The following is a 144,179-nucleotide window of genomic DNA, read 5'->3' on the forward strand; positions in this document are numbered from 1 at the left end:
GGGGGCCATTCTCATTTAAACCACCACATGTACTTCAGTATTCATTTTAAATTTAATAAGCCAGGGTGTTGCAGGGTAATAATGAATAAGTGGACTATACAAGCTCAAAAGGAATATTAGGGGTCAAATTAAAGAAGAAATAAAGGTAACTAATGGCCTAGCTCTATTTGTGTAAGCCCCAACACAAAAACAAAAAGTACATGAAAAGCTAAGGTAATTTAATTCATCCAACAACTAATTGCACAACAGTGAGCTAAAGTTAAAGTGAAATTAGATGAAATCCCAGAAAAAATAAATCAAAAGTAAGATTATGTTATTGGAACACAAACAAGGACATAAACTATTGAAAGAAGTCCAAGACAACTAAACAAACACCTAATTAAAATGGAAATGTCTGTTGTTTTATCATCGGCACAGGGGCCACATCTGAATCTACTGCTGTTTCAGCTGTGGCTGTGGCTCCACAATCACTGCCTGATCCTCAGGCAGAGGCATGGAGGGACTTCTGAGTTCTGCAGGAACTGCCTCTGCCTCTGCAGCCAAATGTAGTTTTTAACTAAGCCTCTGTTATTCTGTTTTACCAGTAAAGACTCAGAAATTAGATACAGGGGTGAAACCTTTCTGGCTTAGAAAGGCTGAGAAACAACCAGTTGACCTTCCTCCTTTGCCAGTGGCCCAGCAAGAAAGAGTTTCTTATTCCATCCCAAACCAAAAGAGGCTACCATACTGGAACTCCAAACTGAAACTCCCTCCCTATTACTTCTTGTGCATTTCTCTATCCATTTGCTGGATACTCTCTTTCTATAGTTACTTCCTGCCAACCAGTTGCTGGCTCTGCCTCGTGATCCAAGGTTTTATTTAATTAATAAAAACTTGGGATTCACAGTGTGATCAAATATCCCACAACAAATGTCAGTACATTGTATGAAATAAGAATTCAATAAATAAATAAAAATACTTGAAGGAAACCAAACTGAACTACTGGAAACAAACAATCAAACAAAAAGAAACAAAAACAGAAAAGAAACAAATAAACAATAACCTAAGTCAAATTAAAACATTCCTAAAAAGTCTCAACAATACAAATGAAGCAGAGAATGTGGTAAAGAAGAGAATGAAAAAACTGGAAAACCTGGAACATTCCTGAGAGGATAAAGATAATATGGTATGAAAGTTGGAGTGGACCTTTTAAGATATGCAGGATACTATTAAAAGATCAAATCTATAATGCCTAGGTATAAAGAAATGAAATACTTTCTATCCAATGGCAAAAAAATATTTTCAGCAAGATCATAACATAAAATTTTCCTAAATTAGGGAATACCAACATAAATCTCAGAGACGTTTAGAGCACCACACAGACGAGATCACTAAGGAACATTCTCTCAGCATTTTATAATTAAATTGCTGAAAACTCAGAACAAGTAAAATACACTGAAAGAAACAAGAGAGAACAAGCAAACTCATATAAAGTCATGCCCATCAGAATAGCTTTAGACTTCTCAATATCATCTTGAAAGGTCAAGAGGGCTTCAAACTGTAGTTTTAAGTTTTGAAAGATAGCAACTCCCAACCCAGACTTACCCAGCAAAGCTGCTACTCATTCTTGAAGGATGAAGAAACTTCCGGGATAACAGGCTAAAGGCAAAGCTGACAACTAACTCAGACCTACCAAAGATGCTTGAAGTATTGTTCAGACTGAGAAAAAAGCAAGTACTTTCAACATAGAGAAAAACAAGACAGTTTTGAATAATAGTTCAGCAAGGAAGTAATGAGTAATGTTAAATACTGCAAAATCAAAGATAAAATAGGAAAATAAATGTCTTTCAATAAGAACTCTAAATATTTGTGGCTTCAACACCCCAAAGCAAAAGATGCAGATCTGTGGATAAGATAAGTGAAAGGCTATAAACACTCAGGCTTGGCAACCTGAGGTAGAGAACTCCAGACCCAAGTGATGGGAGAGGACCAACTAACTCTTCTTACCTTCAAGTGATAGGTAGAAGATAGATAGATGATTGATAGATAGATAGATGATAGATAGATAGATGATAGATGATATATAGATAGATAGATAGATGATAGATAGATAGATAGATAGATAGATAGATAGATAGATGATAGATAGATAGATAGATAGATAGATAGATGATAGATAGATAGATAGATAGATAGATAGATAGATAGATGATAGATAGATAGATGATAGATAGATAGATAGATGATAGATAGATAGATGATAGATAGATGATAGATAGATAGATAGATAGATAGATGATAGATAGATAGATAGATGATAGATAGATAGATAGATAGATGATAGATAGATAGATGATAGATGATAGACAGATAATTAAATTTTAAGGCTTAAGAAACACAAATGAGTATACTGAATTAAATGACAAGACCCACCTACTTTTTAACTAAAAGAAATGCATTCACTATTTTTTTTAAAAGTAAGCAAAAGGGAATGGAAATGTATTTTAAGAAAATGGCTCTAGGAAATAACTCTTTAACTCTTATAAAATCTGACAAAAAGATTTTAACCCAAAACCATTCAAAAAATATGAAAAAAATCACTTTCTGATGATTAAGAGAATATTACAATTCTAGACATACATTCTTCAAACACCCAAATTCTTAAAGCAAATACTATTAGAGTTAAGGTCATCAATAAACCCTAGGGCAATAGTATATCATTTATATCATTTCCTCCAAAACTCAAGGAACAGTGGCAGTATGAGCCAGAAGATAGGGAGAAGGGTAGGAAAGTATGTCTTCAGGGCATGACAATTGTGCTCTTCTCAGTCCCTATGGCTACCTGCACTAGGGCTACACAAGACTGGACCTGTTCACTGTCAATCATTTATTGGAGAAGATCCCAGAGAATACTATTTCCCTTGTTGAGTTCTTGGTTACTGGTAGATTCTGGAAGAGAAGCAGTTATTGTCTTCAGTTGTATATTCACTATGAACCCACCAGTTTCAAATGGATAATTTCAAAGTCATAGTCACACATATGTCCTTTTTCTTTTTCTTTTTCTTTCTTTTTTTTTTTTTTTTTTTTGGTTTTTCAAGACAGGGTTTCTCTGCAGCTTTTTTAGAGCCTGTCCTGGACTTAGCTCTTGTAGACCAGGCTGGCCTCGAACTCACAGAGATCCGCCTGCCTCTGCCTCCCAAGTGCTGGGATTAAAGGCGTGCGCCACCACTGCCCGGCACACATATGTCCTTTTAAGCTTAGAGGATCACAAGACAAAAAGACATGAATCTGGGAAATTGTTGAGAATAGGAAGAATGGGAAGGAGATGAGAGAGAGTGAAGGGTTAGCATATTCACAATATATTAAACATGTATGGAATTCTCAAAGAATAAATCTAACCAAAATTATTAAAGGTGGGCTATGGCACTAAAAAGAAATTTGTCAAAAGAAAAATGCAAATGGTATATATATATATATATATATGTGTGTGTGTGTGTGTGTGTGTGTGTGTGTGTGTAGTTTAAATATATAATTTAAATTTATATATATATTTAAAATGTTCAGCATCCTTACGTATCAGGAAATTGCAAATAAGCTACTTTAAAATTCCATTTCAAGTGATGCAAAATGATCAACCCCAAAAATACAAATGATAACAAATGCTGGGGAAAGGGGAATGCTAAGTCACTGCTGGTGGGATTGTAAACTGGTATAGCCAGTGTGGAAATCAATGTGAAGTTTTCTCAAAATAGCTAAGAAGAAAACTTTCTATTGCACAACGACAATACTTCATGTAGTGTACTCAAAGAATTCCACAGGCTACCACAATCACTTGCTGATCCATGTTTACTTGTGCTCTTTCATTACCATAAGGGATGAAATCAGCCTAAATATCCGTCAATAGACAAAAAGATATGAAAATGTGATGCTCATACACAATGGAATTCTATTCAGCTGTAAAAAAAAATTAAAATCAAGCTATTTTCTGGAAAGTGCATGGTACTGGCAAGTTCATTAAATACCATAATCCAGGTCCAGAAAGAAAACACATTAAGTTTTGTCTTAAGTGTGAACTGTAGCTCCTATTTTTCCAACATGCACATGATAGTAATAGGATGGGTGCCAGGAACCAGTAAGTGGTCTAAGAGAGGGATAAAAATTACATTCTGCAGAAACTCACCCTATAATTGAGTATTAATAAATGGTATCTTTATTTTATTTAAAGCCTAAAAAGTTATAAACATTTATGGAAAATAGCTAATTATGATCATGCATCAGGCATTGCTATTCAAGTTCATTTACCCTGTGTTCTTCTTCCTAAGAGAACTACTTCTAAGAATATTGTGGTTTTCTATTTTTGCACATGTTTACACATTTAACTATTTCCATTGAGTTTTATTTTTTATTTCAATGCCTTTCATCTTTAACTAGAAAAACAAATTAATAATATAAATAAATGGTCACCAGACTCTTTCCATTTCTCCCTTCACAGACAGGACTCTAGACAAATTTCCTGATCCCTTGTATAACTGACTCAGTAGATGCAACTATATCAATAAGCCACTCTGTATAGGCAAAGTTTGCTTCCCTTTGAAACAGTGTCCATTTCTTTCATAGCTGTGGTAGCAGAACTTCCCCTTCAGTTCTTGGTTCCTAAGGAAACAGATCAGTGAGTACAGAGTTTGTTTTAGAATTTTAAGCACTCAGAAGATATATCGTAAAAAGTGTTACCCTATGCTTATATGCTTATAGGTTCATAAAGGTTCATGAAATATTTACTTATCCAACCAAGGTAATAAAAATGTGCCTCTCTCTCTCTCTCTCTCTCTCTCTCTCTCTCTCTCTCTCTCTCTCTCTCTCTCTCTCTCTCTCTCTCTCTCTGTGTGTGTGTGTGTGTGTGTGTGTGTGTGTGTGTGTAGACCAGAGGTTGAATTTCTAGGACTCTCCACCTTGTGTTTTGAAACATGATCTCTCACCAAACCTAATTTTATGCTAGAATGTCTACTTAGTGAGTTGTCATTTCTGTGTTTTTCCACTTACTCAGCAATGGGGCTAAAAATTCATGACCCTACACTTGGGCTTTTCTCTGTGTGCTGTGGTTCTAAAATCTGATCTTCATACTTGCACACCAACAACTTTAACCCCTGAGCCATATACAGAACTCTGTTTTAACTTTCATGTTTAAGTTTCCATTCAGAACTCATTTTTTTAATAAGGTGTGAGACGCAGATCAATTAGAGTCAATGAGCTCATCACTGCTGATCAACTATATAGATATTCTATCATCATATGGAATGAGACACTATACTCTACATTTTAATTTGTTTGCAAACACTGCTTCCCTACTTCAAGCTTTTGGAATCACTTGCTTCTTCCTTTGCTTGTCACTCTCTAGGACTTCTTTCTTTCTTCCTTCCTTCTTTTCTTTCTTTCTTTCTTTCTTTCTTTCTTTCTTTCTTTCTTTCTTTGTTAAAATGATATTTGAGAAGGCTCTGAAGTCACTACTTTGAAAGAGTCTACTCTCTGGAGGGAGTTTGTTCCTGGATATAAGATGGGAGAATTCCACATTAATAAGGTTAATTTTCTTTTGTTAATCTGTCTTCCATTGTAGTAGTGTCTCAGCTACGGATTGATGAAGGGCGTAGAGAATCATTATGTATTTCTCCCTTTCATACTTTTTATAACATATCTATCATAGCAAAGTAGATAAGTACAGCTCACACATTTTAAAAATGTTTTTGCAAAGTCGTCTCAAACTGTCTAAGAGCTGGGATTCCTGAACACTAAGTTGCTTGAGGACAGAACTCATGATATTTTTAAATGTATCCTATGGTTAACCCCAATAACCATAAAAATTACTGCTAACAAATGATTTATAAGACAATAAAATTGGCTTTTACAGAGGCTTTTTTTGCTGTGTATTTGGGTTCTAATAATGACATGTAGTTTGTCCCTTCTGTGTGTTTTGAAGCAAAGGGTTCTGTTTCTAGATAAAGTAGAATAGAGTAGTCAGGGAAGCAATGGGGAAAGGCAAGGGTTCAGAGCTGGGTGAGGTGATGACAGCCTGAAGCTGCATCTAAGTTGCTGAAAAAAACTCAGTTCCAAGCCTGAAAGTCAGAAGGGACAGGAAATGTGTTCACGAAAGACATTTGAAATGGATGTGGGAACAAATATTTTGCCTTGACTTCGGGTCCACCATGATCTTGTCATTGACCGCTGAGGAGCTTTAGCAGTACAAGATCCAGAGGATCCAAATGGGAGAAACCTACAAAGAACAATAAGTAATAGAGGTTGTGAAGGTAATTCATTAAAATAAAGCAAATAACCAGTAAACTACATCACTGGAGAGTCAAGAGATAAGAGAGGCAGCTTGGACAGGCGACTGAAAAAGTCGTCAGTGTCAAAGATAGAGGCCAAGTCCTTATTACTTACAAAGTTACATGATTTCACTTAAATATGCTACTGAGGTTAAGGAAATTTTACAAGGCCTAAATAACGAATGTCTGTCTATTCAGAATGTCTGTTCTGAAATTCCTATCAATCCCAGATTCTTTATATATAATTTTAATTGAATTTTTAATACAAGTAAGTTTTATTAGCACTATTTAACTGGGTTTTCCCAACTTCTTCTACAGATAAATTTGAAACATCTGGGAAACTATTGCTTCTTAATGCCATTTGAAATTTTTTCAGTACTGGGAACTGAATTCAGTAACTTGCACATGTTAGACAAGCTCTCTGCCACCTGGCTCTATTTCAAGGTCTATTTGTAGATGTTTTTGCATACCTATTTACTTAGGAATAAGTATCATAATCATATTCATATTTTTCGGACTTAGTACAACCATGAGACTTCAGAGCCCTTAGAGGCATCTCAGTTTTTTTTTAATTTATTTATTTATTTGTTTTTATTTATTTATTATGTATACAATATTCTCTCTGCATGTATGCCTGAAGGCCAGAAGAGGGCACCAGACCTCATTACAGATGGTTGTGAGCCACCATGTGGTTGCTGGGAATTGAACTCAGGACCTTTGGAAGAGCAGGCAGTGCTCTTAACCTCTGAGCCATCTCTCCAGCCCCAAAATATTTATTTATTTATTATGTATACAATATTCTGTCTGTGTGTATGCCTGAAGGCCAGAAGAGGGCACCAGACCTCATTGCAGATGGTTGTGAGCCACCATGTGGTTGCTGGGAATTGAACTCAGGACCTTTGGAAGAGCAGGCAATGCTCTTAACCACTGAGCCATCTCTCCAGCCACATCTCAGTTTTTGAATAAGTGGGTTGCTTCATATCAGCCATGAGAATCTTGAAAAGGTTATTTCTAACTTATGTAATATACCTTTCTAATCCTGTAAATGAAATATAACACTATTAAATTCTGTAACCAAGAATTTCTGGGGTCTTCTCAGCCCACCCCCATTCCCCGGTGACTTGTCATCACACATGGCGAGAATACAGTTTCCCCAAGTTATTCCTCTACCACCATCATCAGTCATTACACCCAGCACATATCCTCTCTGTGTCAACCTCAGGCTCACACTGTTCTAGGGTCTGCACAATCACCATACTGCACAATCACAAAACTTGTAAGGGACTCAGGTGGATTACATGTGCCCTCCTTTCTTGCCCTTTGGCCTGATGTCATTACCTATGGGCAGTCCCTCCTCCCAGCCTATATCCATTCCCTTGAGACTTCTTTGTCAACCCAGGATACTCATAATTCTACTTCCATTGCCTCCATGGAAACCAAAGATGCTAGATCATACTCCTATAGCAAGACTCCAAGATGCTAAATCATACTCCAAGCAAGACTGTGAATCACGATCATCAGAAAAAGAAAAACATTTAAAAATAAAAAAATGTAAACAATTTCCCCTACACTCAAGAGAATACAAGGAATAAAAAAAAACCCAAACAGTTAATCAAATAGGTAAAAGTTTAAAGTTTAAAAAGCAACAATAATAGAACAACAAATAACAGAAATTAACTTAAAAATAAACTGTTCACCAAGAACTCTCAATATTGACAGTCTCAATTCCCCATTAAAAAAGGCAAAGACTAACAACTTGGCTTAAAAAGTAGACTCCATCTTGCTGCTATTTAATAAAATAAATCCTCCCAGTCAAAACAAATCACACATTGCCCCTAACATGGTGTACTAGTTATGGTTTTTAATGCAGTGAAGAGATAGCATGACAACAGCACCTCTTATGAACGAAAGTATTCAGTTGGGGCCAACTTACAGTTCAGATATTCAGTCCATTATTGTCGTGGTGAGAAACACGGTGGTTTGCAGGCAGACATGATGTTGGATGTTGCTAGATCCTCCAGCAAGAGGAAGTGAGAGACACTGAGCCTGGTTTGAGCTTTAGAAACCTCAAATTCTACACCAGTGACACACTTCTGTCAACAGGACCACATCTACTCCAACAAAGTCATACATCCTAATACTTTCACTTAATGTCATTCCTTAAAAACCTGTGGTGATGTCGGGCAGTGGTAGCGCATGCCTTTAATCTCAGCACTCGGGAGGCAGAGGCAGGCAAATCTTTGTGATTTTGAGGTCAGCCTAGTCTACAAGAGCTAGTTTCAGGACAGGCTCCAAATCTACAGAGAAACTCTGTCTCAAAACACCAAAAAAGTACCCCAAAGCCTGTGGTGGACATTAAAACTATCACACACAGTAATACTAGAAATCTTCAATATCCCACTCTTACCAACAGATAGAATGTCCAGACAAAACCTAAACAGAGAAACTCTACAGTTAAATAAAATAAATCAAAAGAACCTAACAGACATCTTCAGGACATTTAACCCAAACATTTTAGAATTCACTTTATTTTCAGTCAATGGAAATTTCTCCAAAGTTAACCACAATTAGAATACAAAGCTATCTTGCCAAATTTAGAAAAGTTGAAATATCAACCATCCTCTCTGACAAGTGTAGATTATATCTGGATAACAAGAATGAGAATAGCAGAAATCATGCAACTAATAAACTCACTACTGAATTAAAACTCAGTCAAGATGAAAATCAAGAAGGAAATTAAAAACTTTTAAAAACTGAATGAAAATGAAAACACAACGTATCAAAATCTATGGGACACAGCAAAGGCAGTTCTAAACAATAAGTTCACAGCACTAAGTGTCTACATCAGAAAAATGGAGAGATTCATATTAATAACATAACTGTATACATACAAGCTTTATAAAACAAGAAGAAACAACTCCTAAAAAAGGTAGAAAGGCAGAAGTAATCCGACTCAAGCCTCAAATTAAAGAAATACAAGTTTCAAAAAAAGTATCAAAGAAAGGGAAAGTACCTTTTTTTCTTTCAAAAATTCAACAAGATGAACAAAACTTTCATCTGATTAATAAAAAGAAAAAAGAATATTTGAATTAATAAAATTATAGATGAAAAGAACCCATTAGAGTAGCTACTGAGGAAATTCAGAGGATCATAATGACATATATTGAAAGTATATTCCACAAACTGTAAAACCTAAAAAAGGGCTCTCTCTTTCTCTCTCTATCTCTCTCTCACACTCACTCTCGCTCTCTCACTCTATCTCTCTCTCTCTCTGTCCATAGATAGATAGATATCAACCAAAGTTAAATTAAGATGAAATAAACAATTTAAATAGACACATTTTTATGAATTAGAAACCATAATTAAAAATTTTATACCTGAAAAGATTCCAGTATCAGATTAATTTTAGGAGAATTCTATCAGACATTCAAAGAAGAACTAATGTCAGTGCACCTCAAACTATTCTGTGAAATAGAAGTTGAAAGAACATTTCCACATTATTTTTATGAAGCCACAATTGCTCTAATCCCAAATGACACATGACTCAAAACAAAGAAAATTATAAACCAATATTCCATATCAATGTAGATGCAAGAACTCTCAATAATATATCTGCAAACACAATTTAAGAACATATAATAAAGATTATTCATCATCATCAAGTGGGCTTCATTCTAGAGATTCAGGAATGGTTCAAAAAGGTAAATCAATAAACACAATCCACCACATACATGGATTAAATGACAGAAACCTCATATTATCTCATTATATGCAGAAAAAACTTTGAGAAAATCCAATATCCCTTTTTGATAAGAGACCTAGAAATACTAGGAATATGAAGCACATATTTTAATATAAAGAAGATAATTTACAAGACCACAACCAAAGTTATCCCAAATTTAGAAAATTTCAAAACATTTTTATTAAAAGACAAGGATATCAACAATCTAAATACCAGTTCAAAATAGTGATTTAAGTCTTAGCTAGAGCAGTAAGATAAGTAAAAAACATCAAAGGGATAGAAATAGGAAAAGAAGAAATTATAGTTTCTTATGTTCAAGTGATTTAGTTTTATACCTAAAATGACCCCAAATAATCTACCTAGAATTGTCTACAACTGATTTCAATAAAATAGCATGATACAAAATTAACATACAAAATTCAGTGACCTTCTTATGTACAAAGACAAATATACTGAGAAATAAATTAGGGGAAGAATTCCTTTCACAATGGCCTCAGAAGAATAAAATACACTGGAATATCTCATCAAGCAAATTAAAGACTTGTATAATAAAAGTTTTAAGAGACTGAAGAAAGAAATTGAAAAATTTCAGAAGATGGAAAGAACTTCCATGCTTATGAATAAGTAGTATTAATATTTTAGAAATGACCTTTTAACCAAAAGTAATCTACAGACAATGCAAACACCATAAAATTTCAACCACAGTTATTCACATAAATTTTAAAAAATTATTTTACACTTTATACGCAAACACACAAAAATTCAGGATGGCTAAAACCATCCTGAAAAATAAAAAGACATGCTAGAGATATCATAATTTTATATTTCAGCTGTATTAAAAGAGCTATTAAATAGAACTGCAGACTCAGACATAACTTCACACATCTATGAGTACCATAAGTTAAAGAAGAAGGGAGAGGAAGAGGATGAAGAGAAGGAAGAGGAAGAAGAAGGGGAAGAAAATTCAGTGTCTTCAAGAAATGGGGCTGATGAAACTAGACAGCTTCATCCAGAAGAATAAATACAGAACCTATCTATCTCTTTGCACAAAACTCATATCAAAAACCTCAAAGTGAAACCAGATGCATGAATCTGATAGAAGAGAACATGTGAATGAAATACAGTTGAGCATATTGGCAAAAGAAAACACTTTCTGTGCAGGAATATGAGAGCATAGGTATCATGACCAACAATTAATAAGTGAGATATTGAGAAGCAAAAAAAAATTGGACAGCAAAAGACAGCATCATTTGAAAAAAGAAGCAGACTACAAAATGAGAAAAAAATCTTTATTAATTATATATCTGACAGATGGTTTGTACCTAAAAAGTACAGAGAACTGAAAAAAAACCCTGAATGTCAAGAAAACAAATGACCTGATTAAAAAATGAGGTACAAAATTAAATGGAGAGTTCCCCCAAAACAAAATACAAATGGTAAATAAACACTTTTAAAATAGTCAACATCCTTAGCCATGATGAAAATGCAAATAAAAACTACTTAAGATTTCTATCTTACTCCAGTCAGAAGGGCCAAAATTAATAATAATAATTATAATTATAATACATCATATGCTGGTGGGGATTCAAGGAAAGGGAAACATTTATTCAAAACTGGTGGGAGTATAAACTAGTGCAGTCACTATGGAAATCAGTGTGGAAGTTCCTCAAAATTCTAAAGAGAGGTCTACCACAAGATATAGCTGTATGTATTCTTAGTACATACCCAAAGGACTCTACATCCTACTATAGAGATATTTGCCCATCCGTGTTCATTGCTTCTCTGTTCATAAGATCCAAAAAAAATGGCAACAGCCTAGATGTCCATCAACTGATGAATAGATAATGAAAATGTGTTACATTTACTCATTGGGATATTATTTAACTGTCTTAAGTGAAATTTTCTTATAAATGGATAGTACTAAATACAATCATCCTAAATTTGGTAATTTAAACCCAGGAATACAAATAATTGTACATATTCTCTTTCACAGTGATATTAGCTTTCAAGCTAGATGTATGTATGTGTGTTATACTTAGAACATACACAGATGTTGGATAGTTAATAAATGACCAGGGTGAGAGGGAGATCACCCAAGGAAGAAGTAATAGAATATAGCGTAATAAAAAAGGATAAAGGAAAAATTAAGGAGGAAGGCTAATGGGATGAGGGTTAGATGATAACGTAGAATAGGGAATATTGAGAGATATAACAACCATTAAAGGGCTTTTGAAAAGCCCTATAGAAAGCCACTACTATAGAGTTTTAATGGAGTTACTCTATAGCGCAGAAGACAGTCTCAACTCCATATCATATGCTACAAAATAAAATCCATAGTATCATCAGTGCGTGATTTTTTTTGAGTCGATGGAAAAAGGATTCCCATATACCACCTAAATATTATAAGCTATTGTTATCCCATATACCACCTAAATATTATAAGCTATTGTCAACGTTATTGGTCACCCTCAAAAACCTGATAGTAATGTCCTATTGGCCTATATATGGCATATTTTTGTCAGCCAGACACAGAAAAATTGAAAAAGTCCTCAACTAGGAGAAGGAAAATATATAATCCTAATTCTCAGTGAGCCATGAATCCTATACGCTATAATAGCCATCTAGCCTCAATATATATCCACTGGGGCAAAAGTGGCTTGGGTGTTCTGGGAATAACTCATTTTTTTCTTTGATTTAAGGTCCAGTTCATGAAATGGAACCCATTCCAGACACTGTCAATTAGGCAAATAACCTAAGCCTAGATAGTTCATGTGCTTTAGCGAAAAGTGTACAACTATTATTCTGCTAAATTAACATAATAGAAAATGACTCTGAATCACATTATTGGTATTCCCATAAGGCAATGCATTGCTTAGACTTCAGCGGAGAAACTTATTCTTGCAGTAGGTAGTAATTAACAGAGACTCAGAACTAGAAAATGTGCAGAAAGTCAGAGATTTTAGAGCACTCAGCCCTAAGTTGGATGTCTCTATTACTGCCACCATCCCCACCTCAAGGCTCATGAACCTATACAAAATAGTAGAAAGATTGGGAGAACCCAAAGTGGTGGACAACTCCAAGAAAACAGTGTATTTGAGTCAAACCGGGTTGATGAACTCACAGAGACTATTAAAGCACACACAATACTTTCACACATTTAAGACAGACAAAATCACAGAATGGAGAAGTGGATTTAGGCATGCCTACCCAGGAGGTTATAAGTAATTGATTCTTACTAGGAGATGGAAAATCATTCCTCTTCAATGAAATGACACCAATTATGTCCACCAGAGAACACACCTTATGCTTAGTTTTTCAACATAAAATATTTTTCATTTTGGTTTTGGTTGTGTGTAACACATTTGATTGCTTTATGTGTTTATTTTATGTTGCTGTTTTCAAGATAGAAAAAGAACAAAGTTTGGCAGGTAGGAAGGAAGGGAGGAGGGTATCTGAGAGGAATTGTGGGAAAGAGAGGAAAATGATCCAAATATCTTCTATAAAATTTTTTGTTGTAATGTTTTGCTGTACTTGTTTATAAGTGTTTTTCATATACATGATTTTGTCAAACATATTTTTATAGTATTTACTGGGTTGAGATTTCCCTATTTATATTCTACACACATACAGCTAATAGTAATACTGTCTTCAATCTTCCAAAACATATGTACAATTTCCTCCTCTTCAATTTTATTCTATTAACCAGAACTAGCAGAAGATAATGATATTGTGATTGTCAACAGAATAACCTATTTTCAAATCCTTTCTTTCATCAAAATAGAAGTAATGTAGATGCTTTCTATGTGCTTATGATGAAACTGAAAACTAGAGAAGCGGTTATAACTGAATGGTAGGAAGCAGTTAGATCTATTACTTGAAGAGTAAGTGTTCTGGACCACACCCAAAACCTGATCTTAGAAGAAAGATGAAAAGAATTATTGAAAATGTTAACTTTGTGCCATCTGTTTTGGTTATAAAGGAAAAAAATATATCAGAGAAAACAAAGGGTGTCGCCCTCACACCAGTTTTTGGGATGAAGCATGTAAACCTTGGGCTTGATGCTTAGCACAGATTTTCATATTATTGCAGCAATGAGCTCATGTATTTAATGGCTTTGCTTTTCCTGCATTGAAATGAAAACAAAGTTTTTGGTTTGGTTTGGTTTTTTGCTGCTGCCGCCCTTGGAGAGAGGAGGTATACGCTCATCTTCCTGGAGCCTAGGCTGCACGTTCCTGCGATGTTCAGCCATTCATCCTCCTAGTGTTCATCTTTGCATGCTGGACCACTTTGCTCTACTTTTTTTCTTTGTAGGCACTATATCCCAAACTTGTATAAGCATCACTCAGTCAACTGTAGAACATCTTATTATGTTGCCCCCAGAATCTGCATATCCCCATGCATATTTCTTTTTCTTTCCACATATATGTATATGTTTGTATATATGTGTGTGTATGTATATATATATATATACATACATATATGTATATATATACTTCTCATTGTAATTGTTTGGATAAGCATATGCTATATATTTCTCTCCCCTCCCCTTTCTTTCAACCCTCTCCCCTTCCACTCTCTCCCCATCCCTCCATGCTCCCAGTGCTCAGGAGTGCTTGTCTTTTTCCCCTTCCTAGGTGAATCCATGTATGTCTCTCTTAGGGTCCTCTTTGTTACCTAGGTTCTCTAAGCTTGTGGCCTGTAGGTTGACTGTCCTTTATTTTATATCTATTATCTACTTACAAGTGAATGGATATTATATTTGTCTTTCTCGGTCTGGGCTACCTCACTAAGGTTGGTTTTTTTCTAGTTCTATCCATTAGCCTAAAAATTTCAAGGTATCATTGTTTTTTACCACTGAGCAGTATTCCATTGTGCACATGTAACACATTTTCCTTACCCATTCTTCCATTGAGGTGTATCTAGGATGTTTCCAGGTTCTGGTTATTATGAATAAAGCTGCTATGAACATAGTTGAGCAAATGTCCGTGTGGTATGGTTGTGCCTCTTTTGGGTATATGCCCAAAAGTGGTATTGCTAGGTCTGTCACTTGTACTGGCTAGTCTTATGCCAATTTGACACACAAACTAGAATTATCTCTTTTTTGGTAGGGACAGGGGGGTGGTTCAACCTGAAGACCAGAAAAGCAAAGCATCCAACCACTGGGTCTTAACTCTACCTCAGTCCAAAAATGTCAGTATTGCTTCCAGGAATCCTCAGAATGAGACTGACTGAGAACTGTCTCCTCCCTTCTTTAGTTTCTCTCTAGTGCTGGGATTAAAGGCATGCACTACTACAGCCCTGTTTCTATGGCAAACCAGTGTGACTACTGGGACTAAAGGAGTGTGTTATCACTGCCTGGTCTGTAAGGCTAACCAGGGTGCCTGTTTTCCTGTCTGATCTTCAGGAAAGTTTTATTTATTAACATACAAATAAAATACAATTACATACTTGCTTCAATACTTGACACATCAAGCCATTACTAGAATTATCTCAAAGGAGAGAATCTCAATTAAGAAAATGCCTCCATAAGATGTAGCTATAAGGCATTTTCTTAATTAGTGATTGATGGGGGGTCACCATTCATTGTAGGTGATGTATTCCCTTGTCTGATGCTCCTGGGTTCTATTAGAAAGCAGGCTGTCCAAGTAATGGGAAGCAAGGCAGAAAGCAGTACCCTTCCATGGCCTCTGTATACACTCTTGCCTCCAGGTTTCAGTCCTGATTGGGTTCCCATCTTGATTTATTTCAATGCTGAACAGCAATATGGATGTGTAAGCCAAAAAACAAAACAAATCAAAACAACTTGCTGATTAGTCATACTGTTCATTATGGTAGAAACCCTAACTAAAATATCAGCTCCCAAACATAATCATTTTCATTCAAATGGTGTATTAATCAAAGTTCTCTAGAATAAGAGAACTTGTAGAATATTTATATATGCATATATATATATATATATATGAGACATATTAGAACAATTTACAGGCTGTGGTTCAGCTAAGGCAACAATGACTGCCTATGAACAGAAGGTCCAAGAATCCAGTAATTACCCAGTCCATGAGGCTGGATGTCTCAGCTGGTGTTCAGTATACCTGGAATCCCAAAGTAGGCATTAATGCCAGTGAAGGAATGGACTTGCTAGCAGGGCAAGAGTAACAGGCAAAGAGCTAAAACATCCTTCTACCATGTTCTTATACAGGCTTCCAGGAGATGGTGTGGTCCAGATTATAAATGGATTTTCCAAGCTCAAAAGATCTGAATTAAAGGTGTGTCTTCTTACCTCAAAAATCCAGACTAGAAGTTTGTTTTATTACTTTATATTAAGCAAAAATCCTTCATATGTGTACTTACCATTTTTTGGTGTTTTAATTAATTCCAGATATAGTCAAGTTAACAACCAAAAATGGCCATGACAAGATCACCCCTTGTAAATTTCACACATAACTATATCTCCTTGTGCCATGATTAATTTCTAAATGAAAACAAAACCTGGTCATAATAACACCTAAACAAGATATAACTGTCCCACATATAACCTCAAACACATTATAAATTTAGAATAAGTGACAATGTCCCTTGAGAGACATTTAGTGCTTCAAACTTAAATAATGAGAAAATGAGGAAAAGCATAAATATTTGTACAAATACATTCTCTAATAAAACATGAAAGGAGCACTCATGTCAATTATAATCCTCATTTCTGTAAGTGGTTACATGCCTTAGCTGTCTTTCTTCACCCTTTGCAAGCATCTCTATCAGTCTTGGCTCTTTTCTTGGAGGACTGACCCTTACCTTCATTCCTGGTGGGTCTGTACCCTCTGTCATATTGCCCATATTGGGCTGTTGTTGTTTCCCGTTGACTTCAGTCACAGGACATGGTAGCAGCAAGAGATGCTGTACTCCAGACATAGTCTTTTTGACCTACATTGTGAAGAAGCAGTTCAATTTCCCCATGGTATTCTGCATGTATCACTCCTCCAAACACTGTACTTCCTTTCTCAGCGTGTTGGTTTAAGCCCAAAATGGCTAAAAGGAATCCATCCAAGCATCCAGTTCAATGGAATGTTTATTGTAGATCCTGGCAGGAGTGCTTCCTTCTCTGGAACCAGAACTTCTAGTCAAAAGAACTCAAGGTCACGAGAACAGGAAGCAAAAGCTTTCCTAGTGGTCAATAGGAATGACAGTGAATTATTCTCATTCCACTGCTTAATTCTTGGACTTGTGGATCCTGGCTATGGGATAAACTGTACCATTTACCAGATGCTGATTCAGTGCATATATGCTTTCTGAAGAATCCTGCCTCCACCTTCCAGGCTCTGTAACTGTGTCTTCAAAGAAAGGGGAACTTACAAATCCAAGGCTCCAGCGAGGAGCGCAGGAAAACAAAGAGAAGGCAGGCCGCACACCCACAAGATTTTATAAGTAAATTTTAGCCCAAAGGGGACACGCCTTACAAACAGGTGATTGGCTGGGCTTCCCCTTTACCCATTAGATGCCAATCATATGATTTTTAGAAACATTAGGTCAAAACAGATTAGAGAAGGTTATACTGGTGTAGTTGGTCCTTCTGTTTGTGTGTTGCTTTCATTGGTTAATGAATTAAAAAACTGCTTTGGCCTAGTTGATAGAGCAGAACTTAGGTAGGTGGAGAAAACAGAACTGAATGCTGGGAGGAAGAAGGGCAGAGTCAGAGAAGCCATGGATCCTCCGCCTGAGACGGATGCCAGTTAGAGTCTCTAGTAAGCCACTGCCACATGGTGATACACAGATTAATGGAGATGGGTTAAACTAATATGTAAGAGTTAGCCAATAAGAAATTAGAGCTAATGGCCAAGCAGTTGTTTTAATTAATACAGTTTCTGTGTGATTATTTTGGGTGGTAAGCTAGCTGGGCGGCCGGGACAAACTAGCAGCCCTCCTCCCTCCAACAACCATGTAAAACCTGAGAGGGTTTTAAAAAAATAGTGGGAATGGAGGTAAATGACCAGAGCTTATTGGATAAGCTCTGTCTCTCTGTCTCTGTCTCTGTTTCTCTGTCTCTCTGTCTCTTTCTCTCTCTCTCTCTACGTGTGTGTGTGGGTGTGTGTGTGTGTGTGTGTGTGTGTGTGTGTGTGTGTGTGAGGTGGGGGTATCTGGGAAGGTGAACCAACCCAGGTTTGGAGTACAGATCAGAAGATCATGAGTGAGTTCATTCCAGATGCTGGACACTGAGTTACAGTATATGATTTTATACATCTATATTTTGGATTTTGCTTTAATCTGATTGTAACTCTGCCCTGGTTCTTTCCTCTTGGGATAAGAAAGTATAAAACTTGTTTCTTATATTTATAGGAGTCAACAGTTTAGAGATTGGATGTTTTTAAAAAAGCCTGGGACCCTGGATAATTTTTTTATTTGTTTTGTTTTTCAAGACTCTGTAGTTTTAGAGTCTATCCTGGAACTAGCTCTTATAGACTAGGATGGCCTCAAACTCACAGAGATCTACCTGCCTCTGCCTCCCAAGACCTGGAATTAAGGCATGTGCACCATTGCCCTGCTGACTTGTATTTTAAATGTTTTAACTTTTAGAAGTTGGATTTTATATTTAATATTGTCATTGTAATATGAGATCTTAGGGACAAGGAAAAAGTTATAGTTTCAATAGTAATGTAATTTTTGAGTCAAGTGTACAAGAGGTCAGTTTGTCTTGGGACATTTTCTTGTTTAATGATTGACGGTTGAGTGTGAGATGACCCAGCCCACAGTGAGTGGTGTGATTCCTTGATTCCATTTGAGTTCCTGCCTTAGCTTTCCCTATACATGTATATATGTTGAAAAGCTTAGTCATAGGGGAGTGGAACTCTGATTAGGATATGTGGCCTTGTTGGAGGAGGTGTGTCACTGATTTCAAAAGCCATGCTAGATCCAATTCTCTTTTGCTGTCTCTCTTTCTCTCTCTGCCTGAGGATAAATATGTAACTCTCAACTTCTCCAGCACCATCTTTCTATCCCTGCAATGTCTGCCACTATGCTCCCTGTCATGATGCCAGTGAACTAAGCCTCTGATACCATAAGCAAGCCTCCAGATAATGCTTTCTCTTGTAAGAACAGCCTTATATATGGTCATGGTGTCTCTTCACAGCAACAGAGTAGTGACTAAGACAGCCTGTGAACAGAAAATAGGAAGGGAAAAAATGATTGGAGTGAGTATGGAAAAGACTGGGTACCTGTACTGAACCACAGATGTGGAAAACACGGGCTGGTTTACAAAAAGTTAAAGCTTAGTTACCAATGGCCTATTAGACATAAAAATATGGATATTAACAGAAGCATTATTCATTGTATTCAAACATACAAATGACCCAAATAGCTACTAGCTGTGGATGAACAGAAAATATAATGTGATAGATTCATAAATAGAATTATATCTGTAAATTAAAAAGTACAAAATGTTGACAGGCACTACAGATAGGACGTACCTTGGAATTAATATGACAAATAGAAAAAAGTCATCCATAAAATATCACTCATTACAGATTTCTATCAATATAAAAAACTCCAGGTTAAGCAGATATATACAGACCGAATGTAAATGAGTAGTGTTTAGGGCTGTGGGGGAGAGAGAAGGGAAGGAGAGAGAAATCTAATGTGCGTAAGATTTCTCTTTGAAGTAATGAAAATATTCTAAACTAGTTACTAGTGATGATCACATGACAAAGTTGTGAACTAAATTACTGAGATGTTATTTCAAAGAAGTTATTGCGTGATTTGTGAATTATATCTCAATAAATCCCTTTGGAGCAGCAGGCAGGCCTGCTTTTCATCCTGCTAGCTTTACACCGGAAATAACAACACACAAAATTGTATTCATTAAACACTGCTTGGCCCATTAGCTCTAGCCTCTTAACTGGCTAACGTCACATCTTGATTAACCCATTTCTATTAATGTGTGTAGCACCACGAGGTGGTGGCTTACTAGGAAGATTCAGCATGTCTGACCTGCAGCTGACTCCATGGCGTCTGACCCAGAAAGGAAAGGCATGGTGATTGCCTCACTTCCCTCTTCTCCCAGCATTCTGTTTCTGTCTACTCCACCCACCTAAGGGCTGGCCTATCAAATGGCCAAGGCAGTTTTCTTTATTAACCAATGAAATCAACACAAAAACAGAAGACCCTCCCACATCAAAGTAGTTTAGCTTTCTGTGATAGTTTTATAAGCCCTTAACTCCCATTGTCCTAAGGCTAGGTTTACAGACCAAGTTTTTGATACTTAACTCTATTTACTTGATGCATTTATCTAACCAAATGTATGTCTATCCTGCCAACCACATTAGCCTTTGGTGATATAGTTTTCTTGTCTATGTCCTCAATATATTTTTCATTCTCAATAATTTCCACAGATTTTGATCATATTGGGGTGAATCAGCAGTAATGACACCAAATTACAAGCTAAACACACACCTATGGTCAAGCTATACAAGTATTACATCCATCTGGGGTCCTGCTTAAAATACCCAGTGATCCATGCAGCTGGCCCCGTAACCTTTGTAATGACAGACCTAACTTACAGTATGCCAAATAAAACTTGTTTCGATGTAGAGCTATGTTTCTGGTAGAATTGTGTGGCATCGCATCATAATACAAAAATAAATCAGAAATAAATTGCTAGTAAGATGTAGTTCTAGATTTTGTTTTCTGTAATGGTTGTGGAAAATTTGCAATAAAAGTGATGTAGGTGCTCACTGTCTACATCAGTGTGTAGTCAAATACTGAATTATGATGATGTTTGATCCCATGCACAGGGTTTTTGAATTAATGGAAATGCTATTTGTTCAGGTTGGTTAAGTTAGCTAATTTTATTGAAACGTTTAGCTCAATGGAACAACTTAAACTGTGCTTTAGGTAGTTGGTGCCTTCTATGTTGTATAAAATGGAGAGTCTAATGTAACCAGTGACTATTTTAAAATGGGTAGTGTTGTAAGGGAAGGAGGGCCCTCTTGTTTGTCCCGGCCACCCAGCTGGCTTAGCCCCAAAATAACCACACAGAAACTATATTAATTAAAACACTGCTTGGCCCACTAGCTCTAGTTTCTTATTGGCTAATTCTTATATCATAATTTAACCCATTTCTATTAATCTGTGTATTGCCATGTGGCAGTAGCTTACCAGGTAAAATTCCCAGCATCTGACCTCAGGCAAAATCCATGGCATCTCTATTTACTCTGCTTTCTTCCTCCCAGAATTCAGTTCCATCTTTCCTGCCACCCTAAGTTCTGCCCTATCAGGCCAAGGCAGTTTTCTTATCATTAACCAATACAAGCAACACATAGAAAGAAGGACCCTCCTATACCAGGGTAGGATGTTCCTGGAGTGTCAAGGATAAGGTTCTTCATACCCACTTTCAAATTGCTCACTACACAGAAGATATACTTTCATACAGGAGCTGCATGTCTAAAATAAAAGTAATGTTTGGTTTAGAGATAGAAAATTATTCTGATAAAACTGAATTTATCAAAATATGACTATATTTTATGATGTGGCCTGTTTAGGTGAGTAAGTTGGAAAAGGTCCTTGTCTTTGGACAAAGAACATAGCAGTTAAGAGTAAATTGGTGCTGTTCCAAAGGGCCCTGAGTTTGTTTCCCATCTCTTACATCAGATGACTACCAATTATCCATAACTCCCCCATTTAGAGGACCTGCCACCTTTTTGTAACCTTGATAATACATAAGCTCATGTGTGCATGCACACACAACACACACACATACACATGCACAAGATACTGCATTGAACATGCATGTACACACGCAAGATACATGCACACCTCTAAAAATAAATATAAAATAATTCTGTCAGTTTAACAAAAATATTTAACTTTCCTAATCACCTCTTATGTAGTGATAGGAGCAGCGGTCTGCTTCCCGCCCAGCTCCCAGCTGCCTGGCTAGCTTATGCCCCAAAATAACAACACACAACTGTATTCATTTAAAACACTGCCTGGCCATTAGTTTCAGCCTCTTATTAACTATTCTCACATATCTTGCTTTATCCCAATATCTAATAAATCTATGTAGCACCACGAGGTGGTGGCGTACCAGGAAGGTTCTAGTATACGTCCATCTTGGGCCGGAGCTTCAATCAAATCTGACTCAGTTCCCTTCTTCCCAGCATTCTATTCGTCTACTCCACCCACCTGTGTTCTAACCTATCAGACCAAGCAGTTTTTCTTTATAATTAACCAATGAAATCAACAGATGGATAGAAGACCCGCCTCCATCACTCTTAGGTATCGTTTCAAATTGTTTATTTTTACAAGTAACTTGTCCTGTCTAATTTCTCCACTTATCATGAAAAGTCACCAGGTCCACCTATATATATATATATATATATATCAGAGCATACTATTTTTCCCTGTAGAAATAATGTTTCTCTGATTAATGAATCAGTGATGAAAATGCTTCAGTTTAAAAAATTAACATTATATCATAGAAAAAAGTAATAAAATATCTACAGTCATTTAAAATAGGACTATGGTTTAAAATTCTGTAAAATGATATGAAAAGATGTGTACATACATGTCTAAGGATTACCTATATACTATATAAACAAATATAACTCTGAACAATTTGAACTGTACTGAATTATATGACTTATTTAAATATAATACTATAGTTCTATTAGTCCCATTGAATTAGACATAATTCAGTGAATAATTTTTTGCCTTCTTATTAGTCTAAAGTATTTAGGAAAAATTATGTCTTACAATGGTTAGGAACACTGCCTGCCCTTCCAAAGGTCCTGAGTTCAATTCCCAGCAACCATATGGTGGACTCACAACCCCACCTGTAAATGAGGTCTTGTGCCCTTTGAAGAAGAGGCTGGTCAGTTCTTATCAATTTAGACCATGAAACCCAATATATGGACAAGTTCAACAGAACTGCCATATACGGGCTGCCCATGCATGCTTCAGCATTGCCAAGGCATACATTTAATTTTCATTCAAATTGACTAAAGCCTGCCTTGGAAAGTTAACTGGATAAGGCTTTTCTGCCATTGTATGGCAAAACATACAGTGCACTAGGCAATGACAATGTTGAGCTGAATGCTGTAACTCCTAGACCTCTCCTGAATGTAAAGGTAGCTAGCTCAAGTTAACCTGTTAGCCCTGCTTGCCCAAGGTCAGATAACTTCCTAAAATACTGTGGGCTGTTGTTCACCTACCATAACAAGTCACATTTTCACTTCAGTAAATAAGGTTGGTGTCCCAGTTGTATAGGATGTGCTTGATCACAAGTAGGCAGGAGATATGTAGGCAGAAAACAAGTCAGGACATATGCTTGCCCTGATTGGATGAAGGCAGGAAGTAGTAATGTCATGGGTTTGCCTTTATAAAGATCAGGCTATTGTATTTCATGGCCATTTTCTTTGTGAATCCCTGGTATGATCCTGGTATGAAACTGGCCAGTGTCCATTTTCCTGACCAGTAATCAATAAAGCTTGATTTAACTGAACAGTCTTTCAATTAAATTTTAATATTTAAAACTATTTAATATAATTAAATATAATATTATTTAATATAATTTTAATTAAATAGATTTGTTCTTTCTTTTTTGAAATTTTCAGGTTAATATTAGCCATGTGATGAGTTGATGTTTCAAAGAGACATGAACCAGTTATGAATCAACAGGGTAAAAGTACCCAATGTTTGAGGGGGAAAGAGGTTCTTTGCAATAAGCATTTGCTTCAGCAGGCATTAGTGGAAAGAGGAAATGGAAACAATGGGAGATGTTTTTAGAGGGAGTATAATCAGACTGATCTCAGGATTCAAACACCAAACAGACTTGTATATTTAAAAATGCTTATTAAGAAACACAATCAACTGTTAGAATGCTTCCAGAGTAGCATCTTGATGCTCTCTACATATTGATTAAAGATACTGACAAAAGCCTAGAACTTTAGGATCTTACATTTAGTTCAGCAAGCATAAAAATTGGAATGTACCAAAAAATGGATACACAAAGAACATGTGCTTTGATGGAATATATGAAGGAAAAGGGCAGGGAGGAGCTGGAGGAGTGGTAGAGTGCTAATACATATGGGTTAAAAGTCAAGGGTGTGCCTCTCTGTATTATGGAGCAAGTCTTAGGGTGTTCTCCGTGATGCACAGCATTGCAGATACTAGCAGGAGCCTGTACGGACTCTGTGGGAGTCTTAATGTACTTGTGTTATAACAAAACACCCAAGAATGAGTATTTGTATTTGCTATAACAACATTTGGAGAAAAAGTCCAAGATCAAGCGGCCACACCTAGTGTATCTCCTGTGACATCCCTGACAGGAATATTATGGAAATGAGAGAAGTCCACATTCCACATCAAGAATAGAATAGGGAGGGGTGAAGATCTCTCTTTTATAATAACCTACGCTGGGTCATAACTAAACGATCCTGTGAGAACAGCACCAATTCTTCTGAGGGATTGTTCATTTTCCCAAGAAAATGTTTCATTTGTTCCACTCTGTTCCAAGTTGTAGAGATCTAAAACCTCTCCATGTTCTTACGTTTGAGAGCAACCTACCTCCAATTCATGACCTAGAATGGTTTTACCTTGAGTGTTAATTTGATGAGTTGAGGAACATTTAGGGAGGTTAGTGAAGTACATGCATGAGTGTAATCAGTGTGGCCATTTGTAAAAAGGCTTAAAAAGGGTAAGAGGACTCTTAGAATATGAGTAGCATGATTGCACAGGCTGGGGGTATGGGTGGAAAAAAGGATACAGGAACAAGCCAGAGAATACTGATCTCTTTGTTTCCAAGACACTATGGTATGTTGTAGATGCTGTAGTCGCCCATCATCACCCACTCCAATAGAATCTCTTGTCTCCCAAGTTCTTCAGTACAATATGCCTTCCTTGTATACCTTTGTTGTTGACAGGTGTTTTGTCAATGATAGGGAAAGCTACTTGCTACATCATCCTTTGGGGGCAAAGTCCTTGGTGTGTTTTCAAATCCAGCATTGAGCCAAAAGTGGCCAGACTAAAATAAATAAGAGAAGGAATAAAAGGAAATGAGCCAGTAGAAGAAGATAGAAAAATATTAGAAGAGACAATAGAAGACTTTGCATAAGATCTTTATACATATCTACCCTATTTCTCTATCTTAATTCGTGGTTAAATGAGATGTCCAAGTATTATTAGGAATGAATATGTAATTATATAAAGGTATTCTGGCAACTGCCAAACTAAGTCTTCAGACTAACCCCTGTCAATTGTCTACCTGGCTCTCTCTGTGTTAGTTTGTGCAAGGCCCTGAGGAACATGGATCTCTTGCTGACCACGTGGAAGACTGAATAATAAGTCTAAGAAGTTTATAATAAACTTTTATAAGCATAAATGCAGTGGCATTATGTTACCCAGCAAGTTTGGGATTTTATTATGTTTAGTCCAACTCTTAACAGTAAATATTAGTAGTGGCTAGCATTTGAAAAAGGCACTTTGTAACTTTAATATTTTAATTTTTTCTTCTATTCATTTTTTGGTAAACTTTAAAAGGAATTAATATTGGCCTTGAGATCAAGCTTCATTTTATTTGAAATAGAAGAGAGAGAGAGAGAGTCACCTACTTTGTCATAATACTATTAACATGATAGACGTGAACTCAAGACTCTCTAGAACCATATAAGTTCTAACATAAGTCCCAAACTGACACCCACAGCCTCTTCCCCCATCCCAGAAATGAGAAGAAATGTTAAGAAGAAAATAGAGCTATTTATTAGAAAAGTTTGAAATTGAGCTACTCTTTTATAAATAATAATATTTGATGGAGGAGTGTCTATGTGTTACTTTCATTTATTAATAATAAAGAAACTGCCTTGGGCCCTTTAAGAGACAGAAAATTAGGTAGGCTGAGTAGACAGAGCAGAATGCTGGGTAGAAGGCAGGGGGCAAGACACTTCAGGCAGTCGCCATATGGAGTCGCATGCTTCTCCTCTCCAAGGTGGACGCAGGTTAAGATCTCCCCTGATAAAGCCACACCTCATGGTGCTACACGGATTACTAAATATGGGTTAAAGGAAGATGTGAGAATTAACCAATAAGAGGCTACAGATAATGGGCCAGGCAGTGTTTAAAAGAATACAGTTTCCGTGTAGTTATTTGGGGTAAAGTTAGCCAGGTGGCGGGACACAGCCCTGCCGCTCCTTCTACAAATATTATCCTGGTATGATTTTTCTTTCTTTTTTCTTTTTTTCAAGACAGGGTCTCTCTGTATCATTGGTGTAGAAGAAGCTGCAGGCCACTTCCTGCCACTCAGCTCTGGGCCACCAGCTAGCTTTACCCAAAATTATTACATGGAAACTTTATTCATTTAAACACTGCTTGACCCCATTAGTTACAGCCTCTTATTGGATAACTCTCACATCTTGATTAACCCATTTCTAATAATCTGTAATCAGTACCACGAGGTGGTGGCTTGCTGGAAAGATCTTAACCTGCATCTGTCTCAGAGAGGAGAGGCATGGCGTCTGCCACACTTTCCTTCTTCCCAGCATCCTCTTCTGTTTACTCCGCCTACCTAATTTTTCTATCCTATCAAGGGCCAATGCATTTCTTTATTAACCTATGAAAGTAACAACATAGACAGATGACCCTCCTCCATCAACTTTGGAGCCTATCCTGGAACTAGTTCTTGTAGAACAGGCTCGAACTTGCAGAGATCTGCCTGTCTCTGCTTCCAGAGTGCTGGGATTAAAAGACATGTGCCACCACTGCCCAGCTGGTTTTCCTTCCTTTCCTTTCCTTTCCTTTCCTTTCCTTTCCTTTTCTTTCCTTTCCTTTCTTTTCCCCTCTCTCCCCTCCATCCCTTTCTTGTATGCTCACTTGGAAGCTAGGGTCATTTGGGAGCGGACCTTAATTCAGAAAATATCAGATTGGCCCATAGGCAAGCTTATTTGTCTTAGTTTCATCTGAAAATTTGGCTAATATTTCCCTTGTCTGTTAGTAACTATGACTTAGTAGAGCTTTTTTATAGTTGCCAATAGAAGTTTGAACATTTTCCCCATGAAATATTTATCCAGCTTCTTTCATCTCTGTCTTTGGGGGCTGTCATGTTGCTACAGTCAGCACAGCGCCTGTTGTTTGTTTATTTATTATACAGTGAAACATATGTTATCTTTCTGGATCTGTTTTACATGCAGAAAACTCAAAACTTCCTGCTATCATTTAGAAATATAAATTTTTATTTTACTTTAATTTAACTAGGTTGTATTCTTTAAACTAGGTTCTGTTTGCCACAGAAGTTTTGACACATTATTGGTTTGGAACAACACTGTGTTCTTTTATGTGTATAAGGTCAGATCTGAATGGCATCATAGGCAGGGAATCAAGTCTGCTTTTCTCTTCTCCCTTTAGCAGATCTCTCCTAACTTGTCATACTCAGACATCCAGGGAATCCAGATGATTCCAGGGATCCAAACTGAAAGACCTTCGATCTTCTAGATTTGTATGCAGTTTCGCTTGTATACATGAGAATATTTTGAATATGATCTCTATTTTTCCATACATGTTTAAGGGTTAATGCATCTTTCAAATGCATAAAGTAGTTTTAATAAACAAATCTGCCAATCGATATCAGGATTTTTTCACTCAAAATGAGAGAAGTGAATTCTCTTCTTTCATCCAAACCATACACTCACATGTAGGCAATATCTTTGGGTTCTAAATATGTGACAGTGGTAGTTAGTAATCAGTTTCTTTCTGACTCTACTGTTCCTCTAACAGGAACAAGGCTTACTTCAACTGCTCGTAAGACTTTAGCGATGAGCAGTCTAAGTTCTTCAAAACATTTCCAACAATATGATTTAAAAACTCATCAGGTTCTCCTCCCCTTATTTTGCAACACTCACTGGTAATATTTACACTCTGCCCTTCTCATCTCAGCTCACAAGCCATCAGGCCATGCTGATGTGAATGGGGGCAGTTCAGTAAGGATAACACACTTTCCCAGGGCCTGATGCTCCATAATAAATAGTAAGATCCTTGAGAGCGAAGCTCATTTTATTATCTATTTCTTTTTCCCAGACACTGAATATTATACTTAAAAGTGCTTAGAACATGTCTTATGTTCAATTGAATGTTAAATACCAAATTCATTATTTTCAATTCACAAAATAAATAGTTTTTTTATTCTCTGTTCTCTTAATTGCAGTTTTCTTAACCAACCATTTATGTTGAAAGCTGATAATTAGTGTCAATAGTAAACAAACAATGACCCCCTAACCTCCACTTCTTTACATGAAGATTAACATGCTGCAACAGAGTGCATAGTTGTGATAGAGGTTGCAAAGACAATGTGGTGGTTTGAAAGACAATGCCCCCCAAAGGAGTGGCACTATTAATAGGTGTTGCCTTGCTGTCTTAGGTGTGTTATTAGTGGAAGGGTGTCACTGTAGAGACAAGCTCTAAGGATTCCTATGATCAAGCTGTGCACAGTGTCACAGTTCAAGCTCATTTCCTGTTGGCTGTGAATCAAAACGTAGAGCTGTCAGCTCCTTCTCAAGAACCATGTCTTTCTGCAAGCTAACATTTCCCACCATGCTGATAACGGACTAAACCTCTGAAACTGTAAGTTACCCTAATTAAATATTTTCCTTATTAGGGTTGCTGTGTCCATAGTTTCTCTTTACAGCAGCAGTAACCCTAGCTAAGATAATCAGTATGAACCTTAATGCCTCACCTTGTGCAGAAAAATGCTTGCTAACTGCACCAATACCATGAAGCACAGCAAAGGTGAAGGCAAAGATCTCTCTGTATGTATGTGTTCCTTCACTAACTATGGAATTTTCCCACTTTCCCACTATTTACCCTCAATTTCTGCTTATACCAAATGCTTCTTCATTATTCAATTCTTCATAAATAAAAAGCAAAAACTGTTAGTTTCAGAAGGCAGGAACTGAGTCCTATTTACCTTACATCATCAAAAGGACTCAAACTATTGCTTATGTGAGCTGTGATGTTCCAATGACTGATGTTCCAATGCCATATTGTTTGTGGTCATTTCTAGCCTTTCTTGCAGAAAATTCATGTAGCACAAGAAATTCTTTAACTTTGTTTACAGTTATTTATTCATTTATATGTGTGTATTCATTCCACAGCATATATGTGGAGGTCATATGGCAAAATAAGGGAATTGATTCTTTTCTACCCTCATCTGATTTTCAAGGATTACTTGAAGGTCATCAGGCTTGATGGCATTGTTACCCATTGAGCCACTTATTTAGCCCCCATATACACCTATTTTTAAAATGCTTTCCTGAGTTTTACTGCTATAGTAAAGACACATAGAATCTCCCAGGCTAACAAAGAAGACTTGATGTGAGCAAAATGCCCAGCATTGATGCTGTGGAAAGCACAAAGAGTATGAGTGAAGGGAGAAGATCTGAATTTGTACTGATATTCTTTCATGCTTCATTGGCTTAGAGACTATCTTGATTAGCAATAATCCAAAGGCTCTCTGTAAGGGGTGGAAAATCTATGTGGCAAGGAGTGGTACTTTGTTTCAATGTGTATACATGATGTTGATACAAAAATTAGTTCAGTAGACACTTGATACTATAAGATGTGTTTTATTCAGAACAGGTTTAATGAGATTATTAGCTCATACAAGTCTGATATGGGAGGTGATGTATGCTGTGAATATGTGTTGCTTTTATTGGCTAATAAAAAGACTGCTTTCAGCCAATGGCTTAATAGAACATAGCCAGGCTGGAAGAATATATATATATATATATATATATATATATATATATATAGAGAGAGAGAGAGAGGAGAGAGGAGAGAGAGAGAGAGAGAGAGAGTGGGGGGGGGTGGAGTAGATGGAGTCAGTGAGAAGCCATGTAGTCGCCTGCAGGAGACAGATGCATCAGAAGCTTGCCAGTAAACCATAGTCGAGTGGCAATACACAGATTAATAGAAATGGGTTAGTTTAAGATATAAGAGTTAGCCAGAAATATGCTTAAGCTATTGGCAAAACAGTATTTTAATTAATACAGATTTCTGTATAATTATTTCTGAAGTTTGGGTGGTCAGAAATGATTGAGTAGCCTCTGTCTAAAGAAGTTAAGATGGGAGCAAAAGTATTTTCCTGTCAGAACCGTCTCCAGGTTCTAAACACAAGAAGGGATGATTTTTCTCCTCTACTCAGTTGTCCTTAGACAAAGACTTAATCTGGTGAGTCTCTTTCACTGCAAATTCTATTTTGAGATGGAAGCGTGTGAGTTTTCCCTGGCTTTCTGAGGTGGTAGATAACTCTATTACATTAAATCTCAATCCTTTATTACACATGCAAAACTGCAGAATGTAATATCTTAGTGATGCTTTCTATTGCTGGGATGAAAGACCACAAACAAAAGCAACTTGGGGAAGAAAGGGTTTATTTCATTTACATTTTCATATTATAGTTCATCATTAAAGGCAGGCAGGAATTCAAACAGGGCAGGATCCTGGAGACAGAAGCTGATGCAGAGGCCATGAAGGATTCTGCTAACTGGCTTGCTTCCCATGGCTTGTCCAGCTTGCTTTCTTATAGAACCAGGACCACCAGTCCAGGGGTAGTACCACTACTATAGGCTGGCCACCCCTACTGATCACTAATTAAGAAAAAGCTCTACAGTCTTGCTTACAGCCAGATCTAATGGAAGTTTTCCTCAACTGAATTTTCCTTTACTTTCTCTAGCTTGTGTCAAGTTGACATAAAATTATTCAGCACATATGGGATTTATTCTTCCATTCAATGCAACAAAAATGGCATTTGTCAAGTGTGGTAAGATAAATGGATGCACTCCAAACTAGAACAACTATACAAAGAGCGAAAAGACAGTGATGGTGGCTCAAGGTTTGAATGCTTGGTGAGAGTAGAGGGACAGGGACAGAATATGCTCTCTCTCTCTCTCTCTCTCTCTCTCTCTCTCTCTCTCACACACACACACACACACACACACACACACACACTCACACATACACATGCTCTCTTCATTGAATTTCATATTTTATCTTTTTGATTATGGTAGTGTGATTGGATTTTGTTATAGACTGGATTATTTAAAAAGTAAAAAAAAATCATTACCAGTTTCTGGGTGTAAGGCTGATGTATATTGAAAATCCCAGAATATTAAAATATTTCACCTAAATGAAATTTGATCATAACAATACAAATGTGCACTCACCACATAGAGACACTTATCCAGATGTATGCATGTGTCTGCCCATGTCTGTTTCTCTCCTATGTACTGCTTTTCTCAAGCAGCAGTTTTAGAATAGTTGTAACAGTTGCACAATTATAAAGCTACAGTTATAAAAGTAGTAAGGCTTCAAATGTTATAATGAACAGTGACATGCTTTCTCCTTTACATCTTCCTCCCTATCCCTCTGTCCTTTCTTCCCTTCTTATTTATTTCCTTTCCCCCCTCTACTGCATCTCTTTTTCTTTATGTGCATGAGATTAAACTAAAGACCTGAAAGTGTACTGGACTAACCTTTACTGCTGAGCTGTATGCCAAATTCTGTATGTTGCTTCATGGTTGGTGCCTAGAAAACAAGAGATACCAAGTCTTCACTAATAGATTAATTTTACACTATTTAGTCCATTCTGCTCCATTTTGACCTTTATGAATGAGTATATCACTCCTATGAGAGTGAGGGCTAGAGTTTAATTTATTACAAACATGTGAGAAAAAATCACTGGGTACAAAAGTACTAGTTTAACACAAGTTAATATTATACACCAAATCAATCATTGACTTCATGCCCAAAATAAAGTCTAAATAGTTTTGAGGGATATCTCAGTGATACAAGATTGAGTAAAGCTAGGTGAGATTAACTTTCATGTTTTTGTGGAGAGCAGGTTGATTTTTTTGCTGGAAGAGTCAACATAACTATGTAATATTTTACAAAAAGTTAAGAGATACTAACAAATCACAGATCTGAAGGGGTGTGGTTGATCAGCAGTTATGATTAACCAGACTAACTTTAATATATATATTATTCAGATTTAATAAAGGAAAGAAAAGGGACCTTACAAATCCAAGGTTCCAGCGAGGAGCACAGGAAAACAAAGAGCACGCTGGCTGCAGGCCCGCAAGATTTTATAAGTAAATATTAGCCTAAGAGGGACATGCCTTACAAACAAGGTGATTGTCTGGGCTTCCCCTTCATCTCCCCCTTTTGTCTAAATGAGACAGAACCAAACCAAATACAATTATATACAATAGGAACAAATAATAAATATAAAATTACAAACAACAAATAATATTAAGCAAGAAACATATAACAAAAGTTTTACTAAACATTCTATTTCAAGGAGTCTAAATAATGTAGAGGGTAACTACAATTATCTAATCTTCAACCCCATCAAAGATCTGAGAAGGGAAGTAATATTACTTAAGCAACCAGGAAGTACAAACGAGAAACTTCCAAAATGTGCAACAAATGACAGAGACAGCTGACTACCTGGGCAATCACCCAAAGTTTCATTTTGCAATGTTGAGGCAACCAACTTTGGCTAAGGCCTAACACAACTGACATAACATTTTTCAAAGGCAAGGAACTTTTTGTAGAACTATCCTATCCTGTCTTGGCAAGATAAGACAATCCTGTTTTATCCACTTATGGATATTCTGCATCTTTGTCAGTAGTTGAGGTACGGGCTTTTCTTTGCCCAAAGGCCAGTTCTGCCAAGAAGAAGACAAGCAAAACCCCTTTCCCAATGCAGCACATCTCCTGGCTTCCATTGCGAGGTCAGCACATCCTTGAAATAAACTGGTTGATTTAATTCAGCAGACTTTTCCATTATCCAATGTCTTTCTGCAGCTGTCATCCCCTTCTCATTAGCGTTGAGAAAATTCAAGGTTAATAAAGCATTATGTAACCTATTTCTAGAGGTATTCCCCCCTTTCTGTTTGTTTAACATATCCTTTATAGTTCTATTTGATCTTTCTATGACTGTTTGACCTGTAGGATTGTATGGTATATCTGTAACATGCTTAATATTGTAATAAGCAAAAAACCGTTTCATTTTCCTAGAGACATAAGCTGGATCATTATCCGTCTTTATTTGTGTAGGTATACCCATGATGGCCATAACTTCTAATAAAGGAGTGATTACTAAATCAGCTTTTTCTGAGCTTAAAGCAGTTGCCCATTGAAAACCTGAATAAGTGTCAATAGTGTGGTGTATATATTTTAATTTGCCAAATTCTGCAAAGTGAAACACATCCATCAGCCATATTTCATTCCTTTGAGTGCCCTTTGGATTAGCCCCTGCAGGCAGTGGTATTTCGTTATAGAAAGAGCAAGTAACTCATCTTCCAGGCCGTTTTTGCTTTTAACAGCAGGCATGGGGCTTTCTAATTTTCCTGACAAGGCATATTCTCTGCAGTAACCGGAAATGACTGGACCACATTCGCCATGGGGGCCTGCGAGAGGCTCCCCATTGCATTTCCCAATGGCAACGGGTTGCCTTGTCTATCTCTTGTTGACCTACACTCATTCGTCCAGGTTCTGCCTTTTCCACATCTCCTACATAAACCTGAAGGCTGAGTTCTCCTATGTCTGTTATTTCTAGAAGAGGCATTATTATTATTATTATTATTATTATTATTATTATTATTATTTCTGAAAATCCGTTGTCTGCAATTCCTTTTCATATGTCCCATTTTGCCACAATTAAAACTTGATGCCTCCTTTTTCCGTTAGAAATTGCTTCCTTTACCCATGCTTCAGTGCCATAGTCAAATGTATCAACATTCATTGTATGCAAGACCAATTCGTCCAAGGCTGCTGATATGATCTTTAAAGTCCCAAGGATCCTTTTGCACTCCACATTGGCATTCTCATAAGCCAAAGACTCAGTTATTATACGTCTTGCTTCTCGGTCAGATATACCTATTTGTACAGCTTTAGTTAGTCTTTGTAAAAAGTCACTAAAGGGTTCTCTCTGATCCTGTTTAACTTTGATATATGATTCCATTCTCTGTCCTGGGTCTTGAACCCTATCCCAAGCCTTTAAGGCTGCTGTAGTACATATGGATAAGGTATGTTCATCATTATTAGCTTGTTCTAGAGGATCAGAGAAAAGTCCTTCACCTAGAATTTGATCTAGGGAAATCTCAATTCCCTTTGCTCTTTCCTGCAGTTCTAAAAGTCTAGCCTCTTGTCTGAACATGCATTTCCAATTTAATTGCAATCAGCTCTCTAGAACAGCTGATACTAAATTGTACCCAATTGTGGGGCATTTCCTTATTGCTTATAGACCAAGTTTTGAGCATCTCTCTAACAAAGAATGAATGTAGCCCAAAATTCATAACAGCTTGTTTAATTTCTTTGAGATCATTCATACAGATGGGTTCCCATGTATATTCCTTGATGACCCTAGGGTTTTTGGAACCAGTCACCTTTTCTTATGTTATTACTGGAAAGGCAGGTAGAACTTTATGGAAATTATCTTGGAGAGTTTTACTCATTGACGGAGTTAAATTTCACCTTTCTACCATTTGCTCCTGTTCATCAGAGTCTATAATTTCCTCAATCTTTTTAAATCTGCTTACCATTGTCTTCTGTAAGGCCTGGATCCCCTGTCCAGAATTATGCTCCAAGGCCTTCATGGAGGATTCTAAATTATGAAGTTTGTCCAGTAGAGTTAATATCTCATCCTTGGATAGAATTTTCATGGCATGAATTGTGCCTTCTTGTATTGACAATCTATCAGCTAATCTGTCATATCCTTTAGACAAAGCCCAATTGTCACATTCAGCAGTTTTAATTCTCTCTGATAATGTTTCAGTTCCTACAGACAAGGACTAAAGTTTACGATCCAAATCAGCTGTTCCCTCCTCCACAGCAATGAATCTCTTCTTAATATCAGACTGTACCTTTTCTAAATTTTGCTCAGTTGACAGAGTCATATCAGACAAAGACCTATTTTCCCTTCCTTGAGAACTTCAAACTCTGTCTTGAGGAGGTGTCAGTCTGAATTGTTTTTGCAAATACCTCAACCGACTTAAAGTTGTCACTCAAAACAGTTGTGCCCTTTCTTAAGCATTCAACCTCTGCCCTAAGAATCATGGTTTCATTCTATAAGGACTTTGTCATTTCTCTATTATCAAACCATGTAAGGAAGAAACCAAATATGAGAAAAATTGCAAGCCCTATAAATATCCAAGTTATGGGAATATCATATGTATCCTGCAATATCTCTACCATAGTAAAATTAAATAGGCTGCAGAAGCCTTTAATGGTGATATGGTCAGACATTTTTTTTAAATTGAAATAAATTTTACCTGTAATGACTATTGCCTGCCAGTAGGTGGTGGGGTGCACCTGGATCCACGTGGCCAAAAAAGTCAGAACTGGAGAGGAAATTCTAAAACATAGAAGCTCACAGACCATGCACTGTGTGGGTTATAGCTGGGCAGAGGAGGGTGCCTCCTGAGGGGATAAGGTAGCTGTGGGAGGGTGCTCGGGTCGAGTCACGTGCCCTACGGTCCGTTTGTCAGCTCACGCTCTGGCTTGGTTGCTCAGGCCTTACTTCTGCTATCGTGGTGCAGGCAGTAACCGCTTGGCGGGAGTGCCAAACCAAGTCAGCAGTACCAGCGGAGGAAGCTGGGAAGCTGGTCAGGTGTGTGCTCTAACAGCAGCGGGGTCATGCTCGTTCAGCCGAGGCTGCACAAGCTCGAATGCCAGGATGCAGGCAGTAACTGCTTGTCTCAGGCAGGTCAGGGCCAAGGTCGAACTCAGCCTGGACTGGCGCCGCCTGAGGGGTTAGCGTGCTTGGGCTGAGTCATGGGTGCATGTCCTGTGCTCTGTACAAGCAGGGCTAGGACGGGCTAGTCTGGGAAACTGTGTTGCGATCGAGTGCAGGAGCGAGCAGGCAGCTGTGGCACAAAATTGCGCACGGGGCGACCCACTGAAGCAATCAAAAGCCCAAGGCCGAATCCCTGCCACGCAGCTCACGGGAACCGGAGCTAAAGGCTCCCAAATGCCCCGAGTTGAATGCCAAAATGAAGGAGCGTGGTTGATTGGCAGTTATGATTAACCAGACTAGCTTTAATATATATATTATTCAGCTTTAATAAAGGAAAGAAAAGGGAACTTACAAATCCAAGGTTCCAGCGAGGAGCACAGGAAAACAAAGAGCAGGAGTGCAGTAAAACAAAGAGCAGGTGGGCTGCAGGCCCACAAGATTTTATAAGTAAATATAAGCCTAAGGGGGACATGCCTTTCAAACGAGGTGATTGGCTGGGCTTCCCCTTCAGTAATCCTTAGAGTCTCTGTGTACACCTTATTCTGACAGGGGAACTGGTCCTTGAACAGTTCCCATTTATACCTTATCAGCTCTATACTCAAATTACACTATGGCTCTGCCCTGCCAACAGCACTATCCCCTATCAACCTCCCACATTCATTATAGTTTACTTAGTGTTTCTAAAACCTCTTTAATCGTATTGTTTCCTTCACCCACTCTATTCCAAAGTCAGTGCTTATTTTGTTTCACCCTTTTGGATTTGAATATTATTCTGAATCAAAGGTATCAAGTTTCAATCTCTAGTTTTCATTAGCTCCAACATCTTCAACACACACAAATGCTTATTACACCAAGGTCCCCGTATGACTCTCTAACTTTTGAGGTCTAGTAATGTCAAGTTTACTGTTGTTCCTATTGAAAATGTAGAACATATGTAAATAGAAAGGACTAATGAAAAATAACAGCCTTATATTGGCTTTGTCCTATAGTTTTTGTTGATTTCACTTATGAGCTAGAACACATTTAGAGAAGAAGGAAAAGAAGAATTAGCCCTCACTGTGACTGACATGTGAGCAAGACCTACCAAGTGTGCTATGAGTTGACCATGATATGCTCACAGAACAGTCCATCAAATAATTGTGGAGCCCTTTTGATGACAGCAGAAGAATAACTGAGCACAAATGAATCGAGAAAGAATTCAACTTTCCAGAGGCATTCTGAACAAGTCATGTTGTTTCTAGAGTACAGATAAGTAGGAGAAGTAATCTAGAGAGGGTAACTGTACAGTGGATTTGACACTCAACCAGAAAGCATCCCTAGTGAATCCACTCTGAGTTCTGCTCACCCCCAAACAACCTTCCAAATATGAGAGTTCAGTAATGTGGATGCCATTGTTCTTCTATCTGAAAGTGTATATATATATGTGTGTTACATGAAAAAATGCCCAAAGTATCAATCCTCTTGTCAGGAGATAGCTAAGTGCAGAAATCCAGAGGTACAATGAGAAGTGAGATGACATTCTCACATAATGGCTGGATGTTGTTTAACAAAACCCCTGTCTAACAAGATCACTTATTGAACAAAGCCACTGCTTTTAGTTATCTCTTTGTGCAACAGAGCCATCCAGGCAAGAGATGAAGTGAAGGAAAAGGAGAGAAAAAGAAGAAAAAAGAATCTAGGCTTCTATAAAAGGATTATCCCAGAGACTGGGAGACCACTTGCTGGTTTACTAGCTCTTGAGACCCTAGTCTTCCCAATATGGTCCTTCATGCTTAATTGCTCTCTGCTTGCTTTAATAAACACCCATTTCACCTTTTCTGGGTTGTTCTGCTTCCTTTGTTCTTTGGTGTTCAACCTATTGGTAGTTTCTGGGAAGGACCCACACTCCCAAAGTCCTGATTTTTTGTAACATCTCTATTGGCCTGTATGGGGCATATTGAAGAAGGCCATCACTCAAGCTCAGGAAAACTAGTTGAAACTCAAGAGGCAGAAATAGGGAATAATCATCAATTACCCTGGACTCTAGCAATGCTGGTCAGCTGAGGGACTGCCCTCCATCCATACTTAGCACAGTCAGACCCTGAGTCAACTACCATTTCAACACTGGAAGTCAGGAAACATAGAAGACCAGGTCCAAGAGACAAGGCAACTTAGTTTCCTACAGTTAGAGGAACTAGGAAGGCAGATTATACCATCGTTCCTAAGCCAAGATATGGGATCCTGAAGTCCAGCAAAGAGTTTGAGGCAGCTAAAATTCTTATTGGCTTGTTTTAAATCGTTTTCACCCTCCCTTTTTCCCCTCAAATCCTTAACAGTTATCCTCACTTGAACCTCTCCCACCATTACCACCCCTCAAGTTAATAACTTCTTTTTTCTTGATTATATTTGTTACATGTACACATACTATGCAAGTGTATTCACAAATACACACACACACACACACACACACACACACATATATATATATATATATATATATACATATATTCTGAGTACTATTTTTGTTGTTTGTATGTATATAAATTCAAATCTGACCACTCTGCATTAGACAACCTAAAAGGGGGCTCGCCCCTGGGAAAGACTAATTTTCCTTTTCCCAGCAGTCAATAGTTGCCATAGTTGTCCCAAAGTAGTACCCTTTCCACATTAATATGTCCATTGATATTACTATTGCTATTGATTTGTTTGCAGAGTTGTTTGTAGAAGAAACAACAGACTTCCTGGTATTCTGCCTTTTCCAATCTTTCCTTTCTTCTTCCCTGATCTTTCCTGAGTGATAGATGCAGAAGCTGTGATGTAAACATGCCTGTTGGAGCTGAGCTTCCCATAGTCCATTGATATCTGCATTATGTTGCAGTTGTGGTTAATGTGATGCTCTCTATTTGCTGTAAAGAGGCCTCTTTCATGTGGAATGGTAACTATACTTGTCAGCAGGGATCGAGATGATATCCAGAATGCAGTAAGGAATTATGCTGGTTTATCAAGGTGGCAGAAGTAGATTCTTTTGTAAGATCCATGACCTCACTAGTCCCAGGAACTGGCTAGGTTTCCGGTAGCAGGTATAATTTCCCTCCTATTGAGCAGGCTTTCAGTCCAGTTAGCTGTTGGGGACCACAAACATGTAAAACCTTTATAGACATCTTGTCATACTAGCAATTGTCAAAGTTCATAGGAGTTGCAGCTGGGTGAGATTATTTAATTCCTTCCTTCCTTCGCTAGCTTTCATAGTGTTTTCTGGAACCATGATAGCAACTAGACTACAGGAAAGAAGATTTCAGGTTAGATCCAGCTTGAGTCATCCAGCTCTCATGTCTCAAGTGTATAGTATACTCAGCAATAGGGGCTTACTTCTATTCTCTGAGAGACAATGAAGAAATACATCTATAATTATACTGTTTCAGGCATCAGATGAACTATTTTGACCAACTCTGTTTCTCCGGTTTGGTAATAAGGATTTTGTTAGTTCATGAGTCTTAGAGGGACCATGATCATCTCAATTGGCTTACTTTGATATATGTAATATATACAATTGTATGTATTGTGTAGAATTTTAGTTGAATATAAAATCATTATTCTTTGAGGTTTTATCAAAGGACCTTGGTGTTATTTGTCCCCCTCCTCCTTCTGTACTGACCGCCCACTCATTTCTACAGCTAGAGCCCCCTTCTGTCACTCAGTTTCTCACTTTATATCATCTGTGCCTTTTTATGTCCCTCTCGAGAATTCCCCCACTCCAAATCTATGATTTCTTTATACTATCTTTTTTATTATGCTTTTCTTAAGATTTGGAACTAGCAACCACAAATGAGAGAGAACATTTGGTGTTTCTCTTTCTGGGAAGCATGGTTACCTCATTCAGTATAATATGAAATGTTATGAATAGGGCCCCTATGAACATAGTTGGACAAGTGTCTTTATGGTAGAATGAAGCATCTTTTGGGTATATGCCTAAGAATGGTATGGCTGGATCATTCATTTATTTATTTTTCATTCATTCATTTATTTGATTTTACTTGGGGGGACATGGTTTCTCTGTAGCTTTGGAGCCTGTCCCAGAAGCTCTTGTAGACCAGGCTGGCCTCAAACTCACAGAGATCTGTCCGTCTCTGCCTCTCGAGTGCTGGGATTAAAGGCATATGCCACCACCTCCCAGAATAGCTGACTCTTGAGGTATATCAGCTACCAATTTTCTGAGGAACTGCCATATTGATTTCCATAGTGGCTATACAATTTTGTACTTCCACCAGCAGTAGAGGAGTATTCTCCCTGCTCCACATCCTCACCTTTATGAACTGTCTCTTGTGTTGTTGAATTTAGCCACCCTGACAGGTGAAAGATGGAATCTCAAAGTAGTTTTGATTTGCATTTCCCTGATGGCTAAGGATGTTACACATTTTTTATCTGTTTCTTAGATATTTGAGATTTCTCTGTTGAGAATTTTGTATAGATCTGTACCCTATTTTTTTAAACAGGATTATTTGTTTTCTTGATATCTAGTTTCTTGAGTTCTTTGTATATTTTAGGTGTTCGCCCACTATCTGCTAAAGTTGTGTATCAACTATAGGAGTTCCTCTGTAGAACTTTTGATGTCACTTTTGTATACTATTGTATTATCTATAAAAAGTGATTCTTGGACTTCTTCCTTTTCAATTGTATCCTTTTGATCTTCTTGATTTTTCTTATTGCTCTAGCTAGAACTTCAAGTGACATAGTCAATAGACAGGGAGAGAGTAGACAGCCTTGTCTTATTCCTGATTTTAGGGGGATTTCTTTTAATTTCTATCTGACTAATTTGATGTTGACTATTGGTTTGCCATAAATATTATGTTTATATTTCTTGTGTGTGTATGTGCAACACAAATAACAAAAACCCAGAGACGGTAGAGTTTGAGAATCTTAATCTCAGAGTTGTGGGTTAAAGTCCCACATTGGGCACAAAATGGATCATTCATAATAAAAACCCAGAGACAGATATTGGGGTTCAAGCTGAAGACCAGAAAAGCAAAGCAGTTAAGCCAATAGAATAGTTTAACCTCTATCAAGGCTGGGCAACGGCAGAATGAACCCTAAGTTTTTGCCACCTTCCATTTTATATTCCCCTTTAGTGCTGGGATTAAAGTCATGTGACCCCCAAGTACTGAGATTAAAAGTGTTAGCCACCACCACCGCTTGGATCTGTTTCTGCTTTGATCTTGTATAGCCCAGGGTAATCTTGCACTCACAAAGATCCAACTACCTCTGTCTCCCAAATTCTGGTATTAACAATGTGTGCTACCACTGCCCGGCCTCTAGTGGTTTCATTTTACCCTCTGATCTTCAGGCAAAAAGATTATAAATTTATATATATATATATATATATATAATGTTTATATATCTCTTGTATCCCTGATCTCTTCAAGATTTTTATCATGAAGGATTGTTGGATTTTGTCAAAGGCTTTTTCTACATCTAATGATATAATCATATTGTATTTTTCTTTAAGTTTCTTTATATTGTGAATTACCTTGACTGATTTTTGTGTGTTGAACCATCCCTGCATCTTTCTATGAAGCTTACTGGGCTAGGTGAATGATCTTTTTGATGTGTTCTTGGATTTCTTTTGTAATTATTTTATTGAGAATTTTTGCATCTGGGAACCTGATCTGTTTAGTTTTTTTTTTTTTTTTTCAAGACAGGGTTTCTCTGTGGCTTTGGAGCCTGTCCTGGAATTAGCTCTTGAAGACTAGGCTGGCCTCAAACTCGCAGAGATCCATCTGCCTCTGCCTCCCGAGTGCTGGGATTAAAGGCTCTGTTCAGTTTTTGATCGGATGACCTGTTTATTGGTGAGAGTGGGGTATTGAAGTCTCCCACAATTAATGTGTGAGGTTTGATGTGTGATTTAAGCTTAGTAATGCTACTGTTACACATGTCAGTGCCCTTGTATTCAGGGCTATGTGTTAAGAAATGGAACATTATCTTGGTAGATTTTTCTTGGATAAGTATGAAGTATCCTTCCTTATGTCTCTTGATTAATTTTGGTTTGGCATCTATGTTGTTAGATACTAGAATGCCCCCACAAGCTTTTCTTTAGTTTATTTGTTTGAAAATTCTTTCCCAAGCAATATCCATCTTTGTAACTGATGCATTTTTTCTTTTATGCAGCAGAAGGATGGATCCTGTTTTTCTATTCATTCTATTAATGTGTCTTTTTATTGTGAAATTGAATCCATTGATATTGAGAGATATCAATGACCAAAAATCATTAGTTCCTGTTTTTGTTATTGTTATTGTTGATGATAGTGTGTGTCTTTTGTGTTTGTGTGTATGTGTGGCAGGGTAGAGGAAGAGAGAGGGAGAGAGAGAGAGAGAGAGAGAGAGAGAGAGAGAGAGAGAGAGGGAGGGAGGGAGGGAGGGAGGGGAGGGAGGGAGGGAAGGGAAGGGAAGGGAGGGAGAGAGGGAGAGAGAGGGAGAGGGGGTGAGAGAGTTTCCCTTTATGTTTTGCTAGTACTAGATTATAGATTTCTTTTGCGTTTGTGGGTGTAGTTAACCACCTTGAGTTGAAGTTTTCTTACTAGTATTCTGTAGGGCTGGATTAATGTATAGATACTGTTTCAGTTTGACTTTATCATGGAATATCTTGTTTTCTCCTTCTATGGTAATTGAAAGTTTTGTTGGGTATAGTCTGGGCTGGCATCTTTACCTGTCCAGGACCTTCTGGCTTTGAGATCTCCTTTAAGAAGTCAGGAGTAAATCTAATAGGTCTATCTTTATTTATTACTTTATCTTTTTTCCCTTGAAGGTTTTGATATTCTTTCTTTGTCTGTATATTCAGTGTTTTGATTATTATGTAGCATGGGACTTTATTTTCTGGTCCAATCTATTTGGAGTTATTTAAGTTTCTTGTACCTTTATTTTTGTCTCCTTCTTTAGATTAGGAAATTTTTCCTCTATGATTTTTTGAAAATATTTTCTATGCCTTTGAGATGGGTTCTTCTTCTTCTATTCCTATTATTCTTAAGTTTTGTTTTTTCATAGTGTCTCAGATTTCCTAGATGTTTTGTGTCAGAAATTTTTTAGATTTAACGTTTTCTTTGCCGGATGTATCTATTTCTTCTATTGTATCTTCAGTGCCTGAGATTGTCTCTTCCATCTCTTGTATACTGTCGGTGATATTTGAGACTTTTTAAAAAATTAAACTTATTAAAAATAAGTTTTTGTTTGCTTACCTAGAATTTTCATTTTCAGAATTTTTTCTGTCTGTGTTTTCTTTATTGTTTCTATTTCCATTTTCAGGTCTTGAACAGTTTTTTTCATTTCTTCTAAATGTTTTTTTCTTGGCTTTCTTGGGTTTTTAAAAGGGATTTATTAATTTCCTCCAATTGTTCTTTGTCTTTTCCTTGTTCTATTTAAGAAATTTATTCATTTCCTCTTTTAGGACCTCAATCTCCATAAAGTTGTTTTTAAGGTCATTTTGTTGTGCTTCTGCAGTGTTGGAATATTCAAGGATTGCTGTAGTAGAATATACAGACTCTGGTAGTGACGTGCTGTTCTGGCTGTTGTTGATTGTGTTCTTATGCTATTGTCTAGGCATTTGGGTTTGAGGATAATAATAGGTATAGTGATGATTTAAGCTTATCTTTGTTAGATTTGAGTTTTGTTCCTTGGTTTCTGTTTCCTCTCTGGTCTTCTGGGCAGTGTGGCCTGTGGTTGAGCAGGGGATTTTTGCCCAAGTTGGGGATGGGGTAAAGCAGCTAGGAGGGCGTGGGATTGGAAATATGGTGGGCAGGCAACAAAACTGTCAGAAAGGTCCCCTGACCCATTTCTTCACTGAGTCATTTGTGTCCTCACTCTAGTTGGTTGGTTTGTTTTGAGTTTTTTTTTGTGTAGTCTGGGTATTAGTCTTCTGTCAGGTGTAAAGTTAGCAAAACTTCTCTCCCATTTTGTGTGTTTCTTCTTCATTCAATTGATTGTTTTTTCTTTGAGATAGCTAAATCTTACTAGCTTTAACTGATAAACCCATGATGGTTGTGTGAATTCAATAGTTTATCTGTATGTCAATAGAATGGGGGTATTTCATCAGCCATGACTGGCACTGTACTATGAAGTGGGCTTCTTACTTCTATAACATCTCATTTTCTAAATTTACCCATCAGTTTGTCCCTCTGTACCTCATCTTTCCATTGCACAATCTCCATGAGCCAGGTTCCTTTTTTCCTGACTTGTATCTACCACTTTGGACATTACCTTCAGCCTACGGCCCATTTTTGGCAGGCATAACCATTCAAGCTAAGATATAAGGGAAACTTGACTATCATGTAATGGTGCAGGAGAATTGTCTATATTCTGTCAAGTATGTTTTAAATAAATGCTGATTGGCCAGTAATCAGGCAGGAAATATAGGCAGGACAACCAGACAGTAAGTTGAGGGGGTCAAAATAGAGAACAGGAGAATTCTAGAAAGGAGGAAGCCCATTCCTCCCCAGTCCTGTCCAGACACGGAAGAAGGAAGATGTGACCTACCACACCAAAAAAGGTACCGAGCCATGTGACTAACATAGATAAGAACAATGGGTTAATATAAGTTACAAGAGTTAATAAGAAGCCTGAACTAATGGGCCAATCAGTTTATAATTAATGCAGACTCTCTGTGTGATTTTTTTTTGGGGGGGGGGTTAACGGCTGTGGGAACTGGGCAGGACAGAAACCCCAACAAACAGGTCACCATGTTAAAATGTAGCTAATGTCCTTGGAGACAACCACATTCTCTCTGAGTCCTTCTGTCCCATCCTCACCCTATACTATGGAAGCTCAGAAAAACCACCATTTTCATTCTTGCCTGAAAATGACTGAAATAGTGGGCTCTAACCCCTGCCACAAGATATCTTCACTTTCCTTTATTTATTAGCCTTTCCTTGTATCCTTGTACTGTGGTTACAGGAAGTCAAATGGCAAATGGGATCTTTTGAAGAGTGCTAATTTTATAAATATATAATATATAAGAAGAAGTACCAGAGATATGGTTCCATTTTCCTACAAGTGGGAAAGAAGGATTCTGAATATGCTACTCTGAGTTAGTTCAGAAGTAGAAAGGAGAGCTTAGTACTGAACTTAGTACTTAGTACTTAGTACTGAACTTAAGGTAAGTTCAGAATCTCACCACTTAGGCTAGAACCCTTCTGGGACATGTTAGACCACACTAGTTTCCCCCTAATAGGCAGAATGGAGATACTTCCAGGTAAACTATAAAATGCTAGAAGGGAGAGGTCATACCCAGACCATGACTTCTTTGTTCTTCTTCCTCCGTCTGATTACTGATGGGACAACCTTGCTATAAAATATCTCTAAATATTTACTCAGATACCTAGACAGAATTAGACCCAAAAGTCTTAAGAAAACAAATCTATCTTTTTCCGTCAGGAGATTTGGCCCCAATAACTCCTGGGAGATGTTGAAAAATAACCATTCTGGGGCAGCCTCAATTATAATAACTTCCCCTAACTTGACTCATTTTCAAAAAGAATGATTAATAACCTTGGAATACATTTTTCAATAGCATGCCTTCACTATAACTTGGAAGGGTGCCTAAAAGGGTCAGTTAGGCATATTAACTCAAATGGGATCAATGTTGTCCTTGAGTCAATAGACCTCCCTCCCAAATGCTGAAGAAAATCCAATCACATATTTGCTACTTATGGAAGACTTTCCTTTCCCTTTAGAAAATAGCACCTTGTGCCAGGCGGTGGTGCTGCACACCTTTGATCCCAGCACTCAGGAGGCAGAGTCAGAAGGCTTTCTGTGAGTTTGAGGCCAGCCTGGTCTAAAAGAGCTAGTTCCAGAACAGGCTTCAAAGCTTCAGAGAAACCCTGTCTCAAAAAACTAAAAAAAAAAAAAAAAAAAAAAAAGGAAAGGAAAAAGAGAAAGAAAAAGAGAAAGAAAATAGCTCCTCATATCTCTAATATGGCATTCTAGTTCCTAACCACATAGGTTTCTAACACAGGCATCTGTCTTACAAGTCTTAGCCATGTTTATCTGTAACAGGGCCATGTAGTCAAGAGATAGAGTGTGGGTAAAGTAGATCTAAGGAAAGGAAAAAGGATGTAGAGGCCCTATGGAAGGGCCAGCTTAAAGACCACTTGGTGGTCTACTAGCTCTGGAGCACCTACTCTTCCTAAGAGTGCTTCCTGCTGTTTGCTCTCTGCTTGTGTCAACCAACACCTGTTTTCACCTTTTCTTCACTTTCTTCGTCCTTGGATATTCAATTCTTTGAACAACCTGGACTCTTGGCCAATCTACCTACTAAGCTGATCTTTGAAAACACCCTATCTTCATTTTTAATGTAGCAACTCTCAACTAATGCCTTTTTCCATCCTTCTTTCCTTCCTTCCTTCCTTCCTTCCTTCCTTCCTTCCTTCCTTCCTTCCTTCCTTCTTTCTTTTTCTTCCTTTTCTCTCACTAAGAACCATGTCCTATTGGGTCATGCTCATTGGTACCATATATGTCCTTTAAAATTGACTTCTTTGGGAACTAATTATGATGTTCAACTTCAAGTTAGTGCAGAAGATGGTTTCATTCTTTCAATTAAAACAGAGAGGGAGATGAAGGGGGACAAAGAGAGGGGGTAGAAAGGCAGAGGGATGAGGAAGTTAGTGGGTATTTGGAGAAAGAAATTTACATAGATCTTCTCTGTTATGGAAAGAAAATAAAGAGCTGATGTATTTCAGATGCTGGCCTCCTATTTTCAGGTCTCGCTGCTGAAAGCATGCTGACTCCTAATTGTGGGGGTGGGGACCACATATCTGGGATCCAATTTTCCTTTGGTGTATGTCTAGCCTTGACAATTACAATCTCTCTGGGTCTCATAGTTCTCATGGCCTAGGTGGCTCCATTCCTGCTTGCACCTGTGTTCTATCAGCATCCTTATGGGAACTATTGTTCAGATCCTTCCAGGGACAAATGACATCAGAGATGAAATCTGGTCAGGAAGTTGGGAGTTGGGAACACTTAATGGCTGGGACTGTTTACTTCTTAGACCTGAGTCTCACTTTTTCTTCTGCAAACAGGTAACCAAGGAGTACAGGCACACACATATCACAGACACACACAAACTCACACAGACACACAGATACACACATGCAGAAACCCACACAGATGCACACACAGACACCTGTACGGATATACACACTGATGTACACACAGACACCCACACAGAAACAAACTCCATGTCTGAGGGCAGGGCTGTGGTATGTGAGAAAATGAGGAATGAAGGAGGTAAAGGGTCATTTCTACCCCTAAATTCTGAATCATTTTAAGACACTGTCTACCATTACTCAATCAGAGCTGAAATGGTAGGGTTTAATGGAATCTTAATTCCTTGTTTTTGTTTGGTTATATTTATTTTTTTACTTATTGGGTTTCTTGGGGCTTGTTTGTTTTGGAAGAAGCTGATATTAAACAAAATTATACTTGTCATACAAGAAATTCCAGGAAATCTAAGAATCAAAAGCTTTCGTAGAAAAACAGAATTTAGCCACATTTTTTTTTGTTTCAGTGTGCCTTGTGTTAAATAACACTTGCCTAATGTTCTTTGTACTTCCATCCTAATTTGTTAAGATAAGCAAACAGTAGAAAACCCCACATAGTGTTACTATACACTATTAACCTTACTGATTGATTTTTCTCAGAATTACACATAACAATTAATCTTAACGATCAAAGAAAGGCACTGCACTGCCAATCACCACTGAATAATTCATAGGAGAGTGCAACTAAGCTCAGGGACCCCTGGGGGCTGGAAGGGATTTGCCCATGTTTTCTGTTTGATAGATGCAGATTCCTAGATAAGAAATCAGGTATCTTTGCTCAGTTCTCAATTAAGCAGCAAGGGATATAAACAAATAAAACCAAATATATTTTCACACACAGGGCAAAAAACAAATTAAAAAGATACTAGTTTTCCTCTTTACATATTCCCAGGCTCAACCTCCCAGAAGTAATAGCTAGAAGCCTGTCTTTCAAGTTGTGTATGGAGAGGCTCCTAGCTCTTTAAAAGGCCACATATGATGATCAGCTTTATAGAATAATTTACAGTAAAAGAATATACTTTAGACTATGATTTTAAAACATGATATAAATTCCTCAGTGCACAGAAAGTCTAGGCTTTGATAAATTCTTTTTATTATTAATAATATTAATGGTTTTTCTATGGTTTCTAGTTTGACCAACTTAATATCAAAGTTCAAGAAATGTCTTTAAATAGAATTCTGATACTTGTTCCAAAGCTTATTGAATGATTCAGAAGTCCTAGGATTTTTCACATGTAATCTTTCAGATGACATACAACCTTTCATTCTATGAATACAAAGCTACCCCATTATAACAAAGAAAAAGAGAAAGAAAGCTGGCCTGAAAGATTTTGCAGTGAATACCACCCTTGAATGAAATCAGGGGTATCTTCCTCAACTGTTCTGCTTCATAAGCTTTATCTCCTGCTCTTAAAAACGATGTTTAGGAACTAAGCTAGCTTGATCCTCATGAGCACTCTTCAGCAGACATTCTGGTTGCTGCTAAAATGTGTTCCCTAGGAGAGATGAAACATCGACCCCCCTCCTCCTAAGACCTCAACATGAAATTGAGGTACAAATCCACAAAGTTCACCCAGGAAATCCATGATTTTTTAGTCTTACATATAAAACAATGCAGTTACACAAAGGAGCATGGAATGTCCGCCCTCAGCGGGGATGATGGCTTCCCATGGCTGCATAGATGAAAGTCCCTTCCTCTGTCTTTCTGTACCTTCCCTGAAAGATGACATGGAATTGGGGAAGGCTTGGGAGAGGGGTCTAAAGGACCCTGTGACTCTCACTGTCACTTCCTTCTATGAGGATAGATAAACAGCCAACAGGCTCAGCTGTGATGGTATTTTTACAAGCAGGCCCAGGAGAATTCTTAAAGATGGCAGCTTGACTCAGAGGGATAGTCCTGTGTCACAAATAGGTTGAGACAAGTACATTTCTCCCCCGAAGGTCCTGTTTTTTACTTCACTGTGTCACATCCACATGGTGAGTTGTAAGTCTGCAAGGTATTTGTGATCACAACATAAAATCCCTAGGATTAGACTCGGTATTAGGCTTGAATTATAATTGCCAATATGGCCTCCAAGAAACCGTCCTGAAAGCAGAGACAACATGAAGAAACAGGCATGTACTCACTTTGAACCTTCTGGCAGATGTGTAAATAGGAACTGGAGTGTGCTTGCCCCATTGTTAGCCTGCAGGACCATGGCCACACTAGGACTTGTACAACAACAGCAATCATGCTGCTTTGATTTTCCTGTCTCTCTTAGCCTTGCTGTGAAGAGACATCATGCCCACAGCAACTCTTATAAAAGAAAGCTTTTAATTGGGGCTGGTTTATAGTTTCAGAAATTTAATCCATCGTTGTCATAGTGGGGAGCATGGCAGCATGTAGGTAGACAAGGAACTGGAGAAGTAGCTGAGAGTTTTATAACTGAATCTACAAACATCACGAAGAGAGGGACACTGGGATCTGGATTGGGATTTTGAACCCTCAAAAGCCACCCCTAGTGATACTTTCTCCAACAAAGCCTCATCTTCTATTCTTTTAAATAGTTCCACTCCCAGCTGACTAAGCATTAAATCTATGAGTTCCACGGGAGCCATTCTTATTCAAACTACCACACTGTCCACCTTCCTTCCCCCACGTGCTCACTGAGTGTTCTTCCTCACTCTTAGACTTGGGAGACTTTGAGTTATAACTTTGCTGATACTGAAGTCGGCTTCATCCCAAGTAATTCATCTGTGCTCTTTTCTCCCCCTTCCCCATCAATATCTGCCCTTGTTGTCTAACTTACACTACTGGCCCCTATGGAGAGAGGAAAGCACCTCTACCACCAGCTAATGCTGTCTAAACTTCTAGGCTCAAACTTTCTACTTTTTTTTTTTTTACTAATTGTCTTAGTTTGCTTTCTATTACTCTGATTAAGGCCAAAAGAAGTTTGTAGAAGGATGTGCTAAATTCAGTTTACAGGTTATAGACAGTCATGAAGAGAAATCAGGGCAGAAGCTCAAGGCAGGAGTCTGAAGTGGAAAACTAAAGTGGAGGCCATGGACAAATCCTGATAACTGGCTTATTGCTTAGAGCCAACTCAGTCTGTTTCCATATAAAGCCCAGAACCACCTCCTCAGGTTTGACACTGCCCATGGTGAGCTGGGCCCTCCTACAGCAACTAATAAGAAAGGAAGTATCCTCACATACATTTTCAGTTTCTAGAGGGGACACTTTCTCGTGTAAACTTTTTTTTTCTTTTGGGTTGAAATTCAGAATCTCTTTTCATGCTCCCATCCCTATTTTCTTTATCCATGCCTTAAATCTCACTTCATGCCCCAGGCTAGCTGTAAACTTTCCACCCTTCTCCCTCTTCTGGTAACTGTTGGGATTGCTGGTGTGTTACATCATCTGGCTTATCTCATTACTGACCCTATATTGTTTTTCTCCTTTGTGTTCAAGGATTCATGTGATCACATAGATCTTTTGAATCTCAAGACTTTGATCCTTAATCACATTTACAAAGAAATGGTTTCTGTGAAAGACAATATATTCACAGGTTCTGATGATTAGAATGTAGACTGCTTTGGACCAAATTGTTCTGTCTACTATAGGATGTTGGAAGGAGGAGGGCCATTTGTTTGTCCCAGCCACCTGGCTGACTTATACCTGAAATAACCACACAGAAACTGTATTAATTAAAACACTGCTTGACCATTAGCTCTAACTTTTTATTGGATAACTCTTACATATTAGTTTAACCCATTTCCATTAATTTGTGTATCATCATGTGGCAGTGGCTTACTGGAGATTTTAACCGACATCCATATCAGGTGGAGGATCCATGGCTTCTCTGACTCTGCCTTTCTTCCTCCCAGCATTCAGTTCTGTTTTCTCCACCTACCTAAGTTCTGCCCTATCAACTAGGCCAAGGCAGTTTCTTTATTCATTAACCAATGAAAGCAACACACAAACAGAAGGACCTCCTACATGATTTCCCCTTTTTTGTTTAAACAAAAATGAAGGCTTTAACATAGTAAAATTACATATAAAAAACAGTTATCAAGCAAGAATTGCAGTTACAATCTTTATATCTACTTTATCTTTCATCATAACTAAGGACAACTATAACTATAACCATAAATCTTTCAACTCCATCAAAGACTCCAGGAGGATATGATATTACCTAAGTAAACAGGAAGTGCATTGTAAGAAACTTCCAAAACTCTAAAATGGACAGAGACATCTTGTTGCCCAGACATTCACACAAAGCTTTTCTGTACTGTTGGGGCATCCATCTTTGGCCTTTGGGCCCATAGTATCTAGCAGACTTTTTCACAAAGCAGGAGATTTCAAAGACAGTTTATTCACTTTCTTCTGTATTCTGCAGAATGTCTCACAGACTCTTTCATGAAGCAGGAACCCCGAAGGGTCATCTCACCCTTATGCAAGTTCAGCAGTCATTTTTCTGCGGGTCATACATGTCCAGTGAAGCAGTCCAGGTAACAGCAGTTTCTTGCTCAAATGGGTAACAAACTCCATAAGAAGCCTCTTCGATGCCCATCTTCCTCTCAAAGTAATTGGTGCAGCCAGAAGCAGATGTGTCTCACTGTCATGAAAAGTTTTAAATTCTTAAACATTTTAAATGTTGTATTTTGAAGGTCTCTGAAAGATTTGAAGAATACCTATCAAACTGAAATATATCTCTATACATCTAGAAAATCTAACTAACATGATAAGCTTGACTATTATAGATGATTACCTATTAACCTATATTTCTTAATTATACATTACATTTTTAAAAGAGCTACACAATCACAATACCTTAATCAAGATCAGAAATACATATAATATAACAAAATTGACCTTAAATTTGTATCAATAAATCAAGATCAATACCAATGTAAATTATTCATATCTATATCAGTCATATGTTCCTGGTATATCAAATATGCTGGGGTTTCCACTGAAAATGAGATTGTACCTTTACCAATATTCTTGCCTGGCCTCTCACAGGGCCAAGCATTGGCTCTACTTCATGAATCTTTCATGCCTTCAAAACCAGTACCAAGTGGAAGACTCATCAGGGTATTATTTGGCAAGTTCTATCATTAGATTGCTGTGAACCTTAGCCCACCACAGGACCATGACTTCTGCATGCTGACCTTGAGGAAATACTTTCCAGAAGGCCTCATCACCAGTTCATTTCCTATGTCACCTCAATGTGCAGGTCTCTGACAAATCATAACCTATTCGTTAACCTCATCTGACCAGCATCTATTATCCCAATGAAGCACAAGTTTTACTTCCAAAGAGTACTAACTAAACGTACCACATTAATAGACCAATATTATTTTTGAGAGACTCTCAAATTTCCCTCCAAAATATTACAAGTCTGGACTCCATTATCTAAACCTTTCTCAATATTCGTACCTTCCAAACTGTCATAATATCTCATTATAAGCTGAGACATTAAATTCTAGACATTTCCTGCCCAAAAAAAAAAAACCCTTTAAAATTCTTCCACAAACACACACCCCTCAACCAAAACAAAAATCATGGTCAGGTCCAATATAATTGTATCTTACACTTGATCCAAATCTCTGCCTCAGTTTACTTTCTATTGCTATAATGAAACACTGACCATAAACAACTCGTGGGAGGATAACATATTTGGCTTATTCTTCCATGTCACAGCCCATCACTTGGGGAAGCTAATGCAGGAACTCACGAAGAAACCTGGAAGCAGGAAGTGATGCAGAGACCATATAGAAACTGTTAACTGGTTTGCTTTTCAGGGTTTCCTCAGCTTGCCTTCTTCTACAACCTAGAATCACCTGCCCAGGGTTGTAACCTTACACACTGAGCTGGGACTTCCCATATCAATCATTAATGAAGAAAATGTCCCACAGCCTTGCTCTTAGGCCATTTTCATGGAGACAATTCCTCAGTTGGAGTTCCTCTTCCAAGATAACCCTAGTCTGTGTCAAGTTGTCAAAAGAAGAAAGGAAAAGAGGAAGGAAGAAGAGAGGGAGGGAGAGAGGGAAGAAGGGAGGGAGAGAGCGAGGGAGGGAAGAAAAGAAAACCCAGCAAGTACTCAACAATATTGAGGCTGTCTTTAACATGAGTCTTCAGTGTACTGCTATTCCTATGAGCTCCCCTTCATTACCTTTATTAATGGAAGGATGTTTCTTTTGAAGCAATAAGAGATCAAAGCAAGTTCATTCCTCCAGGTGCCTTCACAGACCTCGTGAACTATCTAATGACCAAGTTCCAGAAAATAACTTGGAGGTAAGACAGTTAGTTCATTCTAGAAAATAATAGTTTCTTTTATGAACAAAAAGCAGAAGGTCTCCTCTCTACTGGGCTTCTCTTGTTGTTGTTGTTGTTTTATTTTTTAAACATGACTTGTAACAACATATCGTCTGGGGAAAGATGCAGCCGTCTTATACACATGGTAACTAATTCTCTCCAGAGCCCAGTAATAAGAAAAGTATAGGGAAATTAAAGGTAGAGAAACTGTACCCCCAGAGCCAGAGAGACCCAGAGAGTAGAAACATACCCATGAATCATCTGGTGAACAACACTGATGCCATTGTTCAGTGACAAATTGCTTATGCATCTGTGTATTTGTGGATGCACATGTTATGCATGTGTGTGTTTACATGTTGTATGTGCATGTGTTTATGTGTGTAATGAATGTGTGTTTACATCATGTGGTTTGTATGTGTGTATATATTGTCAGTACAGCTAAAATGAATATACCTAATCAAAGATGTGGAATTTAGGAAAAAAACTTTAGTCTAAAATCTTATATATTTTAAGTATATTGTGACCCCTGCGTATTACTAATGATGTTCATTTCAAAAACATATGGTATCAAAAATATTGTTGGGATGGACATTGAATTTAATTTGTGATAAAATCAATGAATAGCTGTGGTACACTGTATAGGCCATTTGAATATTTCAGAATTTGGATTCCAGTAAATTGAGGATAATGATTCACTGAACAAATAATTTCAGAGTTCTTTATGTTGGACAATGTTTATGTGATAGAGACCTAGCAGAAAGCACACACAGAAGCCATTACATCATACAAGGCAGGCATGCAACAAACAACTGTGCAACATGCACTAGTGACTTTTCTTGTACACATGATCACAGCTTGAGGGAAGAGAGGCTGATTTGGCTTACAGTTTAGAGGATGCAGTCTCCCATGGCTAGAAAGGCATGACAGTTGGGACATTTTAGCCTTGGGTGACAGTAGCTTGGAATGCAGCCTGAAAAATACTTGGTGGGTTAGGAAGGAAGCAAGGATCAACTAAAAACAGGGATAGACTGTCACCTTCAAGGCTTGCCCATAAGGATCTGTGTTTCAGAGGAACAAGAAACTCTCCAAATAGTGCTGCCCATTGGAAAACTAGTCATCACCTGCCATTCTTGTTTCTTCTCTCCATTTGGGATCATTTAGGATCCATTTTTCACAAATTCTGCGTCCTCAAAAACACCCTTGAACTCATGTCTATAGATGTCTTGAGTGTAAGAGCATTCAGTAACACTTACACTATTTTGTCTGTTGTCTTGGTTTATCATTATTCTGAAATTTTTCTCTGATGGGATGGGCATCATACTTGGTGTCTTAGGGTTTCTTCTTCTGTGAAGAGACACCAAGAAAAAAAGAAACATTTAATTGGAGTGGCTCCCTTACAGTTTTCAGAAGTTCGGCCCATTATCATCATGGTGGGGAGCATAACAATGTTTAGGCAGACAAGGTGCTGAAGAAGTAGCTGAAAGATCTACATCGTGCAGGCAATGGGAAGTCAACTGAGACATTGGGCGGTATCCTGAGTATAGGAAACGCCATAGTCTGCCCCCACAGTTATACATTTCCTGCAGCAACCTCCTATTAATTCCATTCTTTATGAGATTATGGGGGCCGGTTACATTCAAACCACCACACTTGATTTTTGTTTGCATTTGTAATAGCTTCATTTCTCTTGCACATGTGTGCTGTTGAGTACAGAACCACACGAACTTCTGTGCTGCTGAAGCAGGGATCCCAGCTGTATTAGGGTGTTACAATGTCCAGTTTATCTGAAACAGTCTCGATCCTGACTGTGTACTATCCTGACCATAACCCTATATGGCCTCTGCATGGCATTGAAAGTATTTCTTGCCAGTACCTATTTATTGATGCTATTTCTTGAATGATTTTCACACAAAAGCTTAAGTAGAAGAAACTTCCCAACAGTTTAAAACATCTGAACAAGAAAGGTGTAAGAAAAACTTAACAGAAGCTGTGGAACTTACTCTGTGCAATGGGAAAACAGAATGAAGACCCTGTGTATGCCCTGACCTTAGGAACTTGTGAAGGTGTCTTACGTTATATTGCAGAAGAGATTTTTGCCTATCATTAACTGGGTGTGTATATGATTGAAATAATTATGGGAATATGGAAAAGTATGTGCATAAGAAGGGAATATGCAAGCTATTTATCAACTGACACAGAGAACCACCCAAATTATGCCCTTTAGTCCACACCTCCCTTCTGTGGCTCTGAGAAAGAACTCTCACTTGTGTGGTCTCTGTACTGTCTCCCTTGACAGGGTAGCCTTGTACGACACTACACTGCCCCTTCCCCCTGAATAAAGTTATCTTGCTCTGTTTCCACATCACTATGAGCCCTTACTTTCAGTCTTTGCTTAAAAGGCTAAGAACCTGGGAAGACCAAACCTCACTCCAGCCACTCTTGTGAGACAGCTATTTCAGGAGCGACCTGGGGCCACTGTAACCTTTATACTCCCTTCCTCCTTCAACCAGAGACTGGAGGACAGAGGTCCACTTCTGTGCCCGGGAGCTACGATATAACTTCTGAAAGTCCTTAACCCACCTTCGGGAAGTATCTACTACTAATATTAAAGAATCATGTTAATTAAAGCCCAATGACTGAGACTTTTCGGCCTGACCTGGAATTCTATTCAGAACTCAGATCCCTTAGCCCGGCTATAGTCGCCATTTCAACTAGATCCCTGGGAAAGCCCTGAGGACTAGCTGGGAGGCCATTGCTTGGAGGGGATGGCAACTCAACCAGGCTGCTCACTATCCCAATCTCAAGCAAAGTTTCAAAACATGATGCGCTAAAAGGAGCAACACCCCTTTAATAAGTAGTTGTGAGAATTACAGCTGCATATTTTGCAAACCAATACTCAGTTATAATAGTTCTTGCGGTGTTATTCAGCAGCATCTAACAGCAGCCACTAGACTGCACACTATCTATTTGGTGTTGCCACAGCAGAACAAAGGGGCTGTGTCTAAAGCCATCCAGACTCTTGGAGGGAGGTATGAGAGAGAGGGACAACTGCAGTCACAATTCCAAATACTTTTGATGCTGTCCATTTTACAACACACACCAAACCCCTATGGTCCGCTTGTTTTCAAATCACAGTACATGACTTTATAAGTAGCCATCTAGTCCTCTATACCCGGACAGTGGGCAAAGTGACTCTGGAACTCTGGAAGGAGTAAGAGTCAGACTTCCTACGGAGTGACTCTGGGTCCCCAGCACTCTTCCTTAATCTCCTTCTTAACTTTCCATCTGTCATTTGTCCCCCTACCGCAGAAGCTCAACCTTGTAGTCCTCTGAACTCCCTTGGGGCGCTAGGCTCCCAGCGCTGTGGCCCAGCCGGTCGGCTAGGGCGGAGTTCGCCTTGCAAGGAGTCTGTGGAGTTGCAGCCAGGATTCAGCGGCTGGGGCCTGGCCACGGGGGCGCGCAGGGCGGGCACGGATCTATCTGCCTGCACGTGAACTCCACCTCCAAGCTGGCTTGGCGCCGAGCGGCGGGGCTGCTGGTCTCCGCCCCGCTCCAGCGCCGCCTCAGCTCTTGGCATAGTAGTCTCAGTTCCTGATCGCGCAGAGCTGGCTCCTGGCTGCAGAGTACCGCGGCATGCCCCCCAGCATCGGTGTGGCCGAGCCCGAACTGGAAATACACGTGCGACTGGAAGCCTAGCACCACGCAGGCAAAGGCTTAGCCAGGGACAGCCCGCAGGAGCAGGTAAGCAACCAGCCGCCGCCAGAGAGGAGCCGCCCCCGCGGCCACCTGGCCCAGTGGCCAGCCTTGGGACAGGAGCTGGCAATGTGCTTTGTGCTGGTGAAGGAGGAATTCGGTCCCACATTTTGGTCGTGGATTTTTTTGCCTGTTGCTCATGTCCCCAGCCCATCTTGCTTCCCAAGAAGGGCCATGGTCCCCGCAGGTGATGTATTCCTCTGCAAGGTTATTGCTTTCTAAGCTCTGACTCAAAGGTAAAAGAGGAAAGCCGCTTGATGTTTGCGACCTGGAAATCCTAATCCTAATCAGTAGGATATGCACACAGCGAATATGCAAAGAGGGGCGTGTTTGTCTGTGTGTGTGTGTGTGTGTGTGTGTGTGTGTGTGTGTGTGTGTGTGAGTGTATGTGTGCGCGCGCGCGTGTGTGTTTGGCATTTTTATAATTTTCTTATGATTATTTCCTGTAAGGTAAAAAACCAAGTCATATGCACTATTCCCCCGTTTACATGCGTACATGTGTATGTATTTATTAATATATTTGCATATGTATTTATTCTTGAGGTAGGAAGGAAGAGAAGAGAAAGGTTGGACTGAGGCTGATAAAGGGAAATCATTGCCGAGCATGATCAGCGTCTAAAGGTGAACTTTGGAACCACAGTAAATCAAGGCAGCGACCAGTGGGTGATAAACCCTTCTCCGGGTAGATTATAGCGAAGGTCTGAGATGTTCATCCAGTACACAGCAAATCTTCTTCCTTCACAGACAGATGGAAAGACAGGCGTAGGCAAGCTTTTAAACACTGGACAAAAGGGGAGGAGAGAGAGGGGAGACTTGGCGCTGGAAAGTCATTTGGGGTGGAGGGAAGGCAGATCAGGCTTCAGGGGCTTTTGAGGGGGTGTAGAGAGAAGTCTCTGGTTGCCTGTGGGCAGTTCAAGGTTAGGGTGATGTGAGAGCAGACGAGGAGGTGGGGGAAAGGGAAAAGACTGGAGTGAGTGCTTTAGGAAGGGAGCTCTAGGTAGCCACCCAGCTGGCAGCCGCCTTGTCTGAAGGTGTCTAATTCCCTCCGTTTTCACAGCACATTTGTTCCAGATCCATAGGTCCATGCTTTCATTTCATTTTTTTTTTCATGAAATCTGGGTCATGCCACAACGGGAAGAAACTGAAGTGTTTACAACACCAGAAAGATTTGGAGAGAGAGTGATTAAGGCTTAGCTTCATGAAATATTTACACAGCTCTTGCGTGGGCTTTTGTTTGCTCTTGTTGGTGCTTCTGCATATTTTACCTTGATAATGCGTTGAGCAGACTTCTCCCGAAAGAGCCTATTTTCCAGCTATAAACTATTCTTTCCTTTCCATTATGTTCACCATTGGCCTGTCCTGAGTAACAGTTGTGGGAAGAAAGATACATGAGTCAGAGTACAAAGAAGAAAATCTCTATTGCTAGCCTCAGATGGCCAGAGTTTACATAGGGAATCTTCATTGATGAAGAGTAAGGAAGAATTTGTTCAGTTTTTTCCAAGTTTGTGGTGTGGTGTGTGTGTGTGTGTGTGTGTGTGTGTGTGTGTGTATGTATGTATGGTGTGTGTGTGTGGTCTCTGTGTGTGTGTGTTTAGTGGGGAGACTGTATTGATCGTAAACAGGAAGACAATGTAGTAACCACCATTGCTATCACGAGTCTAGACGCTCCGTCACTAGAACGCCAAGAACTCAAGGAGACACAATTAGCCTGCTGCTTCAGTGTAGTGAGATGTCTTCTAATCACCAAGTACTGTGGGGAACGTGGTACCGTATGGCATACTCACAGGGGGAGGGATGGAGAACCAGCTCAATCAGTTAACCTCAGTTAGTGAAGAAGTGTACTTCCGGCAGTATTTACTAAAATTTGAGTGTTTTAATTGCCTCGAAGACTTTTCCAGAACTATTATTAGTTCTTGATTATGCCTGAGATATACTTTAAAAGATGCATTTAGATACAGCTATCCTTCGCTGTTGGAGTTCCGTCACAAAATCTGCTACTTACCGAGAAGTCATTAAATATCAGTCATAGACTCCCTAAATGATAGAATACTGGCTTCAGACAGGGAAGGCACAATTTCCCACACAGCTTGCACTGGGGCTCTTCCTGGTGGCTGCTTCCGCCCTTTCTGCACTCGTTCCTTCATTCAGCCAGCCAGTCACTTGCTCATTCATGTGCTCAACTTGTGTTTTCTTGAACAAGGCATGGCCCTTGAATGTGAAATACAAGAATAAATAAGACACAGTCTGAGCTTAGAGCACTTAATGAAGAGACAGATGATGATGACTAAGAGACTATGGGAAGGAGCTTCAGTGGTCAGGTTGAAAAGGTCAGGCACACAAGGTAAGTTTCCTAAGAACCAGACCAATAAGAGCTGCCACTCTGATTAAGGGGAGAGGGAAGGGCCTTAAGTAAGCAGATGCCTTGGAAGGCAATCCTGGGAAGGGAGTCCCAAAAGGTAGAAGATGGGGGAGAAAGAAGGAAGCAGCCATCTATCGCCAAACTCAGTCCTGAAGGGCTTCGACCTTAGCCTTAAGGAAACCCTTCTGTTTGGAGACAATGAATCCATTCATAGCAGAGCTGTTCTAGATTGTGCTTATCCACATATATAGGCTTCCAAGATTGGCAATTCATAGTTAGTTTAATTTACATTCGTCTGCTTAGAGGAGAGAAGGGCCTTTGAGTAAGCCGTGACTTTCTGTGCCTCAGCCACTTCATCTTCAGTGTCCATCACTGCTTGGTATGTTGTAAAGTAGAGATTGAGTTTATAAAAATGAATTTTAGAAATGTGGGAAATCTTTCCCGGTTTTGCTTTTAATTTGTATTTATTTACTTCTTTACTCATTTGTTTTGAGGCATGGTCTTGCTCTGTATCACAGACTGCCCTTAAACTCACAATCCCCCTCCATCAACTTCTCAAGTTCAATGAAAGAAGGCATGCACTACCACACCCAGCTTGGAAATCTTATTTTTATGATAACAGAACTAAGAAATAAAGGATGGATACTAGTGACTACAGAAAGCATTTAAATGCCTAAAATGACTCCATAAGACAGATGCAATCAACAAATAACAATTATCTCTGGAAAATGGATCAAAGAAATCCCAAAAGACACATAAAGGTTTGTGTCAATTTTTAAACAAGCGATATAATTATATCAACCATGTAGTGATTAGTAAGCAACCTTCTAGACCTGGGCATTTCAAACCTCGAGGACAACATGACCATGGAATCAATTTAGGGAATATGATTAGCATTTTTATTGTTGAATATACCAGGGATAGCATTTAAAGGTAGATGAAGCCCAGAGGTGTTTTAAATGGCTTGTTTTTATGTAAGTACATAATGAACCATGATGTAAGTGTATGCTCCTGCTTCCCATGTCCTGACTCATCTGGCTGCTACTTACTGCTTTAGCTTTACAAGATGCAGGCGTTGAACTAAGATCACCACGCAGGCTTTTGTGCACTGACCTGAGCAGTAGAGCTGCATCACTGAGAAGATAACACCTGGGAACTGACCAAATGTGTCAACAGAAATTCAGAGGACACAGTCCTTAGTGCGAATCCATCCGAAAAGCTTCAGCGAGGGATTGGAGCTTGAGTTAGTTTGCGAACAATGGTTGGATTCAAGTGGGTAGTGAGAAAAGGGTGGTACGTAGACATGTAGAAAATAGATGTTTACTATAGAGAAACCATCAACATATGAATCATTCTCCCAGTTGCTAATTTCTCACTGCCTATCCCCATCCCACTCTACCTGGCAACAGCAACAGTCACTGACACAGCAAACTCTGAATGACTGCACACTGTCATTAATGACTACCTTCATGTTGTAGCCAAGAGCTTTAATTGCTCTTCCTGCAAGTCTTCTGCTTTATGTCATCTGTCCTATACCTTTCCATTTTTCCCCATTTCCCTATAACTGATATCTTATTCTCTATAGCTGAATATGTAGCATTTAATGTTGTTGGCCATTTTATAGCTAAAGTTTCTTTTCTTAATACTTCCAATTTTGGGAAAATCTAGATAGAAAGGTCATTACAGCATGAACCTGTCATTATTTTTCCTGTTGCAGTCGTTTCCTGGTTGAACCTAGATTCAGTTGAATATGATAATTGAACTTCTGACTATTGACAAGATGTACCGACGCATAGCATGACTCATTTCTCAGAACACAGCTACAAGCCCTGGAGCAGGGAGGTGGTCAGGTGATTGTCACGTTCAAACAGCAAGCACGCATCATGAACAGAATCCCAGGCTGGGCACCATCACTAAGCAGTCACAAACCCAAAGGGAAAATGCCATTGGTCATATTTTCTTTCCTTTGGTTATTTTGAGTTATGACTGTCATTTTAGTTTAATGTTTAAATATGTTTGTGTGAAACATAAACATCTTGGGTTGGCAAAATTGCTCAGTGGATAAAAACACTTGCTGCTGAGCCTGATGACATGTTCTATTCATACTTTCTGGAAGGAGGGAACCTCCAGGGAGTGTACCCCCTATGCCAGACATATACTCAAGAAAGGAAGGAAGGAGGGAAGGTGGGAGAGAAGAAGAGAGGGAGGCAGGGAAGGAGGGAGGAAGGGAGGGAGGGAAGAAAGGAAAGAAGGAAGGAAGGAAGGAAGGAAGGGAGGGAGGGAGGGAGGGAGGGAGGGAGGGAGGGAGGGAGAAAGGAAGGAAAAGTGATAAAATTTAAATTTTAAAAAAGGCAGTTTGCACCTGCATGGTCTGTTGTGGGTGCCTAATGGTTACTGTGAAGAGAAAAGGTGACAAGAGAAAGTTTTGGTGCCCTTAAAAACAATTTGACTTTCTCCCATGTCTTGCTGTCTCCCCTCTGGAATAAATCCACACTGTGATATCGATTCCCTCTGAGTGAAGCTATGCCTTTACTCAGAACAACAACACTAGGCCATACAGATTCACCAGCATGAGCTGATTGATTTGGAGTCAAGATATGAGGATTTTAGTGTTTCCCTACTCCATCGTTCTTTTTCTATAGCTGAGTGTTTAGATTAGTTGTAATCTGACAGTTTAGCATTCCACTTAGGTTTGGGACGATAAAATTGGAAGCTACATTTGAATTGGAAAGACATTCTTGAATTAAATGGGGAAATGTCTAATCTTATAGCTTAAATGACTCAGTGTCTTGAATGCCAATGAGAAAATCGCTCACTGATTTTTACCTGGGCATGTGTTGGAGTTAGCAACGTAGTAACGGCACTCCAGTCTTCAAGCTTGTGATTAGATGGTCTTAGTTTGAAGCCAGCCATAACTTAGGACCAGATCATAAAGGGCAGATAGCAATAACTGACCCATGACCAGACAGCTAAATGAAATGATGTCTTGGTTCTGAATCCCAAATCCAGGGGTGTTTAGAAATCTGTATTTTTTAAGACTCCCAAAAGATTCTGATAGGCATATTTTGGACCATTATATAGTGATAGCAGAGTCCCTGTGAATCTGTAGCATTTCTTCAGTCGTGTTAGGTTACAGTCCAAGCACAGGGCCCAGCGGGGTTGGGGGGTGGCAGTGGTAGTGATGGTGTGTGCTGTCAAGAGTACCCTCCTTGGAGGCAGAAGAGACTAACATGTAGTCTTTCCTCCCAAATTGAGGGTGAGTGAAATGTGCCTTTCTAAATCACAAGCTAAGATAAAAGATGAACCAAAAAAAAAAAAAAAAAAAAAAAAAACCCCTCTGTTTTATGCACTATCTCTCTCCTACAGAGTCACAATTCAGAATGAAAATCTGGAAGCCATGACCAGTTTTGCAGCATAGAGAATTTGCATAGTGGGCTCACTAAGGGCAGTGTATGGGAAGAGCCATGAAAACTTCAGACCCTCTCTGGCCCTATAGTTCCAGGTGTTAGTAAAACTATGGAGATCAGCTGAACAGTTCCTTTGGGAATGTTGAACTCCTGTATCCTAAAGACAATGTGTACCACTGTTGCTGCTGCTGGGAAGTTGGCTGTAGTCAGGATTCACAACCGTGAGGATTTCAGAGCCAAGAAATCCATAAAACAAAACAAAGCAAAAACAACAACAACAAAAAAGACAAGTCCCAGGTCTCTCTGGGACCTCCACAGTGTTGCTGAGTGGCAACTATCACAGATCCAAACCTCCTTCAAAACTCACATTTACATCTAGCAGTTTTCTGAAGGAAAAAGAAGCCTCAGACAAGATATATTAAGCATACAGCAAACAAACCACTGAAGCAGGAGATCTAGTTTGTGAAGAATAAGATACTGATAGATTCCTGATTATTTTTCAGGTCTGTTAATTATAAATAGCCTAAATGTTAAGTAAGCATATTGTGTCATGGGAAGTTCCTTATAACGGATGCAAATTTGCTTACATGTAATCCTTAAGAGATCAGAGCACTTGTGCTAACTCTGTTTCCTGAGTAACTGGAGCATCCTCATATCAGCACTTGTGGACCACTGATTTCTGAAGTGTAATTGGCTATGCCCATGCACTCCCCTCAGTGAGTGCTCTGTACAAATTCTCTAGGCTGCAGAATTTGGCATTGCTTTCAGATTTTCATTCTGAATTGTGCCTCTGTAGGAAAGAGATACCAAATTAGAGACGTCTTGTTGTTCCCATTCTGTGTTAGCCTGTGATAAGAGTCTGCTTTCCCATGATAAGCTTTTGTAAATTGTTCAAGAATTTATAAGCACTGTTCATTGTGAGTTCTGCTTTGTTCAGATCTGGTCTTTGTCTTTGCTGTATGGCATTTAGAAGTAAATGCTCATTTCTTCTAAGTCAGTTTCTCAGTGCACTCAATCATAGGTTGAAGCTTTGCTATTTTCACAACCTTCCTTGATTCTTGAGCACTGTATATAAAATTGGTGAATATATAGCCTGAATGTTTTCACATGTGCTTAGTATGTCAGTATTTAAGAATGCCCTTTAAAAAATTTTCAATAAATTATTTGTCCTTAAAAATGAAAGCCAAATGAAGTGATAGTGAAATAATAGAGTTTTAAGTGAAGGTTAGTTTTGTTTTCATATTGAACATTCTCTGAAAGCAGTCAGAGAGCAGAAACTTGTCAGTTAGGGGGTAGAGGCTGTGGTCTGATTAGGTGTGAACCAGCTTGGCAATCCCCACCACCTCAGCATGATTTCTTGCCTTTACCTTGCTTCTTAGAACAGATGACGGCATTTCAGGGATCCTCACTGCATGGGCCTCAGCTTTGTGGACCTGGATAGGTACCAGCTCAGAAACTAAAACCCATCAGTTGGCAGGCCAGCAAAAGCATCTTAGCCTGCAGGTGTTTGATTTTCACTAAGTCAACGTTCAAAGATGAAATCTATTATAAAAACATGAAATACCAGCCCACGTTCTCTGGGTAGGCACACAACAGCTGCCTGTGCTGCCTGCGGTAACTTTATTACAATCTCCTCTTCCCCCTTCTGCCCCTCTGACCTCGACATTTCCTGTAAGTCACTTGTGCTCACCTCTTCCACTTTATTCTGAAATGCACTTAGGTCTTACAGGTATGAGTCTTGGAACTCTGCACGAGGTGTTCCAAAGGTGTCATGGGGCTCTAAACTTCCATGTCTCAGCTAACTTCATTAAACGGGTGATTCCCATCTTCAAAATATGTAGATTTAAAAGCTTAATAAATCCAAGTTGAGTTGACCTAGTCTGTTAGTAGGAGTAGAGGAGTTTTGTTTATTTGATTGGTCGCTTACTTGATTTTAAGTGTCTTGAAATTAAAATTATTATCAGTTTTCACAATAATTTATTTTTTCTTCCTCTGAAAGAGCTATTTGAATTGCTTTACATAATTTTGAATGCATTGCATGCTTACATACAACATCATATGTTGTTTATATGCCATATTTACATAGCCTTCTGAAAGCTCAAAGCAAATCCTAGTCTTTGGAGTAAGGGTACTTGAACTAATCTTCCAAGAGTAGCATGGATGCATATCCCTGTTCCTGGCTGGGTCTTGTGAGCTGAGATCAATTTTCTAAGATGATTGCTGCCTCTGCATATGACCCTTCTCTGAAGCTAATTACTAATATGCTTGCCACTGGACCTCAGAATTGTGCTGTTGACCTGGATAGAGGGATAGAGTTGAAGTGACTTTGTCAGGATTAATGAATTTGTGTTGCAAATAAAGACAGATGCCCCTTTCCTTATTTTGTTTGCTTTTTGGTTTTTGCTTTTAACACAAGGTTTCCTGTATCCCAGACTGATCTCTAACCAGCTGAACGTTGGAGATGACCTTGCACTTCTGAGCCTCCTGCCTCTACATCCAGAATGTTGGGTTGTATATTCTGCCCTGACCAGATTTTCTGTGGTGATGGGAATCAAAGCCAGGACTTCATTCTCCTTAGGCATGCTGCTGACTAAAATGCACCCCCATGAGACAACAGGATGAGAATCCCAGACCAACCTTTTGGAAGCAAAAGCTGCCTCAATAGCTCTGAAGTCTCTCAGCCTTCTTCAGCTTTCTTTTCTTGTGAGCACTTCATAAGGCACCCCCACATCAGACCTCCTACCTTCTTTCTAAAATCAACCCCTCATCTAATTATTAATCCTAAAAGTGTCTGTGCTACAGTCGCTTCATGCCAGGAAGACAGTGCTGAGGATAGCATCATTTGAAGGGAATAGGGGACGCAGTACTCCATCCACTTCGGGCTCTCTGCAGAAGCAGCAGCATTTCCTTGCGCCATAGGAAGTGTGTAACTGTTGGTGCCATGCACTCTGAGATGCATTGATAGCATGTAGGCTCATGATAATTAAATTCTTCAGAAATAATTTTTTCTTAGTAAAGGTAACCTAAGTTTAATATTTCTGTAAGAAAGTGATCTCTAGATCTCCTACTGGTTATTTTGATGTTTGACACTGTAGTGATGGTTGAATAAGCGACTACCCCTGTGGGTTTTGTAACTTCTGAGAGGGGGGCCCCTGGAGGTAATAATGTAAGCTAGGGTGGACTAGGGATATGTCAGCTCCTAAGCCTTTATTGATTAAAGAAAAGCATTGATAGATTTATTCTGGAGCTGCCTTTTAAAAATGAGAGCAAAGAGGCCCTACTTGGAGGAAGTGCAATTCATTAGTCATTAGTTTAAACATACTGAGCCTGGCTATGTGCTAGGGGATCTATAGTTGAAGGAAATAGCCTAAGCATTTAAATAATCCCCAGCCTCCTAGAATAGTGCTACCAGTAACTGTGATTCACCAAAGTTACAGTGGGCCATTTTCCCAGCCAGGATCTCAGGAATTCCCCTAGTAGTCTGACCACAAACATCCCTGCCTCTGTCCCCTGTATCTCTTCCTTCTGTAGGCACCATCAATTAAGCTTAGCTTCTGTGCATCTTCCCAGTTTTACTGCATGCTTGCTTCACCCATGTTTCTTTCTTCCCTGGTAGGTCAATCTGAAAACTACAAGTCATTCTCTGTCTAGTCTTAATGTTTCAGGAAATAAGACCTCAGACACACATGTCTTCAACTGTGTGTTAAAGTTATTCTATAACTGTTAAAATCCAGAAACCAGGGTACAGTGAGAGCAAAGAGGCAGACTGAAGAAAAAGCTTCCCGTTTCTACTGGTGGCTGGCCTTAGCACAGGAAGTCTCTTCTGAGTCACAGCCTTGGTGAAACTTAAAGAAAATAGCTACAAATAAGATAAGCAAGAGTGACATTATTACAGAAATCATTTTATTATCAAGATAATAACATGACATGTTATAAAAGATTCATTATACTGATAAACCATGGCTAGAATTGCTGGTGATCCTCCAGTAAATGTTGAGTGGTTAGTGACTATTGGTTTGGATAATTGCTTAGACCTGGGGACACTCTCTACCCTAGAGCCTCATTATTGGGGCTCCCATTCCAGTATGCTGGAAATGTCCAGCTGTTCCCTTAGCTACTCTTTAAAATGCCTCAAACACTCTTGCATTACCCCACCCTGCCCAAAGCCCCAACTTGGTGCTGCCAATCACTCTTCTGTGAATCTCCTCTCCAGACCACAAACATGCTAACTAATAAGCTCACCTCTGGAATTTTCAAGAGTGATTATTCCCGTTTCTAATGCAAACTGAAAGGGAGGTGTCCTTGCCTTATCACACACAAAGCAAGAGAGGAAGCTAACGGCAGGGTGCCACTTCTGTGTGAAAGAGCCACCAGACCTGTGGGGGAGAAGGAAGAAGGAGTGAACACTGAGAAGGAACTGAGAGGAACCTTGCAGATGCTCAGCCGGGTTGACTCCAAGCAGTAGGAGAAGGCTGGTGTATTATATTTTATCCATCTACTTTTTAAGAAATGGATGACAAAGATTACAACTCATACAACTCTCAAAATGCCCTTCTAGATTTCCTGTTGGCATCATTCTGCTGAACCCATTTCTCATGAAAGCTAGAAGGTTACCCTATTATCCTCCCATTTAAAACATGAGGAAAGAAGTTCAGCAAACTCTACTGAAGGGAATACTATCTATTCAGAGTCACCCGGCCGCAAAGCTGGCTTCCATATGCCATGCTGTGCTGACCCTCAAAAATTATCAACAGGAATGACTAACCAGGATTTAATGGATAAATTTCTCCCAACATGAATTTCATTTCATGATACTTTAAAAATAAATGTGAAAACTTCTGAAATAGACATTAGACATAGTTTTTAATAAACGGGTAAGTTCCAGGACAAGCCTTTTAAGTCTGTAAATCATTGTATAGGCAATAAAACTAGCAAACATGGCTTTATCAGAATATCCAGGTAACACATATGTTCAGCAAACAACATTTCTTTGTTTCTCAAAAGCAAAGCTAAGTGCATTCTCTATAGTCACGTGCACAGGCAGTACACACATGTGCACAAGCACGTGAACACTCACATGCACAGTAAGGGATAGCCAGGCCTGTGTTTTGTTGAACTTGCCGTGGACTTTGGACTTAGGAACTATTTATAGAACTGGTGTTTCCGAGATTGCTCTTTTAATCTTAGATATTCATTACTCAGAAATGTTAAGCAATGCCCTATGATAGCTTGTAGCTAAGTGTCCCGTGTGAAAACAACTGAAAAAAGCAAACCGTATGCACGGGAGGCTGAAGATAGCCTTTAAAACTTGGATGCCACGCAAATGCTAAGGTCTTCATTATCTGTGTTCTTTATGGCACTCACTGTCATACCAGAGCCTCATCCATGCAGTGAGCTACTTCACCACCCCCAAGCTATGTTTTTGATGCAGCAGTGGAATTGAAATATATCTACCTCTGTCAACTTCAAAGATGAAAATTAACTATTCTTAAAAGTCATTGGTATTTTCCTAGTAAATAAGAAATTGAGGGAATTCTCCTCAGGGCCGGTCTGGAAGCCTTTCACCACCATTACCATGTCAAAAAACCCTCTCTGTTGCAAGGAGTGGTGGCAAGGACTGTGCTCTGTTGTGTCTGGAGACTTCCAGAGTGGCTTGTGAAATGAACTTAGATAGTCACGGGTTTCCTTCTATGTTTAACCGTTATGAAAGTATGAGTATGTCTTTTAAAAACATCTGACTGGCATGCCAAACCTGTGATGTCACGGGTGAAATTCTTTCTGCAGAGGCTAATCTTTTCTAAATAGGTCAGTAGCTAAAGTCTACTTAATAAAAATATTCAGAGCCGGGCGGTGGTGGCGCACGCCTTTAATCCCAGCACTCGGGAGGCAGAGGCAGGCGGATCTCTGAGTTCGAGGCCAGCCTGGTCTACAAGAGCTAGTTCCAGGACAGGCTCTAGAAACTACAGGGAAACCCTGTCTCGAAAAACCAAAAAAAAAAAAAAAAAATATTCAGTAAAAATTTATTTAGATAAGTAGCATATAAAAGAAGATCAACGTAATAGAAATATGCACGTGGTACAGGAGGCCATGCTGTGGGCCTCAGTTCCTGCTGTGATGTCAGCTCCAAGTCCTGCTCCTTTTCACCCAGTCAGTCAGGGTTCGTTCTTTAGCCGTGTTCTGTGCTCATGGAGTTAAGATGCCCTTGACACTTTTGCCAAGACACATCCTTTTTACTATATACCCTTGCTTACCATAAACCCTACTTACACCCTTCTGCTCACCAGTAAGCTTGCTTTTGTTCACTTCTAGGTAGATTTTTAATGAGATGCTCCATGGAACACTCATGCTCTAGGACAGTGGTTCTTAATCTGTGGGTTGTGACCCCTTTAGGAAGGTGTCGAAGGATCCTTTCACCGGGGTCACCTAAGGCCATCAGAATGTAAACACAGATGCTTACCTTACCACTCATAATGGCAGAAAATTCCAGCTCTGAAGTAGCACTGGAAATGATTTTATGGTTGGGGACACCACAACAAGAGGAACTGTATTAAATACACTTCCTTTAATATAGAAGGTTGAGAAGCACTGCATGAGGCAGTGTAGCTACATAGGGAAGCTGCGGAACTCCTAGCTGCCATCAGCAGTGTTCTGTGAGTGTTGAACATCCGCCGTTCATGCTGAAGACAAAGCCCTTGAAAGCCCTGGACCTCTGCCATAATCTTTTCTTTGTCCTTCCTGAACGCTTAGAGATCTTTGGTAGGAAGTCCCTCCATTGATAACGTGCACTGTAAGAGACTCATATCACAAACCTCAAGGTGTGTTCTGAAGGAAGGTATTATGAGCTCAGACAAAAGGACTCTATTCTCACAGCTAGACACAGAGACTCTGAAGCCACATTAGACACTGTAGGAGAAACTGGTGCTGATTTAGGATTGTAAGGTAATTAATTCGTTTTTGTTCACTTGGAGATTTTACAAGGTCAAGACACATGTGAAAATTTAACACATTGGTTTCTTGGAATTTTAAAAAAGATCAGCAACATTGAGACGGGAGCTAGATTTCAGTAGTAATTCATTGCTTTTTTCACACAAATTACCCCTTCCCCCCTACACACACAATAAATGGTTAAGGTGAAACTATTATTAGGGTTGTTTGCCTCAGGGAACATTTCCGACCATACAAATGCTCCTGAATGCAGCGAACATACATTTTCGTGAGCATCTGTGTAGTGTCACATCTGCTTTAAACTGGCTGGCGATTCCTGTGATTTGAATTGGTGAAGAGGAAATGGCTGTGGTTTCCTGCCGGAGTTTCAATGCAATGGTGAGAAGAGCAGGAGAGGACATGGCCCTTGTGGTTGCCTGCCTGTCTACTGCTGCTCTTGTCTCTTTTGTGAACAACAGGAAGCCAAAATGTGTACTTAACTGATTTCAACTTATGTTCAGGGAGGACTAATATGTACGCCAGTGTGGAGAGGATCAACTGAAAAGAAGATGCCTGCCTTGAAGGGGTGAATTCTGACAAAGAAGGTGAAATATCAATAATTTAGGCAAAGAAAAGCAAAACACTCACAGGAGAATTTCTCTATGTTTACTGGAAACATGTTGTGATAAGTCTGATTAATTGGAATTGCTTGCAAGTGTATAATGTTATATTTCATTGGGAGTACATGTAACTCTTCAGGTAGCCTGATATTAGGGCATGTTCTAAAGGAAGAACTGGTCAACTCTGGTAGTTTGGGTGCTAATTGGTAAGTGGTTGATTATTTTTGAGACAGGGTCTCACTATGTAACCTACGTTAGCTTTGAACTTACTTTGTAGCCCAGACAGTGAGAACTCCAGGCATATCTCCTGCCTCAGTCTCCTGAATGCTGTGGTTATGGCTCTATGCCATCAATCCCTGCTATGGATAGTTTTTAAGTCTAGTTATTGAACCAATGTACAAATTATTTTGGCAAGTTTTCTGTCCTCTTAGCGTGAATTGAACTCCAAAATTAGTTATTTGGAATGTGTGTTTGAGAGAGTTCATGTGTGTGCACACACTCACACATGTGCACGCATGCATCTGTGTAAATGAGCATGCAGATAAGCTTGCATGCAAAATTCAAAGCAAGACATCTATGGCCTTCCCTGTTACTAGTACAATCATTGCCTTGAGACAGAGCCTGTCCCTGAACTATAATCTCACAGTTTTGCCTGAACTGCTGGCCAGTGAGATCTCAGGGTCAATCTGATTGCTCTCCAATACTGGAGTTGCAACATTTATGTCTGGATTTTCACATTGTCACATCAGATGCTAGGGATTTAAACTCAGGTCCTTATGAATGTTCTTCCCACTGAACTACCTCTTCTGCCACAGTCTATTATTTTTTGTATGAATAGAGGAAAACATATGTTCCAAACCCTTGCCACAAAAAGGGAAAATAAAATGATATAGTTTAATAACTTAATACTATTTCCTGTGTAGTATCATAACTTTTCAAGGATTTATATTTGTTGATGTGAGTGTTTTACCTGCAGATTATATGTGTGCCACATGAATGCAAGGCCTGGTGAGGACAAAAGACATCATTGGATTCCCTGGAACTGGAGTTACAAACTGTTGTAAGCTGCCATGTTGGTGGGGGAAGCCAATCTTGGTCCCCTGCAAGAGCAGCAAGTGATATTAACTACTCAACCACCTATGATAATGCTATAGTGGGCATGCATAGAAAAACATTTATAACCCAACACATACTCTTAACAGGAAAGACTCAATGGAAAATTACTATGGAAACTAAACAGCTCTAACAATATGAAATGCTGAATACATCCTAATTTTTACACCGTATACAAGGTGGGAGCCCCAAATTGCTTTTGCAATGACATAGTGCATCTTCTATCTTCTCTGTAGGCCTAGGAAATCCATGCATGAAATATTTCAACATTCTATTTGTATCACCCAATTCTCTTCTTTCTAAAGCAGGCAAATAAAAATGTATGGTTTAAACAAGTATCCATGAAAACCACTGAAAATTTAAAATTCCAGGAACAAAGGAAGATGGTACAATGGTTTAATTGAAATTCTTCTGCTATTCCAAAGAGGTAATATTAGGCAACAGTACATGCCTCAGTTATGTTGGCGAATGTGATTGTCTATTCTGGTCATATAGAACTACTTCATACATAACCAAGTAGAAGGGGAGGGAACACTGGCCTTACTGTGGAAGTAGAAATATTATGAGTCTTAAAGATGAAGTTTTCAAATTTTATGGTTATTCTGGCAAAGATTCAAGAAGAGGTGGAGGGGAAATACTGAAAAAAAAAAAAAAACCCTGACAACAAGTATAAGCAAGAACATAAGTCATCAGGGACTCTCTTTTGATAGTGGTTATCTGAGGTCCTGGAACTGCAGGGGCCTCTAGATTTCTATGCAGTCATGAAGATCCATCTAAGCTAAATGAGCATTAGAGTAAAATGTATTTAGTGCATTAACTGAGCAGCTGTCTTGACTTACAATATAGAACTAGCACAGTATTGGCTGTTCCCTCCCCTGCTTGACTTACAATATAGAATAAGCACAGTATTGGCTGTTCCCTCCCCTGCTTGCAGAGCTCACTGACCTGTGGCTCCCTGTTGCTGCTCAGTGTTTCAAAACAGTTTAATATTATATGTCATAATCCTGGACAAAAACCAGATCCCAAGTTTGAAACATGGTTTTTATTCAATGTGTATTGAATATCAGTGAAGAAAAGAAAAAAAAAACCCAACAAGGCATTCAATCAAGAGCTGTCTACTCTCTTGGTTGTGGTGATGGTTGTACCTTAAACATTTGCCAGAATTCACAGACATAAAAAGAGTAGATATAACTGTATGTGAATTTTCAATATTAAAAGCAATAAAATCCAGCTTAGAATTATGGCCCAGAGTATAATATCCTCCTTGTTCTGAGGTCAGAAATCTGAGTCATCTGGAGAAAATGCTTATCCTTATCCTGTTAAAATGGACCTCAGATTTCAGCTAACAGCTCCATTGCCTAAGATGACACTCTGTTACCGCTCTGGTGAGCACGTGTGTGAGCCTCACATGCCGTGTACCCACGGCTGTCTGTGTGATTTGGGCATGCCTGATATCCACACTCACATTCAGATGGGGGAATGATGCCTTCCCATTTTTCTGACTTATGAGCAGTGCCATGCTTCCTGTCATAAAGGCTAACGTTGAGATACTTAGAGTCGCATGAGATGTGGGGCTTGTAACCTAGCACGAAAGAAAGATGCATGCCTCAGTAACTATCATCCAATCAGACTACTTCAAATCCTGTAATCAAGGTTGCTTCCCTATACTGAGGCTATAGAGAGAGGGCTATCAGGAGAGGATTATTTCACAGACTGGCATTTTCCCAAAAACTGAAAATTCCCTGTTTCTAACCTCTTTGAGAAATGATTTTTTCCCTGCCATTCTCACCAGTTTTTCTCCACACACTGCCAATCTCCACACATATGCAGTCGATATATTAGTGCTTTGGTGTGGATGAGAGAGAGGGAGAGAGAAAGAAAGGCAGGGAGGGACAGTATGGTCAAGGCAAGCAATACCTGTTCAGCCCAAGATGAGGAGGACAGGCCAAATCGCTGCCACCTTTTAAAACTGGAATGATTCGTATTGGCTGCGGTCCAGCCAGATTACTGGAAGCAATGTTTTAAAGCAGTGTTGGAAACACCATGAACGACTGGAGCTTTTTCACCATAATGAGCCACTGAAGGGTTTTTGAGCTCAGACTAATGGGATCAGACAGGTTTCAATGGGATGTCATTTGACACGGTGAGACTGGGAGGTTGACCGGGGATTGGCAGCTACTGTATTGTTCTACCTGGAGAGCAGGAGGGAAGAGCTGGGGCAGTGCTCTGAGTTTGACAGCAACACAGCACAGTGTCTGAAGCACTGGGTATCAGTGACGTCACTATGGATGACCTGTGAGTGCTATGTCCCTGAGAGCTGTGCAAGGATAGTTGAGTCTCAGCTGCTTCTGTCAGAAACAAAGTTACAAATACTTCTGGCAGAGATGAGCCAGGAATCGGTGACTTCATCACTGGAGGCAGGAAGGATGCCAAAACCACCAAATGACAGAGAAAACATTGGTGTTGTTAACACAAATAAGGATGCCAAGAGTTAGAGTCTGTGCAGATCGACTAGCACTAAACCCAATGGCAGATGCTGCTGGTGGCATTCAGGCACAGCACTCCCGCTCAGCTGTCCAGATGCACATGGAGCGCTGAGCAGGAGAGGGAGTGGAGGCCTCAATCTGCAGTCAGTACCCTTAGACACTGATTCCCAGGGACGGGCGCAGGAGTCTTAACAAAGGGAATGCAGAGCCAGAAAAGGGGAAGTTGAAGTCAAAGCCACAAAGAGGCCATCTGCCAGCAAGAGGGAGCATCAGGCAGAAGTGACGTTGGCAAAATGATCCCAGACATTATTGCAATTAGGAATATGATTGGGTTTGCTGTGGAAAGGAAGTAAGATCCAGCACTAAGCAGTCTCACACAAGAGGTGTGAAAGTAGGAGCAGTTACCAGGCAGTTATTGAAAAAGCACACTCACCTTCCCTCGCCTTTAGGGATGTTGTGAACTGTAACCCAAACCTTACGAGGGTTGTATAAGATGCTGCCTTTGTCTTTAAAAAATAAATTGTAGGCTAAATGTGTTGCATAATAACATCTCCTGCCCTTTAAAGGGTAAAATGATTTAGCTCGCTTCATTTTAGAAGAGCTGTGTTTTTTTGACAGAGCATATTGTTTTCAATAGCTCCTGAGAATACCCTGTTTCCAAAAGCATATTTTCCTCAACCAGGCTGAAGCTGAATCCCATCAAGTTACATGAGCTAAGAGCAGCTTGCATGGCAGCTTTCCTCTTCTCTTGAGTAGTGTGTATTAAGACACAGTTGCAGTCCTGATAGTGGCAGGCACATGTTTTTATGAAAACGCAATTGGCTCAAAATCAATAATTAAGAGAAAATTAAACAGAATGTTGGGTGGTGGCATGAACATGCCTGCAATTTCCTATGCATGAGGAAGGCAGAAGAGCATTATCCAGTCTGTTTTCACTGCTCAGGCCCGAGAGACGAAGTATCTCAACTTTGATGCACACAAAAGTCAGCTTGCTTTGCCGAGAAACAATTTGGAAAGTGTCTCTCTTCCAGACCATCAACTTTTTACTCTATCAAATAGGCCCTTTAAAAAATGTCCACAACTGAGAAATCACAATGAGAAAGAAGGAAGACTTCAGACATCTGCACTTCCCCAGGAGAAACCACTGCAAGGAGTAGGGTTCTGTAACATCTAATGACTTTTCTTCCCACAGAACATTATGGCATGCATAAAGTGACTCAAAAAAAAAAAAAACCCTCTGGGCACTCCCAGGGCTAAGAAGATGAATCAGATGGAAAAGTAGTTGATATGCAAGCATGAAAACCTGAATTGATATCCCAAGCACTCTTGTCTAAAGCTAGCACAATGCACACTTATAATACTGGCCCTGAGAGCTGGAAACGAGAGGATCCTTGGGGTTTGCTGGCTAACCAGCCTAGGCAACTAATAAGCTCTAGGTTCATTGAGAGACCTTGCCTCAAAAATAAAAGTTGGAGAGCAAGAATAAGACACAATGTCTACTTTTATCCGACACATGGACATATACACACATGCACACATTCACACATGAATGCACACACATATATGTCCACACACACAGGAAATATAATACTGTATGGTTTCCAATAAAATATTATTTTAAAAATATGGACACTCTCAAGAAAATTGATGCAAACATCTGTCCCCGATGCTGACACTCAAGGCCACACATGAGCGCCTGTTCAGCCCACTGGTGATTAGAACACTTGCTTGTACATCCCTCTAGCACTTCCTTTTTATTCTAATACAAGAGTTTCCTTTATTGGTATAGCTTCACTACAATGTTCGATCTGGAGGAGCACATCCAGATTTTGTATGTCTTAATTTATCTGTGTAGCACTTAAAAAACTTAGCACAATGCATGTATAAGTGGAAGCCTCAATGTATATTTACTGAATTCATTTCTATTTTCCATTGAGAATAGTACTGAATTCCTCAAGGTCCTGAGACTTGATTAGTATATTTAAAGAAATAGTTTGCTTTGTCAATATTTTTGTGGCTATGTTTCTAAATTTTTATATCATTTGACAGTGGGCTGTTGTTTTTTAACTGTTTTAGTATGTTTATTGGAATAAGAAAACCATGTATTTCCCATCAGTACTTGGTTGATTTTCTTTTCTTTTCCTTTTTTATTTTGATTTTTTTGAGACAAGGTGTTATGCCACCCAGGTGCAACTGGAGCTCATTAGACAGCTGCTGAGAATGCCCATAAACTGACCTCCACCTCCACTTTCCCCATGCGAGGATGACATGCATGTGCCACCATACCCTTGAGTAACCTTTTTAATTGCTTTCTTCTTTTTAAATTATTGTTTCTTTAGAATTTCATACGGTACTGTATTTAGATCATTTCTTTTTTTCTTCTCCCCATTCCAATATATCTATTTACTGTTGCTAGCATGTATATGTATTTATTTAGAACTGACAACTTAAATTACATAACCTATTAGAGGTCTTATCCCTGCATAAGACTGTTATTCCCTCTCTTAGCCGCCGTTACTTGCCTGTAGCTATTAGTTTGGGTGTGAAGCTTTCTGAGATGTCTCCCATCCACAGTTACATGTGCTGTCAGTGTGTATGTCTTGGTTAGGCAGCAATATTGTTACTATGTCAAGGCTGTAGCTCCCTGTCAGATATATAAGACACTGCATCCCACCAGACATTCTTGTCTTCTGGCCTTTACAGTCTTTCTGCCCGCTCTTCCACAATGTTCTATGAGCCTTAAGTGGAGAGTTTGTATTGTATGACTTAGAGTTGGACACCTCATGGCTGCTTGTCTTCTTCGTTTGAATTAGTTATAGACTTATGTAATGGTCTCATCTGCTACAAAAAGAAGCTTCTTTGATGACACACAAGAACTATGATTACTTGGGTGCATAAGGATGGGTATTTTGGATGCAGTTAGGAATTAAACTGGTTTAAGAAACTGATGAGAGTAGATTTCCTAGGGACCATGACCTCACCAGTTGGTCATATTTACAGTGTGAGGCATGAATTTCCTCCTACTCAGTGATTCTTAATGACTTAATGACTTACTAAATGACTGATGGTTACTTCCAGTAGAAGCCACTATTGCACCTTTGGTGCTATCTTGCTGTGATGGCCATTGTTGTGGTTCCTAAGCCTTACAGCTGACTGGAACTGTTTATTGGTTTTCTTCCCTGGCAACTTACATTGCACCTTAAGATATTCTAAGAGCTTGTCCTCAGGGAGGAGGCTTCTAGGCCAGTTCCCACTTGATTCAACCAAGTCCTATGTCTGAAGTAAGTCGTGCCTTCAACAATAAGGTCTTACTTTCAAGTTCTGTGAGGCAATCATGGGCAATGACAATAGCCTATATTATTTTAGTCTTCTTGAACTCCCATGACCAACAACTCAAAGGAAAGTTCCCCAGTCCTGGCCCTGGGGCTTTGTTAGATAGTCTACAACTCCTATAGAGAACAATAACACAGCAAGATGAATAATTTCTTTTAAACAATATTGCATACACATATTTGCTATATATATTTTTAATGTAAAATAATGTATTTTCTATGCATTTTCAAACATCCTTATCCTTCTTCCTTCCCTCTCTTCTGTATTGCCCGCCCTCTCCATTCCTGTTTAAAGCCCCCCTTTTTTCTCATTTCCTCCTCCATACCATCTCTGTCCCTCCAGCTCCCTCTCTGGAGCTCCTTGCCCATTCACCCATGGTTTACTTTCTCAGCTTCTTTAGTTATTCCAGATCTTATACTCATAGACAACAGCTTAGAGAAAGAACCCCAAAATAATAGAAAATGTGCAGCATTTTCATTTAGGGTCTGAGTTACCTTACTCAATATAGTAATTTTTGGTTTCACCTATTTTACTTGCAAATTGTATGGTTTCCTTTTTTTGTTACAACTGAATATTAGTCATTACATATGTACCACATTTTCATTATACATTTATCTGTTAAAGGACAAATAGGCTGCTTCCATTTCTTAGCTATTCTGGTTTGAACCTAACAATGTTTGTGACTTCATATGTATAGTAGCCTTGTGCCTGGAAGACTCTGTGTTCTTGGAGTCATTCACCACCTTAGTCTCTCATAGTCTCTCTGTCTCCTCTTCTGCATAGATCCCTTATCCTTGAGGGGAGGGGTTTGTAAAGACATTTCATTGAAGACTAAGTGTTCCAAATCTCTTGCCCCCCACGCATTGTCCTGTTGTGGGTCTCTGTGTCAGTTGCCATCTGCTGCAAGAAGAGGCTTCTCAGATGAGGACTGAGCGATGCTAGGCTCTAAGAGTATAGCAGTTTATCAGTAGGAGTCAATTTATTGCTATGTTTCTTGCAGCATAATGGTAGTAGTAGGTCTTCCTTCAGGCCCAATCTATATAGTTTCAGGTTTGTGGTGACTTTGGCAGTGACAGGTTTGTAGGTTCCATCTCACGGAATAAAGATTAAATTAAATTAAAAGGTGGCTGGTTACTCCTACTTGTTTTACGATTGCAGTCAGCTCATTGCTACAGGTCACAGGGTTTATAGCTGGGTGATATTTATAATGACAGTGACAATAATTATTTTTTATAGTAGCATGCAGGCTATCTTCCAACACTATGATACGGATCAGTAGGGGTTAAGCTTCTCGGTAAGTACCAGCTCGGATTCTCTGTGTTCAATGATATAAGTAAACAGTGTCTTCACCAATATGGCTTATTATCAGGTTGTAGAGAGTAACCAATAGCCTTGGAGACTGCCTGTGATATTTGAAGTTGGGGGGGCGTGAGTCCCTTTTAGCCAATAATTTAACAAGATATACCCAACTCCTGGCATGGGAGGTTTTACGTGGAGGCATAGGGTGTCTAGTTAATCTTTTGTTTCCCCCATTATATGGTGACCTCATTTACATTTCTTCATTGTGTGTATATATTTTAGGAAACATCTGCAGTTGAAGGTTTCATTATGGTTTTTTGAAAGGTTTCTAGTGTTTATTGTCCCTCCCCATATTCCTTTCTTACCCTACTCTCCCAACCCATCTCCATTTAATTCTGTTTTAGTTTTCTATTTATCTCTTTATCACACTGTATTCTGTTTTCCCTTCTATGGAAGATCCCCTCCCATTACTCCTTACTCTAAGTACCTAACTTATGTGATTATTCAGATAGAAGCTTATAAGTTAACATCCACATAGGAGAAAAATTATATAACATCTATTTTAGACTCTGTGTTCCCTCGCTCAGTACGGATGATTTATTTTTCTTTCTAGCTCCAGCCATTGACCAGAAAATTTCATTAATTTTGTTTTTCTTAACAGCTGAATAATATCCCAATGTGTAAATGTATCCCATTTTCATTGTCCATTCATCAGTTTATGACATCTAGGCTGTTTCTAGTTTCTGGTTATTATGAATAGAGCAGCAATAACCATGGACTGGCAAGTATCTCTGTAGTAAGGTATAGAGTTTTTTGCCTATATGTCCAAGAATGGTATAACTGCACCCAGATTGACTTTCACCCTGTCGATGAATCTTCACACTGATTTCCATAATGGCAACACCTGTTAGCACTCTAACCAGCAATGAATGTTCCCATTCTCCTCATACCCACCATCATGAACTATCCTTTCTTTTACTGATTTTAGATGTTCTAACAGGGATAAGATGAAATCTCAAAGTAGTTTTAAGGCTGAAGATGTTGGACAGTTTTTAAGTGTTTCTCAGACATTTGTGTTTCATCTTTTGAGAATTCTCTGCTCAGTTCTATACCTCATATTTTAATTGGGTTATTTGTTTAATTGATGTTGAGTCCTTTATATATTCTAGATAGGAGTCCTCTATCAGAATTATAATTGATAAAACTCTCCACATTCTGTGGTTGCCACTTTGTCTGAATGCTATTTTTGTGAAAAATGTGCTTTTCAGGTTCATGAGGTCCCATTTATTAATTGTTGGTCATAGTACCTGTGCTATTGGTGTTCTGTTCAAAAAGTTGTATTTTGTGCCACTGAGTCCAAGACTATCCCTCCTCTTCTATCATATTTTAGTGTATCTGATCATATATTGAGGTCCTTGATGTATTTAGAGTTGAGTTTTGTGCAGAGTGATATGGGCCTATTTACAATAGGTCCATATTTACATTAGATCTATTACAATAGATATGGATATACTTACATTCTTCTACATGCATACATGCAATCAAACCAATTTGACTAGCATGATTTGTTGAAGGTACTGTCTTTTCTCCAGTGTGCATTTTTGGCTGTGTGTGTGTGTGTGTGTGTGTGTGTGTATGAAAACTCAGGTGTTCTTAATTGTGTGGTATTATGTCTGGGTCTTCTGTTTGACTCCATTACCACTGTGTCTATTTTTATACCAATGCCAGGATGTTTTGATTGTTATAGATCTTTAATGCAACTTGAACTCCATAATGGTGGGTGATTCCTCTAGTAGTTCTTATATTAGTCAGAATTGTTTTACGCAACTTGGTTTTGGGGGATTTCCATAGGCAGTTGAATTTTTTTAATTTCTGTGAAGAATTGTGTTGGAATTTTAATGAGGAATAAATCGAATCTGTAGGTTGCTTTTGTTAGGATGTCCATTTTCACAGTATCAATCCTACTGATCCATGAGTATAGGAGCTCTTTTCATCTTCTACAGTCTTCTTCAATGTCCTAAAGCTTTTATTATAGAAGTTTTTTTCTTGCTTGGATAGACTTATCTCTAGGTATTTTATTTTTTAGCTATTATGAAAGGTAGTTTTTTTCCTAATTTCTTTCACAATATGTTTGCTATTTGTATAAAAGAGGATTGATTTTTGTGTTAATTTTGTACCCTAAACTTTGCTGAAAGTTTATCAGCTGTAGAAGATTTCTTGTGATGTCCTTAGGGTATTTTATGTATAAAAACATGTCAACTGCAAAGAATGATGCTTTGACTTTTTGCCTTCCTATTTGTATTCTCTTTGTCAACTTTGTTTGTCTTGTTGCTCTTGTTAAGATTTCAAGTGCTGCACTGAGTAGCTATGGAGAGAGTGGACATCCTTGCCTTGTTTCTTGTTGCTCTTGTTAAGATTTCAAGTGCTGCACTGAGTAGCTATGGAGAGAGTGGACATCCTTGCCTTGTTTCTTGTTGCTCTTGTTAAGATTTCAAGTGCTGCACTGAGTAGCTATGGAGAGAGTGGACATCCTTGCCTTGTTTCTTATTGCTCTTGTTAAGATTTCAAGTGCTGCACTGAGTAGCTATGGAGAGAGTGGACATCCTTGCCTTGTTTCTTATTGCTCTTGTTAAGATTTCAAGTGCTGCACTGAGTAGCTATGGAGAGAGTGGACATCCTTGCCTTGTTTCTTGTTGCTCTTGTTAAGATTTCAAGTGCTGCACTGAGTAGCTATGGAGAGAGTGGACATCCTTGCCTTGTTTCTTGTTGCTCTTGTTAAGATTTCAAGTGCTGCACTGAGTAGCTATGGAGAGAGTGGACATCCTTGCCTTGTTTCTGACTTTAGTCAGCACTTTTGACATGAAGAGATGGTAGGGTTTTGTCAAAAGTCTTTTCTGCAGCTAATGAGGTGATCATGTGACTTTTGTCTTTCATTCTGTTTATGTAGCAGCTTACATTTATTAATTTATGTATGTTGAATGATCCCTAAATTTTGGTGGATAATCTTTTTAAGTGTCCTTATATTCAGTTTGCAAGTATTTACTGAGAACTATTACATCTGTGTTCATGAGAGATACTGGTCTATTTTTTTCTGCTTGGGTCTTTGTGTGGTTTTGGTATTAGGGTAGTAGGTACCTCTTAAAAAGAACAAAGAGGGGTTGCTTTAGTTTTCTATTTTATGGACTAATTTCAGAAGACTGGGCATAAGTTTTTCTTTTAATGTCTGGTAAAATTCTCTGCTCTGTTTATCTGGTCCTGGGAAGTTTTTTGTTGGGAGATTATTTTATTAATGCTTCTATTTCCCTAAGAGTTATGTGTCTTTATGTTTTTTATTTCATCTTGGTTTACTTGGTTTAACTTTGTTAGGTTTTATATATATGTATATATACATATATATACCCATATATATACATATATATAAAGAAATTACATTTCTTTTAAGTTTTTCAGTTTGATGTAGTACAGATTTTTAAAGCATATTTTTATGATTCTCTGAGTTTCCTTTGCGTGTGTTGTAATGTTTCCCTTTTCACCTCTATCTTTATTAATTTGGATCTTCCTTCTCTTTAGTTTGGTTAATTTTGCTAAGGGTTTGCCAATCTTGTTGATTTTTTTCCAAGAGTCACCTCTTCATTACACTGATTTTTTTTGTAATTTTTCTTTTTGTTTGTTTATATCTCATTACTTCCCACCCTCAGTGTGATTATTTCTTCCCATCTTTCTCATCTGCTGTTTTAGACACTATTTCTTCTTGATTTTCTATTGTTTCTAGGTGTGTCATCTATGATATATCTATAATATGAGATCTTTCCAGTTTTGGCTGGATTTTGTTGTTGTTTTTGTTTTTAATATAGGTACTCAATGCTCTGAACTTGCCTCTCAGAACCACTTTCATTGTCTTACATAAGTTTGGGTATTTTGTGTTTTCATTTGCATTCAGTTCTAAAAAAAAGTTTTTTATTTTCTTCTTAATTTTTGTCTTGGCCCAATTTTTATTCATGAGTTGTTTGGTTTCCATTAGTTTGCATAATTTCTACTGTTTCTGTGGTTGTTGATATCCACTTTAATCCTTTTGTTCATGTAGGATATAGGGTGTTATTTCAACTTTCTTGCATCTGTTGAGACTTGTTTTGTGTTCTAATATCTGGTCAGTTTTTGAGAAAGTTCCATGAGCAGATGAAATTACATTCTTTACTGTTTGGATGGAAAGCTCTGCAAATGTCTGTTAGGTCCATTTGACTTACGTTATCATGTAACTCCATCATTTCTCCATTTAGTTTCTGTCTGAATTGCTTATTAGTGAGAGTGGGGTAATAAAGTCTCCCACTATCACTGTGTAAAGGTCAGTATGTGACTTTTAGCTTTTTTAGTGTTTCCTTTATAAACATGGGTGCCATTTTGTTTGGCATATAAATGGTTTAAATTGTAATAGTTTCTTATTTTTTTTTTTTAAAAATGTGGATGTAGTTTCCTTCCCTGTCTCTTCTGGATTGTTTTTTGTTGAAGACTATTTTGTCAGATATTAAAATAGTTATGCATGCTTGATTCTTGAGTCCATTTGTTTTTTACCCTAAGATAATGTCTGTCCTTTGTGGTGAAGTGTATTTGGATATTGCAAAAAGTGACTATTCTTTTCTAATCCGGTCTGTTAATATATGCCTTTTCATTAGAAAATCAAGACTATTAATGTTAAGAGTTATTAAGGCACAGTATTTATTTCTTTCTTTATTTATTTTCCTTATTTTGTTATTCTGGTGGGATTGTCCTATCCTGTCTCTCCACCCCACACCCCCAAAGCACCATTGCCATCTTTTGATTAACTGTTTTGGGATTATTTATTCCTTGTGTTCTCTTGAACATAGTTAAGTCTCTTTTTTTTCTTTTTTTTATTAAAAATTTCCATCTCCTCTCTTCCTCCCACTTCCCTCCCCTCCCCTCCACCCATACCCCCACTCCCTCCCTCTCCAGACCAAAGAGCCCTCTGAGTTTTCTACACTATGTTAAGTCCAAGGTCCTCCCAACTCCCCCTAGGTCCAGGAAGGTGAGCATCCAAACTCACAAGGCTCCCACAGAGCCCGTCCATGCCGTAGAAACAAAGCCCATCGCCATTGTCCTTGGCTTCTCAGTCAGCCTCCACTGTCAGCCACATTCAAAGAGTCCGGTTTGATCGCATGTTCCATCAGTCCCATTCCAACTGGTCTTGGTGATCTCCCGTTAGATCTGTCCCAACGTCTCAGTGGGTAAACACACCCCTCACGTTCCTGATTTTCTTGCTCATGTTCTCCCTTCTTCTGCTCCTCATCAGGACCTTGGGAGCTCAGTCCAGTGCTCCAATGTGGGTCTCTGTATCTCCATCCATCACCAGATGAAAGTTCTATGGTAATATGCAAGACAATCATCAGTGTGGCTATGGGATAGTTAAGCCTCTTAAGACTGAAATTTTTATTCTTGTGTCTTCTGTAGATCTGGATTGGGGGGGCAGAAATTACTTATTTTTTAAAAATTGTACAACGTCTTAATTTTTGTTGATTTTTATTGATACATTTTTTGGGGTATGGAAGCATGGCTGGTATCTATGATCTTTCAGAGCTTACACAATATTAGTACAGGCCCTTCTAGTTTTCTGAGTTTCCACTGAAAATGCAGGTTTTCTAATGGGACTCCTTTTAGGTGAAATTTGATCTTTTTCCCCTTGCAGCATTGAATATTTTTTGGTTTTATTTATTATTATGTGTTGTAGTGAATTTCTTTTTTTTTCTGGTGCCGTCTTTTTGGTTATCTCTATGATTCTTATTACTTAATAAACACCTCTTTTCTGAGATTAGAAAATTTTCTTCTGTGAATTTTTTAAAAAATTATTTTCTGTGTCTTTGTCCTGAGTTTCTTCTCCTTCCTCTATACCTCTTCTTTGTAGGTTTAGTCTTTTCATAATTGCCCATTTCCTGAATGTTTTGTGCCTAGAGTTTTTTAGATTTAGCAATTTCTTTGACTGATGTCTTCATTTCTTCTAGTTCATCTTTAAGGCTTGAAATTCTCTCTTACACGTCCTTGAGTCTGCTGGTGAGGCTTTACCTCTAGAGCATTTGTTTGGCTTCCTCAGTTTTTCATTTCCAGTTTTATTTTGATTTAGATTTCCTTTAATGAGTTCTACTTTGTTAAATTCCATTTCCATGTCTTGAATTATTTTCATTAATTCAATCATCTGTGTTTTCACAGCTTTCACTAAGTCATTTATTAATTTCCTTTTAAGGTCTTTGGTTTTATTCATAATTGCTACTTTCAAGTTCTTTTTGTGTGCATCAGCTAAATTCCTTTTTACAGGGCCTTTTACGAAGGGGCTTCTGGATGAGCTATATTGTTTTGATTATTCATGTTTATGGTTTTTACTAGGAACTCAGAACCTAGAGTTATGACAAGTTTTGTGTTTCTTGAAGCAGATATCTGGTCTTGACTTTGTTGGCTGGGTGTTCCAGCCTAGGTTATAGATAATAAAGGTAACTGTAAGATCCCCTGAATCCAAACCTGTGGCTGCTGGCAGTCTGAGGTAGAAAATAGTTATGGTGATTGACAGGTATAATAAAAGAATCTATATCCCACCTTTAAATTGGATCATTTGTTTTCTTAATCCTTTGCTATTTGAGTTTTAGTATATTCTGAATATTTGTATTCTATCAGATGAATAGCTGCTAAAGCTCACCCTCATAGTGTAAGCTACCTTTTCACTCAATATACTGTTAGTTGCTTATACAGAAACTTTTTAACTTTATGAGGTACCATTTGACAATTATTGGGATTAAATCTTGAGTGAATAGAGTCTTAGTCAGAAAGTCCTTTTTTATATGTATATTCTGTAGGGTACTGCCTGTGCTTCCTTCTAGTAGTTTCAGGATTTCAAGTCTCACATTGAAGTCTAATTTCATTCATCCACATGAGGACATTTCATTTCTTCAGCATCAATTTTCAAGATGCTCTCTTTTCTCCTGTGTCTATTTTTGGTATCATCACCAAAATCCAGATGACTCCAGTTACATGTGCTCACGTTTGGGTCTCCAATGTTGTTTGCACATGACTTCTTTTGTGCCATTACTAAGATGTTTTTATAATCTCTCTCTCTCTCTCTCTCTCTCTCTCTCTCTCTCTCTCTCTCTCTCTCTCTCTCTCTCTCTCTCTCTCTGTGTGTGTGTGTGTGTGTGTGTGTGTGAGTGTGTGTGTGTGTGTGTGTGTGTGTGTGTGTGTGTGTGATCTTGAAATCTGGTATGGTAAACCTTCTAGCATTGTTTCTGTCACTTTGCCGAAAGTTTTATCATTTATATGAGTTTTCTTGTAGTTTTGGGGATTTTTAGGTATAAAACATCTGCAAATAGGGAAAGCATCCCTTTAATTTCATTCTTATGTCTTTTTGGTCTAGCTAGGGCTTCAAGCTCTATATTGACAAGGAGTGAGACTCATGAAAAGCCCTGTTTCATTATTAGTTTTAGAGGTATTGCTTCAAGTCATTCTTTATTTAGGCTGTGTTAGCTGTGTAGGTCTTATGCAGGCAATGAAAGTTGCTATGAGTTCACAAGTATAGTGGTCCTATCATGTCCAGAGATACTGTGTTATTCCAGTCTTCTCTGATCTCTGGATCTTTATTTCTGATCCATTGTCTATGATAGTCCCTGAGCCTTGGAGGGTGGGGTATGTTATAGAGGTTTCTCTTGTGGCTGAGCAATCCACAGGCACTTATTCTTTTCATTTTGAAAAGTTGTGGATTTCTGCATTAACTGTTATCTACTAGATGAAAAAGCTTCTTTGATGAGTTACCCTAATCTATGGGTAGAGAAAATGAATTATGGAACAGCTTGGTTCTGTGTCCATTTAGGAAAATAATAGTAGTCAGTTCACCCATGGGTGAAATGAGCTCCCTAACCATGATTCTTGGTCAGGTTTACAGTTCCAGGTATGTATTTCCTTCTACACAGCAGGTAGCTGTTTAATCCCATGACATTCATGGCATTATTGCACACATGAGCATATCTTGTCATGTGTGGTGGTTTGAATGAGAATACCCTCCACAGGTCCAAATATTTGAATACTAGTTTGGAAAGATTAAGAGGTATGACCTTGTTGGAGAAGGAACATTACATGGGTCAACCCATGCCATGTCCAGTCTTGCTTTCTCTCTGCCTCCATCACATGGATCAAGATTCAAGCTCTCTTCTTTTCTTCTAGTGCTATGCCTGTCTTCCTCTTGTCATGCTCCCCTTCATTATGGCATAATGGAAATGAACTAACTCTCTGTGCCAGGCCAGGGGTAGGTTATGCGATCAGGAAGACAACCAGTGCCCAATCTTGTACTTGAGAGACTTGTATCTAGTAAAATACTGTTTCAGTGGTAGACATTTTAATATTATACAAGACCATAATGGACTATTCCTACATTACAATCTAGTAGCAGAACCATCAGGATCAGCCTAAGTGTCTAATTGGTCATAGTGGTCATAGTCAATACTATGACTCTTGAGTGATAGCACCTAGTGGCTTTTCTTCCACCCAGCAATCTATAGAATATCTTCTGATACTGTGAGCACCAACCAACAGGAAAGGAGCATCCTGCTTAATACCAATATTGGTTTTTCCATATCCTGTGACAAATAAGTGTGACATCTCTAAAATTAGGGTCTTATCAAGTTCTGGTTGGAAACCAAAAGCATTGACAATTGCTTGTATTTTTTCAAAACTCTCTGGGACACCTCTGAGCAACAACTTGACTTGTAATATCCAAGACCTGGCATTGACCTCTTAATTTGGCACCCTATGGCTTTCTGAATAAACATAATACACTGCATAGGATAGATAACTCCAATTAAACACAGGCACATATCTTATAAAATAGGTAGGTTTCCATGAGACTTTCCCAAACATCCTTAAAGATAGTTTTCCTCTCTGATAGCCACTCTTTTCCCCCACGAAAAAGCAGTAAGTTACTACAAAAATGTATGACTATACTTGATTTCATGTTACAGTATAGAGCCATAGTAGTTAGAATAAATGTGGTACTGGAACAGAAACAGACACATTAAATGATGGAGGAGAATCAAGGGCCCAGATATAACTCAATGAACCTGCAACCACCTGACTTTTACAAATAGCAAAAATGAACACTGGAGGAAAGACAACATCTTTAACAAATAATACTGGAAAAACTGAATATCTACATATAGAAAGTTGAAATTTGATTTTTCTCTCTTATCCTGCATACAAATTAATTCCAAATGAATCAAATATTCCCAAAGTAGACCTGAAACTCTGAAACTTCTTAAAGAAAGACTAAGGTTAGGGATAGCATGTAGGTTCAGACAAGGACTTTCTGAATAAGACTTTGGTTGCCTAGGAAACAAGACCAACAATCAAAAAGTGGGACTTAATGAAATTCAGAAGCTGTTGCACTGCAAAGAAAACTGTTAATTGACTAAAGAGGCAGCCTACATAATGGGGAAAATGTCTTTGCCAGCTATATTATCTGACAGGGAATTATTTGTCTAGAACATACATGTAACCAAAAATACTAACAACTGAGAAAGAAAGAAAAGAAATAGTTATATACTGAGCTATGGAATTAAACAGAGAATTCTCAAAAGAAGAAATACAAATAAATAAAGCATATTTTTAAAAATGCTCATCAACCTTAGTCATCCAGGAAACACAAGAGAGAACTACATTAAGATCTTATCATGGACAGTAGGGCTAAGATTAAGAAAACAAAAAGTAAGAAGTCCTGGAAAGGATTTGGGGATGGGGAGCCCTCATGCACTGCCAGCGGAAGTGCAAATTGGTGTAGCTATTACAGAACTTTAGGAAAATTGATAGACCTAGAAAACAGTAGACAAAGTGAGGTAATCCCAACCCAGAAACAGAAGCATTACACATTCTCATTCCTTTGTGGATCCCAGAGTCAAAGTTTCAGATTTGTGTGCTTAATTTGGCATACCTGAAGAATCTTGAAGCAAAAGAAGAACCATCGTTAGGTAGAGGGAAGAAGTTCCCTAATGAGGGCAAGAGGAATAGAAGAAGATAAAAGCACATCGCCTCCCCCAACAAAACATCAGGTAGAAATTTAGACAAAAGAATGAATTGTGTCACAAGCCACTTGCCATTAACAATTTCTTCTCAACACCCCCACCTCCAACTTGTGCGTTGGGACACACTAGTTTTCATATTTCTTTTCCTCATCAATGTCCATTTCTGCTTGTGCATGGGTGAGCATTCAGCAGTTTCCTTTAGGAGTGATTATGCAGACGGGATTAAATGTCCTACTTTGGAAAAATAAAATGATGTGCATTGGATGACAGAACAAGGAGCTGAGGTTTTTACAACATCATCTAACATTCCCAGTGCATTTTTAGAATAAAATACCTGCCATGGACTATTATCCAGTTACTCTGTGAGGGATGGAGTAGATATGGTAAGAAAAGGGAGAATGTAGTAATATGTAGTGGAATGAAGAGACTGGCCTAGTGGTGAGTTCTATTAGTAATAAATAATAAATAAATAAATAGATTAAAATAATAGATAATTGTACTACTCATATCTCTAATGCTGAGACAACCAAATCCCTCCCATTGGTATATTCCAAACCTCTCCTAAGAGCAGACACTGGCACAACAAGTTAGGTCCTTTCATCCGTATGAGAAAAACATTACAAGTGCTAGGCACCAAGTAATTAATTTACCTAGGGTCACACACTAATAAGTGATAAGCTTGATGTGAACCTAAACAGTCCTGCTCTGGAGACATACCCCTGACAGCTGTTCTCTCAAGGACAGCATTTACTGTCAGGCACACAATCATTCTGAACAACTAGTAAAGAGTTCCTGGTTGTATCTACCATGTGCCATTGCTCTTCCTCCCCTGCTCCTGTTGTTTCATTGACCTTCCAAACCTTCACTTGACTAACTCCCCACATGCAAGTCAAAGCTCAGGTGCCAACAGGGACAATGTCTTCTGAGGTCCCTCAGGGCGGGATGGATCCCTTGCCTCACAGACTTACAGTGAACAGCCTATATGTGAACAGACAGCATTCACAGTCTTGTTTCCTTTCAGCTTGCCTTAGAGACCTTGCATATTTATTCCTCATCTCACACTCACATGGTACAGCTAACCCAATACCACATATATTCTAAATCCATTGTTTTTCCAGTCACCCTCTGCCTGGACCTCTGTCTTCTGTCTTCCCCAGCCTCCCTGTCGGGCACACCCTGGACTGTCCATCACCTGGGCCTACTGCAGCCTGTTCCCTTTGGTTCCCTTTGGCCTCCTCCCTCAACAGATGGCTGCTGTGCATAGAAAGCTCCAGCAACATCCAGCTTTTCTTTGTTCCAGCCCCACTGCACCCTCAACCACTCCTCCACCTCCCTCTGCCAGCCAGCTGTCACTATACCTGGCCATGTGTTCATATGCACCTGAAATGCCCTCTGTTGTCTCTGGCAAGCCCAAATGGAAAGTTGCCTGCACTCCATGGTCCTGGCTGGACCTCTCCTGGACATAGTTACAGTGTGTGTTCTCCTGATGTTCTGTGCCTGACCCTAATGCATGAAGTAATCTCACACCAGTTTGGACTTACTATTAAAATTTTATTTATTTGAGGGGGGGAAAAGCTTACAGAACGCCATCCTACATGACCAGCAAAGGAGTCTAGTCACCAGAACCGGAGTCCAAAGCAAGAGAGAGAGAGAAGGGCTGCCGCTGCTTTTTAAAGTGAAAGAGACCACACCCCAGTGGGCTGGTATCTCAATGGCTATTGGCTGAAGGAGTGGAAGGACCTTCTGCAGCATGACCCTATCTAAGGACTGGCTGCATTGCCTTCCAATTTCTCTTTCCTTCAGCCACTAGGTGCTATCACTCAAGAGTCATTGTATTGACTATGACCAATTAGACACTTAGGCTGATCCCGATGGTTCTGCTTCTAGAAATTTGCAGCAGATTTTCCCTAAATGCCCAGGAAGCTTTCTCTGATTGTAATGTAGGAATAGTCCATTATAGTCTTGTATAATATTAAAATGTCTACCATTGAAACAGTATTTTACTAGATACAAGTCTCTCAAGTACAAGATTGGGCACTGGTTGTCTTCCTGACTGCATAACCTACCCCTGGCCTGGCACAGATTATCTGCTAAGCAATTTGGGATGGTCCAAAAAGTATGCTTAATACATGAATTCTCTTATCTCACTGCCCTCAACTAAAGGCGAGATTTTATGAGTGAAAACGTAAAGCCTCCTACCCCCACCCAGCTCTTCTTATTTTGATAATGGATAATCTTCTTTGGCCTGTACAAGAGGAATATTATTAATCTTTTTAGGGGGAAAAGACCCCCATTACCACGTGGTGCAACATCATGCATATACAGGAAATAACCAAAATGATGTATTCTGCAAAGGAAACCATTACTGATCAGTATGTCACCACAAATTGGTGAGATTGTGGCTATGATTCATATGTCCCATGAAAACAACTTGGAGATAGCCTATCTCGGTCTAGGGAGAGGTTGCTTCTAGGGAGTACAGTGCCTATGCTTCTGATAAGCAATTTCTTGGCTACCTTTCTATATTTGGATTGCCCATTTCTAAATGAACTCTTGAATATCCAAGTGTTGATCCCCACAAAAAAATGCATACCACTGTAGCAAATGAAAAATCCCAACTCCCCCATAATGTAACTACCAAGGTGAGCTGTACATATTTCTGATTTCACTTAGCTTATTGTTTACAAGTGAAAGACCCTAATTTCTAGGGTTCAGGGAAGGATCTCCCAGACTCAATAAGCCATGCCAGTGGATGCAAACAGCAAGAGGATGCTTCAATGTCGAAGGTGCCAACGGGGAACTCAATACTCCAGTGAGACTGAGCCCCCTTGGTATTTTTCCAGCAAGCATTTATAGGGTCTCAGGGTTACATAACAGGTAACTATAGCAACAGCAATATCATTGGTCAACTCAAATTAACATATGGGGAGATCAACATCAGGATGAAAACAAGTCTAACAGGATAAAAACAAGTCTAACAGGATGAAAATAAGTCTAACAAGATAAAAACAAGTCTAACAGGATGAAAACAAGTCTAACAGGTCAAAAACAAGTGCATTTCCTTTTGGTAGAAATGGTCCACAGCACCAACTGGTAAGCTATTGTACAGTAAACTGTCAGTATTCTCTGGTTCAGCATATCTTATAACCTATATTAACTGTATAGATTGTGCACTTAACGCTGTTACCAAGTTGTCAGAACCTTAAGAACAAAAACAAGTCTAAATTAAGCCAGTTTTCAGCCAGTTTCTGCCTCCTGAGCTTTGATACATGAAGGCCTGGTTGTTTTTCTCAAGACTGCTCCTGCCGCCCACAGATATCCTGTTTTGCCCCCTTGGCAGGTGCAGCTGGTCTCAAGGCTGCTTTTGTTACTCATAGGTATCCTGTTTTTCCCTAGTTGATCACAAAAACATCTTAAGATGGAGACTAAGGTTGGGGTCTTTCACAAGCATGTGTCTATTGTAAATATTCATTGTGTATAATTTATTACAAATTAATATTCAATGCTGTAAGAAGTCTTACAGCTTGTGGTTACCCGCCTGCTGGGGTGTGGTCTCTTATACTATATATGCTGATGAAGAGCCTGCACCCACCCCGTCTTCCCCGGCTACTCTTTTGGATTGCTGGATTTGATCTCCGTTCAAGCACAGAATTCTAATTTGTGAGTTTACCCCTAAATAAATAACCATCTATTTCTCAATTCTGAGCTAGTGTGGGGATTTTTTTTAAGCATCCATTCCACATTTGGTGCCCAACTTGGGGCACAAACCTGTGACCCTGAGATTAAGAGTCTCATGCTCTACCAACTGAGCTAGCAGAAAGACAGATTCAAAGCAAATAATTCATTACTTGAGATACCATGGACATAATTCTCTTTATTGCTAGTGAATAAAATTAACCCATCAATGTAAATAGCTATTATTTTATATTAATTTTGTTGTCAATGGACTGTATATTGCTGACATTCTATGATCTCTTACTTTTCCCATTAACTTACATCATTGAAATCACCCAACCTTACTGGGCTTCTTCCTATTCTTTTCTTGCCTATGTTGTACAAGATATTGAAGATGTTAAGTAAGACACCCTCATTTCCTTCCTGGATTTAATCATATATTTTGAATATAAAGACCAAAGCAAATGACAATATAGCAGTGCATCTTCATAGAGCTAGTCATAAATTCACTGAAAGGACAGGACAGCTGAGTAAGGGGGTTGGCATAGGCCAGGGCAAGTGACTTTCCCACATACATTATGCTTAATTGACTTGAGGTTAACATTGGAAAAAGAATCCAGACAAGCTGCTGGTTTTCTAGAGCTAGAACATTGAAATCAAACAACACACATTTTTTTTCTGTCCTCATAATCTAGAGAGACTGCCATGCTGCCTTGGCTTTGTTGGCTGGCAGTGATTTGTCAACACACTGCACCCATCTCTGTCTCAGTCTTGGTCAGATTTCTCCCATGTGTCTGTATTTATGAAGAAACTGGTCAGACTGGATTAAAAACCAACTCTAAACCAGAATGCCTTTATCATAAATTGATTATATTTGTAAAAATTTATTGCCAAATAAGATCACATACACAAGAAGACCAGAAATTTAGGGAATGAACCCCGCTCAGACAACATTTGGGAAACAGACAACAACATGGATGAGAGCAGGAAAGCTCTTGCTGTATTTGAGCAACCATAGATCCTTCTCACGTGGTTGAGCTGAAAGACTTTGAGAACCCCAACAAGAAGGATGAGGCATGAAGAATAATGAAAGCCTCATTGCACAGACTTGTGTGCCACACTCAAGAATGTGAATTCCATCCTGAAATGGATGCATGCTATTGTTCTAAGAGTCATGAAATCTGCATTTTAGAAATGCCCCTTGGCAGCAGAGTGGAGAACTGAAGAAGGCACAGATTAGAAGAGGTGAGTTCAAGAAGTCACTGAAATAATCCTGGCAAGGAATGATAGGAGTCTACACAAGACAGATGTAGGCTATATTATAAAGTAAGTGTGCATAAGACTTGGTGGCTGGAAGTATGAAGTAAGGACAGTGAGACCAGGATACCTTGGACGTTTCTGGCCTGAGTAAAAGAGTAGAATTGCATTAAAGGGGATAAGTGTGGTCATAGTAAAAATGGGTGTGTTGGGGATGTCTTTTACAAGGTACCAGGAAGACTAGTGAATGGAACTTGTCATCTTTGAGACTAGTGGAAGCTCTGGGTGGAGACAGCTTGGAGGTTTGGGGCCATGTAAGTGAGCAAAATTCTAGGTGGAGGGCATGGACTGAAAAGAGCAGACTTCTAGGGAACGGAAACATTTATCAACTGACAAAGGAAAGTGGAAATAAGTAATGAAATTAAAGAACCCTTCATAGAGAAGAGAAGAAAATCAAGTAAGAGCAAACCACAGCTAAAGGAACTTCCAGAAGGAGAGTATCCTGGGATGTTTATTTCCATAATAAAATATGGTAACCAACCTGGGCATGAAAGGGTTAATTTTACCTGATAGCCTGTAGTCTGTCACCTAGGCAAAGAAAGGCAGGAACATAGAGCCAGGAGCTGATACAGAGGCTATCCTTATTGGCTTGCTCCTTCTGGTTTAATCAGCTGCATTCTTATAATACTGAGTACCACCAGCCCAGAGGGGGCACCATCCCCTGCAGGTGGGCTCACCTACATCAAACATCAATGAAGAGAATGAATGGGAGCCTTGCCCACAAACATTTTCTCAATTTAGGTTCCCTCTTCCCAAATGCCTGTAGCTTGTCTCACATTGACATGAAACTACCCAGCACAGACACAGTGGTTAAAATAGCAAATGTTCCAGGGAGGTCCTCAAGATGGGGGTGGGGTTGGGGGCGGTGAGCCCATCCATTCTCACAAAGGCTAGCTTGTCATTTAACAAGGACCATTTCAGTGACCAAAGAAGACAGCAGATTTGGGAGTGACTTCAGGAAAGAATTGTGAAGGGTTTGTAGCCTCATCAAAAAGTTGAGTTGTGAGGGAGTCGGAACTCTACACAAATCAGTAGCCATCCTGGCTAGAAACGAGTGTGCTATGATTCCACTCAGGCGTGAAGATAGAGTGCTATAGAATAGCCTCACAGGTGGGGCAGGACCTGGGAAGACATCGGGGTATCTCCCATTTTGGGGACATGGAGACATACTTTTTCAGGCAACCAGGGTTTCTCACACTACTGCTGCTTTTACTCATCAGGAATAAAATGATTTCCTTCTTGTTCCATAACCTGAGCTTTGTTCCCTGCCCACCCTTCTGAGATCTGTTTTGTTGTTATTGTTGTTTGATTGTTTTCTGCAGCACTCCTGTGTTCTGCTCTTCCTCTCTGTGTTCTGCTTTCTCAAACTTATCAGTCAAGAGTGCTCCAGCCCCTCCATTCAGCGCTAACTAGGCCTCAAGTAGAAAATATTGGCGATGCAGACTTTAAATTGGTAAAAGAATATAGATGATGGGGATGATGAGAACAATATCTCCCCCGCCCCTGTACATTTCCTGGCTCCTCCCTTGTTATAAAACTGATTCCCTAGCTTCCATCTCAATTTATTCACTTTAGACATATGGCCAGGATGTAGTCCCCTTTATCTTCCAAGACTTCTGAGTCAGTAAAGAGAAGCCATGAGAAAGATCACCTATATTTTCTGTACAGGGACAATGAGAAAGAATTTGGTTTTAAAAAGAAATCGCATATATAAATAATAAACAAAGGTAAAATCAAATTTTGAGTAATAGAAGTAATTAGTAAAATAGGAAATGAAATGGGTCTATAATTATATTAAAAATTCACTAAAGCGAATTAGATTATCATCAGCTAATGTCTTGTTACTCATATCAAGATAGTGTAAGAGACTTAAAGATCAACATAGTCTGCAGAATAAAGGGAAAAGTAAATACATAAAACAAAAATATGGTTCTACTGGTGCAGAGTATCTAATTTTCATCAATAATTTTCAAAGAATGATTGATGTATTTAAAAATTAATTGTTCATAAAAAAGATACCTATATTGTTTGCTGGAAGAGGGACAAGATAGCTCTGAAAAAAGATCTTATTGTTTTTCCCTGTTGTACAAATTCAGCCAAGAATTCCTAGAATTTAATTCTCTTGAGATAGATGATGCTCACAGAATGACTCTTTGAAAGAAAGTGTCCCTGACCTACATTTAAATTGTAGACATGATTATAACAGATTTGAGCGCTGTGTACAATGGCTCCCACCCCTTTAAGATGAGTGAGGCAGACAGGGTTTTATCTTTCATATTCCTTTATAAAATATGTGACCAAGTATTAACTCATCAAATCAGATTGCATTTTAGAGGGGGCGTTATGATCTGTCATTGCTGGGGATGAGGACAGGGGGCAAACAGAGGTCTGCTTCATTAAGGGAAGAAAAGACTACGGGGAACAAGATAACCAGAGTTTATGCAGCTCTGAGCAGGGCTGCGAGGAAGAAGAATATTCTGAAGCTCCTCCTAAAGCTGATGTCATTAGTGTTCTGTTAGCTAGGGCACAAAACTGCCAGAGCGAATCTTATCCAACTGTTCACTGTTCTCAAGGAAAAAGAAAGCTGGCCCTTTGCCTCTTTGTCATTTCCCCCCTTATTTCAAGATAGCGCATACAGTCCAAGGTCAAAGAGTATGCTAAACTCACCGAGCAAAAAGTACCAGCCTGCTCTAAGCAGGTACGATTATTTGAGTGTTGGTTAGACTCACTTGACTAGAATGTACACATCATCAGACATTTCCAACTAGATGCCCAGAGTTTGTGTTTGTTATTCAGATAAGAGGCCTAGGATTACCTTGGAATGTAGCATTCTTACACAATGTAATCCCTGAAAGAAAAAGTATCAGCTCAGGACCCCCACGACCAAGTTCTCAGGCCAAAGGAAATTTATTTGTCCCAGAAGGACAGAAGGCAGGAACTAAGAGACAAACACAGGAGACAGAGGACAATGGAGAGGAGGAGGGAAACAAGGAAAGGGGGGACTTTGTTCCAGAGAGACAAAGTACTGCCTCTGGATAGAGAGGAAATACATGGTACACAGGAAAATGGCAGTTTAATCAAGGTAAAGGAGAAACCTCATGTTAGGAAGGGGGGTCTAACTTATTTGAGCATGTTAATTAGGTGAGCCAAAGGGGGCTTTTGATTGCTGGACTTAAATACTTTGATAGCTGGATCTTGGTAGTTAGCCTCAGAAGGAGGAAGTGGTCAAATAAGGGGATAGACCTTGGTGAGTAGCTTTATGAATGAAATCTAATGTTTTCTTAGCAAGAGCAGAAATCAGAAGAAGGCCACAGCATATCAGAGCTACATGCTTGAGTTGGTGTGTGTCTCTTCAACTACTTTACCCTCAGGGTAATGTGTGCCCACCACCCCTTCCGTGTGACTACAAACACACACACAAGAAAGCAAGAGAGCGAGAGAGAAAGGAGAAGAAGAAAAGAGAATGAGAGTAGGGGAGGTGGAGATCACTAATCCCTGTGCCCTACCCGCCTTAATATCGGGTGTGTGGGTGTGAAACACTCCCACCCACATATGTTCATCTCTCAATACTGAACATTGTTAGGGTAGGATGGCAGGGTGGCAGCCACTTAGTTTTTATTTACTAGCCAGTTTCCATTAATTAGCTGTAATTAGCTAAGAAAGCTCACTGGGAAGGCAGATATGCTGTAAAGACTAGGGTTGGAAAAGAGTAGTTGCTGACTGACATGCACTAACTCATTCTGTCTTCCCTATCACAGCATCAACCCAGTAGGCCCCAGTCTCTACAAGGTCCCATGAGTTCTTGACGTTGATGCCACACAAACTGCTACCCACCATCTCCCTTAGGTTTCTGTTCTCTCTCTCTCTCTCTCTCTCTCTCTCTCTCTCTCTCTCTCTGCCAATTCCCAGTTCCAGGCTAGGCAGAAGGAACTGCTAGAGCAAGCAGTTGGGGCTTAAGAAAGCTTCGAGACACAGCTTGGCAGGTAGGAGAAGCAGGGAAATATGCTCCCAAGCAGCTGCTGGCACAGGAAGCCAGTTCACTAAGCAATCTGAGCTGTTCGTTCACCAGATGGTCACGGGGCTTCAACTTAGAGTCTATGTGTACTTTATTGAGAGTGAATCTTCAGTGTTTGATAATACTTGCTTAATTTTCCCCCTAAAAATTAAACTGTTGCTACCCTTCATTATGACCTGGAGGATGTGGAACAGAACAAATTGGCCTTTGAAAGAAGTTTGTCCATGTGCATGAGAAATCTTTTGACAGGAACAATTATCTGTTAATCAGGCATGAGCCCATCAGACCAAAGGGATTCCATAGAAGTAAGCGCTTCCATGTTGACTTCTATATGAAGCTGCTCCTTGTGAGCACAGAAGTTAACTCTATAGAACTGGGTGAACATACACAGCATTCTATATTTTCCAGAACTTTCCAGATCATTCTTATATTTGGACCCACTCATCCAAGACTACTCAATTATTTCCCGGATAAAGATCCTGTTTCCAGACTAATTCTCAAGTCTTCCTACTTTCTAATCTTCCTACTGCTCCATGCTGCCTTACAGCTTATTCTCTGGAAGAGCATCCCAGGCACCATAAGAATCAACACAGTTACATGTATGGGCCATTCAACAATGGGAATATATTCTGAAAAGTGCATTATCAGTTTATCTCATCATTGTGCAGCCTCATGGAACAAACAGCATGGCTTCTTGAAGCAGTCAAAAGTGGTGCATAGGAATGTTGGAGCTGCTGCAGGAATATCATGTGCAATTTCACAGTAGACATTTTTAAGGACAAGCACACTCTAAAATAATAACAATTCTGGTACAGTAAGTAAGCAAACCAATATGGTCGGTCACCTACTGTCATTAGAGAGAGTTACATCTGCACATCCTTGTTTGACCAAGGCTTAAGCCTACTGTCAGCTTCCTTGTTTAGGATGGTAGCATTGCACTATGGTGGCTAAATCGTCACCCTTATTTATGGGAATACTCTCCTGTATCTGACTCACAATTGACAGAAATGTCACCTGGGACTCATAGCTGCCCTATCAAATCAAATATTTCCTTTTTGCAGCATCACTGTAAGCACAAGTCAGCTCCAACAAGCAGCATTAAAGACTGTCATGATTCATCTGGACATAAAATACTCAAACACACTTTTGTGTCAGTGTCTCTTGGCGCACGACGTTCTCTCCATACTTCTGTGGGTTGTGGATGCTTCAGGCATTACTATTTCCTCCCTCCCTGCCTGCTCAACTTAACCCCTTTGTTTCAAGCTCTCTACCCTCACAGACTTCAGCTATCCCTCTCCTGTGCCTTGGCCACTCTGTAATTAGCATTTCCTTAGACTCCTCTCTCTTGCTTATTTCAACCACTCTTTTTGAGATCAGAGTCCACGCTGATTTTGTGTCTTCAGTGCCTACTGCAGTTGGCTGTGAACACTGGATGCTCTGGGTAATGGGCGGAACTGAACTCAGCTGCAATTGGAAACAGCAGGAAGGAAGATGTGGTGCTTGAGGAGGACATGGACCATCACATATACAGGCACAGACGCCAGACACAAATCAGGGCACAGCATGTCACACAGGCTTGCTTGTTAAAATGAATCTTGGAACGGGTGCTTTTACAATCACTGAGTAAGTTCTCAAAGTTTGTGTCTGTTCTGATAATCTAGTCCAGACTCCTACTCCTGTGTCTCCTCTCTACTGTTAAAATGCTTTCAATTGATGTAATATTCAGATTAACACGGCTATCGCTTTCAGGGGGTTAAACCTTGTTTATCAGTGATGGTTGGATTAGTGATATAATTAAGCATTTTGGTTAACTTGAATTTTAGGCTTGTAAACATATTTGCTAAATTTTCATATAATATTAACAAAGTGAGACTGCCATTCAAGAAATGTATCATGTTTCAAATTAAAATTACACAATTGCTGAGTGGTGGTAGCTCACGCCTTTAATCCCAGCACTTAGGAGGCAGAAGCAGGCAGAACTCTGTGACTTTAAGGCCAGCCTGGTCTACAGAGTCCAGGACAGCCAGGACTGTTTCAGAGAGAAACTCTGTCTCAAAAAAAAAAAAACCAAAAAAAAAAAAAAAGATTTTACAAAATCTACCAAGAAGAAAGGATTTGATCCTTTCTTCTTGTATCCAGATTTCTGTGGACAAAAAACTGCAGGTCTCACCTTACACAGGAAGGAAGAAACTTTCCTCTTCAACCAAGCATGAGTGACAATGGCCCAGGAACAGAGTTAGGTTTCTCAAATTTCATGATTGAAGATGGAAGCAATTTCATGAAGTTAATTTATAGTAACAGAACAAAGAAACGAATCAAGGCACTTTTCAAATGCACTGGTGAGAACATTAAGAAGGTAATTACAGCACAGTAGAGAAGTCTCAGCTATGGGCCTCAGCTGCTGTCGGATGCCAGTCTTTCGGTTAGTAGACACTAAGGTTTTGTTAAGTTATTATATTATAAAACATTTCTCTCTGATAGTCGAAGGGGTTAGGTCTGACACAGAGGGGGAAGGGAATATCTTCTGAAGGAGCTAAAGGTGACTCAAGGTAAATTGTAATTAGCAACGAACCTGCAGCATCCCAACCTCTACCTCACTGAAGTTCGGATCAATTAAACAGTCTTGCAGAGGTGCAACTCTTTCTGGAAAGTTTTGTTCCCGATTCTAAAGCTCCATTTGCTGGGTTCTGCATTAGGCACCAAAGCACACTCTCAGCACACGCCTGCACAATCACACATGTGCTGTGTGCCCGGTTCTGTGCTTGGTACCAGAGCACACACTCAGCACATGCTTGCACACTCACACATGAGTGTGCCAAGTTCTGTGTGGGCTCCAGAGCACAGTTTGAGCATATGCCTGTACATGCACCACGTGCTGTGTTCTAGGCTCTGCTTTAAGCACCAGAGCACACACTCAACACACGCTTGCACACATGTTCTATATGTGTATCTCCAGTGAGTCTCTTTGCATTTACGAGAGCATAGATGAGAAGTAATTTATAAGAACATGGGTATCTTGTCAGAGGCTATGCCACTGGAAAAAAAATGCTTCTTCTTCCTTTATCAACCATAGAATGCCAATAGTCTTCAGGGAAAAGTGGGGCATCATGAAGCCTTTCCTCTTTCATGACAGGATATTGAGGGTGCCAGTCTCAGTCTGATCGTGTGCAGTTGGTTGCAGCTGCTGAGAACTTAAGAGGCAAGGCCTTGTTATTTCTGGAATACAGTGTTCCACAGCTCCCCACCCCCCCCACCCATTCTTCCAGCTCTTACATTCTGTATGCCCTCTTCTCCATGATGGTTCCTGTGCTTTAGGGCAGGTGATGTCCTACTTAAGGCTGGTCATTTAACACTCACTCAGTGGCTCTCGAGTGTCTTGAGTATCAGCCTCAGCAACCCCACAGGGTCCAGCTAGATTCTCTACGGCAAAGTGAAAACCTGGCTAATTGAATCTGAGGGTAAAATAAAATAAATCAGCTCTCATTCTTTATTTCTTGGAGCGAAGAAGCAGTGAGAAGAAGAAGAAGGGAAAAAAGAGGCAATCCACCAGATTTTTAATTTTTACAGACATGGTTAAAAAATTCCATAGGCAAAGACAATGATAATATGCATATCAAAATCACAAAAAGGGCAGGTACAACCTGACAAAGCAGCAAAGCGGCAGCTCCAGAACAGGTGGCACCACCCATGAAGGAGTCAGCTTCCAATGGGTCATACCTGACATTCCAAACCATTAGATAAAGTTACTAAATGTCCCTGAACCTGGACTTCACCCACACCAGACCTGTCTGACTGGTAAGGATGGTGTCTTTCTATTCTTTTGAAATTCCTACGTGCTCTGTTAGTAGGTAATTTTGCGGGACTGACTCTATGTAAATCTGAGTGTTAGAACAAAGGCCTCGTGGTATGGGGGAATGGAAAGGTTGTTCCATTGCCCGTGCAGGAGAAGTTACACTGCTGAGTTATTTTAGGAATGAATCCTATTTTGAAGGGAAAATCATGGCTTGACAAGGCTTTTATAGATTTGACAGTAACTTTTTCCAAAAGACAAGTGTTCCCACAGCTCTGCTGAACGGGTTACTCCATGTGGATGTGGATGTATACACTTCCCGTGGATTAGTCTATAGATCTTTCAGGGGTACATCTACTGATAATACTTGTGGGCTCCAAGAAATCTCAGCACATTGATCAGTAACCTCCATTCACTGCAAAAAGAACCTTCTATGCCCAAATACAAAAGCAGCACTATGAATCCCTCAACTTAAGCATAGTTATTTAGAAGGCAATTTGACTTATCAAAATGTTACCAGTGGTCAGGGTTAGGTCAGAAGTTTCTAGGTTCTTGGCGTTTTATTCAAAGACTTAAAATAAGTTCACAAAGGTTTCAAAGTAGCAGGGGAAACTATTTAAGGGCAAGGCAATAATACATTCAGGATATGTTTGTGAAAGAGGGCATTTGAGGGAGAGCACTCAAGGGTCCCAAGTCACTGTCTATGTCTTCTTTTGTGGAGTCTGAAGAAAGAGAAGCTGGTTGCCAAGAGGTATGTGATGGTTTGAATGAAAAATGATCCCCAGAGGCTCATGTATTTGAAGATTTGGTCCCCAGCTGGGTGGTGCTGTTTGGGGGGAATTTTAGAATTATTAGGAGGTGCAGCTAGAGGAAGTATATCACTAGAGGTGAGTTTTGAAGGTTTACATGCCTGATGGTTTCCTGTTCTCTCTGTTACTTCCTGTATACAAATGCACTGTGATCAGCCTGCTTCTTGCTCCTACTGCCATGGCTATGTTCCCTCTGGAACCAAATAAACTTCTTTCTTCTCTAGACATATAGAACAATGAAATAAACTTCTTTCTTCTTTAGGTTGCTTTTGATAATGGTATTTTTCATGGTAACAGAAAAGTAATTAATACAGGGTATAATTTGCATAATTTCTCTATTTTGGTAGACAGATTTGAGTTAGGAAAGCTTTTGATCACTGTGCATGTCTCCTCTCATGATGCATTTGATTTTAATCACATGTACATCCAAATATGCATAGGTATAAAGGACTCCCCAAAATGTTCCAAGTAGAGGACACACTTTGCTATATTGCCTATATATCCAAAATTATTACAGGCCTGATTGCTTTCCCCTATTCTGCACTACCTAGATATAGCTGGAGTACATTTCAGTAGAAACTGTCTATAACTGAAGGTCAGATATTACCAGGAGGAGAAATTATATTGTTGTTCAGAGAAGGATGCGCATGCAGCTCCACACAGGGAGGGGTCATAGGCTGCTATTTAGGTGTTGGTGCTCTGCTTGAAGAGGAGTGCCTATGTATAAAACTGTCAGGCAGAGGTCTATGCTGGCTCTGTCCTTGGTCTATTCTTGACATATTTCTCTTTTTAATTTATCCTGGGACAGTTTTGCACACACACACACACACATAATCCATTCTGATCACATCCATCTTTCTATTCTCTCTTATCTTCCTGATATGCCTACCTCCTCTCCACTTGCCACCAAGTCCCCACCCCTCTTGTGTGTCTTTTTGCTTTGTTTTGATTTTGCTTTGTGACTCACTGGGTTTAACAAGGGCTTCCCAGGTGGGCATGAGTAAGAAGCTCTCTGCTGGAGCCTTGGTAACTCAACAGTGCTAGGGCAGCTTTTGATTAGATTGTTTGTTTTCGTCCTGTTGTTCTGGCTTTTACATTCCTTCTATGATCTGGTTAGTAATCCTCTATCAGGTGAGTAGCTAGTAAGAATGTTTCAAATTCTGTAGGCTATCTCTTCACTTGATTTTTTTTTAATTTTATGAGCTCCCATTTTTCAAACATTTGCCTCATTTCCTGAGCAAGTGCTTGGAGAATATCTCCCTTCCTTTTTCCTCTAGCCCTCACACAATTTCTGGATATTATGAGGCTGAGTTTTGTACAAAGGGAAAGGTAAGAGTCTAGCTTTGTTCTTCAATGTGTAGCTATCCAATGAGAGTTTTTGATATTTTTGTAAAAAATGAGGTGGCTGTGACTGTGTGAACTTATACCTGCAGCTTTTGTTCTTCTGCATTGGTCTATATGTCTGTTCTTGTGGCAGGAGCCTGCTGTTTTTGTTACTATGATCAGAAATGGGAATAGGTTCAGGAGAGTATTATTCTTTTTGCTCAGAATTATTTGATGATCCAGGATCTTTTGCACTGTCATATGAATTTTTTTTTTTTTTTTTTTTTTTGTTTTTCGAGACAAGGTTTCTCTGTGGCTTTGGAGCCTGTCCTGGAACTAGCTCTTGTAGACCAGGCTGGTCTCGAACTCACAGAGATCCGCCTGCCTCTGCCTCCCGAGTGCTGGGATTAAAGGCGTGCGCCACCACCGCCCGGCTGTCATATGAATTTTAACATTAAAAAAAATTCTCTGGAGAATGGCTTTGGAACTTTGATTGGGAGTTCATTGAAACTACAGACTGTATTGTAAGAGATGGTCATTTTCACATACTGATTCTTCTGATCCATGAGCATGGGAGGTCTTCCCTCCTTCTGGTGCTTTCCTCAGTTGTTTCTTCCGTGTGTTCATCATAGAGGTCTTTCATGGTTTTGGTTAGGTTTATTATTCCAAGATGCTATGTTTGATTTTCTGAGGCTATTGTAAATGGGATCAGTTCCCTCTTTCTTTCTCAGTATCTTTGTTATTGGTGTGTACCAGAAGGCTACTGATTTTGTATGCTAATTTCATAAACTGCCATTTTACTAAAACTATCAGTTCTGAGAGATTTCTGTTGGAGTCTTCAGGGTCTTTTAAATCAAATTTAATAAAAAACAGAAGATAAGTATGTAGTAAGGAGCTGCGGGCCACATTCCTGCCGCCCCGCTCCTGGCCGCCTGGCTAGCTTAGCCCCGGAAATAACAACACACAAACTGTATTCATTGAAACACTGCCTGGCCCATTAGTTTCAGCCTCTTATTGTCTAATTCTCACATCTTGATTAACCCATTCTAATAATCTGTGTAGCACCACGAAGTGGTGTCTTACTGGGAAAGATTCAGCATGTCTGACCTGGTGGCTGGCTTCATGGTGACTGTCCAGAGAGCAGAGGCATGATGATTGCCCGAGGCATCTGCCTCACTTCCAGCATCCTGTTCTGTCTACTCCACCCACCTATGTTCTGACCTATCAGGCCAAGCAGTTTCTTTATTAATTAACCAATGAAATCATCAGATAGATAGAAGACATACCTACATCATAAGTATTGCTTGTATCAATATTTGATTTGGCAGAAACAGTTAAACACTTAGAAATAAATATGTATATTTGGCTGTAATATATTTAAGTCAGGTTGAGTCAAAAGGCTTACAGTTCATTGATATACGTGAATAATAGATGAAGTTCGTGAAAACTTAATATTTCATTGAATTGGGAATCCAATTAAACCACTTAGAACAATTAGAACCATGCTATCAAGAAAGTAAAAGAAAATTTAGAGCAAATGCAGGTTTGCATTGCACATTCAAACAATTGGGACTGTAAAGAGAAAATTTTCTTCTTACAAATCCTAACTTCAGAAACGCTGAGGTTACCTTAACTAATACCATGGTGTGACTGACTATGAGACTTCAGAAGAAGGCTTCTTATGGGACTGTCAGAGATGTGTGTACTGGAACATGGCTCTTTCCCACTTCTTAAACTGGGTCACCACCCCCCATATAGAATACACTTTTGGAAATTGGGAAAAATAGCAATAATAAAATAAATTCAAAATCAAACAAGTAATGCATCTGGGAAGCTTCTGGAAGTATTCTCCATGGTGTAATACAAACTCACTGCAGCTTTATTTCTGAGTTCATAGCATGTGCACATTGCTGTCCTACCACACACCAGAGAATACTGCCTGAAATACCTCAACTAGCACCCATGACACTGTGTGTTATGACCTGAAATGTCATTACTATACATATAACATTTTCTGCTTCTACAGAAAAATAATGTTTTTATTTAAAGACTTTTAATATTTTCTTATTGTAATTCCTCAGCTTAGGTCAAAGTATATATTTGGATCCTGTCATGTTAAAATGTTTGGCTCTGAAAATTGCTTTTTAGTGGGCCTGCAGAAATGATTCAGCAGTTAAGAGCATTTTCTGCTCTTGAAGAGGACCTGGGTTTGGTTCCCAGCACTCACATGGTGGCTCACAACCGTTTGCTACTTCAGTTCCAGGGGATCCAGCACCCCCTTTTGACCTTTTCAGGCACCAGGAATACATGGTGCACATATTCAGGAAAGCACACAAAATAAAAAGAAATAAATCTTTAAAAGTAGTTTAAATTGCTATTTGAGTTGCCGAATTAAGTTTTGTTTAAAAAAAATTGTTGAATTTGACTTGTAATTAAAACAAAATTTGCAGCATTTTCTGAGTTGGCCCTCAACAGAATTCTGCCATTTTGTACCACATATTTATGTGAAGCAACATTCTAGCATTGGCAGTGGTACAAAGTACATATCATTCTAAAAAGCAATACTCAGTGTCCTGAAGTGACAAGTATTCAGCCAAGATTTAATTATTTATATAAAAGTAAACAAGGATTTGCATAGCATTAGTATGCAAATGTACTTTAATCTTTATTAAACAATACATTTATATGCATACCAAAGAATTGTCTTGAAATAAATTTATTTCAAGTCTATCAGTAAATGTTTGTGTTGTATACTTTTTTGTATAGCTATGGGAACAAGCAGAGCATTCTGGGAGCAAGAGTAACCACAAGTAAGAAAATCTTTAAAATGTCTTGGTTGCATGACCTTTCTGTAGCAGCACTGACAATTGCCGTGCTGGGTCACTGGAGCCACCTGTGCCCGGCCTCCTTCTGCCCATCCCTTTCCTCATTTATGAATCCTACATGTTGCAAACATTCATCACAGTACAGGTTGAATCCCTAGTTTTTGTCGCAGTCCTCCTTAGCGTATTGATGTCTGTCTGAACACATTAGGGCTGTATGACAAGAACCATAGACCTGGCCAGCTTAAACAGCAGGGATTCCCTAATGGTCCTGGAAGCAGAAAAGGCATGGGCAGACTGAAACTCTGGTGAGACAGCACCAGGAGGTTCCTGTCTTCTTGTATCCTAGCAAGGCAGAAGGGCTGAGAGATTCAGTCCTTTTTAGGGGATCAATAATTCCATTCATAAAAACTGGGCCTTTAGGTTCTAATCATTCATCCATCATCGAGATAAGCTTTTTTGAAATCTGAGTTTTTAACAATTATGCAGTCTAGGGTATGAACTATGGGAACATTAGACTATGTGAACATTGACTTTGAAATTTTTTATTGTTTTTGCATGAATTACGTCACTATATACAATAAAGTTTGAAATGTATAAAATAGTTTAGGATAAAATATTTCTCTACCCTGTCCCTTGCTATCCACTTCACTGCTCTGATCAATTCCATATTTATCCTTGCCGAAATATTTCCTTCATATATGAATAAAGATCTTTATATCCCCCTTTCAGTGAGAATGGTAGCACTCTGAACACATTATCTTGACATTTTTTAAATTATTACTAGGGTCTTTTTTGTTTTGTTTTGTTTGGTTCATTTTCGTTTTACTTAAAATTGTACTAATGAGCTTGTTCCGTCTTATTTTGTGTTGCTGTTCTCATGAGATATTCTGTTCGGTATGTCATACTCACTGGGTGTATTGTCGCCATTCATGCAAAGAATTGCCAGTGCATGTTCATTTAGATTTCTTCTAATTTCATGTACTAAATAACCCAGTGCATATATGCATTAGTATACTCCCGTAAAGTCAATACCTAAAGTGGCCTTGCTGAGCCAAACTCACATGGTCTTACATTTTTACAAAGATTTCCCTCCACAGGCTGCCCTAACTTACAATTTTCAGAAGTAGAGTATCAGCTATCAGAGCACTGTCTTTACCCTGAAAACAAACCCCAGTATCTCTTCATGTTCAGCTGGAAGAAGTTATTATACTTTGCAGACATGTTTCTTGCTGTTAAAGACTACATTTACCTTTGCCCCACAAAGTTATTAGATGATTCCTAAAGACAGTCTAGACGGTTGGTTCTGAATCTGGGAGCGGCAACCTCTTTAGGTGTCAAATGACTCTTTCACAGGGGTCACATATCAGATATCCTGCATATCAGATTTTTGCATTACAATTTATAACAGTAGCAAAATTGCAGTTATGAAGTAGAAACTAAATAATTTTATGGTTGTGGGTCACGACAATGTGAGGAACTGTGTTGAAGTGTTGCAGCATTAGGGAGGTTGAGAACTACAAGTCTCAATTGTCACAGAGGCTAGATTGATACTAGAATCGAGTGAAGAGAGAAGAGGAGAGGACAGGACAGGAGAGGACAGGAGAGGAGAGAGGAGAGTGGGCTGCTCAGCCTCCTATAGCACATAGGACAATGATCTTTAACCAAAAAGAAGCACAGAAGGTTCCTAGTACTAGGGTCCCACACAGCATCTGCTTTCCCTTCATCACACTAAATACATTTTTTTTGTAAAGGTTACATTCTTTAGGGTAAAGTATGTGCCAAAAAAATACAATGAACCCACTTCTGTGATACATTTGGCCTTTTTATTTCTCTTCTTTTCTATTACAACATGCCAGTTTTACCCAACACTTTGCAGGAATTGGGAGCCCCTCACAAGCATGAGGACAGTGCTTTCTTTATGTTTTTTAGCTTGAATCTGTGGCACAGAGAGACACTCATGAGTACTCAGTCTTACCTTTGAGTGTGACTTAAAGGTTTTCATTTTAATCAAATCCAATTCTGTTTACATTTACTCCCCTTTTCTCTAGATTTTCACGGGCAGTTGTTTTTTCTGAACTTTCAGAATAGCAGTGACAGGAGTCCCCAACTGAATTAGATACAGTGTTCTACAGATTTGAACACCTACAGGGTATGCTTCATTGCGACAGCACTAAGTCACTGTCACAAGTCAGCATTTTGGGGTGACTTCTGCCTTGATCATAACCACAGCCGGTTTGTACATTCCAGGATAGGGGCATGAGGATTAGAAATGTTAGGTAGGAGGCACAGAGATAAGAAAAAAACACAGAGACATAGGAAAGTATCAGGAGGGCAACTCAGTGCCTCTTTCATACTGAGTTCTGAGTTCACCCGTGTTGATTCTTCATACACTTTTATACCTCAATACAAAAAAAAACTACTTTAACATGATACAAAGGGTAATCATTACAGTTACTTGCTCCAGTACTTGAGGCGTCAAGCCACTAATTCCTGTGTAAATTTGATGTTTGGGGCAGTGAACCCACCCTAGACCAAGTATCCTGCAGGCAGCCACTCCCTAAGTCAAACCTTCTATTTCAAAAGAAGGAGCTTGAATTCTCTGATCTATGGTCAAGGTTGAGTGAATCTACCTCCACCGGCCATCTTGATGTGAAAAACACCGAGAACCACACCCTAGGTCAGGATATCTTGTTTTGTTGCGACATCTGTTGTCAAGAACTTAGAAAGAGCAAAAATAAGCTCAAACTCTCTGACCTTCAGAGAAGCTGGACCAGGCTCACGTTTTTGTGTTCCCACAAGTCACTAATCACATACTGTTGTGCTCGCATTTAGCCTGTGATTGAGATTGTCTTGTTTCTTTAAGTGGGTTAAGTCTCCAAGTGTGGATTCCTGATGCCTAGCGGTGTTCTATCAGCAGGAAAGCAAGATTGCTTTTGTTAGTATGCAAGTGCCATCCTGCTGGTCACCAACACAGGCTTTCTCTGTCCCTCCTACCTCCCGTTTTCCCATCACCCAATACTGCAGGTTTGGAAAACTTCATGAAGGGCTGTGGTACTTTGCCGCCTGCGTTTTTGAGTGTGGGTGTCTGTTATGAAAATAGGGGGTTGGTATTTTCAGGGAACCTATTGTTTTCAGAAGGAACACTGGAGGTGTAGGGAGTCAGCAGTCCTCGTTTACCCTAAGGTCACCAGTTAGGAGTGACATTGTAAATTTCATTATTTTTTCTGCTGGGTAGTACTCCATTGCGTAAATGAACCACATTTTCCTTTTCCATTCTTCAGTTGAGGGGCATTTAGATTGTTTCCAGGTTCTGGCTATGACAAATAATGCTGCTATGAACATAGGTGAGCACATGTCCTTGTGCTATTGAGCATGCTTTGGGTATATACCCAAAAGTGGTATTGCTGGGTCTTGAGATAGGTTGTTTCCTAATTTTCTGGGAAATCGCCATATTGATATCCAAAGGGCTGTACAAGTTTGCACTTCCACCAGCAATGGAGGAGTGTTCCCTTTACCCCACATCCTCTCTAGCATAAGCTGTCATCAGTGTTTTTGATCTTGGCCATTCTCACAGGTGTAAGATGGAATCTCAGAGTTGTTTTGACTTGCATTTCTTTGATAACTAAGGATGCTGAACATTTCCTTAAGTGTCTTTCAGCCATTTTAGATTCCTCTGTTGAGAATTCTCTGTTTAGGTCTGTACTCCATTTTTATTGGATTATTTGTTCTTTTGATGACCAATTTCTTGAGTTTTTTGTATATTTTGGAGATAAGACCTCTGTCTGATGTGAAGTTAGTGAAGATCTTTTCCACTCTGTAGGCTGTTGTTTTGTCTTGTTGACTGTGTCCTTTGCTTTACAGAAACTTTTCAGATTCAAGAGGTCCCATTTATTAGTTGATTCTTTCAGTGTCTGTGCTGCCAGGCTTATCACCAATTTTCTGAGTTCTTTGTATATTTTGGAGTAAATGGATAGATCTAGAAAACATCATATTGAGTAAGGTAACCCAGACCCAAAAAGACAAATATAATAGGCACTCACTCATAAGTGGCTTTGAGATATAAAGCAAATAAAAACCAGCCTACAGTTTACAATTCCAGAGAACCTAGACAACAAAGAGGACCCTAAGAGAGAAATACATGGAACTAATTTACATGGGAAGTAGAAAAAGACAAGAACTCCTGAATAAATTGGGGGTATGGAGACCATGGGAAACGGTAGGAGAGGGGAGAGGAAGAGAGGAGAGCAGAGGAAAATATATATCTCAACAAAAACATTTTTTTTTTAAAAAAAAAAAAAGGAGGGATATTGTAGTCAGTGTTACTTGTATCTCGGCTACAGGCAGTGCTGTGAGTCACTTACAAAAGAAAGGTTTCCTCTCCTGTATGGAGCTGTTGGTGTGTGTGTGTGTGTGTGTGTGTGTGTGTGTGTGTGTGTGTGTGTATGCATACTTTCTATCTTCTTTCTGTAGTTAGACAATAGAAAGGAGCCAATCATGAGCATTCATTAGAATTCAGTTAAAGACGAGTTAGAGGTAGTCAGCCTTGAAGTGGTTCCTAAATTCTGAGTCTCAGTCTCCTTCCCTTCCTGTAAAGGATGGGTAGTGTTTACACCACACTCCAGGTGCATTGTCAGAATGCGGGTTTCATGGTTTAGCCTGGAGAGACTGAAATTACCTGGTGCGAGTGAGAAGGAAGAATGAAACACACAACAAACCCACTTAGGAGTTTGTTGGAAGGGGGTGTATAGGCCTGGTGAGGTGGGTGTGCAGAGAGGCGGGGGGGGAGGGGGGCTAAGATCCAGCTTTTAAAGGTTGCCTAGCACATGTGCACAGGGGGATGACATGGCTATGTCATACACAGATGATGGAACTCAGGCATGCATGCAAGGGCTCATGGAGCTGTGTCATGCATAGATGATACAACCATGCCACACGTGGGTCACGCAGGGGCCCTTTTAGATCCTGGGACCTTTAAGCCACTTCTGCCTGAGGGCTTGTCTGCCCATGCGTGGCCCTAGAACATGGAAGTGTCAGCCATGGTGTGACTGAATCAACCATGCTGTGGCTGAATCATAACAGAGACCAGAAGAATTCACACCATGGGTACAAACCCCATTATACTGGACGACAGACTCACTTTCAAATACTTTGAGATTCATGAGTGATGCCCAGTTCAGACAGGGTTTGTGCAAGCTACCAGCAGGAAAGCAAGGTTGCTTGTGTTAGTGTGCTGACTCCCTTCCCTTTTTTCTTTCATTCCCCTCCTGCCACCTCTCTCAGGCCTCTCCCCTCTCCCCACCCCCTCCCTCTCCTCATTTTAAAATTTACTTAACTCTCATCTCAATTCACAAGCCAAATCTCAAGGATCCTGAGTCTAGGAAAGAAACCTACTCATTCACAGTAGCAGAGAACAGAGCACCCTGGTTTCTTTCAGACACAGAGCAAAGGGGCTGCATAGCACAGAAGGAGCTGGAAGGCCCAGGCTGTTTCCTGGTAATTTGTCTCTTCTGGGGTTTCTGGGACTTTGAAAGCAGGAGCATCTCTCTTCACAAGTCACCATTAGTGTTGCCCTGGACACTTCTCATTCATCCATGAGAACCAGAAGAGGGACTCCTCACCACTGCTGCTTGATGTAAGCTGAAGGAAGAAGTCATTCCTAAGTGCCCACTGAGGTGCTTGCCTCAGCCCCTGGAAGATGCTTTTGCCGATAGGAAAGAGGATTGAGGAGAAGGCTTTATTTTAATGACTTGGATAGTTGGGGCAGGGATCAGTGATGGAGGAGCCAGGGAGGGAACAGTAGGACCAGCCAGGTCAGAAAGGGAGAAGCAAGGACAACAGTGTCACACAGAAGACTGAGTGGTGCTTCACAGCAGCTAAATATATCCTACAAAAAATCAGGGTGGGGAGTAGCTTTGATCATATCTAATGTGGGATTTCAAAAATGCAAATGCAAAAGAAATGTAAATGTAGATTGCTAGGTTGACTTCCATTAGCGTGTTATTTAACCACCCCTTAGCCCTGAGATGCCCCCTTGCAGGATCTTTGCAATTAAAATAAGCCAACAACTAAAGCACTTCAAAGGTGAGTTGCAAAAGAAGAAAAAAACACCAATGTGTGAGTATTTATCAGGCAAACCAAGAAAGTGCTAGGAGTCAGCTTGATTACACAAGATGAAAGTAGAAAACATAAATGTTGCAAAGGCTTATTCTCAAGATTTCAAATTAAAAATAAAAAAACCTTCAGGATTTTTTAAATGCTGATTTTATATTTAGTCACAAGTTAATCTGAAGGTAAATTTCTCAAGGTTACTGAAATCAGAGTTTTTGATTTTGCTGATAAAAGACCCAAGTATCTCCATATTGCACTGATCTAAAAAGAAGAAGGAGGGTTTATTGGTGTGCTGATTTCAGGTGGACAGAATGCTTCTTCCACAGGACCGGAGAGCTTGAGAGAACATATAGTAAATGTGTTTTTTAAAAGATTTTATTTATTATGTATACAATATGGCATGCTGCCTGCATGCATGTATGAATGCATGCCAGAAGAGGGCACCAGATCTCATTGTAGATGGTTGTTAGCCACCATGTGGTTGCTGGGAATTGAACTTGGGACCTCTGGAAGAACAGTCAGCATCCTTAACCTCTGAGCCATCTTTCCAGCCCCCTATAGTAAATGTTTTTAAATATTGAGCCATATACAATACATTGCATAGTTTCTTCATAGATAAGTTTTGACCAAATGATTAAATGATAATTTTAAGTTAATAACAATAACACATTATTGCTTCAAAGTGACAGGCCAAATAGTATTCACCTTGTTTCATTTAAGCTCTCTCATTCTCTTTAAGACAGGAAAATTCAACTTATTGGTGTTTTCCAAGGGAAAAGCTGAAGCCTCATTATGCTTTTATTTTTACAGTTATATTGCATATTTCTTACAGTAGAATATGTCTTGATATTGCCTACTCTTTCCCTTAGTCTTTGTTTCCAGGTTTTGCTCTACAAATAATACCTGAATGAACATGCCATTGATCCATTTATCTTTCTATTGATAAGTCTGCTTCTTGGGGTCAGGAATGTGCTTTAGCAACTAACCCACTTCCCCGGAAAAGCTAGAGTGAGATGCCTCTGTGCTGGCAACCACTAAGGTTCTTTCCTCCACTCGGCCTCCCCAGGCCACACTGCTGCACATTTGCCTTTGCAAGAGCAGTTGCTGCAAAGTCAAGTCTCACTGTGCATTTTCATCTGGTGACAAATGATCTCTCCTTTCATGTCTGAAGCTCACTGGTTATTGGCTTCTTGTTAACTGTGCTTTCCCGTTATTTTACCCACTTCAAATTTTAAGGGCTTTGGGCATAATATAGATATTTTCAAATGTCTTCCAATTTTCACAAACATTTTTTCAAGTATGTAATCTAAAATATATTTTATGAAACTTTTTATTAAGCGGAAGTTTTGAGTTTCATGTTCCTACCCATTTTTTTTCTTTTTTTCTTTTTTTTTCTTTTTTACAAATGACCACAAGCCAGTAATTTTCTTTTCTTTTCTTTTTAGTTTACTTTTTTATTTTATTTTATTTTATTTTATTCATACCAGTGTTTTGTCTTGTGTGTTGGCTCCCCTGGAACTGGAATTAGAGACAGTTTTGTGCTGGGAATTGAACCCAGGTCTTCAGGATGAACAACCAGTGCTCTTAACCACTAAGCCATCACTTCAGCGCCCTATTTGTTTTTCTTAATTTGTGCCTTATCACAAAACATACTATTGCTGCCTTATTACGCTGATGGCTCCTAGATTTTATTTCCTACATGGTCTTTATGTCTTACATTTTAATGCTTTAGTTCATGTAAATATATCTAGAATTTTTATTCAACTGGAATATGATTAATAAAACAAACCTTCCCTTTCTTTCCTTTTAGAACAATTATTCCCAACATTCCTAATGCTGTGACCCTTTAATATAATTACTCAGATTATGGTGCCCACCTACCATAAAATTATTTTTATTGTTACTTCATAACTATAATTATATTCATATTATGAGTCATAATGTAAATGTCTGTGTTTTCTGATGGTCTTCAGTGATTCTTGTTAAAGGGTCATTTGACCCCCCCACAAAGGGATCATGACCCACAGGTTGAGAACAACTGTTCTAGATCTTTTACTAGTCTTTTTGATTCGATCCTTTAACAGACTTGAGATGCCTCTTTTTTCAAAGACTAAAATCCCCCTAACATCCAGACCCATTTCTGGGAACTCTGTTTTAAAGATTCTTGATCTACTCAGGTCTGCTTAGTGCTTCACAAAGTTAGTCCCAGTAGCAATGTGGGATTTTATTTTTCTGACAAATCAGATTATAATGACGACTTCTGAAGTAGTTATGGAAGGTAGTTATGTTAAAAACTCACTCAATACACAGCACTGGAATGTGAGTAGAAACTCTCCAGTCAAAATATTAGTGCAGTTAGAATATTTTTTCAATCTTTCTACCTCAGGTAGATTTTTATATCAACAGATATAAGAAGTTTTTGTTGTGGATGTGTGTGTGTGTGTGTGTGTGTGTGTGTGTGTGTGTGTTATTTGCTTGTTTGTCAGTCCTAGAGAAGGAACCTATATCAAGGGCACCACCTCCAAGGAACTGCTCTGCTCTTGAGCTTTTCACACCTTTTAAGAAAGGGTCTCCCTCCCTTGCCTAGGTTTACTTTACACTGTCCTCTAGCCCCAAGAGGCCTTGAACTTGTGACCCTCCTGCCTTGGTCCTCTCAGATTTGGGAAGACAGGTCTGTACCACCAATCTAGTTTCAAGTAGAAAAGTTTTAATGAACTTATGTGATCCTAAGTGGCAGCTCACTATTTTCTTTCCTCCTGCAAAGGAATGGTATATTAACAACACTGTTTGCTTGATTCCCCAGGTCAGCTCTTCAGAGGACTTATCCCTATATCTTCTCTCTGAGCTCCGACTACTTCCTGGAGAAAACATACATGGAACAGACACTGGCGTGCTGTTGGAAAGAAGTCCCATGGGGACTGTACCTGAGTCTCTGAGAGTGACGAAAGCCTCCATAGTGACGGCGTCTGGAACGGAAGAGGGTCGAGGAGAGCTGCGGAGTATTTCCCCACAACAAGCTGAGGCAGAAAAGAGTGCTGGTGGCGCTGGCAATGCCCCTGCTGAACTTAGCATTGGGCTCAGTGCAGCCGCTGAGGCCCTGATGCAAGCTTGTGTGCATGAGACCAGCCAGTCAGACATGGCATCTCCGGGTGTCCTCCATGAGGTGGAGCAAGTGTCACCCACACACAACGCTCTTGATGACTCCCATCTGCAAGGAAGCAAGGAGCTGGCAAATCCGTCGGTAGAAAAGGAACTTATATCTGCACACCATGTCATCCAAGGTGACCTGCCAAATACCAGCACCTGTCTGGTACCTGAAAACTCCTTGGGCAAATCAAAGACAAACTCAAACAGTGAGAAACCCGAGAAGTCAAGTTGTCCTACCAGGGTCACCTGTTGCAGCAGCAAAAATCAAATGCTCTGTGATTTTCCGCCTCCAGAAAATAGCCAGGGAATTGTACAGGCTTCAGATCCAGCAAAGGTGGGCCACCCGTCCCCTTCTGCAAACAGATCTGGTGGGGAAGAACAGAAAGCCAACAGCGACACCACAGTGGGGTCTAGTGAACCTCTACCAAGAAGAGGATGCTCAGAGAACAAACAACCCTCTGCCACTGCCTTGGACACAACGGATGAAGGATCTATAGATCTTCCACCATCCTCCCCCACCAGCAGAGATTCCACCTGTTGTCCGGATGAAAAGAAAGCGCCACTGCTAGCACAGCTACCGGGGTCAAGGTTCAAAGAAGCCAGTACAATGACCTGCCATGCTGAAAGGGAGATTAAGGAGGTCCCAGGCAGGGCTTGGCAAGACGCTGAGGTGCAAGCAGTGGCAAGTGTGGAGAGCAGGTCTGTCTCTACTAGCCCCAGCATCCTCCCGGCATTCCTAAAGGAAATCCCTGCTCCTGAGAACAAGGATGGACAAGAGCAGCTACGTGTAGTTTGTCATGGCAAGGGCAGTGGGGGCCATTTGCTGGAACTCTCTAACAGCATGGTAGACCCCCAAGAGACAAGGCAGTGTCCAGGCATTGTACCACAGGTACACATCCAGCCAGCTGCTGCCACTCCTGCAGCTTTCAAGGCAGAATGCAAACTGGAGAACCAACCAGGAGAAGCCTTTAAATCCTCACTGATGGCCTCCAATCAAAACCAGGATACAGAAGAAAATGGGCGGTCTTCAACAAGCAAAGAGGCAACTTTCAGGCAGCCTGCAGGAACTAATCCTGGCTCCCAGAAAGATAGCCCCACTGACCAAATTTCCCTCCTGACTGGGAGTCAAGCTGGGATAAATCATGGGTTGGGGAACTCTGAAACAAGGCCATCTGAATTTGTAGTGAAAACTACAAATGACCACAAAACACAGCCAGACCGGATACCACCTGACTCCTGTGGAGGTGCCGGTAAAGATACACAGCTGGAGAGCTTGAACCCCACTGATAAAAGAGGTGCAAAGGATGGGAAGCCTGCTTCTCCTCTTATTGTAAAAGAGAACACACCTGGGACCACCTGCTCCCTAGATGCCAAAATCGTACTACTGAATCCTATCTCTCAAGAAAATGAAGGTACAGGACCAGAGGCCAATCTTGCACCTTCTCCAGGGAGGAAGAGCCAGCAGAACACCTTGGAAGAACAGAGACAGACCAAGACCGCCACAAGCCTGAGCCTGCCATCCGATGGCACCGGTGACTCAAGCCCAGGCTCTGGCAAGAGGACCCCTTCTCGCTCAGTCAAGGCCAGCCCACGCAGGGCCAGCCGGGTCAGCGAGTTTCTGAAGGAGCTCAACGTGACCGCGGCTGCTGCCCAGGTGGGGCTCACACCTGGAGAAAAGAAGAAACAGATGGGCGCAGACTCCAAGCTGCAGCTGAAACAGTCCAAGCGAGTCAGGGACGTCGTGTGGGACGACCAGGGCATGACCTGGGAAGTGTATGGTGCTTCCTTGGACCCAGAGTCCCTGGGAATTGCCATCCAGAACCATTTACAAAGACAAATTAGGGAAAATGAGAAGCTAGTTCAAACTCAAAGTGACCAGACTCGAAGATCTAGCTCCTCAGATTCTTCTTCAAATAAGAAGCTCAAAGGGAGACAGCAGGGCGTTCTGCAGTCCATGCTGCAAAACTTCCGGCGCCCCAACTGCTGTGTCCGCCCAGCGCCATCTTCTGTGTTGGACTGAAAGGAAAGAGCACCGCTGTGTGAGCTGTGGTATTTCTTATGTCTATCCGTACCAATGCTTAAGAGTTTGAATTGCTGTTTTGTTTGGGGTTTGTTGTCCATGTTTTCGTTTCAGACTTAGCTATTCCAAACTATCCGGTCCTCCATAAATAAAATGCCATTTCACATTGAAAGAACACAAGAAGTGAAGCAAAGCTTGGAGGTGGAAGAAAGAAGAAATAATCTTCTCCGAGGTTTTCCTAATACGTAACTGATTATGCAAACACATTTTCACTACACGTGAGTCGTGTGGTACATCCCCTCAGTCTATCACAGGGTGGTATTTCCACTAAAATATCCACTTTACATTAAAACTAGCAAAAACCACTATTTACAACACTCTGATGATTTCTAGTCTTACTGAAGTAAGGATGCTAGTACCACAAAAGTTAAGTAGTTCATAAGAACCTTAATATGAAAACCTGAGACAAATTCAGCTAATCCCTGGGACAAATAAGATAAAATGAAAGTAGTCAAAAGTATATAATGACAAATATGAATCGGCTATAAGCATCTGAAGCTAACCCTTTTTCTATGAACAAGTTCTAGTTAGAAAGGTTAGCTACGCCTCCAAACATGAGTACTGCCTGGACCAAACATGAATTTAAATCTGTCCATTTTCCTACACTGAAAGCACAGCGCATCTCTGTCCTGAGCAAATTAAAATGGTATTTTCTTACACTAGGGGAAGTATCTGTGACTGGAGCCATGAAATTAAAGATAACAGTAAATTTTGAATTGTGAATTTGTCCTCTGGTAACAGTTTCCGATTCCTTAAATGTACAGCCTAGATTCTTCCATATTTACCACTTTTTAGGGACATCCTTCAGAGATCTTTGTGAAATCGTAGCTTTGGGTGGCCATGTTGTCTCAGTGGTGTCTACAGAGGATGAACATGGACCATGGGATCATCGCTGGGGCCCTGAGCTGGGGTGAAGACAGTAACTTGCACATTTGGGTAGTATGGAGAAGGAGCACAGCAAGCATTTGGGGAAGGCCTTCCTTCCCACATTCATTATCTCTAGGCAGTGCTGATCTGAAGGTTGCCATTAACACATGTGAAAGACAGAGTGGCAGTTAACTGCCTTTGCTGAAATCACTCCCCTGCAAAGAGGAACTGCCATGTGGTTTCTGTTGTCTTTTTTCTTCAGAGACTCAAAGAGCAAGGGTTTAGCCAAATATCTACTTTGGCTTTTTTTTTTTCAATTTATTTCTATTTTGTAGATGATAAATATAAAAATTATATCTGAGCTCTAAAAACCAAAGCTGCATTGCCTTTGATGTCTAGGAGAGAACTTGACTGTGTATAAGTAGGCCACGGTGGCAGCACTCTCTGAGGCGGAGAATGATAATTATGGTGTTATACTTGGAACTTATAACGAATTTTTAATAAGGCACATTTTCAGTTTTCTACTAATTGGCCTCTATTAAGAATGCTTTATAAAGTAGAAATTACTGTCAAATTGCTGATCAAATTGCTGTATTAATGATTAGAGATTTAGCATAAAAACTCTCCTTTAGTATAAGTACCCATTTGTCTCAGATGCCTTTGCTGGGACTTAATCTATCTCCCATCTTGCACACACTGGGGCCTTCTGTCACATGTCAGCACCCATGCTGTGTATACACAGAGTACCCCGTGCATAGCCAAGAGCAGCTGTCCACAGAGCCCACTCCAGATGGTAGGCCCTAGCAAGCCTTCACTTTGAAGTGCTGCAGCAGGCTGCTCGTACAGAGAAGAAAGGATTCTGATCAGTAATAACGTTTGTGGGTTTAGAGTAAGCATAAAATGCCTAGATGGTTAATGAAGCAGAGGCCTGAGAGAGCTGTAGGCATCTGTCCCAGATTCAGTAATTCAAAACTCTTCAGTTTGGTGTTATAGTTGTATCTCACAAATCGAAAACTTAAGAAATTTTTGATTACTACGTTTGGTTTTCTTTAGTACTAAAACGAAATTCTTAATTTCTATAATACTCTAGAAAGCATCACAAAGTGGTACAAAGAGGTTTTGGCTTTGGTTCTTCTGAATCTTACAGAATTGAGAGTTTTTAGAAACAGCAGTGTAAATGACTTACCAAATGGATATATTAAGCTGGGAAGCTGTTCAGGTGTTTATATCACAGAACCTACCAGTAGACACGCTTGTAGGAAAATCCTATTTGAAGTTTTTCCTCCCCATAAACCTATGACACAGCATTTGACCTTCAAGACATCACTGGAACCCTCACCTTCTTTAACCAGGGAGACACATGGTGTCTTTTCTGGCACAATCTCCATCACTTGTTCTTCTTGCTTTATCTGTGTGACACACACTGCCTTGAGAGTTATTTGTTTCACTCATTAATTTTTTTAACATGCCATTTAGACCTTCCCAATACATCTTAAATTTTAAAATATAGATATATTGTAAATGCTTTATTAAAGAAAGAAATAGAAAAGATTTCTTGGATCAGTTGTAAAGGAAGTGTGTCTGTGACCATGAGTCAAACACCCAAGCTTCCACTATTTGTTTATTGTGAATGATTTTATAGCAACATCTTTTTGAATTCATGGTTTTTGATGCCAGGGCCACCTATGTAAAATACAGTAAAACCCTGATCAACCCTTCATCTTGAATCAATGACATAAGATAAATATTTTGTTATATCAAAGTTCACCCGAAACCTGTGTGTATATATGTGTGTCCAAAATGAAATAGTTGTAAAATGGATTCATATGTTTTCCTACCTTGAACAGTTCAGATATTCAGACTGTAATTTGATTTTTTATAATTTTCTATTCTTAGAAATCATTCAGCACACATTATTTTGGATATCTCTATTCCCAGTGTTATAGATTAAATATAAACCTGAAGTAAGTTGGACTGAATGTGTATGTAAAGCCTCTACTCAGAGGCTGGATTTTTGTAACCAAATCCCTAGCAGGAGCTTGCTATCTTGAAGAGAAAGATGAATATAAGGAAATTGTCATTTGGTTGGATCTGAGAATCTTGGGGTTTTTCTGTTCTCAGTTTGTGCTGTTTTGCTTTATTTGGAGATCCTCCATCATTCTGGGTATGGTGTATATACCACACCAAATGTAGAACACAATGGGGCTTCAACTTTTATTTGTAGGGGGTGTATGACAGTGTGCGTTTAATGTCACCTGTCCAGTCATTTTTTTATTCACTTTTAAATTTACTGAAAATACGTGAGAAATCACTGTCTCCTCTTACTTCTACAGTGGAAGTGTTTTTAAAAGACCCCCTTCTAGTGCCACATAATCCTCCATATTTCTTGTCTACTTTTTCAGATCAGTATAAAAAAACAATATATTAGGATAACATCTGCATATAGGTATATATGCGTTTATTAGACCCTGGCCAGTCATGGCCTTTTGTAGACTCAGATTCACTAATTAGCTACAGTGCAGCCATGGAGCCGAGGCTGTCTACTCTCTCCGGCTTTGTTCTAAGTGGTGTGTGAGAAATGAACTTGTGAACTCCCCAGTGTGGTGACAGAGTGAACTCCAAAGTATCTTAAGTGAGCTGACAACATTGTTACTACCACTGCGTTGTCTACATGATGAGGCAGAAGCCTTCTTTCTGACCATGTCAGTACCCACTGTGCCACATTCATACCCAAGCATTTTGTTTTGTTAGCGGTGTTCCTTGTGTGCGCGGCCTCTGGTTCTTTCCAAATGCAGGTCAGCTGCTGCTGCCCCTGGCAAATGAATCTGCAATCTGTGAATCTCCGACCGTTCTTGGGACCTTACTCTCCCCTAATGAAATTCTGTAACTGATAAGTGATTATAAAAATCATCTGTGCAGACACATAGGCTTATTAATAACTATATAATTTTGAACAATTTTCCAGAAATAGCTTTGTAAATACTTAAGCAGTTTTTCCATGAACTTTGTCTTACTTTTGGAACAGAGACTATTCTCTTTGACTAAAAAATTCAAGTAAGTTTGATTTCAATAACCAAGAAACTAAATGAAGAAGTGAGGTGGGACATTTCTGTCTGATGGTGATATATGCCAGAGGTCTTTACTGCTACGTTTAACTCTGAATACTCACCAGCTCAGCTACTCACTTGCCACAACCGAATAACCTCTCTCAAAGTAAATCCAATACATCTGTAAATGTGTATATATACAAACAACAGATGATCCTGAAGACACTTTGGCTGTTAGGAAAATCGAGGTGACAATAATTATAAAGGACATCCAAATAACTGCAGTCTCGATAACATGGTTGTGGGGGGCCAGAATGGTGAGACAAGATTTATTTCCACATTTTTTCTAAGACCTAGATATCTCAGAAACCAATTTGTGGATAAAGACTGTTGATTTTGAAACCAAAGCCAAGCAATACCATGCCAAAATGAGGCAGTTGTACCAGCAAGTGCATCAGCTGTGTGCACACATTATGTAAGTCTAGTTTCCTCTGTGAAGGTTGACAATCTCTGTTGGAAAGCCTGGTGATATGCTTCACATATGGAAACCGCACCCATGACCTGGAGCAAAGGTTGGCTTGCATCTCTGTCTCATTCCAGCCACGCATGAAGAGGAGTCACTAAAAGTCTTGCTGGCTTCCAATTCAAACCAGAACCTTTGTCAAATAAAAGGATTTGAATTTACAGGAATTTCTCTTCCAGGACACTAGCATGGACATATGCAGTTCTCTTAACTTGACATAGTGGATTGCCAGATGTGGCATGAAAAAGCAGGGCTCCCAAAAAGTACTGAAATACAAGCCCTTCTAGCAAAAGGAGCCTCAAATAATGCCTTACAGAGAATTGTTCTAGATACTTTCTGAATACTAAGGACTCATCAAAGTGACTTCTGGGTTCAAGTTCAAAATTAATTGGCTGCAAAGTTATTAGCGAATTAAGTCACATATTTTGCCACTTCTAGGAAAAGACACTGATGAATCAGCCAACAAATGATAATTATGAATTGAGATGTTCTTCATGATTTACGAGTGCTAAGTGCTATGGAGAATTAAATGGGAGAGAACATCGAGCCCCTAGATCTCTTTCAATGTGAAATGTCATCGGTTTTTTCCCCTAGGTATAAAATTATTAATTTGGGTTTGTTTTATTTTAAAATTGCTGCTAGTATTAACTTTTCCTATTTTAAAAAGTAACCTCGTTCTGCTTTTGGAACAACTCCTAAGTATTAAACAGTCTCTTTCACTGTGACTTATTAACTCTCTGTTGAAGGTGGTGTGTGTGGAGCAAACCACCCCCGATGAGCAAAAGGAGCTGTGTCTTTGTCTGGAGGCATTCTTACCTCAATTTCAGTGATGGATTCATGGGCATTCCTTTTAGGGCCCTGTCTTGGATGCAAATCACGTTCTGCCATGTCTTTGAAATGACAGTGTCTAGTCCCTGCATTAGGAAGGAAGGAACGACTTACTAATGCTATCAGGGGATTACACGGTACCCTAGTATTTGAGATGACAGAAGTCAACATGGCCTGAAAATCAAGAAGAAAAACTTTCAAGTAGCAATCTCCTAAATCCTCTATATTTATTTACCTATGCTGTACTAATGTGTGAAAAATATGTTGTGCCATAATACTGTAGCTGGTTGTGGTGTGTCTGTGCATTCTATAAGGTGTGTAGTGTCTGTGAGTTAACTGCCACTTTCATGTATAGGAAAAAAATCGCATGCTATAGCCAATTTTTAAGGGCTATTCCTATTGCCAGGTAGGCACATTCAGGAAAAGTTGAATATAATCAACAAAAATGTGCATGTATGTTCAGTAACAGAGTATAGATTATTCAGTTGATGATGGTCAAGAGGGACCAGGCTTGGTTTTTGGTTTTTTTGTTGTGGTAGTTTGGTTTTTAGCATCTACAAGAGTAGCCAGCATATTTACCACAAAGGTTGAATGGAGTGGTCTGTACATTTACATGTTTCTAAATATGCCAGAGCTAATTTCACATGTCATTAGTCACAAGTAAGGTCAGTTCTTTGACCACTGTGTTGATTGACATTCCTCACACATCCTCTGTGTTAAGTGTGTGACAGTATGTACATACCATGGGTGTGATTGTGTACATACCTTGTATGAATTATCTAAATTCTCTAAGCAGATGCAAGAAAGCAGAATGAAGAGATAATTATTCAAAAGCCTCAAAAGGGCTAGTCAATATGGATTTTCATTTTCTACACATAAAATGTGTATATAGTCAAATGTAAATATCATATCCAAATTGATGTGCACACAAATGCATTTTATTCATACTACTACATTTGAATAAATTGTTAGCACATTAAAACAACTAATTAACAGCTACATCTTTGACTTTCCTATTTGACATCTATTAATATTGAACTCAATGATCCCCCTTGAGTGTTATTACACCCAAATGGCAGAGTTTATGTGTGTGAAAAGTCCCGCCTATTTAACGTCTCACTGAGTCTGGTATTTGAACAGCTTCAGGGTATTAATACTGTTTTTTAAATACAGAACTATATCTGGAAATGACACATACTAGGGGAAACTACTTATATTTTGGTAGCTGAATTTGGACCTTTACCAGTATTTATACTCACGGCCCTGGCAGGAAAGCTTACATTTTTGCTGAAGTCTCCTAGCTTTTCTAGAGTGTACATAATCATTCAAGGGTAGAGATAATCATAGGCCTTCTCTTGATATTAGTCAACCATGTGTACCCACACTGAAGAGAAATAAAGTTCAAAATGAAATTAAATTATAGGTGCTGTTGGTAAGAAAGGATAGAATGAACAATTGGAAGTTCCTTAAGAAAGACTCAGGTACTCTACACACTAATCCAAAGGCTAGAGCCATTAACCAGTTATTGGCAAAATTATACAATAACAATATAATATAAACAAAATTATTACAATCTATCAGTTTTCAGAAAGGAATTGACCAAAGTTTCTCATTCTCTCTCAAAGGAAAATCCTCTGCTAAATAAAAATAGAGACCAACATTCTTAAAAGTTAGTATAATTTGACCCCCAACTCTATTGGCACTAAAATCTGTTAGCTAGTTGCTGGGCTGACAATATGAACAGAAATATAGCATTGCTCCTCGTAGAGAATTCTATTCAATACAAATACAACCACTTTCACTAAAGGTTATGAATAGCATTTGAACGCACATTCAAGGGTTAGGAAGTCTTCACACCTTAGAGATGGGTAAGGTTAACCATTGTACAAACACTATATATGACAGCAGACAGCTGGTTTCACCTGTGATAGGAATACAATTCCTGAAATCTTGATGTTCACCAAATTTGCTCTTGCATAAAAGAAATGTATGTACTCTTGGAAAATGTATACAATTTAAATATCACCAAAATATTCCATCAATGTGACAATCATTTACGGACACTGACCAAAAGAACTACCATATTCAATCACTGAACAAATGGTAATATTCAAAATTGAAAGTATGAAAGTAGTTATGGTATAATGTCTTTCTATAAAAGGTCAAAAATAGTTTGTTTAAGAAAGTTCTCTTCTCTGGACATTGTTCAGATAAACTTCATTTTTTGTTCATGGAAGGTCATGTTTATACAAAGATAATGATTTCTTAGACTGCAACCTAATTTTGCATTTGCCTTTGGTTTCTTAATTGGTATTTAAAATAACTGAGATTCAGCTGGCTAGCTACTTTTGTCCTTAAAAGTTTTTGAAATATGATTTTTTGCATCTCGCTTCCCATAATAAATATAATATTGAAATAAAATTTCCTATACTTCTACTGCTGTTTCTATTGTCACCATTGCTGTGAATTGTTTTGGGATATACCAGTCAGTGATCTCCTGACTGACATTTTTCTACTAAGAATGTGGAGGTAGAGCCTAGAGTGTTGACCAGAAATAGATGTGTTTTTCCTTGGATTAGATAGAATTATTTTGGGTCAGCAATGCCTCCTGATTATCATAAGCAAAAGTTCTCTTGCACTTAATAGAGTAAGGTGGTGGGGAGATGAATATGTCTGTATGCTTATGTACATTTATCTTTGTGTGCTTGTGTGTGTATATGTGTGTGTGCACATGCACAATCCTGTATGGAGAGATATAACAGCTTAGTGCTGCTGGAACTATAGGCATGGTGGTGGAACCTACATTGCCTTTTATCCACACCCTGCTGTCTTTCCTCCAAGATATTGCTGTGCCTCTTCCAACCTCTGTACCTGAGAAAGTTATTGGATCCTGTCATCATGATTCCTAGAGGCAAAAGGAAGTCCAGTCTTGTCCTTGATTGGTTTTTGATGATTAATTAAATGAGCATATTACTTTGACCCTCTTTGTTTCTTTAAATTTGTCTTCATTTTATCAAAAACTTTTAAGGAGAAGTATAAGGTTTATAAACTTAAACTTTACAAAAATTTGATTAATTTTCCATAAACTATAAACAAACTGTTCTCAACTATGGGTCCATGACCCATTTGGGGGTTGCATATCAGATATTTACATTATGATTCATATAATGGCAAAAATTACGGTTATGAAGTATCCACAAATAATTTATGATTGTGGGGTCACCACAACATGAAGAAACTGTATGAATGGTCATAGCATTAGACAAGATTGAAAATCACTGCTTAGAACAAATATTTGTTTAATCAGTGATAGCTTTAAATTTTTCCTGTAGCCATTCAGTCTTTCTAAATTAACATGTACATCTAAGTACATCAAACATTGCTGTTCACGGTTGTCAAATGGTGCCTGGGGTAGCTATTACTCTTCTATACTAAGATATTCTATCCTGGGCCAGGCGATGGTTGGAACATGCCTTTAATCCCAGGACTCGGGGGCAGAGGAAGACAGAGGCAGGTGGATATATGTAAGTTGCAGGCCAGTCAGTCTACAAGAGATAGTTCCAGGACAGGCACCAAAACTCCAAGAAACCATGTCTCAAAAAACAAAAACAACAACAAAAGTTATTCTATCCTGGCTCTGTTAAGCCTCAAACATTTCCATTCTAGGAGACACTGTCTGGCAGTGGTCACAGGGTGATCACACTAGATTGTTGTCTTCTTATGTGACTCTTCTGCCAACTATTCTCACCTTCCCCCATTTTGAGGTTTGAGAAATATGCAGAGTAGGTCTTTCGCAACATTTGGCTTAACTGGAGTGATATTAAATAAAACTTCTTGTGCAAGTAAAGTTGTTTGTGAAAAATGATATACCGTGTGATACACTACAGCTTCCATGGTGAGATTTTTAAATCTTTATTTTATTTTAATTTTTATTTTCATGGGGTAGAGATGGTGGGACGAGAAGATGAGTTTGGGGTGCATGATTTCTTTGTGAAATTCACCAAGAATCAACAAAAAGCTAAAAATGAAAGCAACTATTGTTTGTGAAGAAAAACCATCCCTTTCCAAGCCTTGCAGGATGACTTTCTGAGTACCAGGCCATCTGGGTCTATCTTAGCTACATAATACATGTCATCTACTTGGTGGCCCATCAATGTATTGCTCTCAGCTCCAGGAGCTGAAAAGTCCATCAGAAAAAGTTGATTTGCTTTCTAGTGGGTGGCTTCTTTAGCTAAAGATAATGTCATTCACCGTATTCCCCACAAGATAGATGTAGCAAGGAATGTTGGGCTTCTTTTATAAATGAGACAATAGGTCCCATCTGTTCTCATGCCCTAATCACCTTCCAAAGATGGCACCTCCATAATCACCACATCAGGAGTTATGATTTACATGCAAATTTTTGGTGAATAAATGCATTTGGACCACGCAGACATATTTACTTTCATTTTTTTTTCCATTTTCTATGTAAGAGTGTTTTGCCTATAGTTTGTGCCATGTCTGCAATGACCACAGAGGCCAGAAGAGGTCAGTAGACTGACTAGAACTGGAGCTACAGGTGGTTGTGAGCTTCCCTGTGGTGTGCAGATTCTGGGAATTAAATACAGATCCTCTAGAAGAGCAGCAAGTGCTCTTAACTACTGAGCCATCTCTTCAGCACCACTGACACATTTTTAATGAACTTGTCAATTTACTAATCTATAACTAATGTTGTAATTGCCAACATTAGTTCTAATTTCACCCACACCATTATAAGTATTAGTGAGCTAACTTTTAGAGTTTCAAAATTGTAGGTGTAGTACTACACTAACAATGTTCTGCAGACAGCTTTTCTGAATAAAATGTAGAGAACTAACATAGTTAAATTCATATTATCTGGGAATCATAGACATGCTTTGAAGTGCTTCTCTGGAAGGAGGATTGGCATCTCGGGAATCTCTAAACCTGAGTGGGTTCCCACTTGTATATCTCAGTTCAAACTGTGTTTACAAGGAAGATAAATATGAAGGGCTGGAAAGGATTTACGTGATATCTATATTCTTAGCCTGTGAAGAAAACTAAGAATAATGAAATACATACCAAGCATTCATCTGAGCACTCCATATATACCCGAACCTTGGATGATGCGGTGTAAAAAATGGACACCTGGTCTCAGTAACATGTCCTTTTTCCATTGGCAGATTCTTCAAACACTTGGATGATCAAAGGGGATGCAGGGTAGATACTCTTGATGTCAACAGATCCTTTGGTTCAAATCTCGCTTTCAAATTTTGAACTGGAATTCTTTACTGAGTAATTTAATTTTCTGAATATGGAAGCATTCATATATAAATTGAAGGGTAACAATAATCTCAAAAACTGTAGGAATTTAATTGAATAGACAAAACGTTCCATTCCCAACTACCCTAAGCTTTATCACTTTATTGCTAAAGCCTGGAGTTGTTGCCATTTTCTTCTCCCTACTACATTTTCTGTAAAATCCAGATAAATGCTCAGAATAGTTTTAACCTAACTATGAGACATCAAAACTATGAGACATCAAAATTGACTTTTAAATTATTTCCTTTTGTTGTTTGAAGCATGAGGACAGGCAATACTTCAACCACTTACAGTTGTCAGATCTTTGAAAAATAGGAAAAGATTTTGATTAATTTTGTCATATCATGTATGATTTATAAGATTAAAGTGAAATATTAATATAAAATGTTGCCAGTTCAAAAAAAATGAAAGAAGTGGAAACAAACTTCGGAAACTTTAGCTACGCTGAGAACCCTAAGCCTTAAATATGATTAAAAAAATTCTACATACAAATTGCTAGAAAAGTGACATGATTGGCATGATTATCTAAAACATAGGAAGAACATCTACAGGTCACTTTGAAGGAAGACCAACTGAACAGAAAAATCTTGAGTCCACACAGTTTTATCCTGACAGATGAGAACTTCCAAGTTGCTAGAGATTAATCTAGGAGTCTATGTCAAAGGGTCAAGAGAAAGTATTTCACCTTATTAAGATATCTACAGACTAAAGCTGCCTGGTGGTATTTGAGTCTCTGCATGATGCTGAGGAGGAAACATTCTCCAAAGAATCTAAAAAAGCAATGATCAGATAGATGGGAGCACCTACCACTGCTGAGACTGCAGCACCCAAAAGAGAATGAACCTTCCAGATCCTCTCTTCTCCTCACTCCTTTATCTTTACCCAGACTGTCAGAGATAAAACTTTTGAGAGAAGGAGAAAAGATTCAAAATCATTTGACCTGCACAGTGGTATATATTCATCATCTTTACATTGTTCTATTCAAATACAACCCTGGCTACTTATGAAGAGGTTTATCTAGCCCAATTGTCTGGAGACTCAAGGTCACAGCACTGGTTTGAGTTCCATTCTCAGCTGCACCACATTATGGTCAATAGCATAATGAACATGTGTGTAAGAGCAAGCATGTGTGTGATTATGTGTTGAAATAGGAAGATAGGGATAGAGAATAGGTGAGTGATCCTTTATGGCAACCCTGTCATGAGAACTGCTAAAGAAGTCATGTAACAGCTACCTCACACTCATTGACATAAAGGTCTAAAAATAGATTCTACTTCCCAAAGGTTCCACCCTGGACATAAAGTTTTCATTCACAATGGGTCCTTTGGGGATATAAGTTATATTAAGAGCACAGTATCAGGTAACAGAAAAGCCTTCAGATCATAAAAAAAAGCATGTCTGTTGTAGACGAATTGTCCATACAGACATTCCAGAGTGCCAATAAAGCAACCTTGAATCTAGGATGGAATCACAATTGGCTGACAGAGATTATCCATAAAGTTCATGGAGAACTTTACAGGGAGGCTAGAGAGGGAACAGAGGAACCTGGGAGGAGTTCATGGTGGGGGCAGGGGCAGGGGAGTGGGGGTTCTAGCACGCATGTTCCAGAAACATGGAGAGAGGGTTGGTCAATCATTCCACTTTCCTTGGATTCTTCAGAGTTTTAGTTCAGTTTCTGACTCCTGAGTTTTTATTATACTAAAATAAATTAGACAGTCATTTCATCTGGCAGTTACACATTCCATTTTTATTTGCATGATTGTTACATGACACTGAACAGTTTATCTTGGGACTGAGACTGCATTTGTAATGTTTAATGATCTAACGATTGAATCAGATGACGAACCCCTCCAAAATTGGGTAGATACCATCACTAAGTATGTACTTGCTGTGTTTGAGCCATGTGAACTATTAGCCCCAAAGGAATTTGTATCTCCTGCTCATCGAGAGGTCCCTGAGTTACTACATACTTTAGAAGTCAATAACATCAGACCCTGTACAGGAAATGGAAGCAGGAAATGAAAAAACCCTGCTTTATTCCTGGTCACTGTGTGTTGCAAAATCTCAAGATAGCTTCTAAGATTTCTTCTCCCCACTTGTGTGCCTTCTCCTAGTTATTGAATCACTGTTGCATGTAATTTGAGTCCAAAGTCAATTGGCCTTAAAATACAGTTATCTAAGACTGACGCAATCATCATGAACTGTTAAAAAGTTTTGTCCAATTGACTCTCAAAGGAAATGTCAGAGAAACAGTTTCCAGTTAACTGTTCTCTAGGAAAGTCACATACCCCAGAGCCCACATCTGCAGAAGTGCCATGGGACTCTAGTGCTGAAATCGGACCCTAACTGATAAGCAAGGAAGAAAAAGGCACCCAATCCTTCCCAGAGTTGTACAGAAATCAATCCTGCCAACAAAACCAGTCAGCTTAAGGGAAAACGCATGCATTTAGGGAAGAGATGCTTTCTTCAGCATCACCACTCTGGATGTTTGCTAAGCAAAACCTGAACCACAAAGAAGTGAGCCACACTGACCTACAGCAGTTGTGAGCCTGTAAGTATGATGGTCATCTTTAATTGTCACAATGTACAGTCACCTGGAAAGAGAGTCTCAATATGGGACTGTCTACACTGAGTTGGCCCATGGATATGACTTGGGGAGTGATTGTTGTGAGCTAATTGATGTGGGATAACCCAGACCAATGTAGGTGGCACCATTCCCTAGTAAAGAGTCTTGAACTGTATAATAGTGAAGAAGTCAAACTAAGCACAAGCAGAAAGGTGAGTGTATGTCACTGTGGATGTGATATGACTAGCTGTTTAAAGTTGCTGCCTTGACTTCCCCACAATGGTGGACCATAAACTGGGATATCCAGCTGAAGAAAACCCCTTTTTTGCCTAAGTGCCGGAGCCCACAGAAGTGGATCCATTCCACCTTGACTAAAGGTCAGAAAATTCAGGCCTATTCCTCTTCCTTTAAGGTTATTGACAGGAGACTTGACTTAAGGTGTGGCTGCTACCAGTATGTCTTGACATGGGGCATGGTTATTTTGTGTTTGGGGTTTAAGGTGGCCTACAGAAGTAGATCTGTTCCACCTTGACTAAAGGTCAGAGAGTTCAGGTCTACTCTTGTTCCTTCAAGGTTATTGACAGAAGTTTTGACTTAAATCATAGCAACTAACAGGATATCTTGATCTAGGGTGTGGTTAATCGGTGTTTGGGGTATTAAGATAGTAATTACTTTGTGTCTTGTATCAAGGTAAAGAAGTCTTTTGCCTTCTCCCCCCCCCCCCCCCCCCCGCCTTTTGGATCAGGATATTTAAAAATCACAAGAAATAAACAGGTGGATTCAGTAGTCACTGGGTTGCCCTCCCAATTCTATCTTGTGTCCCTGTTTATTTCTTTTATATCTCTTTTATTTTCCTAACATTTTTTCCTAACATTTCTAATTCACACCCCTACTCTGAAACATATGAACCTGTCAAGGTTAGACGCTGACAGATGTTACCTCAGCATTGAGTAATGACAGATGGCCCCCAACATGGGGCTCAAACCCATGACCCTGAGATTAAGATTATCATGCTCTACTAAGTTGCTTTTTTTCAAAACATTTTTTTACCTCAGCAATAGAAATGAAATTAGAAAAATTATCTTGAGTTGGATTAAGTTGCACAGTTTGTGGTCATTCATTATGTGGGAATTGAAAACTAATATAATACCATTTCATTCAAGTGGAGATTCAGAATAGCTAAAATTCAATTTTGTATTCAAGGATATATTTATCTCTATGCTACCCACATCAAGAAACACAAACCCTCCCATTCTGAAGCATCAATGTTAATGAAATATTTAATAGTATTTATTATATGATAGTGACTTTCAATAAAGGAGAAGAATACTGGTGCAGAACAAAAACTAAGTTGCTATAATATATAGACATGTATACTTCATAATGCATAGCTAGTGAAAATATGTGCCTTATACTCCTCATTTACCAAATGGGATAATTTGTTGTATTTATTTTTTGCTTATAGGAAACTTATACATAAATGGGTATACTTTGGCTTTTTTCTAGGCTACTAAGTTAAATTAGCAATGAGAAGTCACTGTTTAATCTATGTTAGTCATTATTTCAAGTTTCTTATCCTACTGCTCACTGTAAGAGCCCATGACTTTATCATTATGATTATTATCATGCTTATTTAATAGATGAAATGGTCAAAACACAGAGAAATTAAGAACAATGGGGAGTTTGTGATGGCACCTAGACTTCCCTGATATCTTTGTTATCTACTCAACTAGTCCAGTGTGGCCACCTTTGTATACACTGAAATGCTGAGAACCAAAATCACTGGTAATCAGAAAACCAGATGCTATTTGAATAGTGGTTATCTCTTTACAACCTAATTTTTTCTCCTAATAGCCATTATAAAGTTCTACTAACTTGGGCTGCCAGAGAATTACTTCTTGTCTTTAATAAAGTCAAGAGAAATATTTCTAGTAGAAAATGAAGCTTGTTTCTACTAACTACTACCTATAAGAGCAGAAAGCAAGCAAGCATGAATAAGAATTTTTTGTTTGCATACAAAACCTCCAAGAACCCAAATTTTTTCCCTTTATCAAGAAAAGGAAAAAGTAACTTTAGTTTCAGAAAATATTTTTTCTTTATTTTTGCAGTTCTGGAATTAATTCTTGTCAAGATGAGTATGAGATTTATTTGTGTGACAGTTGAAATACAATTGCACAAATTAGGGGTTTTGGCTGTTTTTGCAAATGATATTATAGCAAATGAGATTTCTTTCTGCCCTCACTGCTATCTTAATAATTAATTATTAAATTAAATTTTTATGAGCTTTACAACTCACAAAATGTATGAATAAGTCTTGAGCACATTTTAAAGCAATTAGTAAGATGATTGGAAGGTATACATTTTTAATTGGATCACCAGTCTTTTCAATATCCTGACTTCTTTTTCCCTTTAAGTTAAAATTCTTGTCTGCAATAACTGATCCTAGTAACACCAGAGACAAATGCATGATCAGGATATTAAACCAATTAAGAATTTATGAATGATGGAATCCTTGCATTTCCAAAAATAAGTGCACTTGCTTTCAAAGAAGATATGTTTTCACAAAGTAGAAGTTATATTCCTGAAACAGTGTTTAAAAGCATTCAGTCCTTTCCTAAACTTACAGTCTTCTGGGATTTTGATAAGGCACAAACATACAGGTGTAGCCAACTGCTTTTTTTTTTTTTTATTAGATTTAAGACCTGGAACCCATACTAGCAACTGTTAATGAGGCAAAGAACCTGAGACTAGACAAGTTATGGGCCTAGGGGAAAACCTACTACTATTATTCTACTAATTGAACACAGTAATAAAATTACTTTTAATGACATATGTTAGACCCACAAACTAGAGTATGATTCCAATACATGGTAACTAACAGAAATTTACAACTGGACAATTGTGCTAATAACAATTGACTTAGAAGCACTCAGCCCTAAATAGGATTTCTTTGTCCTTCTCTCAAGGCTCAGGGTTCTATGTGAGAGAACAAAATGATTGTATGAGCCAGAGGTAATGGGTAACTCCAAGGAAACAGCTTTTCAAACAAAACACAACTGATACACATATGAACTCAGAGACTGTAATGGCACATGGATGACATGCACTAGTTCAAACCATACAAAATCCCAGCTTGGAAAAGGGGAATAGACACAAAGTCTCACCCCTAACCAAAAAGCCTTTTGTGACTGATGCCTGGTAACAAAAGGGAAAAAAATCAGCTTTCTTCAATGGAGGGACACAGGGTCTGTGTGGGATACAAAACATACTGCAGGGAGAGCTTGATATTTGGAAGTAACTGACTAACACAAAACAGACTCTAGGTTTTTGTCCTTTTGTATTTGTTTTGTGTAATTTGTTTGTTTTCTTTGGCTTGTTTTGGATTTTTGTTTTTGTGTTTTGAAGAAAGACAAAGAACATTAATTTGATTGGAGGGTGTCTGGGAGGATTTGGTGGAAGAAAAAATATTACCAAAATTTACTATATGAAAAAATTAAGTTAAAAAAACAATTGAAAGAGCTCTTTAGGAGAAACTAAATATATTTTAAAAAACAGAGAAGTATCAGTTCCCTCTGAGAGAATTTTAACAGAAATGTAAGTGATCTAAAATTATAAAATAAATCCTTGAATTTAAAATATACTCAGGGAAATTAAAAGGGTCTTAGAAGGTACACATCACTGAATAGATCAACAAGAAAAAAAAGAGTAAATCAACAGAAATACAACCTATTTAGCAATATCCAATTGAGGAAGAAAATGAAGTAAAAAAAAAAAAGCTGGCAGAAACTTTAGTACAAGGTTAAAACAGCAAATATTTGGGATTGTGTTGATGAAGGAGGGTCATCTGTCTATGTGTTACTTTCATTGGTTAACAAAGAAACTGCCTTGGCCCTTTAATAGGACAGAACATTAGGTAGGCGGAGTAGACAGAACAGAATTGTGGGAGAAAGAAAGCAGAGTCAGACAGACGCCTCAGTCTGTCACCATGACTCTCCTCTCTGAGACAGACACAGGCTAAGATCCTTCCCAGTAAGACACCACCTCGTGGTGCTACACATATTACTAAATATGGGTTAAAGCAAGATATGAGAACTAGCCAATAAGAGGCTGAAACTAATAAGCCAGGCAGTGTTTAAATGAATACAGTTTCCATGTGATTATTTTGGGTAAAGCTAGCCGTGCAGGAGCCGGGTGGTGGGAAGCAGCCCGTTGCTCCTTACTACGTAGTGTTCAACATAGACTTAAGAATGCCAATGACCAAAAAAGATTATTCAAAGAAAAAGTAACCCTTAACTGATGGATCATGCGACCAAACCCGTCTCTCTGAATGTGGCCAACAGCGGGGGCTGACTGAGAAGCAAAGGACATTGGCGCTGGGCTCTGATTCTTCTGCATGGACGGGCTCTGTGGGAGCCTTCTCAGCTTGGTCGATCACCTTCCTGGACCTGGAGGGAGTTGGGAGGACCTTGGACTTAGCATAGAGTGGGGAACCCTGATGGCTCCTTGGCCTTGAGAGGGAGGGAGGGGAGGTATGGGTGGAGGGAAGGGGAGGGAAGGGGGAGAAGGAGGGGCAGGAAGGGGGAGGAGGAGCGGAGAGAGGTGGAGGGGGAGGGAAGGAGATGGAAATTTTTAAATATAAAAAAAAAATAAACCATGAGAATAAAAAAAAAAAAGAAAAAAAAAAGAAAAAGAAAAAGTAACCCTTAGCTATACTCGTCCAGGTAGTTATGGTATATGACTTTTATTGGCATAGCATGTTTGATTTGTTCCCATTACCTCAATTTTTTTCTGAAAAAATACAACAATAAGGCAACATCAGCTTCTTAAAATGCATTTAAGTCTTTTTTAAAAAGAAAGTTGAATTCATATAAGTCAAGAGGAGTCAGGCATGGTGTCAAATGCCTTTAATCCCAGAACTTGGGAGGCAGAGGCAGGCAGATCTCTGACTTCAAGGCCTGCCTGGTTTATAAAGGAAGTTCCAGGACAGCCCAGGCTACACAGAGAAAACCTGTCTTAAAATATCAGAAGAAAAAGAAGGAGGAAAAGGAAGAAGATATCAAGTGAACAGTTGTGGTTACCAGAGGCTGAGTAATCAGGGTAGGGAAATGCTAATTTTTTAAAGATGTTTTCCCTCTGTGTGTATGAGCATTTTGCCTGCATGTATGTCAGTGTACCACATGCATACAGTGCTGGAGGAGGCCAAAAGTTGGTGTCAGATCCCCTGTAAATGGAGTTACAGATGGGCATTGTGTAAATTGATGTCATGACTGATCAATATTATGATTAGGAAAACATTTCTTGTAGAAACGAGAGAGAAAACAGCTAGAGGCATGTGGACAAAGCAGACTGGACATGACCAGTGCTATCTGTGAGAAAATGAAAGATAGCAGAGGAGATAGAGAAATCATAGTGAGAGAAGCAGGAGGAAGCCAGAGAGGGAGGCAGGGGGAACCTAGCAAGAAAAGCAGGGATTTAAGGAGAATGAGTAGGTGTGGGGAGGGAAGCCTGTGAGCTGGAGGGAGTGTAGAGCAAGGGCAGAGGTGAGAAGGGCTAGCATGCTGGCAAAGACTATTGAAATGTGTAACAAGTACTTGTGATGCTGAGGGAGCCTGAAGGACAATATGTGCTTTGATATGCAGATAGACTCTACAGGCATCCATATGTCCCTTTTGCCAAAAGGTAAGGGAAGTGACACCTTTTGGTAGAGGAAAACTAGTTTCACAAGTTTCTGAGGAATACTGGCTTTTATCTGACCACCAGAAAGAAATCCTCCATAGTCCAGCTTGCACTCATTGGACTGCCTTTTGGAATTTGGGGAGTTGGAGCTCTCTTTGATTCTAACAGTTGAAATCTCCCATGTGGATGCTGACTTTCAAATCTAGGTCCTCTGCAAGAGCAAATCCTGAGCCATCTCTCCAGCTCATTGTTATGGGTGAACAAGCAATATGTTGTCACTAAGTAGGAACAGGAGCTCTAATCCAGCATTGCTCCTCCAGTGACCATAGAAAAAACAGTGTGCTGCACATTTCAGATGGCCAGATTGTTGACTGGTTTCCATAGTCAATAAATAAGTCCCAAAGAAATCACACAGAGGTCTACATTACTTATAAACTGATTGTACCATTAGTTCAGGCTTCTTATTAACCAACTCTTATAACTTGTATTGGCCCATAATTATTGTCTATGTTAGCCATGTGGCTTGGTACCTTTTTGCCGAGGCAGTAGCATCTTGCTTCCTCTGTGGCTGGGTCACAACTGCAGACTCCTTTCCTCTTCCCAGAATTCTTCTGTTCTCATCACCCTGCATCTACTTCCTGCATGGTTGTCCCACCTACACTTCTGGCCTGGCTCCTGGCCAATCAGTATTTTATTAAAATACAATTGACAGGGTACAAACCATTGTCCCACAGTACCAGATGAAAAGAATTTTAAAGCTTTCAGTATAGAGGCATGATGTTAAAAATGATAAACATGCTTAAGTTAACTCAATGTGAAACATTAATATATAGAAACATAACACATACTGTATTAATATACACAAACTTACTTTTTATGTATTTACTTAAAAGTTGGTTTTAGTTTTCTCTCTTTGGACTTTTTTGTCTCTTGGAAGATACTTTGACAACCAAAAACCTCAATCAAATGAGTTCTAACATATTTTCTAACATAGTGAGTTCTAACAGATTTTTCGAAGAGACAGCCCATCACAAGTCAAAACAAGGAAAGGAAAATAACCTATGAGATAGACCCTTGTTTCTGTGCCCTGAGGGAAGGAAAATCTTACAACACTTCTCCAAATGTTCTCTCTGGGATTTGAGGCCTCACTAAATGATTTCCACCTCTCTGTAATTTGGGAAAGATTTTCTTTACACAACAGAAGGAACTGCCCTATTATAGGCCCTAGAAATGCATCAGCCTGAACTAGCCTGAAACTGGAAGACTGAGTGACAGTTGCCTTCTGATACAAAGCTCCAGGTGGCCTTCCCCATGGGCACTTTGGGGGAACCCAGAAGCCAGCTCCCCTCTACTCAGCCTTCTGCCTGCTGGCCTGAAATGCTCACTAGGTCACTGGGATAGCGCTCACTCAGCTCAGGCTGCAGCTGTCCTCTCAAGACTGTGCCGTGACTCCTTAGACATAGGAAATAAGTCCTGGATCTTTGCTTTTCCATAGAGACGTCCTGACCCAAGCTTGAGATTCTCTCCTTCTCAGTGCCCCTCACCTCCAGAAACATCCAACAAAATGTTCATCTTTAGAACTGAGATGGACACATGTGGTACCAGCTCAGTTAACTGCTACAGTCTACGCATTGTTGTGTATACATTAGTAAAGACCTCTAAAGGCTACTGGTACACAAAATGACTAGAAGGGATGAAAACAGCAGATAGACAATCAGAGAAACAGACCACAGGGTCTGGAGAGGTAGCTGAGCAGTAACGAGACTGTGTCCTGCTCTTGAAGACAACCTGAGTTCTGTGTCATGCACCTCAACATGCCTGTTACTCCAGCTCCAAGGATCTGACATCTATGACCTCTGTGCATATCTATACTCACACACAACCTGTCTACACACACACTCTACACATAATTAAAAAGAAAAGGCAATAATAAGAAAAGAGACTCAAGTTCAAATGCTAGTTTTATCACTTTGTGTTATTTTCCTACATCCGAATGAAAGAAATGAACCGATTCCTAGAGATGGTAGAATCTTATGAGCTATGACCCACAAGAGTACTACACATAAATGAGAGTGCACATATAGCTGAAGTAGTATGCTCCCAAAGAATTTAAGTATAGTAGTTTCATTATTATTCAATATGCAAGTATTAATTTTATCCTACATTAATATACTTGGGAAAATTAATTGTATAATTTTTAAAAATCATACATTTTTTACTCCCTTGTGAATTTGAGTGACTTTAAACTTCACTGCAACCAAAGTATCTGATTGGTACACTCTTGCCTTAATCTTCTCTGTAGTAAATACATTTATAAATTTCTAAACAGCTAAAAGAAATATCCACAGAGCAGTAAAATTATTTATTTTTCCTGTCTCCTTGATGGTATCTGACATATGCTAAGCCATCTAAGACAGTAAGATGATGTAGAAATTTTGATTCTGAGAATGTCTCCTGGCCTGGAGGTTTAAACCTTATGCCAAATTTAGGGGTCACTAAGGCCATAAATGTGTTCCGCATGAGTTAAGTTGCATTAAGCACAAAAAGAGGAAAACCTGTCTATGTTAGTTCACACAAACCCATGGAACCTGGTCAAGCAAGCAGAAGACAAGTCATTAGATTTTCAACTCTTATTTTATAGCCTCCTTCATCAATTACCCACCCCATCTTTATTCTCTAGACATAGAGGGAGGAGAAGAACATTTTCCTTTCCAAGTTTCCTTCTACATACACTAACTAATTCATAGTATATACCATCTCAAGGCAAATTGATTGTTTTCAATAGCATCCACAGTCTTAAATAAAGCCATTATGGTGACCAAATTTGAGTGCTGAGACAGGTTATCTCTGAACTCATCTTCCTAGACTTCCTTTTTTTCAAAATTAAAATACAGTTACATCAATCTCCCCACACACTTCTCTTTCTCCCCCTCCAAATGAGCTCTGCCTTACTTCCCCTCAAACTCTTGGCCCCTTTTTCTTTATTATTGTTACCTATATGTATGTAGATGCATAAATTTATAAATTCAACCTGCTTAGTCTCTTTAGTGTTTCTTGAATGTAATGATTTCAGGACTGAAGACTTGGTTTTGAATAATCAATTAGGCGCCTTATCTATGGGAGTCATTAACTGTCCATTTTCCTTTGTCTAAGTGTGGATCCCTGTTATATTTCTCCCTTCCATGTTAACATGTCTACTGGTGTTTTACCCATTCAAGTCTTGCTTAAACAACTATGTGTTTAGGTATTTTGAGTGAAGCTTCACTCTCAGTTATGGAGAAAAGACCTCACAGCAGATATCCTGGTCTTCGGGACCTTTCATTCATTCTGGCCAGTCTTCTGTGATGTTGTCTGAGCCTTAGGTGCAAAAGTTGCTTTGTAGGTTTTTCCACTGAGACTGGGAATTCCACAATTGGTTGTTCTCTATATTTTGATCAGTTATAGTTTTCTGTAGTAGTCTTCATTTGTTACAAAGAGACATTCCTTTGAGGAGAATTGGTAGCTATATTTATCTGTAGTTATAAAGACAGATATTCAGAGTGCATTTCACAATTATGCTTGTTTATTAAAGCAGTAGTAGAAGACCTAAGATCTATGACCTCATTATCTCCAGGAATTTGGATAGGTTCCCAGTACCAGGCATGATTTCTCTTCTTTTTCTCATGCACAACTAGTCACATTGACCTTTCCTGCCCAAGGATATGGAAGCTTTCCTTATCTGGTCTTCTGTAAGGACTCTTTTGTCACTCTTACCAGGGCCACCTCCAATCAAATCAACTTCTCTCAGGCCTGTTCCCTCTTTTTCCACCTAAGAAGTCTTATATCTCATCTGTAAATGACAATCTCCAATGCCTAAACAAATCATTTAGTTTTTCATATATTTAGATGCCATCAAAGAGTGACTTGATAGTTTGAAATTGGTAAGTTTCTTTACATAACACAAGTTGTTGAGTGAATTAGAGATACTTTGTTATGTTGCAATAAATGAATCCCTTACCCCACTCAGAAAATTTAAAAGTGAGGTGATTTGTTCTTAGTCCATCAAAAAGTCAAAGTGTTCAAAGAGCATATTTTCAAGTCTAATTCTAACATCTCTACTCTTAAAGCTAAGAATCAAAGTAAATGTCACCAGTTCCCTTTGCTCAAACTCATTAACACATCCTCAAGAGAGTCCTCAGGCCCTTAATCAGAGGCTATTCAGTCTAATCTTAATCGCAATTGCAGATCACCAGTTTTCAAAATTTTGTTGGGTAGGAAACAGCATTTTAAAACCACTGAGATGAAGAAGAGATGTAACCAACAGATTCAAAGTAAAATACATAAAAACCACAGAAATTAGTCTCACAAACTGAAAAAAAAAATAAAAAACCAAAATCCTGTCCAAGTAGGACTATATAGATGCACATGTCTCTGTAGTCTACTGCCAGATTAATTCAACAGTCAGTGTTAATAAACATCAGGTACATCTTTCTGTCACTCTTATGACCTTCAAAGAAGAACCAGCAGCTTTGTATCTCATCATTCTTTTTATTTCTTGAAGGTAGCATTCACCTTAAAGGAAATAATTGATTCTTCTTTGGAAAACAATTGATTTTTGCCAGATTAAATTTAAAAATGTTTGGGGTTCTAATGGTGAAGAGTGTATGCAGTATAAATTCATTTTTCTAAAGCTTATAAGTAAGCAAAACACAAAAACGTTTTATCTTGAAAGATATGACTGAGCAAAGTTTTAAATGCAAGGGAATAATGGCTCTAAAATTGGAAGATGAGTTTTCTTCCAGGAGGTGGCAGGGCCAGGAGTAAGCAAATAACCTAATCTAAGAGGAATAAATGATCTGAAAGTAGATATTCCGACCAAAGGACTGTGTATCAATATATTACTAAGATGCCTATAGGACATATACAGACATGATCAATATTAAAAGCAAGTACAGCTACATGGAGATACCAACTGGTATATGATAATTTGGTAATTAATTATTGGAAGGCCTTACTGATCAGTAGTTGTAGTCTGCCATGACCTGGAAGCTCTCTCTGTGCTCAGGATGTGGAGGACTCCTCCCAACCCCACCAGAAGGTACCCTTTCTCTACCTGACCTTATTTGGAGACTGTCTCTATCCTGTATGCCTGATTTATCTCTAGTCTGACCTTTGTGCAGTTCCCCCACAGAAGCTTTCCCTCTGCTGCCCACATGGTAATTACCATTGTGCTAGGAACATTACAATAGGACAATGTTTCCACATATGACAGCTAAGACTTAAACTAGGAGTCTTATCATAGGAGTGTGCTGTTAAATGCAAAGTAGGTGCTACCCCAGCTACTGTCCCCATCCATATACCTCTCCTCATTCTGGAATAAATTTGAACTGACTCAGTGAAGTTGGTCTTCCGGAAAGCTATCTCTGCCATGCTTACTTACAGGCCTCATACAAAGCCTTTCTGTCGCCTCTTCTGCTCCTTTGTTAGGTGTAGACTGGGTGGCCAACAGACTGTGAGAAAAAAGGGAACCCAAATAGCACTAATACGAGGTTTTAATTTGGTAATTATATCTAAAAATTAAAACAAGTTGTATTCAAGATGTGGAAAGACCAGAATGGCCATACAATGCTAGGGAAATTATATTATGGTCACTCTCGTTATGGACAAACATGCATTATGACCTAGCATGTTATACTGTCCTTGTTCAATTTTCTTTTTCTATGGAGAACCATCATACCACAGAAACTCTTATAAAGCAAACTGAGGCTAGCTTGTATGTTTAGAGGTTTAGTCCGTTAAGAGTATGGGCGGGGATCATGGTGGTATCATACAGACAGACATAGTGCTGGAGGAACTGAGACTTCTACATCTGAATTCAACAGACAGCAGGAAGAAAGAGACACTGGACCTGACTTAAGCATTGGAAAATCCCAAAGCCCACCCCCAGCAAACACCACATCCTCCAACAAGGCTCCTCCTAACAAAGCCACACCTCCTAATCCCTGTCAAGTAGTGCTACTCGCTAATGAGCAAGCATCAAAATATATGAACCTATGTGGAGCACTCCTAGTAAAACCACCACGTTCCACTCTCTGGCCCACTGTAGGCTCATAGCCATATCACAATGAAAAAAAAAAATGCTTTTGTTCCAATTTCAAAAGTGTCCAGAGTCTATCACAGTCCCAAAACTGTTCAAAAACCAAAGCTCAAAGTATCTTCTGAGATTCCAGGAAATTTAATTATAATCTTCTGTAAAATCAAAATCAAAAAGCATATTGTATACTTTCAACAATGGCACAAACTGAGATTACCACCCCAAAAGAGAAGGAAAGAGAACATAGTGAGGAATGCTGGACCTAAAACTAAGATAAAACCAGCAGTATTGTGGAGGCTGAAAAATTGTCAGGCCCATTTTTCACCTTGTCTGAAGGTCAGCAAGTTTGGGGGATTGACAAGCTTAGCTGCATGCCCCCAACTCAGGATGTGATTGCTTTTGAAACTGATAAGTCTATGCCATCCTGACAGGTGGTCAGGATATGCAAATGTACTTCTGCCCCTTCTTTTGTAACTATGAGGTCACCCAGGGAAGGCAGTCTTCAGGATACAGGATACGTGACATAGAGCACCTTTGCTTACCTAGACAGCGCAATGCTAATAATTTTATCATTAGAGTGATAAAGCGATTGACTGTGTGAGTTATCCTTTGTATCATGTTAATAAAGTCTTTTGTTACCTTCTCATCCCACCTCCCCCCGTTTATGTTGAGTATAAAAGCTGTGGAAAAATAAATGCGGGCAGATTTCAAGATTTCAGTAATCACTAGAATACCCTCCTGATACTTTCTATGTTTTCTGTCTTATTATTTTTATGCATCTTCATATTCTTTACCTATATTTCTTCAATTCCCATGCCCATATTCTAATAAGAAGTATTTTTGTCGTGGCCCAACATGGCAGAGTCTTTGACACATGGTAAAACTCCAAATGTGAATTTCCATGACTGACTTCACAGCACTCTCAGATCTCCAACTCCTTTCAGATATGTTGACCGAAACATCTTCTCTCTCTTGAGTTGGTTCCACTCCACGTTAGCAGCCCTCCTTGGCTTTTCTTTAATTCTTTCTCATAAGTTGAAAACTTAGCTAGGTGAGGTCTTTCCCTGAGGTCAGCACTCCCTTTATTCCATTTACGATCAGACTTTTCTCCTCGAGCATTGGATTTAACTCTACTATACTTCCTAGTATTTCTTTCTTCCCCAAACTGTACATTTTGAACTTTTCCTTGTTCAGCTTGCTCCTTTTCATTATTGATCTGAATAAAAGTCACCACTATCCATGGCCTTACTGTAGCCATGGTCTGTGTTGATATCCACACCTCCTGAAACTGTCAAAGGTCAAGCAGATACCCAAGATCTGAGCTACCACTGGAGTCCTATTGTTGTACGAAGACAATCTTGCAGCCACAGCAATGCTATTCCAAACTGGGGTCATAGAGACATCCAGGTCCAATATACCACTGGGGACCATGATTGGGTTCTGGGTCCGAGGTTCTACTGCAACCTGGCTCTGTGGTGCTGTCCATTGCCCATGTTGCACTAAAGGCCATAAGAACTTCTGGCCTCTGGTTCATTACCTGTTGCCATGCTAGAATCTAAGGGATGGTGTCACGCTTGTTGGGTCATGTCAACCTTGGAGGCCTGTGCTGCCACTTGTGGTATTGCCTGGGCCCAAACTGCTGTCAATGGCCATGTCTCGGCCTATGACCCTACTA

General features: G+C 39.2%; 1 protein-coding gene across 2 annotated transcripts; it reads left to right on the forward strand.

The window, feature by feature from the left end:
* Positions 1–56,733: 56,733 nt before the first annotated feature.
* On the forward strand, positions 56,734–119,559 carry Gprin3 (GPRIN family member 3). Of its 2 annotated transcripts, none has more exons than XM_038320373.1 (2): positions 56,734–56,902; positions 115,182–119,559. In XM_038320373.1, exon 2 carries the CDS (start codon positions 115,290–115,292, stop codon positions 117,543–117,545), a length of 2,256 nt encoding a protein of 751 aa, XP_038176301.1. In that variant the 5' UTR covers positions 56,734–56,902; positions 115,182–115,289; the 3' UTR covers positions 117,546–119,559. The 2 variants fall into 2 exon arrangements, with proteins under 2 accessions (XP_038176301.1, XP_038176300.1); XM_038320372.1 differs by lacking the exon at positions 56,734–56,902 and adding an exon at positions 57,015–57,101.
* Positions 119,560–144,179: the final 24,620 nt, after the last annotated feature.

The sequence above is a fragment of the Arvicola amphibius genome, chromosome 2 (genome assembly GCF_903992535.2).
Source record: "Arvicola amphibius chromosome 2, mArvAmp1.2, whole genome shotgun sequence".
In the NCBI taxonomy this organism is placed as follows: domain Eukaryota; kingdom Metazoa; phylum Chordata; class Mammalia; order Rodentia; family Cricetidae; genus Arvicola; species Arvicola amphibius.

Coding starts and splice junctions, on each gene's coding strand:
- Gprin3 (XM_038320372.1), top strand. CDS start 57,054: ATGTCCCCAGCCCATCTTGCTTCCCAAGAAGGGCCATGGTCCCCGCAG. Junction 57,102..115,181: donor AAGGGCCATGGTCCCCGCAG/GTGATGTATTCC, acceptor TTGATTCCCCAG/GTCAGCTCTTCAGAGGACTT.